General features: G+C 31.5%; 1 protein-coding gene across 1 annotated transcript; it reads right to left on the bottom strand.

Moving 5' to 3' along the window:
• Window positions 1–31,064: 31,064 nt before the first annotated feature.
• On the bottom strand, window positions 31,065–31,617 carry LOC140438336 (uncharacterized). Its single transcript, XM_072528015.1, has 2 exons — window positions 31,558–31,617; window positions 31,065–31,501 (listed from the first exon to the last, which is right to left on the bottom strand). Exons 1-2 carry the CDS (start codon window positions 31,610–31,612, stop codon window positions 31,194–31,196), a joined length of 363 nt encoding a protein of 120 aa, XP_072384116.1. The 5' UTR covers window positions 31,613–31,617; the 3' UTR covers window positions 31,065–31,193.
• Between the last annotated feature and the right edge of the window lie 112,562 nt (window positions 31,618–144,179).

The following is a 144,179-nucleotide window of genomic DNA, read 5'->3' as shown; positions in this document are numbered from 1 at the left end:
ATATATTCTTAAATTTACTATTTCGTTGTGGGTAATATTATATTCAACAGCGATGCCAAATTTCTGATGCTAAAATGATTGATAATGAAAGTGGGATATACATTTTCATGTATATAATGGCAGCGAGTAAACGGTAAAACCCTGAACTAAATATATATAATATTTTCACTGTACCATCATTTTAGACTCAAACATTTTCTGGAATAAACTTATATAACTCAGTAAGGGATAAAGAGAGAAAGCAGATATTTTAAAATACCAACACGGTATCAAAACTCTAATCAATGAGATGGTTAAAATTCTTGTAACAGGTACAGGAAAAAAGTTATTAAGGTCTTGTAAAGTAGCGTCGATATACAGATGCTACTTTGCAAGACGATGCTAAATTGATGGTAAAAGCATAATGTATCGATGCGAAAATGATAGTAGGATGTATATATATATATATATATATATATATATATATATATATATATATATATATATATATATATATATATATATTGTTATGATGTGTTTTTTGTTTGAATGATGAGCAATGATTATTTTAATAATATAGGGTTTTTATCGCGGTTCTCAAAGAATTAGTTTGTAAGTACTTTTTTAAATTATCTTTATTATAACTATTATGAAACACACATATATATCTAACCTAGCCAATGTAAATTTAAAATAAACTATCTTTAAATTGATATTCTTACAAAACTAATTAAATTCTATAGACAATCTAAAACTTAAACAAACTATCTTCAAAATTGAAATTGTTATGACACTAACTAAATTATATTAACAAAATTTTGTACCTTTCTTTCACTGAATGCCTAAATGAACTGTTTTCCACTATATAGATTCTAATCACCACTGAATGTCTTCGTACTTCAGTTATCCTTGTTTTTTGTGAAATTACTTTTTCCAATTATCAGCTTCTACCAATTTAAGATATAGTTTTCTTCACCAGCATTTATACACCACCAACCAAACCAGCAAACAGCATTTATATTTATTCTTCTTTTCAATATACCAATATCCAATTATTATAAGTTGATTTATACTAATCTCCAATCATAATATAATTTTAATTCCTTCCAATGTCCATCCAATATTCTTCTAATATACTTTTATAATCTTCAATAATTATTTGTGTATAATTATAAATGTGCATTAAATATATGCATAATTGTTAATCTTCATTTAACTCACTATATTAAACAATTGGACTATCTCCAACTAACTTTCATATTTCTTATAAAACTGCTTGACTGACTTACTAAAACTGTGAACAATTGACTTCACTAATTAATTGTGTCTATCTTCTACTAACTTTCATAATAAACTGCTTGACTTCTGACTAAAAACTGCCATCTTGAATCCAAATCACGGGTATTTATATCCTTTTTGATATTCCAGAACCATCTGGTAAGAGATCATGTTCCATTCGTTCTATTAACTTCTATATAGATGTTCTCGAAAAAAATATCTGTTCGATCCACCGACATAATCATTATTCCAGAATGTTCGACGGTAAACAATGGTCACACTCTGCACTCTGGAGTATTCGTTAATGTTCCATTGATAATTTTGTTGACATTTAGGCTTTTCAGATCAGAATAAACATTCAAATTAGTAACTAACACTCTAATTTAATAAAATACACAATTCAAACAATATATTATTATAACCCCACTTTATATTCCCAATTATGATTAATTTCTATCTGTCAATCACTTCGAGAGTATTTTTGGTTGCCTATGCACATGGCTCACTTAAATCTATTTACAACATTAAAATTACTAAAATACAACTTTTTACAATTATTATATGCTAATTTCTTAAAATGCCCTCACATAAATATATTTTTGTAAATTTCTCTAGTATATAACTTATTTAAAATAATCAAATACTTTTTTATATCTAATATTATGTAGTATATAACTTATAAATTATTTTCTATAAACCCCAATCGTCACAATACCCCAAAAATAATATTTAAAATAAATAATTTACTTATTACTTTTTAAATATTAATTTTCTCATACCTTATTAAATTTAATAAATTAATAATTCACTTTTTTTTTTTTAAATGTGTTAAATACATCCCTGTTCGCTGTCTATATCAAAGCAGAGAACAACGGATCACAGTTCGGCTATTCTATGGTCAAACTGTCATGTCAAATGGAGCAATGAATGCGATATCAGAGAATAAAATATAACCTTAATTAAAAATATAATCGATATGGTGTTCTGTTTGTTTATAGACAAAATCTAGGAATTATTTCCATTCAAAATAACTTTCATCAATATAAATTGGTAAGTTTTTTTTCACTTTATTATATTAGAAAGACATTTTTATAGCAATTATAGTATCAATTTTGTGTCTAACCCCAAATTATGATTTTTAGGGTACAAATTAATTTCCATCTATACAAAATTCAACAAGTATGATGTCAAATTGATTCAAAATAATGAAATCTACCATCTACCATTTAACAAATCAAGTCTATTGAATAAAATGGATATATCAGTAAGTTATTAGTGTTATTATATTTGTGTTAAAGGTATAGAAATCATTATTCAATCTCTTCATGATATTGAAAAATGTCGTTGATATGAAATATGCCTCTTAGTCTGTTCTCTGCATCTATTAACACATAACTATTTAGTCCATTCTGATTTTCAATTGTATATGGACCTTCAAACATTGGTTGTAATTTCTTACAACGGTTTTCTTTAACATTACTTTTTCTAAGTGAACGAATTAACACTAGGTCTCCTTTTTGAAATGTGATTGGTTTTTTTATATTTCGATTTTGTCTTCTGATATATTTTTCAGCTTTCCTCCTAATTCGGTTATTCACTTTCTGCATTACTTGTTCTAACATATCCTGATTATATTCACTAATCCACTTTCTGTTTCCTATATGGCCAAACATTAAATATTCTGGTACTTCCTCTGTATTCAAATTATGTGTATTATTTAAAAAATACTCTACTTGTGGTATATGTTGCTGCCAAGTTTCGTGTTGATTTTGGCACAGTATCCTTAAATATTTTATAACTTCTTTAATATATCTTTCTGCAGGATTTGCCTGAGGATGTCTGATACTTGTAAAATGAATGTTGATTCCCTTTTTCTCACAAAATGTCCGAAATTTTTGGTTGTTAAAATATGTAGCATTATCTATTATGCAATTTCTAAATGGTCCTATTTCTTCGAAAAATTGATTAATATATAATTTTAATGTTTTAACATTTGTGCTAGAGCAGGGATATAGTTTAATAAATTTTGTATATAAATCAACTATCACTAGTATATGCTTTTTTCCTGTTGGACTGAACTAAATTTGAAATAAAATCCATGGAAACTGTATTTAGTTTTTCATATACAACATTAGATTTATATGTGTTCTGGTTTTTGAAATTCTTTTCTTTGTTTAGTTGACATATTGGGCATTGGGTAGTAATTTCCTTTGCTATACTTATGTCATTCTTTGCAAAATAATTGTCCCTAAATAGCATCCATAGCTTTCTTGAACCAATATGCATATAATTGTTATGTAAATTTTTCAATATTTTCTTTGCTAAAGTTCTAGTTATTACATATACTTCTATGCCATTTAATATTTTATAATATACCCCATCTTTCCTAAGGACTTTTTGTTTTTCACTCAAATTGATCTGATCTCTTATAATTTCTTCTTTAGAATATAATCCAGTACTTTCTACTAATTGATTTAATCCAATTTTTATTGTTCGCTGCCCTTTTTGTGGTGTATTTTCTAACCTTGATAAAGCATCTGCCACTATATTGGATTTTCCAAAAATGTATTTGATTTCAAAGCAGTATTCACTAAGTATTAGACTCCACCGATGTATTCTACTGTTTCCATATTTGTTATTTAATATAGACGTTAAAGCTTGGTGATCTGTTTCTATTGTAAATTCATTACCCAACAAATAAAATCTTAATTTTGTGACACAGTGTATTATACTTGCTAGTTCTAATTCTGAAACTGAGTAACCCTTTTCATGTGGCTTTGTAATTCTTGAAATGAATTGTATTGGGTATTCGACCCCATCATGTATTTGTAATAATACCCCTGATAATCTCTCTATTGATGCATCTGTTCTTAATATGAATGGCTGTGTGTAGTCAGGATAGTATATTTTCAAATTTGACAGAAAAATGTTTTTAATTTCTTGGAATGCTAGTTCTCTTCTCTGATCCCATCTTCTAACATATTATTAATTGTTTTGTTTACTTCTTCTCTGTATTTATATGGTATTGGGTATGATTTTGTTTTAAAATCTTTTTCTTCTTTAACTTTTATACTATGGATATAATTTTGTGCAATTCTATTTTCTTTATTGACAAGTCCCTTGTGTTGCTGCAATATGGAAATGACTATTGATTTATATTCTTCAGGGCAATTTAAAACTTTCATTATATCTTCTTTTTTACAAATAAAATTATTCTTCATTATGTACTCATTATTCCTTGCTTCCAATTTTACGCACTCCGCCTCGTAGGCATCCATCTGCTTAAAATTTCCATTCCTTAAATATTCACTACAATAATTATTCTTTACATTCTTTTGGGACATTTCCCTATCATCAAAATACATTTCTTCTTTATAAACATCACTATTTTCTTTTAATAATATCCTATCAACTCTTATTCCTTCTTCTACCTCATCTTTCTGCATAAATTTAATTATTTGCCCTTCCAAAGTTACCATTCTTTCTTCAAAATCTATCTTTACTTTCTTCTTTTCCAATTCATCATTTCCCATTAATATATCAACACATAAATCCTTGACAATAAATCCTTGCATATTAATTTCTTTATTAAGAATATTAATTTTAAAATTGGCTAGTTTATCAATTTCACCCAACTTCTTATTATTTGCACCAATAATTTTAATTTTTGGAATCTTTATTATATCTGATAGTTTTAATGTATTTAAAATAAAATTCTCCGAGACTAATGTATTTTCTGAACCAGTATCTATCATAATTTTAATCATTTTATTTTTGGCCAAAGCATTTATATAAATTAAATTAATAGTTTCAATAATTTTCTCTTCATCTAAAGAAATAAATTCAGAAGGTTTTTCATAATAGCAATGGCCTAACTTGTAATTCAGAAAGTTTACTGCACAAAATTTTGATTATTAGAATTGTCAGATTGTATCTGACCACTTGAATCTGATGTCCTATGTCTTTCCCTACTATGACTTCTACTCACATTTTCCTGCCTTGTAGTACTTCGTTCCCTGTCTTCACAGCTTCTATTCCTTCGAACACAATTTACCTGTCTGTTATAGTTAGGTCGCTCTGTATTTCTTCTATTGTTAAAATCTTGTCTATTATTATTAGTACTGTTATTAAAATGTTGTCTATTATAATTACTGTTATTATTATTAAAATTTTGTAAATTATTACCATATCTATAATTATTATATGATTGTCTATATTGTTGATTATCATTTTTATTATATTGAAAGTTATTATTGTTTTTTCTGTTGTTATTATTACTTGTCATATTGCCTCTTTGTATTCTTTGAATAAAATTAATAAAACTATCTATTGTTTGAATATTTTGTACAGTTACGGTTTGCACAACATCAGCATCAAAATGTCTAGATACATTTAAGACTGTTTCATCCTCTCTAAGTGGTGGTTCTAAATATTTTGCAACTGTTATCAGTTTTAATGCATAATCTACCATATTTGATTTTAAATTGTGATTATACTTTCCAAAATATAGAATTTCTCTAAACTTTGCTTGCTCTAATTCACCCCAATAATAATTAAAAAATTTATTTTCAAATGTTTGAAAGTTATCTAAATCATTTTCAATACTAGCAAACCAAGTTGCTGCATTGTCATTTAATGTCATTCTAATATAATCTTTAATATCATTAATATTATTCACAAATCTTAATTTATATTTTAAACTATTTATGTATACTCTAGGATGCAAATTTTTTATATTACCAGAGAATTTAATCCCAGTCTCATTTGTTAAATTTAAGTAAGGTCTCCCTATGTCTCTCATTTGTGAAATATCATCTATTCTCTGTTCCACATTTCTTATTTGATTACAATTTATTTGGATATTTTGTTGTATATCGTCTAATTTTTCTTCTGTGTTTCTCCTGTCTTCGTTAATTTTTACTTCTAAGTTACATTTCTGTAACTCTATTTTCTGTTCTATATCTATCTTATTATCTTGAATAATCCTCTTTACTTCTGTCCTCTTATTGTCTATCCTTTTCTTGTAGTCATTTCGTATACTTTTTATTTCATTTGCTACTTTTTTCTCTGCAGCTTCAAGTTTTTTATTCATTTGTTTTACAATTTTATTATTATTATCTTCTATTTTCTTTTCTAATTTTCTATAATTCTCTTCCAATTTCTGTTCCATTTTTTTCATGTCTTCTTTGACTTCTTTTGAATTCTCTTCCAATTTTTTTATGTCTTCTTTGATTTCTTTTGAATTCTCTTCCATTTTTTTCGTATTCTTTTCCATTTTCTGTTCCATTTTTTTCATATCTGCTTTGATTTCTTTTGAATTCTCTTCCATTGTCTTGTTCATCTGCATCATTAATGACATCAAAGCTGCCATATTGACATTTTCCTCTCTTTCTGGATTCATTTCTGCAGTATCTTGTGGAACTTGAACTAAACTCTCCTCTTGTATAGGTTGTGTTTCTACTTCCACATCTTCTTCATTCTTTTTGCTTCTTGTACCTTTCTTTCCTTGAGACATTTTGAGACTTTACTTGTTCAAATATAATTAAAAATAAAATCTATAATTTTTTCTTTCTAATGAAAATTAATTTAATTATATGAGAGCACTTATCTTTCCAAACTAATTCTTTTAAATAGAGAGCCACCGCGTTGGGCGTCAAATTGTTATGATGTGTTTTTTGTTTGAATGATGAGCAATGATTATTTTAATAATATAGGGTTTTTATCGCGGTTCTCAAAGAATTAGTTTGTAAGTACTTTTTTAAATTATCTTTATTATAACTATTATGAAACACACATATATATCTAACCTAGCCAATGTAAATTTAAAATAAACTATCTTTAAATTGATATTCTTACAAAACTAATTAAATTCTATAGACAATCTAAAATTTAAACAAACTGTCTTCAAAATTGAAATTGTTATGACACTAACTAAATTATATTAACAAAATTTTGTACCTTTCTTTCACTGAATGCCTAAATGAACTGTTTTCCACTATATAGATTCTAATCACCACTGAATGTCTTCGTACTTCAGTTATCCTTGTTTTTTGTGAAATTACTTTTTCCAATTATCAGCTTCTACCAATTTAAGATATAGTTTTCTTCACCAGCATTTATACACCACCAACCAAACCAGCAAACAGCATTTATATTTATTCTTCTTTTCAATATACCAATATCCAATTATTATAAGTTGATTTATACTAATCTCCAATCATAATATAATTTTAATTCCTTCCAATGTCCATCCAATATTCTTCTAATATACTTTTATAATCTTCAATAATTATTTGTGTATAATTATAAATGTGCATTAAATATATGCATAATTGTTGATCTTCATTTAACTCACTATATTAAACAATTGGACTATCTCCAACTAACTTTCATATTTCTTATAAAACTGCTTGACTGACTTACTAAAACTGTGAACAATTGACTTCACTAATTAATTGTGTCTATCTTCTACTAACTTTCATAATAAACTGCTTGACTTCTGACTAAAAACTGCCATCTTGAATCCAAATCACGGGTATTTATATCCTTTTTGATATTCCAGAACCATCTGGTAAGAGATCATGTTCCATTCGTTCTATTAACTTCTATATAGATGTTCTCGAAAAAAATATCTGTTCGATCCACCGACATAATCATTATTCCAGAATGTTCGACGGTAAACAATGGTCACACTCTGCACTCTGGAGTATTCGTTAATGTTCCATTGATAATTTTGTTGACATTTAGGCTTTTCAAATCAGAATAAACATTCAAATTAGTAACTAACACTCTAATTTAATAAAATACACAATTCAAACAATATATTATTATAACCCCACTTTATATTCCCAATTATGATTAATTTCTATCTGTCAATCACTTCGAGAGTATTTTTGGTTGCCTATGCACATGGCTCACTTAAATCTATTTACAACATTAAAATTACTAAAATACAACTTTTTACAATTATTATATGCTAATTTCTTAAAATGCCCTCACATAAATATATTTTTGTAAATTTCTCTAGTATATAACTTATTTAAAATAATCAAATACTTTTTTATATCTAATATTATGTAGTATATAACTTATAAATTATTTTCTATAAACCCCAATCGTCACAATATATATATATATATATATATATATATATATATATATATATATATATATATATATATATATATATATATATATATATATATATAATGCCGTTATCTAGAAGGATCGATGACCTTTCCCATTAGAACGAAATTCCATCGAATAGACGAGTGGGTCACTCAAGGACTGGTCTTTCGGCGAATTTACTAGAATTCAGTCGACGGCTGGAACTGGTTTTATCGTAGGGGTCAATTGGATATTGCCTACTAAAAAAATACTTATTAGAAAAACATGTTTACAGTTTTGTGCACCATAATATTTATCGTAACAATAGTTAAGTTTAATTTTTTTTAATAATGAATACTAATCATATTCTGCATTTTAAAGGTACTATTATTGTGAGCAACCTATGGCGTGTTTCTACATAGATCATGACAGCAAAGACAATGACCATTATTGTTTAGATAATGGTAATAAAATATAAATGATAAACATGAATGATAATGGTAACAAAACAAACTTTTACAGCATCTTCAGGCCCTCAAGAAACTAAGGCTATCATACATGGTGTATATAAATAAATATTTATGTGACAAAATAAACAAACAATTAATATTTGAGTAGTATATAGGACTTAATCACTAGTTATATTAGATATTAACCCTTAACTACTATCGTGTATTTACACCCACATAACTACTATCGTGGGGTCATAGATGACCGGAATTTTAAAAACCTCTAGATAAAAATAGAAAATAGAAAAAAGATATAAAGATATATATTTTTTTCGTATCTTGAATGCATGTGTATACAAAAAAAAGAATATTGTAAACTTAAACTTTATTCAAGAAAATTAAGATGCTATAATAAAAATTATAGGACTTTAAAAAAAATTGAACAAACTAACTCAAACCTAACTCATTATTATAAAAAAAAATATTATTTTTTTTTATTTATTTTGCTTCAACCACTTAGGGTTATTAGCATAAGAAAAATACAAAAATAATAAAGACATATAGGCATATACAAAATATCAATTAAATAATGTATACAATATATATTTTAATTATTGATGTATTATATTAAATTTTATTGCAAAGGTTTATAGTTTTTAAAAATTCTATCAACTCAGCTACGTATTTAGATTCTAGAAGTGTGTCCTAATCTGAGACGTGTTATTAGGACTTGATGTTGTCGCTTTGAAGGCCAGAAGCTCCATGGAAGGACGGAAGATTTTATTTCTATCAATTTAGTGGTGCTTCTATTCCATTGGTTTTGCCAAACATCGTGCAATTTTGATTTTAAGTAAGGTTTAAATCCAAATGCACCGTTAGATTTTCCACTGATGCGGTTGTATTGGTTACTGCGGACCTAGCTAGACTATCTGCCTTTTCGTTACTATCTATTCCAACGTGTGACGGTACCCAGAGGAACTCTACTGTCAAATTGTTTTGGTATATACGGTATAAAATTAACTTAATCTGCTGTAATGTTGGATGAGAGGGATATATCTGAGAAATTGATGTCAGACAACTAAGTGAATCAGATATTATAAGAGATTTGGGAAGTTTTTTTTTCTAGAATATAGGTTAGAGCCTTATTGATGGCAAATAGTTCTGCTGTAAAAATACTTGTCTTAGGAAACAATTTATAGATGTAATGTTCATGGGATGTCACAAAGCATGCTCCTACTCCATTTATGGTCTTAGATGCGTCCGTGTATCTAAAATGGTAATTTTTGTACAGTGTGAGAACATGGAGAAAGTGAGTTTTAAAAAAATTTGGTATCACGTTATTTTTGTTATATGCTGTAAGTTTAAGGTTACAAAGCGGAGAGGGAACAACCCAAGGAAAACATAAATTTATTTCACAGATAGGCTAAATGGGAGGTAGTTCAATATTAAAATCGAATAAGTATCTATTAGCTCGTTCATAGAAAGGTACAGGACCCCTATTTCTTTCTCGATAGACCTCCTGGAACCTGTTAGCAACAGCATGATGAAGAGCTGGATTTTTTGGGTTAGATTTTATACTCGAGACATACGATAGAGTTAAGTATTTTCTTCTTAGGTTTAAGGGTGGCTCTACAGCTTCACAGAGTAGACTGTCCACAGGACTGGTGCAATATGCTCCTAGAGCAAGTCTACCGGCTCAACTCTGAAGAGTATCCAAAGTTTTAAGCAATGATTGGTTTGCGGTATTATAAACAACACATCCGTAGTCCAGTTTTGATCTAATTAAAGCTCTATATAAATTTATTAGAGTTGGAAAATTTGCTCCCCAATTTTTATGTGATACAGATTTCATAATGTTTAGTCCAGCTTGGCACGATACTCTTAGAGAGTGTATATGACTTGTCCAACTTAATTTTGAGTCCAGTTGCATCCCTAGTTTTATTTCTTTTGTATATTCTATAGGAGAATCGTTTAAAAATAGATTTCAAAGCTTTTGTGGATTTGATTTTCGTGAAAAATATATAGCTTGTGTTTTTGTGTTGGAAAACTGGAGCCCAATATTGTTAGACCACGATTCTATCGACTTAAGAGCTGCAGAAATACGATTATGAGCCGATAATATGTTTTTATTTCTTGCTAGAATTACCAGATCATCAGCATACAAAAAAGTTTTAATTGTGCCATTGCAGTCCGACACAACATTGTTAATAACAATTAAAAATAGTGCTACGCTTATATTCAAGCCCTGTGGAATTCCATTTTTCTGTAATTTAGATTCAGACAAATGGTTATTGACTCGAACTTGGAAATATCGTTGCCGTAGAAAGTTTGAAATAAAAGCAAACATGTTACCGTGAATCTTCCAATTGTGGAGTGTGGTTAAAATATCGTAGCGCCATACTGTATCAAAAGCCTTTTTTACATCAAAGAATATGGCCAAACATTCTTGATTACATATAAATGCTTCGTGAATTTCTGATTCCAATGATATTAAGTTATCTAATGTTGATCTATTTTTCCTAAATCTACTTTGTTCGGATATAATAAGATGTTTGTGTTCAATATACCACATGAGTCGATTGGCAATGATCTTTTCTAGCAACTTACTCATTGCATTCGTGAGAGAGATTGGTCTATAGGATTCTGCTTTAAATTTAGGTTTACCTGGTTTGTGTATTGGAACTATGATTGACGAGTGCCATATGTGTGAGAATACCTTATTGATCCATATAAAATTAAATAGTTGCAATAATTGTTCTTGGTATACTAGTGGTAGGTTCTGTAGAAAAAGCACAGGTATATTATCTGGTCCTGGACTAGTATTTTTAACCTAGTTAAGAGTTTCAATAAGTTCAGTCAAGCTTATAGGATTGTTTATTGGTGAAGTGTCATTGATTATTGGTATTCCTTTATTTTCTTCAAATCGTTTCTTATTTAAGAATTCTATTGAATATCTTTTATCACTAGAAGCGGTACAATATTGATTTGCCATTATTTCAGATATATTGCATTCGGACGTAAATGTCTGATTGTCTTTTAATAAGTACTTTATAGAGTGTTGTGAATTTTTTCCAGATATACTTCTAATCATGTTCCAGATTTGACCAAAATTGGAGTAGATCTATTGATTTCTGAAACAAACTTTTGCCATGACTCTTGCTTGCTTTTTTTAATAGTAAATCTACATTTAGCTCTTATTCTTTTAAACTCCAAATGATTTTCAGTAGTTTTATATCGTTCATATCTATTAAAAGCCGATTTAGATTCCCTTATTGCCTGTTTGCACGCATCGTTCCACCACGGTACAGGTGAATGTTTTGGATGAAAAGCTGTTTTTCCAATGGATTTATTCGCTGGATCAATGATGACTTTATTGAAAAATAATGTTTTCTCGTTAATATCTTGTTCTGAGTCCAACATTACTCTAAGATTCATAGCTGACGAAGAAATCAATGTTGAGAACAGTGTCCAGTTGGCTTTATTTAAGGACCATTTGGTGATGTGTATATTGTGCTTATGGTACAACAGATTGTTAACTAAGATGGGAAAGTGGTCATTTCCATATAGATCAGGTAAAGTGTCCCACGATAAACTAGGTTGCAAGTTTGGTTCACAAATTGGCAAATCAATTGCTTCTGTTGCTGCATTATATCGAGTATTCCTGCCGTCATTAAGTAGATTTAAATTGAGATTATTTAGGATATTTTTTATTTTTCTTCCCATTTTTGTCAATTTATTTGAGCCCCACCACAAATCAATCATGTGCATTAAAATCTCCCAGTATAATTCGAGGTGTAGGAATCTGACATAAAAGATTAGAAATATCTGCTATACTTGGATCAGAATTAGGTGCGATGTAAAGCCTGCAGATGTTAATTTTTAGTGGACCTACTAAGCACACCGCTACAGCCTCTAGATTTGTTATTAGAGGAATACTGCAATATTCATAGGAATTCTCGATAAAAATTGAAACTCCACCACTGGCATGTTCTTGATTTTGCCTAATTTTAGATACGCTTGTATAATTTCTCAAATTATGAATTTTGTTATTTTTAAAATGAGTTTCTTGTAGACAAATTATAGTAGGTGAATTTTGAGCAATTATTAATTGTAGCATTTCTAAACGGGTATAATAACCGTTCAAATTCCACTGTGAAATAGACTTGAACGTGAGCTTATGTAGAAGGTTCTATGGATGAGTCGCTATCGAGCTGAGGTTTTAGTTGTCGAGTAATTGAAATAATTATTTTAGTACATCGCGATTTCATTTTTTTTTTTTGATAGAATGTGAGGATAGATCTCTTTTAACAGATTAAGTAAGCCTAATGTGTCTTCTGTATAAGTTTTAGATAGACTCAATTTATCTGGAGATCCTAAAGCATTTTCAAAAAAATCAGTTAGTTGTTCAAAATTTAATATCGGTGTTATGAGTTTATTAGTAATAAAATCTTTTACGGGGTCCATACTGTTAGCAATAGTCTCAGAATTATCAATAGTTTTGGATTTTTTAAGTTTTTGTATTGGTTTTGTAAAATTTTCTTTAGGTTCTTGTAAAGGTGGGGAAAAAAATTATATCGTTAATTAAAATTAACGGTTCATTTTCTGAAAAGTAGTTTAAAATAGTAACGAGGATAATTTATTACAAAAGAAAATCGTTGTAGAGTAACCATATATAAAAAAATAACAGTCATGTTTTTTCGTAATGTTAGAGCATCTCTACAAAAATATTTAAACAACTTGTAAGTGTTTATCTATTCTTTGCACATAGTACAGGTAACTCTCTGAAGTGAATGTGTTTTACAAATGGTCCTATGACATGCTGAGCAAATTATGGAATGTTTGTTATCCTTTCCTCTGGAACGCAAGTAGTATCTACGTCTTACAACTGTGTAAGTGTACTTATAGACAATAAAGTGGTCAATTTGATCCGAGTGACTATGTAAACTGGCTAAACGTTTGCTGGGTCTTCTGTTTGTTGTCTTTTAAAAGATTCAAGAATTCCTACTGCAATTGTGCGACGATGCTGTGAATAATCAATTTTACCACCACTAATTCTATGCAGTTGCCAGGCATTTTGTTCTGCTGGATCCACTAAGTGAATTATTATGGGAAAATACAATTGCTTGCCACGGATGGCTACTTTGTAGTAGATGATATTTTCATCTGCCCAATCGACGCCACCTCTGTTTTCATTATAACGTTTTATAATATTAGGTAGACCAACGATCACCTTTTGTTCTTTTTGAGAATACCGTTGTACTTGCTTTGTTGCATATATCTGATTGTAATTGGATATTATGGAAACAACATTACTGTCATTCCATTTGCAAACTACTATTTTACTTTCCTTTGTCATACAGTAGTCAAACGAACATCTTTCTTTCTTTTTCAGTGTGTCTGAACCCTCAATATAACAATCTTTTCCTAGGTGATTTTCTCTTATTGTATCTGTTACTTTACATCTCCTTAATGTATGATCTTCCGAAAGCAGAAGCGTGCTAAAATAGTTGTCAAAATATGTCTCATACCTTAATTTAAAAGCCTCGTTGTAGCAGTTACCACGGTGCTCCCTAAAAAATCTCCTCAGATACGCCCATGGCATAAATTAAAATGTAAGAAGTCGCTGTGGTGTAAAGCGAAGTCCTTAGCAATATACTGTGGTTTGATCGTCAGTTGGGGTCAAGACTCGATATAGTGCATAGCAGATTCGCATATCTCTGGTGGCCAATTTTGGTCAAATTTGAGAAGTGAGCGTCTTTCACATATATCGAAATTTTAGTATATAAATAGTATGTAAATATCATCAATAAATATTAAAGCCACTAAATAAATTATATATCAAACCACGCAATAATGACAATCGCTCTAAAGTTCTAAAGCTACGCGCCCGTCTCAGGTAAGCAATCTCAATTATTTATTTTGTAAAATCGGTTCTTTTAATATCAGTCTATATCGTTATTCATTTTGTAAGAAACAAAACAAAATCAACGTTTTTATGTTATAATTTCATTAGCGTTTATTAATTTTTTCTAATACGTTAAAAAGTCCGTGCTATGTAGACCGTTTATCGAAAGATCCGATGTGAAATATGTACTGTTATAACCATTTTTAGAAACAATTGAAATTTTCTTAATGTTATTTTGTAGATTCGTCACCAGCCACCCATTTAATACCCATTCACTCATTTGGAGAAATCAGCTTGGCTTATTCCAATCAGCCTTCCATATTCGTTGGGTTTTTGTAGAACCGAGAGAGTCAAACCATACGTGGACCTGTTTTGTGTGGAACCAGCTGTTGGAACAGATAAGCTTTTGCTAATTTTAAATTCATATAAATACCTGTAAATCATTTATCATTTCGAAATTTTTGTTACTTGTTTTGATTTACTATCAGTGTACACTGCTTATATGCATATAGTCACTAAACTTACTAGTGTTTTTTATAAATAGGGAAGGGGTAATTAAAGTTTATATAGGTTGTTCAACAAGGAAGGGGAAAATTTAATGCCGTTTTTTTTTAAATTGGTTTTTATAAATAGTCTCTGACCCAACTTATTCTATTACATTTTTCATATAAATATCTTGATTATAGTTATTGGTATTTAGTTTTTAGTTGGTTTGGTATTTGGTTAGCTATTCGGACACATATTAGTCCTAATGGTGAGTACCTCACCCCTTTGCGTCTGCTGGGTAAGGTATTCATTTATTGTAACCGTAGTTGTTCATTGCTTACCTTTAATACCTTACCTAGTCTAGGTTTACTTTGTATTCTAATATTAACCTTTAGTGTTAAGTAATTTCGCTTTTCTCCCCGACTTTAGATTACTGTTTTTACTAATACTCTTGTTACTTGGCACAGTAGTGGTGGCATTTTTATTTGTTTGTTACTATTAGGCCCTATTTTACCTTAACACATCCATCACTACTGTTATTTTAGCTTTTCTATTACATGTAAGTAAATTATTTAAACTTTTTAACAAAATTTATTAATACAGTTGTCATTAGTTAACTTTTTATTTCAGTTTCTACCACATTTTGTTTTAAGTTAAGAAAATAACATTGCGCTTATTAAGATCAGTGTTGCCAAAACTCTCAGGCACGTGTTGCTATTAGATTGTCGATATATGATTCATTCTAATCAGAGCCGTATTTAGCACTGTGTAGTTGTACCTAGTTAATTATTTTCACTAATAAAAGAATATGTATAGTTGAATACAAAATAATGCATTTTAAATACTTGTTTTTTTAATTGACAGATATAAGTACGTAATTATTATAGGTATAATAAATACAGTTCAATTTTACTATTGTTTAACATTACATATTTATTAACGCTTTAGACAAGATGACTAAAAAACAAGTACAGCTTTAATTTTATTTTCATGTAAGTTATAACAACAATTATTAACATAAAATTTTTTCCTTGTATATAGGGTGAATCACCACTAACGGAACGAAAGATTTCAGCGCAAGAGTAAAAACATTAAAAATTTGAAATTGTTGGTTTGTAAGTTGATACATGCTACATTTTAAAATTGTTTTGAAATATACAGGGTGTTCCAATAAATTTCGGCGTATCAAAGTTATATTTTATCTTCATATTCTTCTTCCTCTTTACAAGCAATCCTGGTTGTTCATTGGCGGATTGATAGAAGAAATACATGACCCTATCTCCACAATTTTATTTTCTTAACGTGGACCGCTCTATAACCAGTATATTATGGCACTACAAGAAAAATAGTGGTTTTTTAAAAGTAATTCCAGGTTATTGTATTAGGTATACCTGTTTCTTGTTTTTACTAGCTAGTTAAAGCTAGCTCGAATTCTGCCTTGAGATTTTGTGTCTCTCTGGCCCTTTAAATTGATTCCTCTTAGCAAAGCGATTCTTTATTAGTACATTAAATAACTTTACTACAAATTCTCCTTCTCGTAAATTCTTATTACTAAATTACGATACCCCAGAGTATTGGGGTTTCATTGTCTTCTATGACATCAACAAATTGCAAGACAACACTAGGTCTCAAACCAAGAGGTTTATATTTACCTTGAATAGTGGTTGAAGATCCCTAATATGAATCAATATACTTTACATAACCGAGTATAGTAGTCCCCATCTTAAATTTGTATCCCCTTCTAACAATTTTACCACGATTTTAAACTGCTTGGATCCATATTTTCTATAAACCAATGACTCAACCAAGCTGTGGTATTCTTCTTGTGGTGTTAAATCGAGAAATTTTGGATTCATTACCATTTGATTTTGATCAGTCAGAGGTCAAACCTTTGAAAATGTGTCCTGTGTATCCAATTTTGCATTGTCACAGCAATGAATATTTCTCATAATCAATCTGAAACTATTTCTAAACATTGCAACTAGCTACAAGGTCGTGAGTAGAATCAGGGTATTTTCCCAATATATATATATATATATATATATATATATATATATATATATATATATATATATATATATATATATATATACATATCGCCTAGGAATACTCGTGTACCACGAGGTATGTCCTCTTTGTCTTCATAACGAAATTAATATCGTTTGTTTTTTGGTCATTTATGATTATCTTCGTCTCTACTAATAGTGGATTTCTTAGTAGTCTCGTTAGTTTTTGCCCATCTTTGTGTGGAAAAATAATTATATCATCAGGAAGTTCATTATCTGACAGATTTTCTATCTCGTCCATCAACTCACTTAAAATCAAAGGTTTTGTCCAGTGCCTAAAAAAATATTCATACTTAGTATAGCGAAAAATGCCACCGTTCTTTATAAAGAACACCAAACTTTGATAAAGAATATACAAAAATATTACTAGTTTTTCTATTATATAACTTCTTACATATAATAATAAAGGCAGTTTATATACAAACATAAAGTATGTTTGAAATAAAACAATATATTTTACTTACCCTTTATCAGTCATGTTTGGAAACTATAAACAGTCTTTCAGGTTACCACAAAAATTCTGCCAAAGACAACAGATTTACACAACGATTGTTAATTTTTTTTCTTTGTTACACGAAACAGTACCCGCTATCTCTTAACTAGCCATATATTTAAATAGGCTTATTTTTAACGAGTACTTTTAAAGGACGGTGGCCTTAAGTGGGTTAAAAAATAATATATAATAAATAATACCGGATAGGGCATTCTTTGTTCTGAGGTCAAGAAATTAACTCTTAAGGCCGATGAATCAAGAGATAGTCAACGGCATAAAAATGAACAAGGCAAGGAGAAACTACTACAATAAAGACTCTTATTGGATATTTATAATTCATTATTATGGCTAGTAGAAGTTAGTTAAAAAAAGTTACTAATCATGATTTTTGGTCTTTAAGATCCGACAGTGGTAGACAACCGAAAGACTCTAGGGCTCCGTCGGTCTTTAACCTGCAAAAATCCTACAAAATGAATAAAGATACAAAGATCGCTACTTGGAATATTAAAAAAAAATTATAAAGCTGTGAATATATACAACGTTATCAAAGAAATGCAAAGTATGTCTATCAAAATATTGGGACTGACTAAAACCAGAAGGCCAAACTCGGATAAATGTCAGACTAAAACACCAAAATATACTATTCAAGAAATAATGACCCAAACCGTTAAAGAGTAAGATTTATTGTTAATAGAGGCTCATGTGAGTCTGTAAACTCTGTTATACCTACCTTAGATAGAGTGCTTATAATAACTGTAAGTCTGATCCAATGTTAAAATATAATTTAAGTTAAGAATTTGGTTTCGAAAATTAGTTTACGGGTTTACGGATTTTATTATCATATGTTGCTATTTGCGTCTATACGAAGCCATGTTAGAGTTGCTTCCTAAGACAGAAAAGATTTATTTTCACGTTCAGAGCGACTGCGAAAGCCGTTCTGATGGCCGTTCTGATGAGGCCTATTAGGCCGAAATACGTATAAGAGTATGCGCAGGTGCCCTGTACGTGAAATAAAATCTTAACTGTCTTTTTCGTTTTTTTTTCTCTTTATAATTTAAGTATATACTCTAACTTCCGATAAGACAGAAGATAAAATAGAATATTTCTAGAATGAAGTACAATAATAACCATGAAAAATATAAAAAATAATAATGCAAAACAAAAACAATAACCATGCAAATTACGGTCAATCACATGGGCTCTAGTCCGCGGCAGACCTTAAGTGGTCGAAGGGTGCTAAGAAGGAATCTGCGAGGAGGAGCCACCCGAATGTGGTAAATTACTATATAGACAACAAATCCTTTTTAAATTTCGGTACCTAGAATGTGAGGAGCTTGTTAGAAAAACTAAAGACACAAAACATGATTAAGGAAATGAACAGACTGAACCTAAAAATATTAGGCATGAGCAAAAGATGCTGGCCTGGTTCCGGTAAAACGTTGGTCATTGATAAAATAATATACTAGGTCACTGATAATAAGAATGGGCTCATTTTAATCAATATTAATGTTAAGGTACTCATTTAGGTTCGGATCAGAAGGTCTAACATAGGCTGAAACTATTTTCAGCCTTTTGTTTCAAGTGATAATCTATAATACGGTGACTTTCATAGTGAGCAGACCATCTGGTGTAGTATTTGGCTGATGTTCTATTTCGTTCTTAATTCGTTCAATATTTTTTATTGCAGCAACTTTATATTGAAATTAATTTAAAATTATTGTTAAATAGTAAACAATTTATAACACTTTATTGTAGATTTCTAAAAAAACTGCATTATACAATATCGGAGTCAATTTATTGAATAATCATTTTTTGAAAATGTACACTTTATTAGTTGATTTGGTAATGCTAAATTCTATTACCCTTCTATTATCCTATCTGTTATCCTCCTTATAGACCTATTTCAATCAATCTTAATTTTAAATACATTTTTAAATAAATGTTTCCAAAACTCTGAGCTAGCTAAAAGCTTCACGCTCCGCACCACTGGTAAATTTTATTTAATACACAATGAACATGAACCGGATCAAATACGAGAAATTTGTAACGCATAAAAGGTCCCAACGGAAACTGCGTTTGGTGAAAATTAATTGCTTTTAATTAATGGCCAGGTTTGTTAATTCCCTGGATATTATTTACCGAAAGAGATAGGCACCGTGTGGGAATTGGAGGCTGCAAAAACCTGTGCAGTACCCAATTTAAAATTTAAATATATCGTTACAGGGTCCTTGAACATGTTTTAAGTTTAAAATATTACAATACGAATAATATAAATTATATATTTTATATCTGTATATATAATATATACATATACCATTTTTCAAAGTAAAAACGTTGCACGTCACAATTTATATAAAGTGACGACACTATTTAAAATTTCCAGAACGTTAACCTTAGAGTTCAAATTTTCCTAACACAGCTAATAATACGGAACCCATACGGAACTGCTCGATCTTTCATAGGCGTCAACATGGTATAATAATCAGAAAAATTTAATCATCATTAAATTGGGAATTTTAGAATTATGTTGATTAAATAATCAAAAATTTGTTATTATAAATAATATAAATATTATGAAATTACTCTTTAAGTCTTATATTCCACACAATAATAATTTTAATTAAATAAATTAGACAATTGTACGCAACTGATATGGGAATACTTCAAATTTTAATGACAGTTCAGTGTGTGGCAAAATTTTTTAAAGTGTTGCCGCTTTTTTAGAGTAAGAATTTTGTTTAGGTTTTGATTTCTTACACAATTTGTAATCATAATATATTATATATTACTAAATTGTATTAATATATACACATTAAATTTAGATTAATAGCTTTAAAAACTAATTATTGTTGTGTATTGTGATAGTGCTATTCCAAAATAACTAAATAGTCTGTAGAAAGCTAATAAGCTTTCATATAAGATAGATTAGTTTGAACAAGAGATAATGGCGGAAAGTGTTTACTACTAATGCCCTAAAAGAGGTAAGTTTAAAATTTAGAATATATAATTTTGTATTAAAATGTTTTCTTATGTATTTTGGTCTGTTGCAGTAGTCTTAAAACTAAGTTTATTTACTGTTCATATAATAGTTTGACAAATAGTTGACATTTTAAAAATTCCTCACTTACTAACTTTTTTGATGTTTTGGCAACGCTGTGCGGTTCTGACGTCGTAAATTTTGAATGACGAAAAATTCTATACATATATATATATATATATATATATATATATATATATATATATATATATATATATATATATATATATATATATATATATATATATATATATATATATATATATATATATATATATATATATATATATATATATATATATATATATATATATATATATATATATATATATTTATATATACATAACATTTTCTTTGTCTTATTTCGAACAGAAATTTCTTTGAATTCATCCTTGTAAGATGTTTTATAGAAAAACGAAAAGGGCTATCTTTTTATGAACTATGAACTTTAAGACTTTGATATCATTCCAAATGACATTGTTTTTTCCTTCATCAACATTAAAATTTAATCCCCAATTTTCTTGTAATCCCCTAATATCATAAAAAAAAATCAAACGTCAAACTATGGACTGTAAAAGGAGTACCCGTTTTCCTTGCTCATTTTATTGCAGCCATGTATTGAACAGGAGAATAAGTAGATCTAATTTTCAAGTCTCTATTTATTTGTTTTTGTATAAAGCTGTAGACGTTATCTGCCTCGTTCTGAGTATGACCTTTTATCAGATACTTGTGAGTAATTGTTTTTAAATTTATAATATTCATTACGGCAAACAGGTATAAAGAGGCTAAGTACATGTTTTTGTTTTGGCCGCAATAATTGTCAAAAATGAATGTCACCGTTATTTTCTGATTACCTGCTTTTAATGACACAATTTGAAGTAATCAAAAACACAGCTTCCGATTTCCCTAACACCTCGCTTAGCTTGGGTCTGATCCCAAAAGTAACAATGTATGTCTCCATAGCTTTTATGAAAACATGAAGTTTTACAATTTGGACTTTGCATAATTGTTTGAAGATCATAACAAATGCAAAAATTATACCTGTCAAAGGTAAATATGGAACTTTATCGCTAAATTATGTATCTATTTATAAACCTCTAAAAATACGAACAATATATGACGATTGGGTAAAAATTTTTGAACAATTTGATGGACCTTTAATTATAGCTGGTGATTTTAATGCACACCACTCTATATGAGTCTGTCATAATAATAATACAACAGGATCACGACTAATAAATGTCGCAGATAATTTAACTTACCTGTTTTAAACAATGGAGAATCTACAATTTTAAGACGACCTGATCAACGGGATTCAGCTATTGATGTAACCTTTTGTTCACTTGAACTACTTAACAAGACATCTTGGAATGTCACCTCTGATACCATAGGATCAAATCACTATGTCATATCTATAGAATTTACTTTTGCAATTAATGAAAATGAAATATCTCCTAAAAATAAATGGAATAATAAAAAAGCCAATTGGGTGATATATACTATATACCTCGACTATTCAGACTTTGCACGATAAGAACAACCTTCACTCGGATAATCTAACTGAACAGTACTCCTTCTTCATTATTAATATAAATACGGCCACAGCAGTAGCTATACCCCAGTATAAACCCTATAAATGTAAACGGCCCCCACCTCCTTGGTGGAATATTGATTGTGACAATATTATGAAACAACGAAAATTGGCTTTAATAAATTACAAAAAAAAACGTTTGAAAGTTACGTTCATTACCAGAAGATCTCGGCTAGAACCAAAAAAACATTAAAAAATATAGCAAAAACGCATTGGATTAAACGGGTTACGTCCCTGAATCAAAATACACCAGCTACAATTCTTTGGAATCAAGCTAGAAAAATTTACAAAAAAAAAACCTTTAGATCAGAAATGGATAGATGACTTTCTTATCAAAGTTACACCACCAATGCGAACCCTCAAAAATCCAGCTACATAGATTCAAGCCCATCTGACAAAAATCATTTTCTATTAAAACCTTTCACTTACAATAAACTAAATTTTGCCATAAATTATCGTAAAAATAATTTTTACGTCCCTCCACATATATATTCTCATTTTTTTATTATTATTTTTTTTGTTATTTTATTTTTAAATTTAATTCTTTAATTGACGTGTATGTATGTCTTATATACGTACCCTAATAGAACCCTAAACGCAACGCCCCTACGAGACTTAAGCACAGTAGACACTCCAGTTTTTGTGTAAACTTAACTACGCAACTTTAAGAAGATTCTGCCCCCCTGAGTTCCCCCAGTGCACTGTGGAAGAAGCAGAAGTGTTAGTTCAACATTTAATGTACCGTAATTTGATTGCATATACACACAATATTGATATTAATTGATAAATTTTACATATAACTCATTTTCGTATAAAAATAATTTTTTTTTTGAACCTATTCTCTATCCTTAAATTGTTGGATGTAGGTCTCCCCCAGTTCTCTCCATCATTCCCTATCTTGAGCTGTTCTCTGCCATGTGGGACCTCCTTGTTTCCTGATGTCATCTTTCCACCTCATCTGTGATCTGCCTCTTGATCTCTTTGCATTGTATGGACGCCACTTTCCGATGGCATTGTTCCATCGTCCGTCTTGGAGACGTTCATTGTGTCCAGACCATTTCCTTTTCAGTTTTGCTGCTTGTTCTATCGTCTACTGCCTTTGTTCTGGTTCTGATCCACTGGTTACGTTTTCTATCTTTAAGTGATATACCCAACATTTGTCTCTCCATCGCTCTTTGTGCCTTCCTTATCCTATCCAAATTGGCCTGTGTAAATGTCCATGTCTGTGCTCCGTAGGTGAGCACCGGTATTATACAGGAGTTGTATACCTTGCTTCGTAAGTATAGAGAGATTGTTTGATTTTTAGAACGTAAGAAAGTTTGCCGAACGCTGCCCATCCCATTCTTACTCGTCTAGATATTTCGGCTGTTTGATTTTCTCTGTTAGCTCTGATTGCTTGTCCTAGATAGATATACTCATTTACCTGTTCTATTTTTTCTGTTTGTATTTTTATTCCCTCTTGGTCTTCCGTGTTTGTCATTACTTTTGTTTTGTTGAAGTTAATTTTTAGGCCTTTTTGCAGTGATTTTTCATGAAGTTCATTCAGCATTAATTCTAGTTCTTGTCGTTCCGAGGAGATCAGGAGTATATCATCCGCATATCTAAGGTGATTTAGGTAATTTCCGTTAATACATATTCCTCTGTTTTCCCAATCTGTTGATTTTATTATATCTTCGAGGGTCAAGGTAAACAGTTTAGGTGAAATTATATCGCCTTGTCGGACTCGTTTAACTTTTATATTATCCGTTATTAATTTGTCGTCCAGAATTACGGTCATGGTTGCGTTTTGGTAAATATCATGTATCAATTGTCGGTATCTTGAATCTATGCTACTATTGACCAGAGCTTCTTCCACCGCCCAGTGTTCAATGCTGTCGAAAGCCTTTTCATAATCTACGAATGCTAAGTACAGAGAAAGTTTTTAAATCATGTTAAAAATAATATCACCACCTAAATAAATAAGTATGAACGAGTGTTTACTCTTATAGTAATTTACATTTATTCTCTCTCGCTAATATTCCTTTGGATCATATTTTGCAACAGTCTTTTTCATTTGACATCAATCTTCGTTAAAGATATTAGGACTTGATGAAATCCATCATCTGATGATTTCTTTTACAAAATTTTACCTGTCCAAGTTTCCTGCACAAAGCGAAATCTCTCAAGTCAAATAGCTCGCATATTCGATATTTACGGTATTCTTAATCCTGTCACTTTGATAGTAAAAACTATTATTTAGCCTCTTTGGCTACTTGATTGAGATTGGGATGCAACACCACCTTTGGAAATTACTTCAGGGTGGGAATAATTTAAAATTATACTGCCTATAGTGTCTAAGTGTTCTATACCTCGTCATATTTCTTTAATCCAGAATGTCCACCATTTTTTTAAATCCAGTCCAGAAGAAAGGCAACTGTGCCTCCTTTTAATTTGTCTAATATAACTATATTCACTGAAAATTTTGTTTTCAAATCTTCAACAAAATTTATTAAAATATCTTAGCACTATAGCGGTTTCGGCAGAGTGCCTTTCTCAAATGATCTATTTTTGGTATGTGTTTACACTTTATAGTCTTTAACGGAATAGGTTGAGAAGTGGAGACTTGTTTGTCTCAAGTTGGTCATTCAGAATTATTTGTGTGTTTTTTAATTTGTTAATTTCCATAGATTTTAATAAAGATAGCTTAAGACCTTTATTTGAGATGTGAAAAATTTGACATTCGTCATTAAAAGAATGATTATAATCTAAAAGGTAAAGTGCGTATGTAGAATCTGTTTTTCTATTATTTAAAGTTTTTTATGTTCTGCTATACGTTTGTTAAAAGTCTACCAGTTTGATCGATGTAAGGTTTTGGGAAGTCGCCACATTTAAATTTGTTTACACCACTGTGTAAGTGCTTTTTAGTTTGGCTCTTGTTGTTTTTAATATATTTGCCTAAATTGTTGTTTATTCTAAAAGCGGGTGTTATTCCTTTCTGTTTTATGTGTTTGGCTATTTTTGTTGATATTTTGTATGTAATCGAGCAGAAGGTACTAGATCTTTTCTCTGGTGGTGAAAATACTAATTTCAGGGTTTTTTTGTGTAGTTTTTGATTCAAAATTTTAATAATTGTTTGTTCGTTGTATTCATTGTTTACTGCTATTTCTTTAATGATAATTCATAATTCAGTCTCAAAGTTGTATTTTGACATCGGAATTTCTATTAATCTATGTAACATGCTATGATAGGCTGAAAGTTTATGTGGTGTAGTACGGAGAACTCATGTGTGCTTTTAAATCTGATAATTTTTGAATCTAAAAAATTTATGGATTGATTTTCTTTTATTTCTATTGTAAATTTAATATGACTATGGAGTAAATTAATATACGCTAAAAATTGGTCCTGTTACCTGTTAGTTCCTGTAAAATAGACCAGTATATAAGGTGTTTCTTCGCATTCTTCACAAAAGAATGTTCAGAAAGCTGGAAGATCTAAGCGGTGAGACACAGTTTGGTTTCAAGAGCGGACTGGGTATACGTGAAGCAGCTTTCTGCCTAAATACGCTTGTACCAAACTGCATGGATCAACGAAAGGATATAGTCATAACATTTCTCAATTATGAAAAAGCGTTTGACACCGTAAGACATGAAGCAATGATAAAAATGCTACACAACGCTAACATTGACGAGAAAGATATAAGAGTGAAATATTGAATTGAAATGAAATAACACGAGTGAACAAATCAACCAACACAAAAGAATTTGAAATTTTAAGAGGGGTGCGACAGGGGTGTATTTTGTCTCCTATGCCCTTCAACCTATGTGAAGAACATTTTTGAAGAGGCACTGGAAGGCTCTGAGTGTAGAATAAAGGTAAACGGGTTCCCGATAAATAAGATTCATTACGCCGACGACACCGCGATAATAACAGACAATAATAAGAGACAACGAACATGATATGTAGTTGATGTTAAATAAAATAAACACCGCAGGAAAAATATATGGCTTGAAGATAAATGCTGGAAAACTAAATGCATGGCAATAGAAAAAACGCACTTTTAAGAATACAAATGAAAGTAGATAATGCTCTAATCGATCAAGTGAAAACATTTAAATACTTGGGAATGATAATGAATGATTAATGGGATCCTCAATAAGAAATAAAATGCTACCGAACAAGCAAGACAAGCTTTTATCAAATTTAAACAGCTACTATGTAACTGGAATCTTTCCTTCAATCTCCTCTATAGGATGGTTAAATGCTATGTATGATCCATATCGGTAGAAGGCATGAAAACATGGACGTTAAGAGTATCTTCCATTAGTAAGTTGGAGGACTTCGAAATGTGGACGTTGCAAAGAATGTTTCGCTTACCATGGACAGATAGGGTGAGAAACGAGGAAGTCTTAAGAAAAGCAAATACTAAGAGAGAACTACTCAATTTGATCAAGATATGAAAAATTGGATACCTCGGCCATATTTTGAGAGGAAAAAATACGCAATCCCTCAACTAATCATGCAGGGAAAGATTAAAGGCAAGAGTGAAGTAGGTCACAAACAAGTGTCGTGGTTACGGAACATAAAGAACTGGACAGGCATAAATAACACTGGCGATCTTTTGCATACTGCAAAAGACAGACGTCTGGCCTTAAGATAATTCTCCAACGCACTATAGGTGCACAGCACTATAAGAAAAAGAAGACCAGTATATCGTCTACTTATCTCCACCAATATAAAAACTGTATGAATACGGATGTTTTGATATCTTTGTCTCTAGATGATCCATAAAAATATCTGATAGCAATGTGCTTAGAGGATTACCCATTATAAGTCCTGCACTGGTATTTGTATATATACTTCATCTAATTTACATACCGTTGCACGTCATCTACGTCATAGCCCGTGAGGTCACATGATACCAACACGAAATATTTATTTGGTAGGTGTGTTCTCTTTTAGAATCACTTTGCCGAGTACACTGGAATTACAGCCACTAGACACATTTTATTATATACGCGTAGAAATAATATTTAAAGATTTCTATTAATGTTATCTGAAAAAATTACACAATAATATGTTTCATTTAATTTGTATAAATGCATTATAAAGCGTTTTTATGAAGAACATTTGTTCGGAACACACTGTAACTGTAATCGAACGAAGGTGATATTTTGGCATAAATTGGAACACTTATTTGACAGATGCGGTGTTGACTAATGTTAATAAGTAATGAAAAAAGTGTTGTTTTTGTTTAAGTACTCCATTTTACATCTTTATTCGACGCATACGTGAGGCTGAAATTGTTTTTAACAAGATTATTTTTTAACTCTTGTTTTGTTTATATTTATTTACATTAAATATTAATTTGTTTTGTTGTATAATCCACTTTTGCAATAATTATGTGTGACCTATTTGATTTAAATTGGATAAAGGATTTTTTATACTTTAGCAACTATGTCAACTTCAATCTCTGTCAATGATAAGGACGTGCAACGGTAAGTAAATTAGATGGACTGTATTTTATTATTAAATTCTAAGTAGTCCAGGTTTATGCAAACTTCAAAAAGATGTAAAATTTCCGATGTACTATTATGGTTTAAAAAGTTTTTTAATAGAACAAAAGTTTCTAGTAAAGTAAGTATTTCCGAGTAGGAGGAATACAAGGAAAAAGAGTTTTTTCTTTAAACCAAATTAATCTGGAGTTGGTAGGTATATAAAAATATTGTATTTTATTAACTAGTTCTATTGTATTTTTTACGGTGAACTTAAGTGAAAATTTAGTGTGTTCTAAAATAATCTCTAACAGTTTTTTTTTTTAAGTTTATATGACGAAGCTATATAAAATGAAACTGCAGGTCTTATTGGGTGATCAGGTTTGTATAGATTAATAATAGTATAATTTAAAAGGCTGTGGGTTCTTTCTGTTCTGTTGAACTTACTATTGATTTTGAATTTTCTAAAGCTACTTTAATTTGTTTTTTGTATCGGATCTTTGTTTACAGTTTTAATATTTTAATTATTTTAAATTTCTATTGTTTTGTTATTATATTCTATTTTATCTATAGCAATAGTAGTGTTACATTTGTCTGCTTTTGTAAACACTTGTTTTCACAAATTGTTTTCTATTGATTTAAAAAACAACAGCCAAAATAAAAAGTACTTACACAGTGGTGTATACAAACATAAATGTGGCAACTGCCTAAAAACACACATCGGTCAAACTGGTAGAACTTTTAAAAAACGTATAGCAGAACATGAAAGGGCTTTTAATAATAGAAAAACCGATTCTACATACGCATTTTAGCTTCTGAACCATATTGATTCGTTAACTGATGAATTTAAAATTCTTCACATCCAAAATAAAGGCCTTAAGCTATCTTTATAAGAATCTATAGAAATTAATACATTGAGTGCCACCATGGTAACACAAAAATAGGGTTCCACAGGCTGAAGTTGTCAAAATAAAGAGAACAAATCTGTCACTTCAGTGAATAAGTGGTTAAGTCAATTTTGCATAGTTTTCAGGAGATGAGTTACAAGTTTTGACAACATGTCATAAATCGATTTTATACGATAGAATGCTAAAACATTTACAAAAAAATTAGATAGAATACAAATGTATTATTGGTCTCATTCTGTAACTACTAAGTGATTAGGATACTGAGATATGAGACTTAACCATTTATTCACCGTCGACTTACCCAGTTATTCACAATATATATTAATAAAAATAAGCCAATCTGTGTATTTTATTTCTTGGTTTAATGACTTAAAACATAAAAAAAGGATATCTCTTTATTTTAAATTTAACAAAAACAGTTTAACAGTTTAAAAAACATTTATTATGAATTATTTGGTGTATCTTCGTCAGGATCGAATTCTTCCAGGTCAGGATCATTGACGACATCGTTTTTCGTTTTCAGGTTTTGATAAAATGAATGGAATGAGGGATCTATTAAAGGCAATAAAGACAATAAGTCTTTTTTCTTTTCTGCTGCTATCGGTACTGATTCGTTGTTAATATTGGGTAAACTAAATAATATAGTTGGACGTCCTCTACGAGCAAAATTTATTGTTTTGAAATGATCTTCTTCTTTTAATGAGCACTTAAATGAAATTTGGCCGCCGCTTTGAGCATATTGAAGCCATTGGACAGGTTTCCACAGAAACCGTTCGCCATCATTATTAATTTTTTTAATAATGTAAGGGCCATGTTTCTTCGAATCGAAGAAATTCTCTTTCAACATCATAACAATTTCAAAAGGATTTTTTTGTTTAGCAATTCTGATTAACTGTGCCCAGTCGTTAAAATGATTTATTTTTAAATTAGTTTTTTTCTTGGCCCTTTCAATAACGGAGTAATCAGTATCACACTCCATATGGGTATGACCACTAACCAAAAATTTGTGGTTGATCTTCAGGTTTGCCTTTTGATTCACAAAATTAAGAAACATTAATGCAACGACGTTATTTTTATTTTGACCGCCACACGTATCGGAATAAAATGTTACTTCTGTTTTTTCAGAAGACAAGTGTGTTAAAAAATGATTAAGGCATGAGGCGATTTCATTAGCTCCCCTGCCAGATATGGTTTCATCCCACAAGTAGCAAGTTGCTTTGTCTGTTACCATGTCATGCACCGTGAGGTTAAAGCTCCACAACTGCCTCTTGTAGAAAGAAACTGAGGTTGTAAGGTAAGGGGTAGGCAGGCACTGTTGCAAGTCAAATGCATAAACTCCTTTCGATTGATTTTCTTTAACAATTGCCTTGTCTCGACTTTTCTGCTCATAAGCAAATTGAGCCATGTTATGATGTTCGTCTCTTTCGGCTATTAATTGGGTTTTATATTCTCCTGAGGATAATTTAATTTGTACATTAAAATTGTCACATTTGTGACATGTATCTTGCTTTGGTTTTTTAAAAGCTAAACCTAAATTACGAAAGATTTTAGTGTAAATAGTTAGGCAAACAGAAGATGCTCGTCCTTCCTTATACAAATCAAACATTTTTAAAATAGTCAAATTGGATGGTAAAAATTTCTTATTAGTTCGATTTCGACAATAGTGGCTCTCGTAATTGGGGAATGACAAAATATGGGACTTGACATCCTGAAAATCTTTTAAGCTCCATTTACTTTGAGGCGAGGCTAAACCTCGTTGGTCTTTTTGTATTATACCACTTGCAGAATTGGTCTTTTTTTCTATTACTAATTGGACAAAACCTTTTGTTTCGCCCAATATTTTTTGGAAACAATCTCGGCATACTTTTACTTTTTGTTTATCAATTATTAAATGGTTCGAGCAACTGCATGACCTGTCTTTTTTTGGATTAATAATATTTTTTTTAGTCTTTTTATCATTTATTTTTATTAAAGAACCAACGTAACTGGCCCTCTTGTTTCTACTTCCTAAATTCCAATAGTTTTCGAAGCAAATTTTTTTATCATTTTCTGTTATCCTGTCATTGCATTTCATTCTACATGATTTTAAAGTACCCATTGTTCGTTCAGAAATTATTTTTCCTTTTTCGGTTATATATGATTTTCCTAAATTTCTCAATTTTTTGCATTCGGCTCTCTGACGTCTGGATCTCCCTCTTTTAATATCTTTTTTATTATTATTAGTTCTTACCTCAACAACTTCAGTGTTACATGAATTACTTTCATTGTTGTCTTCTTGGCACATATTTGTTTTTTTCGTCCGCTTAGTGTTGGAGTTTCCTTCATCTGACGAGCTTGAATATCCAGGCTGTGGTAAATAAATCGGATCAGCAATGCTATCATCTGAACTGAAATCTTCCAGCACGTCAACTGCAACGATATTACTAGCTGATGATGTATTTGCGACATCCACATCTGAAACAAAGAACTGTTCTAGAAAGGTTTTGCACAAATCTAAGTAAGTAACCTTTCATTAAATCGCTATCATTATTGTCCTTTAGTTTGTTGTCTTCTTGGCACATATTTGTTTTTTTCGTCCGCTTAATGTTGGAGTTTCCTTCATCTGACGAGCTTGAATATCCAGGCTGTGGTAAATAAATCGGATCAGCAATGCTATCATCTGAACTGAAATCTTCCAGCACGCCAACTGCAACGATATTACTAGCTGATGATGTATTTGCGACATCCACATCTGAAACAAAGAACTGTTCTAGAAAGGTTTTGCATAAATCTAAGTAAGTACCTTACCTTTCATTAAATCGCTATCATTATTGTCCTTGAGTTTGTTGTCTTCTTGGCACATATTTGTTTTTTTCGTCCGCTTGATGTTGGAGTTTCCTTCATCTGACGAGCTTGAATATCCAGGCTGTGCTAAATAAATCGGATCAGCAATGCTATCATCTGAACTGAAATCTTCCAGCACGCCAACTGCAACGATATTACTAGCTGATGATGTATTTGCGACATCCACATCTGAAACAAAGAACTGTTCTAGAAAGGTTTTGCACAAATCTAAGTAAGTACCTTACCTTTCATTAAATCGCTATCATTATTGTCCTTTAGTTTGTTTGAATCAAAAGCAGGCAGCACAATCTTTTTTGACAAAGCTTTTTATTTTAATTCTCTCAAAAATATTGACCGGGAATGCATATTTTAAACAGAATGCAGAAATAGTAAGAAGAAATAATGTTATCAGTCACAGAGTAAAAATAAAATGAATGTAAATTTTTAATTTATCCTCGATAATAATATCGTTATATGCGCGTGTACTTCCCCGAATAGTGTTAATTATTAATTCAATAAATGTACATACAACGCTATCTAACGACTAGTGTATAACTACGCTGTAGCTCATCCAAAGGTATCTGCTTTGGATCGTAAATTAGCCAGAAAATGTCGTGATGTAATAACTTATATTATAGTTAACCAGTTGTGCCCACTGATCCAAAAAAGGTCAACTCGACTTAACCTGTTAAGCACAAAAAACGATTATTGGTCATAACTGGGCAGGTTAATTTAACCATTTATTTCCTAAGACATTATTTTATATGTTATTAGGTAAGTCGAGTTAATCTAAATAGTACATAAATTTTAAAGATGGCCAAAAATACACATACGTATAACTTTGGCTAGAGTCAGCTTACAACTTATATACTTGTTCACAACATCGGAGTTCACATTCTTTCCTCATTTGTGCACTTAACCCATTTTGGCAAAAATTCGACTTAACCACTTATTCACTGGAGTGACAGAAATATAAAACATGGTCTTAGTATGCCAGATTAAGAAAAACCTGTAAAAACATGATTTGGTTGTTATATGACGTCATTTTTAGTTTGTATCCACATTGGATACACGCGGCCATATTAAGCCTATTTTATTATTGTGGCCGCGTGTATTCAACGCGGATCCATTCCTGACAACACTGTAAGTAAACTGTAGATCACGTGTCCGGCATTTGTTTCAGGCTGGAACTAGCCACAACTTGAAAATTTGGCAGTAGATTCTACGTTATTATTACTTGCGGTGTGTTGTTTTCGTAAAAAGTATAGCTTGCTTGATAAATTACTGCTTTTGTGATAAAAAAAAAATGGCGTACGAGAAAGAACATGAAAGATTACAAAAACTGATGCCAGAAATGTTGTCTGACGACAAAAATTCGCTTTTTGTAGATTTATACTTATCGGACCACTATTCTATGGAAGGTTCCGAAAGCAGTCACAGTGACTCGTCTTTTGAAAATGTGAAAAAATCTAAACGCAAGAGAGTTAGAGCTGGCAGGATATCAGCTGAAGGTGGAGATTCCAAATTCAGGGGATGAGCTGACATGGAAACCCGTCCAAGGTAAATATCTAAAAACTTTTCCATTTTCTGAAGCAAATGCTGGCATAAAAGCGGAAGTATACGAACAGTTTTATAATAAATCACCATATCAATTTTATAAACTCATGGTATCCGATGATACCATTAACCATATTGTGATTGAAATAAATCATTATGCTGACCAGTGCAAGCAACAAAATTTGTTACGAAGATCAACAATAAACAAATGGGTAAATACTAATCCGGAAGAAATTGAGAGATTTTTTGGAATTATTATATGGATGGGCTTGTTCAGTTGCCAAGTATCCAAGCGTATTGGCAGAAATCATTTTTATACCACAATAGAATAAAATCGATAATGAGCAGAAATAGCTTTCAGCTCTTGCTTCAAATGATTCATTTTAATAAAAAGAAAGCCATCGCAGTACATCGGCTTCATAAGATAAAACCGCTTACCGATAAACTCTTGTTGACATTTCAAGCCCCTATTATTACTCAAGAAGAGCTTTGCAAAGATGAGACTCTTGTGCATTTTAGAGGGTGCTTGTCTTTTAAGCAGTACATAAAGAACAAACGGCACAAGTTCGGTATAAAGCTTTTTAAATTATGTGTCGATAAAGGATACACATATAACCTTAGCGTATACTGCCCACCTAACCAAAAGTGTCGTAAGTAACAGTAGTAGGATTTTGAGAAAGCCCGACATAAAGTTTAGAAGGATGCTGTAATTTTGAATGTGAAGATATTTTTGTTATTAATTGTTTGTTTTTCGAGTACATTTACGTTAAACACAAATGAAAAATTTTATTCTAATTTTTAATGCAGAAAAAAGTTGAAAATATAAACATTTTTCGCACTCCTTATGTCCTAGTTGTGCGAATGATATGTGCTGTTCTTTAATGATTCGCCTCTATAAATCATAATATGATTTAATATTATATTTTCCCTTTAAACTCGAGAAATCTGTTGATGAATTCACTGTGTATAAGTGCTACATTAACATCACCTGGAAGGTAACACACATTTGGAGCATGCTCCTGTCTGTAATGGGAAATCGTGGGATGAAATGTTCGATAATTAAGTGATCGGGTTCTTTATTTTTTTTGATAACTATCTTCCTCTCGTATCACTAGGTGGCGTTAAAGCACCATTAGGAGTATTTGTGAGTGTATAATGCACAAACCTGTCATTATTTTTCTTAAGCCTAATGTGGTAAGGAAAAACTCTTACAAACCTCTTGTGTGACGTCAGAGGAATCTTTTAGTTTGTATTGAATAATAGTGATTGTCTTTCTGTTGCAGTATTTTTATTTCTTCTTAGTTTAAAATTAACCTTATCACAATACATGATGTCAAAATGAAATATCTACGTTCAGACCACGTCATTTCCCAAAACTTTTTGTTTATAAACCCTCTTCGTTCTGCAAAAATTTTCTGTCCACACTTTTTACACACAAATGCTACAACTCAGCCAACACAAAAAAGAGGATGTTACTTATATCCATCAAAAAAATCAAGAACACAAAAACAAACGTGTAATAGTTGCAGTAAGAACGTTTGTAACGAACACAGCAGTGTAAAACGTGAGTGTAGTAGTTGCTTAATAAAGTAATAAAAAAATGTCACATATATTGTAGATACTTTAGAATTATTATAGGTTAATATGCATTGTTTTTTTAATTTTTATAAATCAAGCACTCAATAATTATTACTTTATGTGTAAAAAATAATAATTCAAAAGATTTAATACACATTTTAATAATTATAACATGAAATGCCGTAATATTGTTGCCGTGTGTCCGATGGACACACTCTGTCCTACTATGTTAGAAAAAATAAGTGTCCGGATAAGGGATATATAATAAAGTGTGTCCGTAAAGTATGGAATAAATTCGATATTTCCTAAATTAAAAGCCTTTTTAAAAAAATCTAAAACACGTCGATTTTTAAATTTAATGTTTTACATTTTACAATAAAATTTCATTATACAAGGTGATACACATTACAGTGATGACATCATCGGCTTTTTTTTAAATGTAATATCCTGTATTTTAGTAGCCTACTTCTAGTTTTTGGTAAACTGTAATTATTTTTAGTAACGTTTAATAACAATTGAGTAGTACAATAATTGTATTAATTTGTGAATGTTCTGTATTATTGCTTAGAATTAATTTTAAGTAGAAATGAATTTAAGTGTAAAACAAAGAATTAAAATGCTTATGATGATTGGGTATCGAGATAAATCGCGAACTCAGATGGACGTGTGTAATTTACTTAATGATAAGTATCCAGAAATACCCATCATGCAGTCAACAGTAAGTGTCCAATATCAAATCTTTAGAATTCATATCCGAAATTGGACAGTATAATTTTATCACCCAGTAGACCGAATGAATCTATTTGTTATTAAATACACACACGTAGTTAATTAGGTTACATACACATTTGGTCAATTATCAATAATATAATTTGTACATCAGTCAAAAGTGCTGACAAAGTTAAACTATGTACATAAATTAAATACACATGTCACGCGAGGTCCGCGAAAATATTGACCCAATTAAAGTTTATATAAAACTAAGATCTCTTGCCTAGAGAGGCATTCAATCAATATTCACTCAACGAACTTGATAGTCGTCAACTATCAACTTCATCAGTCTCTACTCAAAGTAATCCCGGGTCTACACCCATAGTGTACGTCTCTACAATAAACTCTGCTACTATTATTTGGTGTTTCCATTACAACTGAACGAACATCTTCACTGAGCCAACGAAGGGGATTTGTTCAGTAAGTAAGATTAAAAAGAAATTTCGAGAAACTGGTACGGTTGAAAATGCACGCAAATGAGGTCGTCCCTCTGCAAATTATGTTACAACATCAGATGTTCTACTTGAACTCTACTGTTCGTAAGGTTTGTAGTGATCTCGATATTTACAAAACAACGGTACACAAAGTACGTAAAAGTAAGTAAAGTAAGTAAAATGCACAGTTGTACAGGAATTAAACAAGGATGATCCAGATAAAAGAATACAATTTTGTGAAATAATGATGGATAAGAGCCACCGCAACCCTCTCTTGGTTCAAAATATTATTTTTTCTGAAGAGGCTACATTCAAATTAAATGGCGAGGTCAACCGTCAGAATTGTATATACTGGACTAAAGAAAACTCCAACTGGATGCAGGAACATCATACACAATACCCGCAACAGGTAAACGTATGAGCTGGCATTGTAAGAGATAAAATCATTGGACCCTACTATTTCGAAGGTAATTTAAACGGGCCAGCATACCTTCAGTTTTTAAGTGGGTATCTCGTACCTACTTTAGTTAATTTATTCCCAAGCACAATTAATCTTGGAGGTTTTGATAAAAGTTTATGGTTTCAACAGAATGGTGCGCAACCGCATTATGCTTTAAATGTTCGAAGGTACCTAAACGAAATTTTTCCGAACAGGTGGATTGAAGACGTGGACATATTGAATGGCCACCGAGGTCGCTAGACCTCAATCATTTGAATTATTTTATGTGGGGTCATTTAAAGAATGTTGTTTATAAAACGAAACCTGCAAATGTTGGAGACTTAAAAACAAAAATTCGTAAAAACATACACAATATTAATTTGTAAAGAAAGCACAAACAAGGTTCTACAAGAATTTGTACAACGTTTGGCTTACTGTCAAATACAACAAGGGCTACAGTTCAAACATTTAAGATTAAGTCATGTATTAATTACTGGATTACTTTTAAGTTGTTTATTACAATTTATTTATAATTTATTAATGTTATAAATCAATAAAAATTAATTTTCTATGCGCATATCTTTTAAATTATATCCTTTAGACCCCCCAGTATTATACTTTTTTGGAATCAGCTCATTTCTATCGATCTCAAAATGTCCTAAAATACATCGTGTTACTTTAAAAAAAAGGGCCGATGACGTCATCACTGTAATGTGTATTATTACCTTGTATAATGAAATTTTATTGTAATATGTAGAACATTAAATTTAAAAATCGACGTGCTTTAGATCTTTTTAAAAAGGCTTTTTATTTACGAAATATCGAATTTATTTCATATTTTACGGATACACTGTATATATATATATATATATATATATATATATATATATATATATATATATATACATATATATATATATATATATATATATATATATATATATATATATATATATAAATATATATATATATATATATATATATATATATAAATATATATATATATATATATATATATATATATATAAATATATATATATATATATATATAGATATATATATAAATATATATATATATATATATATATATATATATATATATATATATATATATATATATATATATATATATTATATATATATATATATATATATATATATATATATATATAAATTGAATTGCGTTCTGTGTATTACCAAATGTATATTAAAATATACCAAAAAAATCACACGTTCCCTCTATGAATTGAAAAAGACAAAATACTCGTAAATTTGAAATTTATTTATAAGTTACGAAAACGTTATGCAACATTACATTTCTTTAAACTTCATAGCCATTTAAAGTCCATAAATAGTAACTATCTGTATTCAAACTAAATTAACAATTCGTACAAAGTGTAAAAATTTTCTTAAATTAAAAATAACACATATTCCTCGTGCTCGCAAAAAATGTTTATCTAAAAACTACTTCTCCCTAGCCAATCATATAACTGTCACCTTTCGTCTGTTTTTACCTCGTCAGCTCAAGACAAACTCATTTAATTTGCTTTATTTCATTCCACTTTGGAAAAATTCGCTGGCAGTAGAAAGTTTTGCGTTCCGAAAACTTCAAAACTAATTTTCTAACAACTTTTTCTACTCTTGCACTAATTCACATTATTAAAAACTTTTTAATAACAGGTGCGATGTGAACTGGAGCAAGGGTGAAAATAATTTTTTAATTAGATACTTCTGTGAACTTGGAAATTACTTGTTAAAAATTGATTATCTCAAAGTCTTCATAAATAAAGTGTTTGCTGTCAACAAGAAAGGTTTAAGAAGGACACCTTTTGATATATTCCTAAATTAAAATGCACACTGTTTTGTCATGACAACCTTTCTTTTAAAAGCTTTTCTTTAACGTGATTCTATTTTATGTATGCAGTAACGTCGATCTGCATACACATCTGCGTGATACCAACTTAGTAAAAATTAAATGTCCGGGTGTTTGTTATATACTGCAAATTATAATTTTGTAAAATAGATTTTAAAAACAATTGATTTAAGATGAAAACTTTCATATTCGCACAACTTTAGCTAATCTCTCTCCTATGATGTTACAACAAAATTCGGGCCCTGGGCTCCGCCAGTATCCACCTCCAAGCATTCCTTTCCTTGGCTGCTCTTCTCTAGTTCTTTACCCTCAATATCTTTTTAGCATTAGTTATTATTATCTATGGACGTTTACAATCTCTTTGTAGATTTTAAACAAGCCTATGATTCAATAGATAGAACAATTCTACCTAATATACTGAAAGAATTTGGCATACCATCAAAATTAATACGACTAGTGCAAATGACAATGACAGAAACAGAAGCACAGGTATGTATTCAGGGACAGATCACTGATGCGTTTACGATAACGCAAGGACTGAAACAAGGCGACGGACTAGCTCCAACGCTCTTTAATCTTGTTCTGGAATATGTAATTAGACGGTTGACTGTGAGCGGAAATAACATACTTACAAACAAGTCTACCCAATTAGCAGCATACGCAGATGACATAAACATAATGAGCAGAACAATGAATGCAGCGGAAGAAACCTACGTTGAGTTGAAACAGAGTGCAGAAGCGGTAGGGCTAGCAATAAATACAAATAAAACAAAACTACTCATACAAACCAGATCAAATAGACCGGTGCAACAACACTTTATTGACGATATAGAACATGTAAATAGATTCACATACCTAGGAATGGATCTGGTCGCAAGCAATGAAGAAGAACCGGAAATAAATAGAAGGCTTGTGCTGGCAAATAAAGCCTATTTCGCGATGGGCCACATATTCAAATCCGAAGACGTACACCGGAAAACAAAACTCCGGGTCTATAAAACAATAATCAGGCCCATAGTAAGTTATGGTTGCGAAACATGGGCGGTGACACAGAAATCTGCCAATGCATTAGATGTGTTTGAAAGAAAAATATTACGTAGGATCCTGGGCCCAATAAGTGAAAACAACAACTGGCGAATTAGGTACAATAGAGAAATATACGAGCAATATAGCGAACCACCTCTAGCACAACATACTAAACTGCAGAGATTACGATGGGCAGGGCATGTGGTCCGCATGCATGAGAATAGAATCCCCAGAAAATTATTAAATGCAAGAATGCAGGGAAAAAGACCTGTTGGAAGACCTAAAAAGAGATGGGAAGATGAAGTCGATGAGGATGCCAGGAACTGCCTGGGAACGCGTTCATGGAAAAGAACAGCGGTAAATAGAGATGGTTGGAGAAGCCTGTTGAAGGAGGCCAAGGCCCGATTTGGGCTGTAGCGCCATTGGATGGATATTATTATCTAGAAGACAATAATGATGAGGAAGAAAAACAACTCCCCTCACTGCCAAATTAATTCGAGAAAGTCTTCATCTTAGCAGTAATTAAGAAAATCATTTTCTTATGACCCCAGTTCTGCACGGGCCTTTAAAATACAACGTAAACTGTAGAACTATGTAGGTATATCGTTAGCTACATAAAAAATTACTAGAATCATCATCGTAAAGTTTAATTACTGATTACATAGTCGGAGAAGGCAGAGCTACAAAGAACGAGAATGAAGTTTGTAAAAATCTATCGCGTTTACCGCAAATATCTATTGCAGAGACAGTTCTTTCTCGATGAAGATGCTTTTAATGATAGTGATTACAAATTTAAATATAAACTATATGTACCCATTATTTTCCGTAAAATAATAAGTTTTTTTAAGCTTGTTTTTGTCATGGTGTATGTTTATTTTAGAAGGCTACGGTACGTATCCCTACTTTTTTAAGGCAAGTAATGTTTTTTTGATGAGATTTTTTTATATGCTCTTTTCCGTGGAACGTATCCACCGCATAAAATGAGACCTTACTGTACGTTTGTTTTAGCTCGATATCATGTTTAATAGTAAAATTTTCTATGGGCGTTCCTGGTACGAATTTACTTAACCCGGGATCGATTCCATGGTGAGAAAAAATCTCACTTTTTACAATATCTTGCTATAATTTTGATAATAATTTTTTAAAGTCTTAGGGCTTCAGCAATGCCTCAGGTACGTCTCTGGGATTAGGCTTGTAAAATTTTAAGTGGCTGGAAAACGACCGTTATTGTTTAGTGCCTATCGATATCTAGTGGGTGACGGATGGTGAGCAAAAATCTGTACACGGGACTCTTTGCGTACATAAATTTGTTAAGTAAACGATTTGTCACGGAAAGCTAATTGAAGACAAATATAGGTGAGATTTCTAAGAAAACTTTATATTACCAATTATTATTATGTACTATTTATTTATTTATTTTTCGTTTTATAGATATGTTATTTGTTTTCAATATAGTCTATGCTTATAGTATAAATACATTTATTTTTTTTTTCCAGACTGGATATTTTCGACATTAAAACCAGGAATCCACTTTTAAAGTGGTACGAAGAAGTAGAAGCAGAACCGATATCAGAATATTTTGACTTAGAAAATGACGTTTCTTCTGCACATAGCATTCATGAGACGGACACGAAGCAGTCAGAAAACGATGAGAATTTTGAATTATGTGGCGCAATTGACGAACCTATAGCAAGAATTACAGTTCCCTTAAAATTTCCTCAATTTATTAGCAAAGATGGAACAGTTTGGTTTAAACATAAAATGACAAAACCTGTATCAAAAACAAAAAGACAAAATATTGTTATTCAACTTCCAGGTGTAAAAGCAGTAGCATCAAATTGTTGCACTGTTCTGGACTGTTGGAAACTTTTTTTTCCCGATAGTACTCTAGAAAATATCGTACAACAAAGAAATAAACAACTTGCTGTTATGCGTAAATCGCATATACTGGAAAATGATTGTCCGCCAATAGATTTCTATGAAATATGTGCGTTTATTGGGCTTCTATATTTTTCTGGAATAAAAAAGGGAGGCAGCAATTGAGCACTCATGAATTGTAAGCGAATGATCGAACAGTACCTGCATATTTTGCTGCCACTATGACACAGAGGCGCTTCCATGTCCTTGTGCGAGGTATTCGTTTTGATGATCGTCAAACCAGACCAGAAAGGAGAGCTGTTGATAATTTAGCTCCTATTGGGGAGTTATTTGAAAACTTTAAAAATAAATGTTTTCCAGGGTCATATGCCACAATCGATGAGATGTTGGAGGATTTTCGTGATAAATGCCGTTTTTATCAATATATAGCAAATAAACCTTAGGAGTATGACTTTAAAATCTACGCGCTGGTTGATGCACGAACATTTTATATCCACAGTATGGAGATCTAAGCTATGAAACCACCAGAAGGCCCCTACGTAATGCAAAATGATGCATCGAGCATTGTAAAAAGATTAATAGAACCCATTGCTAATACTGGTATTACAATGGACAATAATTTTACATCTATTCCTTTGGCAAATGATCTGTTTGTGAACCAAAGACTTATTGTTGTAGGCACAATAAGAAAAAATAAAAGGGCTTTACCTTTAGACTTTCTCACTGTAAAAGATCGACTAGTTCATAGCAGCATATTTGTATATGGCTAGAATAAAAATCACTTCACTATAGTCTCCTACACCATAGAAAAAAAAACAAAAACGTCCTAATGTTATCAACGATGTACGATGACGATTCAATTGATATAGGGTCTAGTGAGAATAAACCAGAGATGATAATATTTTATAATTTAACTAAAGGAGGCGTGGATGTTGTAGATAAGATGAAGTCAGAATACAGTAACAGATGGTCATTTACTCTTTTTGGTCATCTTCTCGACATAGCTACTGAAAATGGCCAAATAATTTATAGGAGTAATACTAACAACGCCTTATAAAAGAGAAGAACTTTTACTTCAAACTTTGCAAAACAGTTGATAAAAGCACATTTAGAAAAACCTATCAATTTTAACCTTTTCCATTAGCTTAAAGGAAAAAATTCGGAATATTCTACAGATCAGGATCAATTATGACAATTTTAAAGAACAAAATAAAGTGCTCATTGTCCTGTCAAGAAAAATAGATACACACGACACTCTTGTAGTTCTTGCACAAAAGCAATATGCAAAAAACATACTGGAAAAACAACATTGGTGTGTATTGATTGCATTCTGATTCCTTAGAGTAATGCACCTGAATAAATAATAATTTTGTAAAATCTAAACTACTGCAAAAAACTTATGTTACTTATTTTACAAGTCTAATACATTGTGCTTACTATAATATTGTTTACTTCTGACTAAACCTTCGAAAACTAGCCCAAATAGTTCAATTTAATAAGGCTATTATTGATTTTATACTTATTTTATTTAATACTTAACTTATTTGTCTGCCAAACGTGGTTCGAATTAGCTGTATGATTTACATTTTGTAATCAGACAATTTGTAATACAAAGAAAAAAAGATATATTTAATTAGACCTGAAAATAGCATTTTTATGCTGACTGTAATTTTTTTTACACAGTGATAAAAAATCTCTACACGGGACCTATGGCGTAACGTAACTTAACGGGACCTATCCCGGGTTAAAGATAATTTCTACTATATTATATTTCTATATTAATTGCGACAGTAATACATTTTATTGCTAAAAAATGAGAAAAATAAGTATTTGATTTAATAAGAAGTTTCTTAAGAGCATCCAAAACTTTTGTTTTTATCCACAATTATTTGTGTATACATGCTTTAAAATAAATAACTGACACTGCTGTTTTGTCGGCCCTTTTTTTTTTTTTTTTTTTTTTTTTTTTTTTTTTTATTGAAAATTAACGTGCTCGTCAACAAAGGCCACTTACACGAAAACGGTAACAAATGTAAAACTGTTACAATAAATTGTAACGTACATATTGTTAGAATACAATCAAAATTATATTTTATAATATAACTGAACGTCTCTGAGGAATTTTAGACTTGAGGTTATTTGATACAAGTTATTGAGTATGTCTTTTAAATCACTTTTAAGGCAATAAAATAGTCTTTTTGCTGAATATTGATGACATTCGGTGAGAATATGGTTAACTGTTAGATGTGATTGACAGGTCTCACAAGTGGGTTGGTTGCTGGATGACATCAGGTATCCGTGTGTTAATCTTGTATGTCCTATTCGAAGTCTTCGTGTTACAATAGCATCTCGTCTGGACATACTGGCAGAGATCAAATCAAGGGGGCTATCGACTAACTGTTGGATTTGATGTAATGCTGAGTTATTGGTGTCCCAGTGTTGTTGCCATCGGGTTCTTGCTCGTTTCTTAATGTGAGATTTTAAATCTTTACTAATTTGTATATTAACCGTATTATCAGATGATGTTGAGGCAAGTTTTGCATGGCTGTCTGCAAGTTCGTTGCCTGTGATACCAATATGGGATGGTAGCCAGATTAATGTAACTGTTATTTTTTGGGAAGCGATTAGTTGGTAACAATCAAGGATCTTTTGGACAATAGGATGATCAGTGAATATATTTTGGATAGATTGTATTGAGGCTAGTGAGTCTGTGCATATTGCAACTTGTTTATCAGGTGAAGAAATGGATTTGAAAGCCTGAAATATGCTAAATAGTTCGCCAGTGAAATCGCTACAAAACGAGGGGATACAAGATGATGTGATAAGGTTATCTGACGTGGTAACAGAACAGCCTACTCCTGTATCATTCTTTGAGGCATCAGTGTAAAGTACTATGTCGTATTTATTTGGAAATATAATTTCTTTAAAAGACTTTTTAATGAGTTCCCTGGGTGTTGTAAGTTTATCGAATCTTGTAAGAGATGTGTTAAACTGAGGGGTGATTATAGACCAAGGAGGATATGGAGGTAGGGGTCGTGGGATTGTTTGTGATAGAGAGATGTTATTAAGTAATTGTGTTAAAATTAGTGGAATGGGTTTTATTGATGGTGATTTAGAATAGTAATGCTGGTTGTTAGTTGATGAAGTAAGAAGAAGATAAACTATTTTGGAGGTATTAGATGAAACGGAGGCAGCATAGGAAAGTAATAATTGTTCACGTCTAATCCAAAGTGGGGGCTCATTGGCTTCGCAATATAGACTTTCTACGGGGCTAGATCGAAAGGCTCCTAAACAAATTCGTAAGGCTGTGTGATGTATCGAATTTAAAAGGTTAAGGTGTGTTTTAGAGGCAGAGATATATATGTAACAACCATAGTCCAGTTTGGAACGAATGATAGACCTATATTTCTTAAGCAGATAGTTCTCATCTGCGCCCCAATGATAGTTTAAAAGAGTTTTGATAATGTTAAGCCTCTTGTTTGCTTCACCTTTTATTTCTAGAATATGTTGTTTCCAGGTGAGTCGTGAATCAAACGTTACACCGAGAATTTTGCATTCCTTGACTACTGGAAGATTCGCTCTCTCAATCATAATATTAGGGGATTGGAAGGGTGATAGTCTACTAAATTTTATTATTTTTGATTTTGTATATGATAAAGACAGGCCTATGGAGCTTGTTTTTTTAACTAGTGTATCTACTGCGGATTGAATAAGCTTGGAAGTTGTAGAGATAGATCGTCCGTGGCAGTAAATTATCAGGTCATCTGCGTATAGGACATGCCTAATAGGGGATATTAAATCAGAGCACAAGTCGCTTATTGCTAGGTTAAACAGAGTGGGGCTTAATATTGAACCTTGTGGTACGCCGTCAGTTTGATGGTGTAGTGATGAAAAAATGCCATTGACAGAGACTCTAAATGTTCGTGAAGTTAAGAAATTTTGTATAAAATTAAATATGTTACCCTTAATGTTATAATGAGAAAGTTTCTTCAGTATAGATTGCCTGCTAATTGTATCAAATGCACCTTCAATATCAAACACTGCTGCAATGACTTCTTGTCTCCTGTTGAAGGCATCGGAAATATGACTTTGGAGAAGTATTAGATTGTCTTGAGTAGAGCAATTACGTCGAAACCCTGACTGTTCTTTTGGAATTATATTATATTTGTTAAAAAACCACGTACGACGTTTATTGATCATTTTTTTAAAGATTTTGCACATGGTACATGTTAGAGATATTGGTCGATAAGCGCTGGGTGATGATCGTGATATGTTAGGCTTTTTAATGGGTATTACAATTGAGGTTTGCCACTGATTAGGAAACTTGTTAGATGACCAGATTAAGTTAAACATTTCAAGAAGTTTAAGATGACCCAAACTAGATAGTTTTTTTTATAAAAATGTAAGGAATATCGTCGGGGCCGGAAGCAGTGTTCTTAAGAGTTTTAATAACCGAAGTAAGTTCTATGTAAGAGAATTGGGAATTTAAGTAATCGATATCTTTGACAGTTGCTGAAGAACTTGGAAAGGAAGCATCGACTACTGGCTCGATTTGAGAGCAATTTATTTTGCTTTTAAATTTTTTGTCGAAGTGACTGGCTAGGGTCTCACCAATTTCTTGATTGTCACTAATTACATTATCATTTAAAATTAGACTAGATATTTTAGTATTTGTATTGATTCCTTGAATTTGTCGTATTTTTTTCCAAAGATTAGTAGGACTGGTATTTTCATTGATAGAAGATACATAGTTTCTCCATGACGATTTTTTACTTTGTTTTATAATAAATCGAGACCTGGCTCTAGATTTTTTTATTTCTGTGAGGTTTTCTGGTGTTTTATTTTTCCGATAATCTCTTAGTGCCTCCTTATGTTGTTCTACGGAGATTTTGCAAGAATTATTCCACCACGGAACCCTTTTATGTGTGTGTGAAACAGAATTTTTGCCAATATGCAAATTGGCAGCTGAGAGTATCGTGTTTGTGACTAATGATAAATTGTAGTCAATATTGTTGGATAGTGTGAGAAAAGGTAAGGTGGTATCTGTTTTGGTAGTGTAGCTTAGCCAGTCGGCATTTTTGAGTTGCCAGTAGCTTCTGGATATAATTTGTTTAGAGTTGGGGATATCAGTGGATATAAATATGGGGTAATGATTGCTATCGTAAAGATCATCAGCAACTTTCCAATTTAGTAAAGGTGCGGATTTTGGATCACTAAAGCTAAGATCTATAGAAGAAAATGTGCCTGATGAGAAATTCAAGTGTGTACTAGAGCCTGTATTTAGTAAACAGGAATCTGTACAATTAATTACGTTTTCAATAGTTTTACCTTTGTTTGACGTGCTATTGGAACCCCACATAGGGTTGTGAGCGTTGAAATCGCCTACAAGAATGTAGGGAGAAGGGAGCTGATAAATGAGGTCAAGAAGTTCTATTTCCTTTAGAGAGTGATTGGGTGGAATGTATACGCTACAAATAGTAATCTTATTAGGACACTAAGTGGTTATGGCGATAACCTCAAGTTCGGTGGTGAGAGGAAGGTGCGAAGAAAATAGTTCACTGGAAACAAAAATTGAAGTTCCACCACTGGCTCTGTTGCAGTCAGCTCGAATATAATGATATCCTTCAAAATTGTTTAGTTTAGGAAATTTAGTAATTTTTGAGTTAGTTTCTTGTAAGCATATCATTTCAGGTTGTTCTTCGGAAGTTAATTGCTGGATTCTTTCTATGCGAGGAAAGAAACCATCGCAATTCCATTGAATTATTTTGAATGTAATGTGATAATTGTGGGACTACTGTAAGGATTGTTGAGAGCATTAAGAAATAGGAGCGTTAGTTTCATCGTCAGATAGGTAATCGGATGATGCACTTAAATTGTCGGAGTCTTCAGGATGAAGCTCTCTTTTAATTTTTTTTTGCAATCTTGTTATTCGGTTTTTAAAGGATCTCTCTTTTGATTGCGAATGAAGAAGAGATAAATCATTAAGCAATCCCTGGATATTGGAAGTGAAATTGAGAGCTTCTCTAAGTGGGTCCGGTATGCTGTAGGTAATTTCTAGGAAAGCTATAAATTGGTTTTCAGTAAGAGTTAGTTCGGATAAATTATTTTTATAAATGGCTTGAACTGCATTATAAGAAATGGGTGTCAATTTATGTTCTTTTGTTTCAATTGTTTTACTTTTTTTCTTTTGCGGCTGGTTAAAAGAATTAGTGGTAGATTTTACAGATAAGGGGGGAGGCATTTGATTGATAGTTGGTTCTGGAGTAGGAACTGGAGAAAGTTGAGAAGGGGTGCCAGCATTACTGTCACTGGATATAGCCCGTTTCTGTCTCTGTACGGGAGGTGATGCTAACTGTGTAACTAAGGAGATGCTTTTTGCCACATTAGTTGTAGTTTCGGGGTAAGATGTGGATGGTGCATTGATTTGATTGGGAGTGCATTCGGGTATCGTTGTATTTGTGGGCATGGGAGAGGGAAGTTCGGATTGGGCTACAGAAATTGGTTCATTGGTACAAATTTCAGCAGTATGACCATCTTGTTTACATAAAAAACATTGTAATTTGTCAGTAGACACAAATATTCGATATGATGTGTAGTCATGAGTTATTAAAAGAGAGGTCTGGACTGAAAAGTTTTCTTTATCCGGAATAACGTACGCCACTCTTCGGAAGCTCATTATATGTGCATATTCATCACCTAGCGAGCCACATTTCACGAATGATACAGGAGAGACTATCTGTAAACCGATATCTTTTAAAGCTTCTTCGATAGTGCTGTGAGGTATCGTGGGAGATACATTTGATATAAGAATACGCTTAGCAGGTGTTATAAGTCTTCGGATAGGAACAACTGTTGAGTTAATAATGATACTTTGGTGTGCACTGAGAAGATCGTCGATTAGTTTAACAGAGTTTAAATAAATACAAATGCGGTTATTTGAGATTCGAGACGCAAAGATGATATTTTTTGGGGTAACGATGTCTCCTATAGCTTTTATATACTCAACTAGAACGACATTAGGAAGGGCATGTAAGATAATGGCTTGATTTTTATGAGGAAACGTAGGAGGTGGAGGTTTAGATAAAGTGGCAGCAACATAAGACTTGGTATTATTGATCGTGTTGTTTTGTGAGGTCATTTGAGTAGTAGTTGAGGTCATTTTAGTGAGCGGTTCTGGATACCAAAACCACTACACATAAATTTTTATTATCAATGCAACAGATGTCCTAGTGGGACTCTGTGGATAAAAGGATTAAAAATAACAGTTACCCTAATTTTTTTTACGCCACTGGAAAGTCAAATTTACCAATGCACTTTTGAACCATTAAAGTTAAAATGTTTCGGTGAAATTGTCACATATCGGTCTTTACTCGTCGGCTGCTTAAATTGGAATGGAATAGGATTTTGATTTTACCACTATTCACTATTTACTCGTTCAGACTTTAAGAATAATCATTTAAATATTTAAATTTTAAGGAGAAACTTTGAAATGCGTCTATACACTTTGACAGTTGTTTGACAGATGTCGGCCCTTTTTTATTTGCCGTAATAGATTGTATATAGACTATCAAGAGTATATTTTAACCAGATTGTAACACATTCCAAAAATTTAGAGATATATAATAAATACTTATTCATATACTTAAGTATATTATTTAATAAATATACATTCGATTTAATTTTGCAAGGCAGAGAGCACCAAATCGTGCATTGTTTGTTACATAAATTTATTAGCAGCGCCATTCATCTTAAAGATCCTAAACAAAAGAAGTACTTTAATATTGGGAACGCATCCAGTAAACATAAATTAAATGGTAAAATTACAGAAGTTTTACGTAATTAACTAGTCGGTGTTTTCTGCAAAACTCGCTCTAACAAATGAATGTAAAAAGTTGGGTCTTGGACTGGGATATTTGTCAAGAGGCGTAAGAAAATGAAACTGAGAGTAATGTCAAGAAATTAATTAATTAGAATAAGAGAAAATGGACGGACGCCGGTTAACGATGGTAAATAGGAAGAAGTGTAGCGGTAAATTAGAAATAAACTTTTAATGTCCGTAATTTCAGCATAGTGAATGAAGAATAATTACTGTCGGCAGACCAAGCTGCGACGAGAGCGACTCATTCTGAGATTCAAGGGAGAAAAGTTTGATCAGGTGTTGTACAAAACAGAGTTGGAGTTTTAAAAATTATTAAGATGTCGGCAAATATAAACAAAAAAAAATATTCGAAGCGTTCTAACGATTTATAAGTTTTTGCATAAACTAAAAAATTTGAATGGGTAATTTTTGGGTAAATCGATAAATCTTTATATTTGAATCTGACACTAAAGACTTTTTTTGTGGCTTTAGCACTTAACTATTTAGCCAATTACGTGTTGAGAAATAATAGATGAACAATTGCTAATATTAATATTCTAATATAATTAACCCTAGTACCACAACATGGGGTCGCCCGTGACCCTGCAGTTTCATTGTTCTTAAGCACGCTTGCGCGCAGTTAAGACACGGCTGAAATTCCACCACGTAGCTTCAGTTCTCGTTTGTACGTTTTGGTGTGTGTTCGTATTTTTTGACCTGACTTTCGTTTTCGCGGATAATAAGGATTTGAATTTGTTTTAATTTTGAAAATTTGTTTACGTTATAATTCTTTACGGTAAGTAGGTATTGTAGGAAAATTGCTGATAAAAATTTAAAACGAAGTGCATTCCAACTGCAGTATGAACGACGGCATCCTCTTACTGAAACAGAGCTTTATAACAAGTTATACAAAGACGCGAATGACGATCTGGCATACGAGGAGTCCTTAGATGAAAACGATAGCAAAGACGAGGATGTCTTAATTAACGATTCTGCATCTAATGAATATACTATTAGAAAAATACAGGAGGGAACAGACAATAATGAGGAAGCTATGGAAACAGATGTTACAGATGATCGTCCTGGATTTTTTGCTCGTAATGGTTTTAAGTGGTACTGGCATCCATTAATTTTGAAAAGAACGAGGACCTCGACAAAAAATTAAGTTGTACATTTACGTGGCCCAAAACAAAAATGTGAAAATACTAAGAGGCCGAAAGAAATATGGCAGCTATTTTTTACCGATGAAATTTTAGAGATAATTGTCAACAGCGCAAATAGAGAAATAGAAATTCAGAAATCAAAATTTACATCGGAACAACGATACATACAAGAAACACATATAGCCGAACTTATGGCATTGTTTAGGCTTTTATACTTTGCAGGACTTCTAAAAAAAAAACACATCTTTTGCTCAAAGACATCTGGTCAGAAAAATTTGGTTTGGCAATATTTCGCAATACACTGATTGGTTTGAATTTCTTTTAAACTGCTTACGTTTTAATGGCAAAACAATTCGAGCAGAAAGAAAAACTGTTGATAAATTCGCACCAATAAGAGAAATATGGGATCTATTTATAGAAAACTGCGAAAGCTTGTATACTCCTTATGAATATGTAACTATAGATGAGCAGCTATTAAACTTTAGGGGTCGCTGCCCATTTAAAATGTACTTACCTAGCAAACCAGACAAATATGGTATTAAAATTATTATGATGTGCGACGCCAAAACTAATTATATGTGTTCTGCAATTCCTTATACAGGAAAAGATCCAAACAGAAGGCCTGACGATAGTTCTATTCCAACGCAATATGTTATGAAACTATCGAAAATAATAACAGGAACAAATTGTAACATAACAATGGACAACTGATTTTGATCGATCGACTTAGCAAAAAAACTTCTTGAAGTAGGAACTCTCCGCAAAAATAAAAGAGGAATGTCGGTACAATTTCTAGATGTAAAACGCAGTGAAATCCCCTCATCGGCGTTTGCTTTTTCAAAAGATGTAACTTTAGTATCCCATGTTTCAGAAAAAAAATGCGTTCTACTTACAAGTTCTATGCATTTTGGAGACGAAATAAATGCAGAAAAAAAAAGCCAGAAATTACAATGTTCTACAATTCGACTGAAGATGTGGTCGATACGTTTGATCAACTGTCATTCGAAGACAGTTGCTCGAAAGAGAGAATGTGGCCTTTAAGGATTCTGTATAAAATGTTAGATGTTGCTGGAATCAATTCTTTTGTGTTACATCAATTTCAAACATTGCCGAATTGTAACGTCCGTTCTACTTTTCTCAAAAACTTGCTGATTCTTTGGTGAAAGATTATATGAAGCAAAGAGTAGAAAATAACCGACTCTCAAGAAAGTTAAGACAATCTCTGAGACAATACCTTGGATATCCTGACGAACTACCAACCCAAGAGCCACAAAAGCGTTCACGTCGTTGTGATTTTTGTCCAAGATCTCTATTTGTATTCATTGTGGAAAAAATTTATGTGCAGAATATCAATTTAGCATTTGTAAAATATATAAATCTTAATCTTGATTTAAATATTTTGTATTGGTCAGATTTGTTTATCATATTATTTTTACTACTAAAAAATGGTTATTTTTATTTTGTTGATTATTTGTTAATCATACTCTTATTTTGGTATTTACTCTAGAAACATTAAACTGTCATATAATAAACTATTCAAAAATGAAATAGTACCAAATACATTTTTTTATTAATAGAATAGAATAGAATTATAATTGGGTAGCTTTGTATTTTTGAGAGATAATAAGACTGACAATGAATCGGATATTATTAAAACTGCATTTATGTTTAAACTGTCGAAATATATCAAGGCTTCAAGAATTGCAAGTGCTTCAGCACTAAAACTGAGCAATTGAAAGGTAGTCTAAAAATTTTTCTGTTGACTTGAATGGAATGTAGAAAGCATATTCGGTCGCTTCCGATGTTGTGGATGCATATGTATAGATTACAATTGCTTTGAGCCATTTTTTTTATATAAGAATTTAAGATGCATAAATCTCATAATGGAGTATTATAATATGCTGGTATCTGTATGTCAGCTTCATTAAAAATACGAAATAGTCGTTAATATCAAGGTTGCTAATACTGTTGGTATACTTATTGTTACACATGTCTCTGAAGGCCGTGGAAAGGGTTAGTGAGTTTTTATGAGTCCAGTAACTGTTTGTTGGATCATCTGTATTTAGTGAGCTTATTCCAGAATATAAGGAATTGTTGATACATGAAATTTTCACTACAAATTTTTCGCTTAGATAATCTCGTCTAAAATTTATAGGAGGTTCTAAAGCCTCAACATGCAATGGAGCTATTAGAGTAAAACTTCATTGGTTCCATACAGGTACGTAAAACAGTCCGTTGAAATACATCAATTTTATTTAAAATTTGTTTACTTGCTGATCCATAAAGTATACATCCATAGTCCAGAATGTATCTGATATAAGATTTGTAAAGAAGCAAAGCTGTTTCTACGTCAGCACCCCACCAAGTTTTAGAAATTGATTTTAAAAATTTGAGACCTTTATTGCTTTTGTCAAGCATATACTTGATGTGTACTTTCCACATTAACTTTTGATCTATAAACATACCTAGATATTTTTTATTGACTTACAGAAATTTAAACTTGGGTCATTATGCTGTGAAAAAATACACACGTTCGATTAATTAGTAGTTAAATTGAAACCATTTTCACAAAACCAGTTTGATAAATGTTCATGTAATTTTCTTAAGATTGTAAGGGAGGGTTCATATTTAGTCCTTTCTGTATAGACTAGGAAGTCATCAGCATATTGAATTGTTTTATAAGTGATACTGGGTATATTAAGGCTATAAAAATAATGAAGAAAAATAAAAAAGTGCTTAAGACTAATCCCTGGGGTAATCCCCAACTATTATAACGTGGTCCAAAAAATTCATTTTTGTAGTTTCTAAAGTATAAGCGTCTATTAGTGTAGAAATTATTTATGGTTTGTGCCAGATTTGCAGGTATTTAAAATTGATTGATCATTTTTTCTTTTAATCGAGGTAAATACACACTGTACTAAGTACCTTTTATATCTATAGATACGGTAGGCAAATAGTTATTTCTAGAAAAGTTACTCTGTATGTTCGTTACAAGTGTAGCTAGAGAATCTAAAGTTCTACATCCTCGTTTTGTATCCAAACGGATTTTTTGGTAGTAATTTTTTGGTATGGACCCACTATTCTAGTCTATGTTTTAACATCCGTTCCAAAGTATTAAATACACACGAAAAGAGAGAAATGGGTAGATAAGATTCGGCTGAATTTGGATTTTTTGCAGGCTTTAGAATCGGAAAACCAATGATGTCTTTAAAAAAAAAGTATACCAGAATTGTCTTTAATGATACGATTTAAAAGGTCTAATAGAAAATGTTTCGCTACTTCTGTAGGGTTAATAAGCATGGAGTATTTGATATGATCGTATCCTGGACTATTATTGTACAAATGTAAATTACTATAAGTGTAAACACTCGTTCATAATTATTTATTTTGGTCTTATCTTTAGGTTATCTTTAGCAGTTCGAAGAAACTCCGAACCCACTCATCAAGCAGGAGTATTTAAGAAATCCTTAGGAAAAAGTCTACGGGATCCGTGATCCGCACTATTTAATGAAGAAGGAATATATCGCCAGTATTTTGAAGCAACCCTGTCTTGAATATAAGAAATTCTGTTACTAACGAAGGTTTTCCACTTATATGGCTGTGAATTAATACAATGAAGAACAACAGTCGAATCTGACCATGCGTAAATTCTCCTAAACGGTATTGTAAGAGTCTGCACTATATAAGATAATAATTTATTATGAATTACGCAGGTATGTAACAGCAGAAGATCCACGTAAAGAGTCGTCACAAAAGTCATAAAGCTTACAGAAAATAATTTTATTTAAAGTCATAATTTCTCTATAATAATTTTATGAACACATTTCAGCGTACAAAAATAATTCCGCAAATAAACACTGAGAACATCAAAAAGCTAATTCATCGTTCTAGAGACCCTTTTTAAAAGAGGATTACAATCGTTTAAGTTAAAAATATCAACAATCCCTTCCTATTACTTCCTTAAGTAAATGCGATTGTTCCGAGTTAAATACAAGTCTTTTTAGTGTATTTGAGGATTTTAAAGATACAAGAAGAACAATAGCAATTGTTTTAAGGTAATTGTTTTAAAAGTTTGCTCTGTCATTGTTAGCTACTATCCGCTAAGCTTTTCAAGTAACCGTTTTGGTAATTCCTCTTGAAAGTTGTCCGTTTTCTTTGCTTATATCTTAAATCTTACAGATAAGTCCCGGTTGTTGGGAAAACTCCTTGATGAAAACCATTAAGTACTTAAAATATTAAAGGGATGTCATTAAGTGCAAAGTTGTTTATTTTAAAACTGGAAATATATAATTCAAAAATGAAATTAGGCTATGTTAACTGTAATAATATATATATATATATATATATATATATATATATATATATATATATATATATATATACAAACAACACAGTTTATTAGGGTTGCAGTCAGAAAATTGGCCGGGATGTTATTAAAACACTCTTTTGATTTTTGTCTAGCTTTCGGAATGGTTTTATCCCTTTTTCAAGACACTGTAATAAGAAAAATATGTAAATATTTATAAAATGTCACAATTCTTTAGTGCAACTTACTAGTCGTTGAAATTAATTATAACAGCATTGACACTCAAATTATTAACACAAATATAAAATATAAAATATAGTTTATGGCATCTTTTACTGGTGTGTTTTAACTCTGACACAAAGAGAACAGAAAGTAAAAACCCTATGATTAAAAAGTAATTAGGTGTACTTAATATTATATTTCTTTTTAAGAAATACTAGAGGCCCATCTTGGGTGATTTTACTTTTTAATTTTTAAACCTGTCTTAATGGTATGCAACATGTTATGCATACAAGTGTAATTTATGTACAGGTAAATATTTATTTTATTTTGGATGTTTTTCCAGTAAGTAACAATAAATGTTGCTCAGTTTATCTATGTCAGACTTTTTATTGATGTAAAATGTATTAGATTTTATGGAACACATTTCCAAGAAAACACGTTTTGAATGGTTCTTTTTCTTTGCCAAAATACAGGAATTCTCGAAATTAAATTCATGTTTCAACGTTAATGCATATTCTGCCAGTGCACATGCATTCATTTTTTTTGGTTTTATATCAATATGATGTGAGATCGCCCTATTGTGAAAATTACGAGAAGATTCTCATATGTATATTTTGTGACAATTGTAACAAAACTCTAGTATTTCTTAAAAATAAATATAATATTAAGTACACCGAACTACTTTTTAACCCAGATATTACTACCGTCCTTTTAAAAGGCAGTGTAAATTATGCGTAATTTAGGTTAGTACAGCTACCAACTAATAGATGGCTCTAGATGGAGTGTTTTCAAGAGCCAGCATTCGACAAGTTTTAACGATTTTAGTGCGCGCACATGCTGTAATTGTGAGGTTATCTGTGTAAATTGCCAGGTTTTGGACTACAAAATGGATGCTTATAATTGGGGGTAAGTCTAGAATTAAAAAACTGTTATTTCACGGCATTGGCATGTGGATTATTGTATAATAGGGACTTATGTACGTATATTCTTGGCTTAAATAGTTGTCACGTTGTTTCAAAGGCTCGCCACTTGGGATTTCATTTTCTTCTTTTAAAAGGACGGTAGTAATTAGTACTACCAACGTGCGTATTGTTTCAGAAGGCCTCTCAAATTGCATGAGCTATTAGAAGAGCTTGATACTGATGAAATCCCAGTCCCTCCAGATGGTTTGATCATATTTCCCCCAGATAATGACAATGGTGATGTCACCGATTGCGACTCCGGCGATGAAGAACTAACTACAAATAATTTACCGGGTAGTCAGTTGAGAAACGATGTAGAACTTGTTTTTGACAACGCGACTGAATTACCACAAGATTCTGTGAATTCCAGCCTACCAGAAGAAGATTCGGATGATGACAATATACCATTGGCTTTGTTTCTTTCCAAGGAAAAGCTGCCCCATCAATTAGAGAAGAGAATATCTGCACACTGGATTCAAGGAGACTTGTATCAACACCCTGATTGTACTTACTGGAAAATTCAATTTGGACCGAAAATGAGTCGCCGATGGAAATTTTCAATTTGTTTTTTGATGATGAAGTCATCAATTTGGTTTCCGAATACACTAACATCTACGCAGGACAAAGAAATCTTTTGAACGACATTACTCAAAATGAGATTCGATGTTTTATAGGCGTTCTTGTATTGAGTGGTTATGTGGTTGTGCCGAAAAGGTACATGTACTGGGAAAATCGTGACGATCCGCACATCGCAATGGTGGTAGCTGCTATATCTAGGGATATATTTTTCCACATAATGAAAGTTTTGCATGTTTGCAATAACTTGTTATTAGATAAATTTGATAGATTTGCCAAGATGCGACCCCTGTTCGACGTAATAAACAAAAAATTTATACAATTTTCCCCTTTAGAACAACATCACAGCATAGATGAGGCAATGGTTCCGTATTTTGGTCGCTATCCCACAAAACAATTCATCAGGGGAAAACCAATCCGTTGGGGGTACAAAATGTGGGTAGGAGCCCTTCGTCTGGGATACATAGTTTGGTTTTCTCCTTACCAAGGTAATTCCACTACAATACCTGAACAATATAAAGTCCTTGAATTGGGTGCATCAGTAGTTCTATCCTATGCAGACAGATTGAATGAAGTATGGCCTCAAAGGAGATTCCATCTTATTTTTGATAATTATTTTACTTCTATTCATTTACTGCATGAGCAAAACAAAGAGGCATATTTGGTACAGGCACAGTAAGGGAAAATCGCACCAGGAAATTCCCTTTACCCTGTTCATCTATTATGAAAAAAACTGAACGTGGTAAATACGAGTATCGTCTTGATAAAAATACAGGAATAGTGGTTTGCCGCTGGCATGATAATAATATCGTTTCTATTGCTTCCAATTTTGTACCAGTAATGCCTTGCTTCTCTGTAAAGAGATTTTCACAAGCAGAGAAAAAACATATTCAAGTTCCTCAACCCAATATTGTTAGAATATACAATAACTTCATGGGTGGCGTTGATCGCAGTGACCAGAACATCAGTTTATATCGAGTGTCCATAAGAGGAAAGAAATGGTATTTTCCCCTTTTTGCTCATTGCGTTGATATGGCTATTCAAAATGCGTGGCAGATTCACAAAACTCAAGACGGTAAACTGGATCAACTTGAATTTAAAAGATTTATTGCAACTAATATTTTGGAAACTTTTAAAAAAGAAACAAAACGCTGACCTTCTAAGCGGAATTCGAATTCGGTAGCCAATTCAAGATATGACGGTATTAACCACTTGGTTCTTTATCAAGAAAAGCAATCGCGATGTGGATATTGTCACAAAAAAGTCCAGTTTTTGTGTGAAAAGTGCAAAATACCTTTACATCCAAAATTTTGTTTTAAATCCTTTCATTCTTTGTAAATTGATACTAATAAAATATATATGATATCTGGTACCGTATATTACTACCGTCCTTTTAAAAGAACATGTCAAAACTTGACAGGTATCGTCATAAAAAAATATATGATTGTGTTTTTTGGTTCCATATGCTACAATTTCCATGAAAATTCGAAATTAATTTAAAATGTTAACAATAAAAGTTTCAGTAATATCTGGGTTAATCATATGATTTTTAATTTCTATTCTATAAGTGTCAGAGTTAAAACATACCAGTAAAAGATGCCATAAACTAAGTTTTACTATCTTTACCTAAATTTAAAAAAAATTTGGAATGTATTTTGTCCATTATTTTATATTTTTTATGTGTGTTATTAATGTTGTGTGTCAATGCTTTTATAAATAATCTCAACGACTAGTAAGCTGCACTGAAGAATTGTGATATTTTATAAATATTTACATATTTTTCTTATTACAGTGTCTTGAAAAAAAAAATAAAACCATTCCGACAGCTAGACAAAAAGTCAAAAGAATATTTCATTAGCATCCCGGCCAATTTTCTGACTGCAACCCTAATAAACTGTGTTGTTTTTTTATATCGACAGTCACTAATATCCAGTATTTCAGTATTTCTTCAGTATGTTAACTATTCCATATATTAGCGGAGAAATAACTACACCACAGAATTTTATATATATATATATATATATATATACAGTGAACGGCAAAATTATGGAATATTATCATTATTTCGAGAACAGTCTAGTTTTGAGGGAAATCACGAAACAGGTCAATTTTTGTTAAAAAATAGTCTTCAAAATAGTTTCAAGTCCTGTAAGTTTTGGTGTCTCTTAACATAAACAGGAAAAAGTCGCCAGATCTAACACCCCACAGGAGGTGTTAGATCTGGCGACCTGGCTGGTCACTCTATAACACCTCGTCTTCCGATCCACCTCCTGGGAAATCAATGATTTAAAAATTGACGTACTTCACGTGCGCAATGCGAAGAGGCTCCATCTTGTTAACCAAATATTTTCACTAGGTAAATTTGGATTATTGGCATTTGGATACATGTTAGCAAGGACAGGTATAAGTTGATTTCTCAAAAAAGTTAAATAACGTTCTCCTGTTCCTGATCCCTGCACATACATTTACTTTCTGAGGATATTGCGTGTATGACTTAGTCATCCAATGTGGGTTTTCTTCACTCCAATATCTGCAATGTTGTCGATTCACGGCACCATGTATAAAAAATGTGGCTTCATCGGAAAATAAGATTTGATTGATGAAATGTGGATTGCGGATACATAAATCCTGCACACTTTCAGAAAATTGAAGCCGGCGATTGGGATCGTCGTCGTTTAATTCCTGATGTAGTTGAATTTTGTAGGAATGGTATTTTTCTTTTTTTTTAATACGTAATACTGATCGTTGGGAAACTCCAGCCTATTCACCCATTTGTGTTGAACTACTGTGAGGATTGTCATGTACCTTTAATAAAATATCAAGTATCACATTGTCTTAAATTTTAGGACGCCCAGCGTTTGAAATATGTTTAACGTGCCTAGTTTCTCCAAATTTTCGGACTATTTTACTTACTGTTGATTGGCTGATGGGTCTGTCTGGATATTTTGCGTTAAATAAATTGCATACCTCGTTCTGTGTTCTTTTTTATCTCCGCATCCGATAAGAATTAATATTTTTATGCGTTGTATTTCATTTAGGTTAGCCATAATTTAGTATTCAAAAGCAAAAATTACAATTGACAACTGATGACAATTCACAAAAACAAAACATATACGTCAATAAATATTACAGTAACTATGTCACTATCACTTGCTTGAATTAACATTTGATAAAAAGTTTCAGTGTTTATGAGATAACTTTTTGCGTCCATTATTATTTTAACTTATTTTTGGTTTTTTAAGTATTTACTTCAGAAAGTCATGGCAGGAACCGATGGATGGCTTTTCGAACGTTTAATTTAAAATAATTGTTATGCATAATTTGGTTACTTTAAAGTACATTAACAATTAAATAATTACTTGTAATTTCATCATCATCATTGGTGCTACAGCCCTATAAAAGAGCCTCGACTTCCAAGTTTATTACGCCAGTCAGTTCTATCCATTGCCAACTGTTGTCAGTTTGCTGCGCCTATTTGTCTACCATCCTTATCTACACCATCCCTCCATCTGAGTTTTCGCCTACCCCTACTTCTACTTCACACAGGTTGCGACATAAGGATTCTTCTAGGAGGGTTGTTGTGCTGTGATCTTGCCATATGTCCCGCCCATCTTAGTCTTCCTATTTTTATAAAGGATACTACGTCTTTACCACCAAATATATGTTTATATCTGTGATATATCTCGTAGTTGTACCTTCTTCTCCAAACACAATTTTCACAGATGCCACCGAATATTCTTCTCAGGATCCTTCGTTCAAATATAAGCAGAAGATTTTCATCTGCCTTGGAAATGGTCCATGCCTCCGACCCATATATCAACACTGGTTGTATAAGGGTTTTGTATATGGTTATTTTTGTTTTTTGGCTTAAGTTTCTGCTTCTTATATGTCTACTCAGTTCAAAATAGCATTTATTTGCTTGAAGAATAGGATTATTCTTTGCTTGATTTCTTCCGTCATGTCGTTCTCCTTGGTGATCAGGGAGCCCAAGTATCTGAATTTTTTCACCACTTCAAAGGTGGAATTATCAACCGTGAAATGGTGGCCGATGTTTCTGGCTCTATTGTTGGGTGTTGATGCCATTATCTTAGTTTTATCTTCATTTATTTGCAGGCCCATATTTTTTAAGGCGTTCGACAAGGTGGTATACATTTCTTCTAGCTTGCGTGTTGTGCGGGCAACTAGGTCGACATCATCTGCATTTGCCAAAATTTGGGATGATTTATTAAAAATGTTTTCTCTGTTGTCTATTTGGGTATCCCTGACCGCCTTTTCCAGAGCTATGTTGAAAAGGAGACACACCAGCGCATCTCCCTGTCGCAGCCCAATTTTAAATGCCTGTGATTGTTCGCCCTGTATTTCGACTTTGCAAACGACTTTAAGCATTGTAACCTTAACCAATCTTATCAGTTTATGGGGGATGTGGAATTCATATATTCCTGTTATATTTTATCCCCATCAATTTTATTATAGAATGGTTTAGTAATAGAATAATATCATGGGTAGTACTATGAAATTTAAAAAAAAGGCACAAATAGGCGGAATTTACGAAAAAAGGTGAAAAGTGCAAAAAACAATTATAATAGGCAAATAAGGCATTTTGTCTATAATCCGAGCTTTAAACATTAGAATTACAGAATGACAAAAACACAATACAAGTAAATGAAATATTTAAAATTGGTAAATAAAAATAGTTAAAAAATCTAACCTATGTCACTCATATATCTGGGCGACAATTTTTTAATTCCTAAAATATTTTTTTACTCAGGAAGGTGTAGATGGAACTTAAATTATCCACATCCTTCTTGTGATTGATGGCATTTTTCGCATTATTAATGTAACACATCTCAAGGCTTTTTCATTAAAAATCTCTATTTGATGCATCTAAGATGAATGTGTGATTATAGAGGACTCTGTGGTCTCTGCTATTAACGTGAATACTAAGACTTGTAGATTGTGGTTTGAGTTTGCAATGAATTTTATGAAGGACTAATCTTTTGCTTAATATTTGGCCAGCCTGACCAATATAAACTAAGTTAAGCGTTTTTTGGTTATAAGTAAATATTTTTATATTGAATTCACCAAATAAACTAATGTGTGATCTAGATAGATTTTGTATAAAAGGTAGTTTACCATATCTCGCATAGAGTAACATTGTAATTTGCATCATTTTCTACAATAAAATAAAATTTTAATGTTTTTATTAACAAATTTCGGATAGCAAATCTTAGTAATTCTATTTTTCATTGCTAGAACAACACTAATTTTCTGTTTTTCGGGATGATAGGAAGTGTATGGAATAAATTTCTTTCTCAGGGATAAAAGCAGCCTCCCAGCATTATCTCCTTTTCACTATATATATATATATATATATATATATATATATATATATATATATATATATATATATATAATATATATATATATATATATATATATATATATATATATATATATATATATATATATATATATATATATATATATATATATATATATAAGTTAAGAAACCAGAACTGCTAATTCAACTATAATAAAAGGACAGCGTTAGCAAGCCACACCTCGGCGTCACCGAGCTTATAAATTTACTTTTGCATTGTATAGCGTCACTCTTATTTTGCATTTTACTGTAGTAAGTAGTCCCTTGTAAATAAAGTTCTTTTTTAAAAATATCGTTCTTGGACTTAGAAACATCATTGGCGCAGTCAGTACAGATTTTCGGGAATTACGTCGATAACCGTTACAAAAATCGAACCGTTTCGCGTAGTTTTTCGTATTAACGATTTACCGGAAAACCGAACCTTTTGTGAAAGTGTCCAAGATCAGCTTTAGACAAGGTATCACCAAGATCTGGGGAAAGAACAAAATCGTCGAACCCTATAGGCAGCAGATTTAAGCAGTAGTTTCAACAAGACCTGGGAGAAGAACAAAATCGTCGAATCCTATAAGCAGAAATGCTGAAAATCTACATTTTAATGTAAGTGTTTCCTATTTTTTCCATTTTATTTTCCATTTTATTATTTCCATATTTGAAAATACTTATAGTCAGAGAGCTAACGAAAGTAAACAATTTTTAAAGGTTTTATGATGTTATGAGATATTTTTAATGAGAGAAAGATTATTATTATTACTATATTATATTATCATATTTTTGAAAATATTTTATTATATTTAAGTTGAAAGTTTTATTTGAAACATATTTTATATTTTATTACAATTTGATATATTATCTGAATAAAAAGAATAAATATTTAATGAGTGAAACTGATAGTAAATTAGATTTAAGTAGCCTTGTAGCAGAATTAAATTCAATTTTAGAACCAAATAGCGATAAAAATAACGAAATGGCTCAAACAAACTACCAACTGTTAAAACTTTACTTAGATTCTATCCCAGCATATGATGGTAATCCACATACCTTAACCATATTTATAGAAAATTGTGAAAATTTAATAACTAATTTTGCTAGCCAAACAGACGGCACCTTAAATACATTTTTACTTCGAGCTATATTAGGTAAATTAAATGGAAGAGCTCAAATGTTAATAGGTTCTAGGACAGAATTAAATACATGGCAACTCGTAAAAGATGCCCTTAATCTTAGTTTTGGAGACCAGAGAGATCTCGATTGCCTTATCCAAGACCTGATAACGTTGAGGCCTTTCAAGAATGAAACCCCTTATAATTTTGGCATGCGATGTCAAGAAACACGTAGTTTAGTAACACAAAAATTAAATACGCCTAATATTAATGCACAAGAGAAATTAATTAGAATAAATAGTTACGATGACTTATGTTTAAAAACTTACATTAGAGGCTTACCCTTATCGTTACAAACAAATATACGATTGAGAAACCCAGACAGTTTAGAGAAAGCTATGAGCTTCGTTATTGAAGAAGAGAATTTTCTATATTCATAACAACGTGGAAATAATTTAAACTCACAAAATTCTTTTAGACCATTATCGAGACATAATCCTACGAGAAACAGTAATCTTAATCGAACTTTTATTCCTAGAAATAATTTTCAACAAAATCGCCCTAATATGAGATTTCCACCTTACCAATATCAAACCATCAGACCGCAATACCAAAATAATAATTTTTATCCCAACAATACTTTTCAACCACAGCAAAATCACTTCCGAAATTTCAATAATTATAATTCTAATTTCAACCCAAGAAATTTCGACAATAATAATTCTAATTTCCGACCATGGAACTTCCATACTAATAACCCTAATTTTCAACAAAGAAATGTTAATACTAAACCCCAAAATCAAAATCAATACCAGCCAGAACCGATGGATACAAATTCACGAAATACTTCTTTAAGATCTAGACCACATTTTACCTCCACGCAATTATTTAATCAACAAATTAATAACGATCAAATACAATTCAAAAACCCCTTTGAAAATAATATTCCCACTGATTACGTACACCCAACTCAAAGTTCATTACCGCCTTACGATAACAATTATGAAACTCAATCCAGTCCTTATCGCAATCCAAATGAGACAAACGAAAGATCATATCACAATCCCACTCAAACTGTTGAAAACACAAATTTTTACATGCGCCAAGAAAATTACAATCCGACATAATATATTTAAATACAACGATAGCAGATTTACCACATATTATGATTCCTGAACTCAATGCCAGATTTTTATTAGATACAGGGTCTTCCAAAAGTTTCATATCTCCACAGTTAGCGCATAAATTTTATAAAAATTTTATTTCTTACGAAAGTTTTAATATACAAACGGCTCACGGAATTTCTATGCACAATAAAATAATTAATATTCCAGCTTTTAAATTTTTTAAAGTAAATCAATATAATAAGTTTTATGTTTTTAAATTTAGCGAAAATTTCGATGGATTAATTGATATAGATTTATTACAAAGATTAAAAGCTTCAATTAATGTCAACGCGCGACAAATGAAAACGCCTTATGTAACGATACCCATAATTTTTGAACCCAGTAAAAAGAATATGTTATATCCCAAATCAACTTTTAATCATACAATAATTATTCCCCCTAGAACTAAGCAAATAGTCAAAATACCGGTAAAATTAAATGTAGGATTAGGTATATTAGAATATAAGAATTTCGGTAAAGGAATCGAAATGCCTAAAGCAGTAGTTAACGTAAAAAATAATTTTGCTATAACCACTATTACGAATATAAGCGAATATAAGACAACGTTAAGTATTACTGAACCTTTTGATATAGAACCATTAGATATAGTAAATATTAATTTTATAAGAAAGATGGAAACTGATGAAGAAACGTCTATTAATGATGATAACATGTTAAAGAGGAATTTAAAAAATATAAGGATAAATCATTGTAACAAAGAAGAAAGAGAATTACTAAGAAAGCTTTGTTTCCAATATAGAGACATATTTTATTGCGAAGGAATACCCTTAAGTTTTACTAATAGTATTAAACATAAAATTAAACTCACTGATAATTCTGCAATATATACAAAATCATATCGTTTCCCGGAAGTTCACCGAGAAGAAGTTAAATCCCAAATAAATAAGATGTTAGCAGAAGGTATAATAGAAGATAGCAATTCTCCATTTTCGAGTCCCATTTGGGTGGTCCCGAAAAAACAAGATGCTACAGGAAAAAGAAAATGGCGTCTAGTAATAGATTATAGAAAGTTAAACGAGAGAACCGTAGATGATAAATACCCGTTACCAAACATAACAGAAATTTTAGATAAATTAGGGAAAGCAAATTACTTTTCGACACTAGATCTTGCAAGTGGCTTCCATCAAATAGAAGTAGACCCACAAGATGTTGAAAAAACAGCCTTTAGTACACCACAAGGTCACTTTCAATTTAAAAGAATGCCTTTTGGTTTGAAAAATGCACCCTCGACTTTTCAGAGAGTTATTGATAATGTTTTAAGAGGATTAACAGACGAAACATGTATAGTATATTTAGATGATATTTTAATTTATAGTACATCATTACAAGAGCACCTTGAAAAGTTAAAAATAGTTTTCGAAAGACTCAGAAAGAGTAACTTAAAAGTACAATTAGACAAGTCAGAATTTTTACAAAAAACAGTTATGTATTTAGGACATGTAATTACCCCTCATAAAACTCTGATAAAATCTCCGCCATAAAAACATTTCCCATTCCAAAAACCCAAACTGAAATAAAAAGCTTTTTAGGATTACTAGGTTACTATAGACGATTTATAAAAGATTTTGCAAAAATTACTAAACCGATGACCAAATGTTTAAAAAAAGGTTCTAAAGTAAACCACGATAAAGATTTTATTGATTGTTTTGAAACTTGTAAACAAATCTTAACAAACGACCCCATTCTACAATATCCGAATTTTTCCCAACCATTTATTTTAACGACAGATGCTAGCAATTTTGCAATTGGAGCTGTATTATCACAAGGAAATGTTCCAAATGATCGACCCATTGCATACGCCTCGAGAACTCTAAATAAATCAGAGACAAATTATTCAACTATAGAGAAGGAGCTACTAGCAATTGTATGGGCCTGTAAACATTTTAGACCATACCTTTACGGAAGAAAATTTTACATTTACACGGATCACAAACCATTATCTTGGCTTTTTAGTCTAAAGGAGCCAAACTCAAAATTAATACGATGGCGTCTAAAACTAGAAGAATACGATTACAAAATTATGTATAAAAAGGAAAACACAACACAAACGCAGACTGTTTATCTCGCATTACAATTAACGCATTAGAAGATGAATCAATAGTAAATAATCCTGGAGACGTAGACGAAGATATTTTAAAATACCTCCAAAATTTTGCAGAGAATCCATTAGACCCACAACCTTCAACAAGTAATAATAACGACTCAAGAAAAATTAACATTATTTCTGATATAAGAATACCTCCAGACAAAATAGATACACCAGATGAAACCTCAGATGAATCTACACAACATTCAACCGCAAATGAAACAACGAATCAAGGAATACCCATTTTAGACGAAATAATAAATAACAAAGTTCACCAAATTTTAGTGTACCCAAACGTTTACCCAAAAACCGATATAACTCATGAAACTTATCAAAACCATAAAATAATTAAAGTCAAAATTCCTGAAACTGATAATGAAAAATATATTTTTGAATTTCTTATGGCTTACACAGATCTTAACAATACATTTTATTTATATTTCAGTAAAGACAACCTGTATAATGATTTTAATAAGTATTACCTAAAACATTTTTCTAAAAATGGTCCGAAACTAACTAAATGCACTAGATTAATTAATACAGTAGCAAACGAAGAAGAACAAATCATTTTATTAAAAAATTACCACGAAGGAAAAACTAACCATAGAGGAATTAATGAAACTTTCGAAAAATTACGTCAAAATTATTATTGGAAAAATATGAAGACATCTATTACTAATTACATTAACGAATGTTCTATTTGCCAGAAAAATAAATACGGTAGACACACGCCCTATGTCCCGCTAATGCTTACGGAAACCGCCAGCAAACCTTTTATGACGGTAACAAATATTTGACTATGACGGACGCATTTACTAAATTTGCCCAAGCTTATTCTATTCCAGGTAAAAACGCGATTCACATTGCGAAATCCTTAATAAAATACTTCACTTCTTTCGGCATTCCCCAATTAATAATAGCAGACAAAGGTAGAGAATTTAATAACGAAGTAATAAAAGATTTATTAGCAATACACAAAATCAAAGTTCATTTTACTACTCCTGGTCACCATGAATCAAATTCAATAGCTGAACGAATACACTCTACTTTAATCGAACATTTAAGACTTCTAAAACAGACATATCCTAACGAAGATGACTTAATGGACTATGCTCTTATAGCTTACAATAATTCTATTCATAGTTCCACAAAATTTACCCCATTTGAATTGACTTTCAGACATACAGACTCTAGAAACCCCAACGAACTATTTCTTTCTCAAAATTTCTATTCCGAATATATAAATAATCATAAAGACAAATTAAAACACGTTTACCAAAAAGTACATGAAACTCTAACAGAAAATAAAACTAAAGTTATTAATAAAAGAAACGATCAAGGAGAAGTAAATTCAGAATTTAAAATTGGACAAGTAGTTTATAAAGTTAATACCCAAAAACGTAACAAAAAACATCAACCATACTTAGGTCCCTACAAAATAACTAAAATTCTTGACAGAAACCGAGTAGAACTTGTACGACAAAGACTTAAATATAAAAAAGACATTAACCAGACAGAAATTATACATATCAAAGAACTAAAGAAACCTCCCGTTGCAGGTTCATCCTCTGGATAACAAACGATGCAAAACGTTACGACGACGCTATATCAGCTCTAACAAATAATCAAAATAATATTAAAACTATAGTTAAAAATCAAATCACCTTATTAAGATCTTCAATAAAGAATTTTGAAAATAATACAAAAATCTTAGCCCATAACCAGTTAATTTTAAGCTCACGAATAACAGAAGTTCAAAACTTAATTAAAGATATAAAGATAGAAAAAGTTGAGACATTTCATTATTTTGCACTAGAAAGACTTGTATCGCAATTTTACACTAGTTTCCAAATTATTTATGATCTATTAGAAAAAATCAAAGTTGCTTTTCAAAACGAAATACCTTTCATAATTCAATAGCCGACCCAAATGAACTATTTCTCGAAATTTTAAACGTTAGTAAACTTATTAAAAACAACAAACTCCCTTTTGAATTATCTTTGCAAAATATTTAGAAGATAAAAAGTTATAGTAAAGCAAATAAAATAATTTTTGTACTTGAATTGCCTGTTGTTGAGATCAATGACTATAATTATTATCATCTTTATTCCTTTCCGACCAGATACCAAACTCATTTTAGAACAATTATTCCAAAATCCAAGTTCCTACTTTCCAATCGATACCAATATGCACTTGCCAACGTTCAATGTCAAAAATTGGTAGAAGAAGAATATTTATGCCACGATGTCCAGTCAATTGAAGTAACACCAACAGCCCCTTGCGAAGTTCAACTCATACAGTACTCAAAGTTTGTAAATCAATGTCAATCAGTGCCAACAGAAATTAATAATATAAAAATTCAAAAACTAGAAAACAATAAGTGGATCGTAATAACGCTAAACAAAGTGATCAGTATTCAAAAATGCGATAAGAATTCGGACAACATTCCATTAAACGGTAGTTACTTAATCGAACCCAATAGTGCGTGCGAAATATATATAGACAATTACGTTTTAAAAACATTTGAACTAAAAACTCCAAATTTTGTTAAAATGGAACTGCCAAATTTAGAAGTATTACTAAAAATGCCGGTCAGTGATCTAAACTTTAATCCAATAAAAATAGACTCGATAAAATTAGATGAATTAAATAATGTACAAAGTGCTTTAGCAGATCAAGAAAACAAAATAGACAATCTAGACACAGTTCCTGTTCATTTTCAACATGTCAGTTTTTATACCATAATTTTATATGTCTTAGCAATCATTTTCCTTGTCTACACCATTTGGCGAATATACACAAAAAGGACAAATCCAGAATCACCAAAAGAATCCACAGTACGAGAAAAAAAGGTACCAGATAATTTTCCATTTCTTCGAACTATGCCACCCCATAGTTCTCATCTAGCCCCGGAGGAGTTAAGAAACCAGAACTGCTAATTCAACTATAATAAAAGGACAGCGTCAGCAAGCCACACCTCGGCGTCACCGAGCTTATAAATTTACTTTTGCATTGTATAGCGTCACTCTTATTTTGCATTTTACTGTAGTAAGTAGTCCCTTGTAAATAAAGTTCTTTTTTAAAAATATCGTTCTTGGACTTAGAAACATCATTTATATATATACTATCGCAAAAAAGAAAAAAACAGCAATGGTGTATTTATTGAAAGGCAATTATATATACGTATTTCTGACTATTTAGTCGTCATCAGTACGGTACAGTAAAGTTAGATTGGAAGAACATTAATTGCGAAAAAGGGATTACTACACGTACAAGCGACCAATTTGTGTCAATAATATTAGAAGACCCTGATGGTTTCCTGAGCAACAACTAATACCAGCTGAGTGAACAACAGTTAATTGAAGAAAGAAACGCCAAATCTATAAACAGTGTAATAAAACAAGAAGTACTGTAGTAGTAGCTGTAGTTTGGTATTGTATATTGTTAGTTGTTGCTCAGGAAACCATTTGAAAATTTTTTTACTCGTGCCACAGATTGATAGCATCGAGATATGGCAATATCTTTTATAAAGCAGAGAGAAATAATTTTTTTTTCTGTCATGTCACTGGAGCTAGCAGAAGACATGGTTGTCATAAAAATCCAAATTTACTATAATTTTTCGTACAATTCCTTTTTTATAATGTTTTTAAAAAGCAGCAATTATGCCTTGATAAATCGGTGATTAGTAAAGTTATATCGGCGGGCAAGAAATGTATTATTACATCATTTAGCCTTACGTCAGGTTTATGAACAGAACAGATCAATAAATAACAAAATTTTTCTATTTTTTTGTCATTTTCTTGTGGAAGTAAATAACCCATTATTTAATCAGTATTGTTGTCATCTAAGCATTTTTAATAAAACTGTACCTACTTTACGGACAATGCTTTTGTGGATTTAGTTTTTTAATAATAAAAAGTGACAATTTATGGCTTCCATCGAAATGAGCATAACCAACATATAGGTAGTCGTCAATCTGTCCCTTGAAACTTTTCTGCCTACAGGTTTGTCCCCTGGGAAACAAAAGGTCCCATCTGGAGTAACTCAGTAGTAAAGCGCAGTTTCATGAATTTTATTTTACATGCACGTTGGTTCATACTTTTAAACAGGAAGGTGAAGCACATCCATTGTCCATATATTTGCGGCATATACATCGGCGGGGGCCTGCGTAGCGCAAGCGGTAGGATGCTTGCCTCGCACGCCGGTGGTCCGGAGTTCGAATCCTACCGCCGGCAAGAACAACTAGACATTTTAAAAAATGTCTATAGGCCCCAGGTCGACTCAGCCTGAATAAAATGAGTACCTTGGGTAAAACCAGGGGTAATAATAGGCGGTTGAAGCTTAGCACTGGCCATGTTACCTTCCTTGTATACCGTAGGCCCTAGATATAGCAGACTACCCTGCTATACTCCCAAAGCCGCGCAGCGGTATAAAATGGGAGACTATTACTATTATATACATCGGCATCTTCTGCTTCCTCAACAATTTTTTTGAAGGAAACCTGTGAACGATTTTTCCATCTGTAAAACCGTTCATTTTATTTGTCGCTTTGAGGATAAGAATACATATTTCTTCGGCTATTTCTTCGGCTTGTTCCTTTAAAACTGAATCGCCGAAAGAAACATTTTCGACTCTCTTGCTGTATGCAGTATTATTTATAAGGTTTTTTCAGCTATCTTCAAGACTTTTCCGATTTTTAATTTTATAATTTCTGCTCTAATTTCTTCTAGTGGTGGACGATATACAAAATTTATTAATAATAACAATAACAATTATTTTATTTTTTTTGTTCTTTTGTTTCCTGTTTTTCGCCATTACGTCTTCTCGTTTTTATATTTCCTCGAAATGCTCTTTTTTGTTAATGATTTTTAAGTGGTTAATAATTAAACAGTTGGCCCTGCCCAAAAAAATATTCCCGGTCTAAAATATAGCGAGAATTTTTTATAAACATTTCTTTAAAATTTTGTGCGTCCGATTCAGTGAATGATAAAATTGTGGTTTTTAAATTAAAAACTGGATGGTGTTTATCTCTGCTTCGGTACACTTTTTTAATTTGCAACCGATGTGAAAAAGCAAAAAAAACCATTATTCCGTGATTTTATTTTATTTAAAATATAAAACTCGTAATATGTAGATGGCTGATCCAATAAATCTTAAATTAATAATGCAAGAAAAAAAAGTACTATTAAATAAATTGGCACGATTGTATTTTTAATTCAATGGGGGTAAAACAAATTATCAAAATACACATAAATATTGTAATATTTCATCTTTTTATTGATTTTTATATATAAAATCTTCTGAATAGTTAAACATTATTTTGATTTAAATTCTCAACAATACTAAATAAATCTCAAAACCAGATAAACGATATAGCAAAAAAAAATATTTATTCTATTGGAGTAAAAAACTTACTGTGTACAACTTATATTTAAAAATAAATTAGTAAAGAAAAAAATAATTTTTAATAAAACTAATAATTAGTATTTCCTCCATTGGCCTGTATGCACGCCTGTAGGCGATTTGGAATGCTGCCCATTAACTGGTCGAGCTGGGCTTGCGGAATTCTCTCCCATTCTTCACGAGCAGCATGTCTTTGAGAATGTCCCAAGCATGTTCAATAACCTTCATGTCGGGGAATTCGAAGGCCACTGTAATGTACATATTCCTTCTTCTTCCAGAAAATTTTGTACTGCTGCTGTTTGATGAGTAGGTACGTTGTCATGCATAAACACAAATTTATCACCTACTGCTCCTCGGAATAGACGTACGACAGGATTTAAAACTTCCTCGATGTACACAGCACCAGTGACTCTTCTCTCCAGAACCAGAAGTGGCGTCCGTGTACTACTCATAATACTACCCCAAACCATAATACTGCCACCTCCAAATGGGACACGCGGGGACACGTTGGGCTGTTTCTAGTCGGGCTTGTCGTCTTGGGGCCCTTCAAACCAGTGTTCTTCATGAATCAGATACCAAGCCAATTTTTGACTTATCAGAGAACATCACGTTATTCCAGTTAGGACCATGATCTACCATTTCTATAGCCCATTGCAACCTTACTATTTTGTGTTGTTAGGTTAGTTTAGGAATACGTACCGGTCTTCTACGATACAAATTTACCGCATTTAGTCTGCGTCGAGTTATCAATGTTATTTGCCGGTCTTGTGCTGCTATTGTACATCGACTTCTACCACTTATGGGTCGATATTTGAGGTCATTTGTATCTTGGATTTTTTTTAAAATTTTTGATACGACACTCTGAGTAACATCAACAATATTCGCGATATAACTTTGACTAAAGCCCTGTCGTAACAAAGCAATTACTCTAGATCTGTCAAAATGAGATATCACGTTTCTAGACATTTTTAAACGGCTCAATTCAAATTTAAATAAAGACTGAAATAATGAGTAAATACGTTAATCAGTTGAATGTGACCAAAATCATACAAAAACGATTCAAATTTTTTATCATTTTCATTTAAAAACGCTCTAGAATGAATATCAACAACAGGTTTAAAACTACCATAGGCGTAGATATATTATTTTTACGTATTCCAAACTTTTGGACATGTGTGTATTTATGTAAACTTCTAACTCAAGTGTTTTTACTTACAACCGTCTTTTACCCACCAAAACATGATATAATAATAAATGACGATATAGCCCAGTCTGGTTATGCAAAAATCATTGATTTCACGGCAAAATTGTTTGCAGATATCTGAAGCTTTTAAGACATAGGTGAAGGTTACTAGATGACGAATAGATGAAAAGGTACTCGTATTTTTACCTTGCGTTTTTTTAAACAATAATTTATGGTCACAATTTGAGTTTTTGTCCATAAGTTTCTTCCTTACATTTTAAATAAACAATATTTTTATCATTTTTTTATATCTTTATTTTCCCGTTTTTCCAATTAAAATTAATAAATAATTTACGGAGATATTTGCAAGAAAGCAGGTTTTTTTGCACTAATTTATAAATTTTATTATTTTTTTTATTAACAAAGTAAAATGTTATTAATACATTTATTCTCTCCGATCGATCAAATAGTTTAAAAGTTATTTAATTTATTTATCCCTGAGGCTAATTATTTAAACTATTGAACTTGCCCTACGAATGATGCTAGACACATTTAGCAAATTTTATAGGATTCTTTAAGACTTAAACTATCTCAGAAGTTAAATGCATATTGCGTTTTCATCGAAATTATTTACAAAATAAACGTTTGAAAAAGGGGTATGTTTTTTCGTCATAAACAATTGTAATAACTTTTATATTTTTTAAGCTACAGACTTATACGTAGAACCATTGGATAGCTGGTAAAAAACTCACATTTAAAAAAAAAAACCTATGACCAATAGGACCGAAGTTAGCGACTATTTTTTAAAAAATGATATGTTCATTGTTTATAAACATTAAGAAGTAAAATTTGCACAAATTTTGAATGAAAATCTAAACTTTATATTGAAACTTATGCCTATAAAATTCATCCAATTTTTTGAAACTTACAGCCTATCGAAACGAAGGTACTTTCGAAATATCGACATAGGAAAGTGGAAGGAAACTGTTTTAGCTCCACGCTCCAAAATTTCGTCCGTCTCAGTGTAATGGCTTTAGAAAGCAATATACTTCTTTGAGTAAAATATTTTGTGTATTTTGAACAAAAAAGTTTTAACTCAATGTAGGTATTTAATTACTTTTTGATTGAAATTTGTAAGTAATATTTAAAACTATTGAATGAATAATTAATTATAATAAATAATTATAAAAAAACGGGTGTGGCAGTCCAGTGGGACTGCCGGTAGAAGTTATACTTCTATACACGCGTTCGTCGTTACAAATTTATATGGAAGTCAATCTGCACAATCATTACATATGTAATGCTATAGGTAAAAGAGAGCAGAAAGAGAAAAATAATAAGGTAGATAGGAATATGGTGTATCGTTTGCTGTATATAAACATTTGACCTGTAATAGGAGTATAGTAAATGAAGGATTGAATTAATATTTTAATGAAAATATAGATTTTTATTTTCATATAATGTATAAAAGGAGTTGAGTGCAAAAAAATATTTTTACACGGGTAATTAGTTTAATTATAAAAAAAACGGGTGTGGAAGTCCAGTGGGACTGCCGGTAGAAGTTATACTTCTATACACGCGTTCGTCGTTACAAATTTATATGGACGTCAATCTGCACAATCATTACATATGTAATGCTATAGGTAAGAGAGAGCAGAAAGAGAAAAATAATAAGGTAGATAGGAATATGGTGTATCGTTTGCTGTATGTAAACATTTGACCTGTAATAGGAGTATAGTAAATAATGAAGGATTGAATCAATATTTTAATGAAAATATAGATTTTTATTTTCATATAATGTATAAAAGGAGTTGAATGCAAAAAAATTTTTTTACACATACTCTGCAGTAAAATTCATTGTTTATTTTGTTATTAATATAAAAATACAATACAATACACTGCAACATAATTCAATATAATAATACAATACAAATTAAAATGCAATATTCATAAGTATTTACAAATGACAATATACATAACTTACTTACGCATATGTTTAACTTACCATGATAATAATATTAAACGTTATGTCAATATCCAAGTACCTGATACGGGAATCTATACCCGTGCTACCCAGGTACCCGGCATTGTTTCGGTAAACTTCGCTTGTACATTCCGAAAATAACAGACAATTGGGATTTTTCTTTGTTTGCTATCAGTGTTTATTTAACTGTGCTTACAAGTTGTTAATATTTTTGTGACTATATGCGTGTTTTATGTTGTAATTACTTGTAATAATGGGAAGAAGAGAAGTGAGTGCTAGCGAATTTAAAAGGTAAGTTATTACTGTTTATTTTTACAATGTTTTATACATAGATCATTCAATTTTAGAATGACGTATGAAAAGCAACAGAAGTACTTGCAACAATTTATAGACGATATAGATGAGGAAGTAGACAAAAATATCGAAAACCAGGAATCAGATGAGGACTATGTTTCGCAAAGCAAACCGGATGGAGATGAAGCTTCTGACGTAGAGGACGTTTTTACTAATATTAATAATAAGATTGAAATCGATACCGACGGCGACGATAGTAGGATGAAGATTTTGACGATTTTCAAGAAAGTTCTTTCCAAAGTGATGTTCTGGTTGCATAAGATAAAACGATTTGGCAACGAAAACCGTTTACTGCAAGTCTAACACTAAAACGTAACCTTTTGCGTGAAAAAACGGGCCTAGTACGTTCTACTAAAACTTTTGCGATTAGAGATACATTCAAATGTGTTTTCAGTGACGTAATGTGTGACATAATTATACGCGAAACCAATCGAAAAGCTAATAGCGTTTGTGAAAAGTATAATGTTGAAAACCCCGACAAACGTCGAAATGTTTGGAAGTCACTCACAACAGAAGAATTTGATGCATACTTAGGTATTCTTATTACAGTAGGAGTACGGCATTCAAATTCAGAGCACTCGAAAGATTTATTTAAAACAGACTCTCATCCTTTGTACCGAGCAAGTATGGGCATAAATCGCTTTTGGAGCATCAGCAGATTCTTACGGTTTGACAATGACAAAACACGTGCAGAACGTTTGCAAAATGATAAAGCTGAAGCTATTACAAATATATTCCATCTTCTCAATGATAATTTACGTCGTAACTATGTACTGTCGGATCCTCTTACTGTGGATGAACAGTTATTTCCTTTTAGAGGTAGAACACGTTTCACGCAACATATGCCAGCAAAACCTGCCAAGTATGGCATCAAGGTTTGGTGGGTTTGTGACGCCAATAATTCGTATCCACTTACTGGACAAATTTATACTGGAAAAAAATTCACTGGACGTGAAACTAATCAAGGTGAACGCGTAGTAAAAGATTTGTGTTACCGATACAAAAAGACGACATTTTTATGGATTTTAATAAAAAAAACAACAGACTTGTCCAATGTTTACTATAACACTAATAACCAGATACGGAGTTCTGGTAAATCCCATAGCGTAAAAAATTTCTTTGTGGGACGTTATCAGGTGCTGGCATCTGGTAACTTAAAACAGAACTAAAATATAAAGCACATCATGACGATTCCGTAGGTACCTATATCATAATATTTAGTTCATAATTAGCCATTTTATCGTTGTAGGCGCTAGCGCAAGATCTCCAAATTTCAGTGCCGGTTGAACGTAAAGTTTATACCAGACCCATGTATCTGGTAGCGACGTGAACGTGTTAATAAATATTAAATATATTTACAAAAGAAATATTTTTATTCTTGAGAGAGAAAGAGAGAGAAAATATATCTTCTGTCTCTCTCTTACCTATATCTTAGGTACATTATAATGATTTTGCTGATTCACTCCCGTACAAATTTTTAACGTCGAACACGCGTATAGAAGTATAACTTCAAAAAATGTTTGTGGAAGATAAAAATAAAAAAACCAACAACTCGGATTATATTAATTTTCATTTTATTTTAAAATTTAGCATTTTTGCGTATACTACATATATTTAATAAGATTAACGTTTTAATAAGAACGACACAGACCAACTGAGCAACTTCAGTTGGTCTGAGTCGTCTTAACTGACAAGAACCACGTGTTAAAAACCGAGCAGAGAGACGTGTAGTTCCTCAAGTATTAAATTTATCCATTGTCATCGACCTAGAGTTTTAACTACATGTTTATTTTATATAACTAAATACAATGGTAAAGTGTTTTAACTTGTGTATGTTTTTTTAAACGATGGTATACAGCCAACTACTGGCATTTTCCCATTAATTTTTAAATTTTTAGGTTATTTTTAACAATATTATTGAAGATATTAAAATTACTCAATGAAAGGATAATGGACTTAAAACAATTAAATAATTATGGTACTACTGATTAAAGACAACCCAAAAGAATTTCAAATTGAGTATATTGAAAACTATTTTCATTATTATGTTATTTGTTATTTGTGAACTGTTGAACACAAATTTTGAACAAAATTTTTAAATAAAGTGATATCACCTGGTAGGAGGACTGTTGTAGGTACATTACTGGTAATTTTCCTTGGAGTCAAAAAATTGCTAAATATTAAGTCTCTGGAACAACTTTGTTCATCTGCACTGGTTTGCAGTTTTCCGAAACACTTTTTTATACTTTCTTCCACTGAAATGTTATTTCCGTATGTCACCAATGTATTTAAATGGAGGATGAATGTCAAGAGTAAGTATTGCGATATATTTCCATATTGAATTTACAAAATTTTTCATATTTTGGCAATTTTATGAAAGCAGCTTTAAAGAAAGCGTGTACATCCTTACACGTTTCACAAAGGACTCTCCTCTATTCCTTCTCTAAGAGACTCTAGAATCTCTTTTCCGCCAATGAAAATTAAACAAAATAAAGAATGCTTTCTTTGAAATTTTAAACGGACCAATCAGAAAATAGTAACAATTTTGATAGTTAGAATAAATCTACGTTTTATATAAAATTTCTAAATATATGCCTAAATTGTGTTTTAATTTTATAACTTAAGTAAAATTAAATTTTGGAATTATATTTAGTACATTCTCTATATTAATTTTCTATACGTTTCATTTTTTAAGATGCTTTCTTTAAAATTTTACAGACTTTTAGAGTTCATCTTATCACCAAAATTTATAGTTTTTTTTTTTTACTTCTGCAAATTAAAATTCAGATATTTAAACCATTAGTATTAATAGTTTATAAAGATTTTACCGATTGATTTTGCATTAATTATTTGCCTGGAACTTTATTTTATAAGATCAAACTTATATAGACTTTTAACATTTACCCAAAATTATGACATTAACAAATCATTTGATGATGCTTTCTTAAATTCTAGCTAATAAATTATAATTTGAATCTACCTATTATTTTGTAATATAATACTGAAGTCTGGTATAACTTAATTTCATATATTTACAAACTAAATTCAAAAATATAGGATGTATCCTGCCAATGAAAATGTCTCTCCAAACTACATCGAGAACTTTGAATGTTTGAACAATCATCCCTCCAAGATATAACTCTTATGCATTAAATTGAGAAGAAATTTCTTGATATTGCTCAAATTTTAACCCAGATAACCCTGACATAAGAAATTGTATTAAAACTGCAATTTTTTGTTATTAATATCTTTTATTTAGAACACCTAAGTACATTACTGAAATAATATTTAAAAAAATGGTAACGTACACAAAAAAAATTACCGTCCTACATCTAGGACGTCAGAACCAAGCATTACCATTTGTGTGGTAACTCACAAAGCAGCGTACATAGACACCAACATCACATTTTTGACACCTTGTAGTGGTTTTTTTATGGCAGTAGCGACATTTTGTTTGTTTTTCTTGGTCAATCATATAATGGTGCATTCCATCGAAACGAAAATCGGCATTTTCTCTTCGACTTGGCCGTCCACAAGAAGATGAACTCGCTTATGTATAAAGTTCAATAAGTGAACCTAAAGAGAGTTCTAACTTTACTGCATTTGTCAGAATGGTCCAAATTATTATTATTGGCAATATGCAGAACACTCATTATCAAATCAAACCTATCCCTAAAAAGTGCCCCAGAAACTAGGGAATTACAAACATATCTATCCTTTTCCCAATACATCTTTTTTCTTGGGTACTGAGCGTAACCACTAAGAATAAGAATTCCTACAAATGCTTTCATTTCTATGATACATATAGGCTTATTTTTCATACTTGCATATCTATTGGATTCGACAACCAGTAAATCGAAAATGTCTTCATCAAACAACTTCATGAACCAGTCTATGCGAGCATTTTCTGTATCATTATTGAAATCATTATCCTTTCACCAATCATCAAGTATTTCTGCTTCATCTGAGATGTTTGCTACTTCAGACCACTAGTATTGTCGCCGAATTTTCAAAACTTTCTCAGGTTTAACCAAATTGGTTGGAGTGAGGAGTTGGAGTGGAGGTTGGTAATATTGGAATATTATCATCCGAGTCAGAGTCAACCGAACGAGGCACATGGATTTCAGCTACAGTTCTCAACATGTTTGAAGGCAAATTATCCGGAGACACGTTTTCTTCTTTACCAGAATCCTCATCTGTTTCAGCGGCATCTTCCAGAGGTAACAGGACTATATCAGCTTGAGAATGGAGTAAAATAAACAAAGAAAGCCATTGATTACTATATTTATTCAAATTTATCATTTTCGTGCCATAATAGTACATAATCCTGACGGCCTTCATGTAGGACGGTCAAATTTATCACTATCTGGTAGCCATGTGGCAAACATTTTGCATAAAATTATTTCACCATTTGGATAAATGAACATTTACGTATAAATAACATCATAAAAAAGTACATTTTACCAAAAGTATAATATTCATTTCTTACCTTGCAATTCTGATTCCATGCTCAGCCATATTTTACGTTTTTTGCAACTGCAACACAAGTAGACGTTTCAAGCGATACGGACAAACTAAACGATAGTGGGACAATTTGTCCTTAAGTAACAATTTGTGATAGACGGCGTTATCAGATTTAATCCAGGGCCGCGTTCAGAAAGTATTGAAATTAGCGTTCTACATGTAGAACATCAGGGTTATTTGGGTTAAATAGAGATATGTCTAGTAAACAAATTTACAAGTTCTAATATTATTTAATCAGAATCTTTTATACAGGGTTACTTGTTTTAAAAGTTATGTCATTTGAATTGCATAACTTTAAATAAAATCATCTTAAAACTATTTAGTTAAATAATGTGCCTTCATAACACTACATCTATTTAATATTGTTATCATATTAATTTTTTTAAATCATGAAATGTCTTTGAAACACCACCAATTATTAAGATCATTGTCGAATACCTTGGGCATTGTGAAATTATCACATTATATTTATTGCTCTAATTGTGATTTGCCTTGGGTGTCCTAAAATTATAACACTATATATATATATATATATATATATATATATATATATATATATATATATATATATATATATATATATATATATATATATATATATATATATATATATAAATTAAGGATCACTCAAAGAGTGTTGGGTTTTCGGTCACAAGGTGGAGTAAAAAAACAAAGAAGGTGGCTACTTCATCTATTTATTTGAAGACGTTTTGCTATCTTATCAACAAGCATCATCAGTTCGTCTAAAAAGGATAATATGAAAAACAAAACATCCATAGAGAGGTTATTACAAACATGTTACCTCAAAAAGACATGTAGCACTCAGTGGTATAAAATGTAAAGAAGCTTAAGATATTAGACATTAAATAGTCTTCTTTTTCTTCTTCTTCGGCTTTTCTCATTATGAGTTCGCCGTTTTCGTCCTCCACAGCACTCTATTCTCCCAGTCACCTTCTCTGAGGTCTCTATCTATCATAGCATTTCCGACGTATGTTTTCCATCTTGTAGCAGGTCTTCCTCTTCGTCTTCTTCCCGGCGGGTCCCAGTTTAATATTCTTTTCGGCCACCTATGCTCTGGCATTCTTTGTACATGCCCGTACCACTGCAGGGCTCTGTTTTCCAACTTTTTTGTAATTGAGCATTTTACTTCCATTATGTTTTATATTTCCTTTGTTCTTATTCTATCCGCTCATGTGATTTGTAAACATCTTCTCATAAAGTCCAGTTCAACTGTTCGTATTTTATTTCGTATTGATGTTGTCATTGGCCATACTTCCGCTCCATATAGGGTAATATTCATCACTATGCTTTGAAAGATCCTCTTTTTGTTTTCTTTGGTTAGAGTGTTGTTCCATATCACTCCATGAAGTGCTCTTGTGGCTTGTTTTCCCCGTGTTATTTTCATTTCTATATCTTTCATACAAGTAGCATCTCGGCTAATCATTGACCCTAAATACTTAAAAGCCTTACAACTCTTAATAGTCTCTTCTTCTAAACTTAAGTTAAAATTTGCAAGCTCGGGTCCAATACATAAGTATTCGGTTTTGCACATATTTATCTTGAGTCCCCAAAGTTCATCTTTAATTTCCTTATCATATATTCCATATCCTCCCTGTCTTGTGCAAAAATGACTTGATAATCTACGAAAAGTAGTGAATGTACTATATTCTCTTGTACTGGTATGCCCATTGTTCCGCATTTTCTATACCATCTTTTCAAAGCCTGATCTATATATATGTTAAAAAGTGTAGGTGAGAGACCACATCCCTGTTTGAGGCCTTTTGTTGCGGTGATTGTTTTTGTTATTTCATTACCTAACTTTATTTGCACTTGTGTTTTTTTATACAGTCTTTGTGTTATATTCACCCATTTCTCTCTAACGCGCATTCTTCTCATTGCTTCCCATAGTTGTTTCCTGGGCACGCTATCGTATGCTTTCTCTAAGTCGATAAAGGTCATATGTGTTTCAATGTTTTTTTCCTTGTTCTTTTCAATCACCTAATAATAAATATATTATCTAAACATTATCTGGCTTTTCGGAATCCGGCTTGTTCTTCGCTATAGTGGTCCATGTGTTGTTCTAGTTTTTCTTTTATAACTGATTTGGTGACCTTTTGTCACCTTTTTTAAAAATGGAGGACATGTATGATAAATTCTACTCATCGGGAATCTTCTCTCCTGCTTCGATTTTATTGAACAACATTCGTATAAAGGATACTATCCTTGCGCCTCCATATTTCAGCAGTTCCATTTTTATGTTCCCTGGTCCTGGTGCTTTATTGTTTTTGGATTTCTTTAGTGCGTTATTTATATCTTCCTCTGTGCTTTCTGCTTCCTCAGTTATTATTGTCACAGGGTCGTATGAGATATACTCCGGCCTATTCTCCTGCAATAATTTTGTGTAATGCTTTGTCCACTCTTTTGATGTAATTATCTGTATGGTATTTTTACTTTGCTTATTACTTCTGATGTTTTTTTGTTTTTTTCCATGCTTCCGTGGATCTGTTATACCCTATCGCGTTTGCTTATGTCTTTGTACATTCTCTCACAGAATTAGTTTTTCTCGAGCTTTATTCTTTGTTTAACTTGTTGTCTGAGGGTAACATATTCTCCCCGTGTTCCTGGGTTTCTGTCGTTTAGCCATTTATGAAATGCACTTTTTTTTTAATCATCTCTTCTAAGTCGTCGCTGTATTTCTCCAAATATGTATTTTTATGTTGTTCAATATCCAGCACTTCGTTTGCCGCTTTGTTTATTTGTTCCTTTAGGTGTTGATACATTTCTGTTGGGGTCCATTCTTCGTTCATCTGTAGCATATTCTGTATTTCCTTAGCATCTAGCATCTCCTTATCTTTCTGGATATTGTCTTTTTGTCGTGTTCGAGTGTATATGAATTTTCCTAGCACTAATCGGTGGTTACTTGCACATTCTGCTTGTCTGTATACTCTTACATCTTGTATTATTGTTTTGCTGGCTTTTCTTACTATTATTAAATCAATAATTGATCTTTGGTTTCTACTAGGTTCTTTCCATGTGTATCTATGTATGTTTTTATGCTGGAATCTTATGTTGGTTATGGCTAAATCGTATTCTCGACATATTTTGATTAGCCGACTTCCATTGTCGTTTCTAATTTCGTCTTCTCCGAATCGTCCCACTATATCTTCATCATCCTTTCCTATGTGGCTGTTAAAATCTCCAATTAGTAGAATATCTTCTTTTTCCTTTGTCCTGTCTACTACATCTTTTACTGCGTTGAAAAAATCTTTCTTTTCCCTTATGGTCGCATTGTCATTCATTGCATATACTCCAACAATTCTGTGGCTAGAAGGCAAAAGGGGATAACTCTCATTTGGAAGTTTTTCAGTACAGACATTTTTAGTTCATATGGTCTTTTTTTTACCTTATAGACGTAATATTAGTAACGTTTGTATATTTCTAGATCTGACTTACATTCTGTTAAATATATTGAAGTGTTTTTTCGTAAATTAATATCTATGTGTCCAATATTTTGATAAATTAAAAAAAAATATATTAGGATATTTATTATTTTTAATTATTTCAAGAAAGCATAAGGAGATAAGTCAAGTTATAGTTGAAATGCACATAAAATCATCTTGGTAAAGGGGGTTATGTAGATTTATACCCTTATGCTCGGTAGTAACTTGGCTAACATTATATGTGCACTGTAGTGTTAACTGCAGTTATTTCTACTTACAACGGGCAACCACAATAAAGCAAGAAGAAATATTTTGTGCTGGATATAGCATTGACAGAACAAGAAATAAAACGTAAATTTTTTCAAAAAGTTTATTAAACATGGAGGTTTCTACAGCAATCTGATGATACGTTTACAAATTAACAATTGATCAAGATGATACTTAGAAAGAGAATTAAAGGCGCATTCTAAACACAAAATAAAAACATATATTCTATATAATATATAGTTGGTAATATTATTACGAACAGAATAGCTTTCGCAGAAGAAAAAAAAATTTTGATGAACACAAATATTTTTCGGAAGGTGTTTCTTTAAAATAATAAATTACACAAATATTTGTTTTAGAATATTTTATTAAAAATCGTCATCACTAAAATAATTATCTATGTCTGGATCTGTGTCAGCTGTATTATCCAGATCTTGTGAATTTCGTGGGATTTGGGCAAGTCCACGATAACATTCTTTTGCACTCTCATCAACTAACTCAATAAGGTCTGAAAGATCGCTTACTTTTTTTTCACTTATTTGTCTTGGTTTATCATACAAATTATCTGAAGTAATGTTCTTGATATCGATGGGTGTATCTTTTTTTTTGTCTTCTAAAATTTATTTCTTGAAATGGCTGATATTCCTGAAGCGATGTTTTAAAATTAATAATGCCAAATTCCTTGGTGTATCTTAGCCATTTCATATTTCTCCAGCTAATTTCAGTCGTATTGTCTCTCTTCTTTCTCTTTATTAACATTTCTTTTAGCAGAAAGCATTTCAAAAGGAAAATTAGCAAAACTCTTTAATAAACAAGAAGCAATTTCGTTGGCACGTAAAACACGGTATTAGTTTGTAAGTAAGGAGTAGGAAAAACCTGTTGTAAGTCAAATACAAATATTTTTTGACTTTTGCTGCTTATACATTTTAATTTGTCTGATCTATTTGACTCGTAAGCAGTTTCAGCTTCTATATGATGATCTGCTAATAAATTCTCATGCTTTTTCCTTGCATCAGCTGTCTTATTGATATTAATATGATTGTGAAAAATATCCAATTGTTACAGGCATCGTTGCTTAGTTTTTTAAACTTTAATCCTAATTTATCGATTGTTTGAGAGTAAACTTTATAAGAAACCGGTTCAGATGTTATGTTCTGGGTATACATTTGATACATCTTAACTTTTGTTAATTCTGCTACTAGATACTATTTACTAGTATGTTTTCGTGAGTAGTGAGACTCATAGGCAGGAAATTTTGATATGTGGCTATAGACGAGTTCCATTCTAGATTTGGAAATTTTGTTTTTTGGTTTATGCCTGCCTCTGCCATCAGCCATAGGAATACCAGAGTTGGATGACATTTTCTTTTTTGTAACAGTTTCTATAAATTTATTACTTTCGTCAAAAATAGCACAAAAACATACCTTGCAGCATTGGATTCTTCCTCCTTGGATTTCTATAAAATATGTAAACCACTTTTCCCTATTTTTTGAAGGTTTATCAGTATCACTTCTGTTAGTAGTAATCTTATTGTCAGAAATTTGAATTAATGAGGCAATACAACTTACCCTTCTATCGTAGTTGCCCATTCCCCAGTAATTTTGAAACAGAGATAATCTATGCTCATCAAATATTTTTTCTTTACACTTTCTTCTACAATCTCGCAGTGACCGTGACTGCCTAGCTTTATTGCGTTTCCTTTGTTTGTTTCATATCCTTTACCGGTATTTCGTAAAACCTGTCTATTTTTTCTTTTTCCTCCTTTTCGTTTCAATATTTTGTGCATTGGTTGGCCATGTTCTTCATTGTTTTCAAAATTTGGTTCATTTGAGCCATTTTTCTCCTGTTCGATGTCAGAATCGCTATGATGGTCTTCTTAAATGTGATCATAGGCCGGGTCTTTTACGCTGTCGTCTGAGTCAAAATCTTGCTGTACATTTTTTTTACTAAAAAAAATATGGAATGTAGTGATCAATAATCAACAATTATACCACACGTGGAGGAATAATAATTGTTATTTCGAGTTGCCATCGTAGTGAACGTTCCTTGATAAAATTTGCGTGTGCTCTCTTCACAATCTAGACAAGTACTGACAAGAAACTGATACGAATATGATTTGCGTGGACACCGCATTCTTGCAAAAAGGGATAACTTTGTATATCCTAGCAATACTTTCATATATATTTCTTCTATCACATTCCGGCAAAAGGGGATATCTTGATTTAATGCCTTTTACTAGCACACATTTCGAATAATTCTCAAGTTAACATGACTTAAATCGTTTTGCTTCTCAGTTAATTTAATAATGTTAGAAAGTATGTGCACATATACCATTTTACTAGTAATTACTATTTTTCTCTCCAGAAATATCTTGAGTTATATCCTTAAAACAGTCGTAACGATTAAATTGTAGCCAAGTTACCCCTTTTTGATCAATAATAATATTTTAATTAGTAAACTTTCACTTAACTCTCTTTACCAAGATTGTGCAGAATCAAAAATCCTGTCGAATGGTATACATAACACTATTTTGCAAAAAATCGACTTATCCCCTTTTGCCTTCTAGCCACAGAATTATTGTTGGTTGTCTAAATATGTTCATCCTAATTTCCATTATTCGTTCATTTATTTGCTGGTAATCTTATATGTATTTTCTTCATTTATTTTTTATTAATATTGATACTCCTTTTGCGGCTCTTTCATGTTTGCAAACTCCACTCCATATGTGTGTATATTTCCCTATAATTTCCTCTCCTTGACCTTTTTTTCTGTTTTGCTTAAGACTATTATATCTGTGCCTAGTCTTTAGATTTCTGGGATTATTTCATTTTGTTTAGATGCGATTCCTTGTATATTCCACGTTCCTATTCTTATAGTCCTTTTTCTTCGCCTAAGCCTTGTTTCCGTCCAAAAATCCGAGGCTGTGTTGGATTGGTTTTGGCATAATGACTTTTTCCGAGTGTCGGGTAGCAGGCCTGGCGCCTCAACCCCCTATTCTTCGGAGGATCATCTTGCTATTCGTTAATCAAAAAACATTTCCTTATTCAATCTAGGGTCGTTATCGGTAAATCCATCCAGGGTACTGGGAGAGAAAAGGTAGGTTTGGATATGAACTGAGGGTAGGACAATGGTTTTCCCTGTTGGGTATTAGGAGATAAACCAAGGCTCGCGTGGGCAGGGGCGCATCCCTGAAGTAGATCTGTCACCTATCGGGATCATAGATGAGTATCTACCCGCTACCACTACATTAAATAGTTAAGTTGTATAAAAGATCAATTGCAACTAAGTACAGTTTACAATTTAACACAAACTTAGAACAGCAAAAGAACCATGTGGTTATTATACATGTAAAATTACTTATGTAAAATATAAGTATTTGCCGAGAAATTAATAAGATCACAAGATCACCCTTCCAACAGTAAAATATTAATTTAGTTTAATTTTAACTTTAGGTAACATAATTAAAGTGGTTACAAAAGTTTGCTGTAGTAATCTTGTAAAAAATGTAATCACAGTTACCACAAAAAGCTTCTACACTATCTGAAGATACTCGGCATATGGGAACCCATTGTAAACCGACGAACTATCACGTGAAGAAGCAAAGTCCTTGAAGTCCAAACATAAGGTTTTTCAGTAACTTGAGGGAAATAAGGTAACGAGGAGTAATGGGTAGTTGGAGTCCCAAGTACAGTAGTAGGCAGAACAGTGTTATTAATAGTATTTTTTGATATTACTCTAAGCTGGTCGCCATTGGGTATGTCATTTAATGAGGAACCATAACTCTGTGAATATAGGTATTTGTTAATGAGGGAAGATGGGTAGGGATTCTCAATCAATATGTTTCTGAGCAGTAGAAGGGATTCCCTTCGATTAACCGGATGTGTCAGCCTATCCAGCCTAGAGCTTAAAGCTTTGATAAGGTTTAATTTATATTTAAAAGTATGACAGGGGTGGTAGTTGAGAAACCTATTGGAGACCATTGGTTTCCTATAGCAACTTGTGGTTAACATATTATCTCCCATTCTGATAACACGCATGTTTAAGAAGGGAATACTATTAGTGGTGGGGTCCTAAAGTTCAACAGTGAACTGTAAGTGAGGATTAAACTCATTGAACAAAGACAAGGTGGTCTGTATCTTGTCTGAAGGTAATGCTAGTAATAGGTCATCAACATACCGCTTAATAAAAGGGATTTGGAAATCTAAAAGGATATGCTAAAATATGGTTACAATTATTTTATTAGTGAACACAATGAAATTAGAAATAAAAACATATGTATAAAACTAGCTCAAAAATTTACAACATGAGGTTAATCCATTATTAAACTTAAGTATATATATATATATATATATTATATATATATATATATATATATATATATATATATATATATATATATATATATATATATATATATATATGTATATAATTCAAATATTTTAATTTTGTAAAAATCATGATTGACAGTAATTATTATTTTGATGTTTAATTTATGTCAGAAAGACACTCGTTTCTGTTTATTATATGTTTTGTTGTTGATAACTAGTTTTCGATTGTTATATGGTTTTGATTAGCATTTGTAGAATAATCAAATTATCACACACTAATAACATCAACAAAGGGTTTGAGGAATTGAAAGATATTTTATTAGAGAATTCTTACCCAATTAAACTAATACAAATTTTTATCACATCAATTTACTTTCACATCACTACCTTACATTCCAACATTAACATCCAAACTAACTAAAGTCTTTGCTAACAATTCTCAAATTAAAATTGCCACTAAAAATAATAACACATTAGCATCATGTATGCAAAACCTAAATCACCTATTAGAATTATGGAAAGCTCAAATGTGGTTTATAGAATACCATGCAAAAATTGTGATAAGTCATACATCGGACACAGATCTAGAACTCTAATAGGCCGACTAACATCACATACAAGTGACCTTAGAAATAATAAAAATACGTGAGCATTAATTGATCATGCAATTAATAAGAATCATTCATTTAATTTCAATGAAATTAAGATATTAAGACCTGAAAACCAATTAAATAAAAGAGAATTCTTGGAAATGGTATACATAAATAAATATGAATGCGTTACTAAAAAAACTGATATTGATAAACTAAGCAATATCTATAATTACATTCTGTCTTACGAAAAGTGCTACTATAATTCCCTAATATTAAATTTCCTGACTAAATTCAAAAACAAAATTATTTTAACAGTTATCAATAACAAAAAATATAAACAGAAACGAGTGTCTTTCCGACATAAATTAAACATTTAAATAATAATTACTGGCAATCATGATTCTTACAAAATATAAAATTAAAATATTGTAATTATATATATATATATATATATATATATATATATATATATATATATATATATATATATATATATATATATATATATATATATATATATATATATATATATATATATATATATATATATACTTAAGTTTAAATGTTTTGTGAATTTCAAAATTTATTGGATTCTACTATACTATTGGCTATTGGCTACTATAATTCCCTAATATTAAATTTCCTGACTAAATTCAAAAACAAAATTATTTTAACAGTTATCAATAACAAAAAATATAAACAGAAACGAGTGTCTTTCCGACATAAATTAAACATTTAAATAATAATTACTGGCAATCATGATTCTTACAAAATATAAAATTAAAATATTGTAATTATATATATATATATATATATATATATATATATATATATATATATATATATATATATATATATACTTAAGTTTAAATGTTTTGTGAATTTCAAAATTTATTGGATTAACATCATGTTGTAAGTTTTTGGGCTAGTTTTATACAATGTTTTTAATTCTAATTTCATTGTGTTTACTAATAAAATAATTGTAACCATATTTTAGCATATCCTGAAGAAGCAAATAAATTTTGCGAAAGCTTGATAAAAGATATTTACTTATCCTGCCCTAATAATGACTGCAACCTCAAAATAAAACTTTAGATTATATATATATATATATATATATATATATATATATATATATATATATATATATATATATATATATATATATATATATATATATATAAATATATATATAAATAAAAAGTAATGGCATGTCTCGCAAAACAGAAAACCAAAAATGGTATATCGATGGAAGGCAACCGTATGTACGTATTTCTGACTATTGGTCGTCTTCAGTAGGGTGCAGCCAAGTTAGAAAAGGTGCATATAAACTTGGGAAAGGATCACTACAGGAGCAATGCAACCAATTTGTGGCATTAGAGTTAGAAGACCCTGATGGTTTCCAGGGCAACATCTAACACCAATCACGGAGGAAGGTACAGCTACCTGGGGAAAGGAACCATCAGGGTACCCTGGAAACCATCAGGGTCTTCTAACTCTAATGCCACAAATTGGTTGCATTGCTCTTGTAGTGATCCTTTCCCAAGTTAATATGCACCTTTTCTAACTTGGCTGCACCGTACTGAAGACGACCAATAGTCAGAATTACGTATATACGGTTGCCTTTCATCGATATACCATTTTTGGTTTTCTGTTTTGCGAGACATGCCATTACTTTTTATTTTTATTACTCACTCGCATTATCCTTTTCCATATAGACCTGTAATCAAAAGGATAGGTTGCATAACTAGATACATCACCTCCCGGCGATGTTACTTATGAAACTACATCTTAGCTTGGGAGAGATTGATAAATATAGTAAACTGTGACGTTACGTATTTATTTACTATTATTTGTAACCAGATAACTACAAGATAACATTACTTATTGATTTATGTATTAATTACGTATCCTTACATTTTGAATACAATTAACGACTTAATAGCTTGACTTCAAGTTATCACCTGTTTCTTAATTTCATTTATTATTTTTTTATAATCGTCCTTGCCCAAAAACACAGCCGATCAGCAGTTTTAACACAATTCGCAGAAAAGTCGTCATCGATTAATTTTATATAAATATATGCAAATTTCTTTTTAAACTTCAGTTTTAATTTAGTTATTAAAAGTGCTGTTACTTTGTTCCCTTAAAAGGATCATATTAAAAATACCTTTGGGAGTGACAACCCTTAATTGGCACATGACAGTGTCGGGTAAGGCCAAAATACTAGAACTATATTTTAGTAATTTTTTATACCAATTACACCTTTTGAAAATTTATCTTCAGCTTAATCTTCATACTATTATCACTTTATTATAATTAGACTTCGGCAAATATGCAAATAAGAAAATATGCGCATAAATATGCACGTGTTTACCCAAAAATATGCAAATATTTTACAAAATATGCATACAAATAAATAAAAAAATCGTAAAATAGTAACAATTTTATTTAAAAAAAAAAGTGTACATAACTAAATATTTCCTACTATTCATTAAGATTTACATTTATTTTAAGTAACTACATCATTTTTAAGTATGAATAAACTTATTTAGAATTATGGTAACAATAAATGACCAAGTGGTGTTCAAAATTTTCTAACAAAAACTTGTGGCTTCTGTCTGAGTATATATGGAAAAACTTCGTTCAACATCAACTGATGTAACGGGAGCATTTTTCAAACTAACCAAAACATTTGGTTCTAAATTAATTGTTTCCGAAATATTTCCAGCTAGAACACTGACTACATCAGAAAGAATATGGTAACCTTTATTTTTTTCCATAGTAGCTTCAAATTTTTTTAAAATATCTTTTCCAATATTACCTCTAACGTTCCGACAACATGGCGCAAATTCTTTTATTAATGCTGTACTTTCGAACAATGACAGTTTTGGTGATTCTAACTGAGTAATTGTTTTTTGAACAAAACTAAAATTTGATTTTATAAATGAAAGTTCTTGTTGAAGCAACTTACTCTGAAAAGTTTGTTTAGAATCCAAAAGAGATTGGGAACTTTCATCTGTTAACGTATCAATTATGTTCTTTATTTTAACAAAATGATCTGCATAAAAATTAGCTGCTTCTAACCATGTTCCCCATCGCGTTAAAATAGGTTGTGGTGGAAGAGGAATTTTAGGTAGCATTTCTTTATAAAGTTGAATTCTTATAGGAGATTTAAGAAATACTTTTTTGACACTGGATATCATGGTATTTACAAGAGGAAACTTTTTTCATATTTCCTCTGCAACTCTGTTTAATCCATGCGCTACACAAGTAACATGTATTAAATCTGGGAAAAATATTTTTAAATTTTGTCCTGCTTTCACCATATATGGAGCAGCATCCGATAAAATAAGCAGTAATTTATTAGAAGGAATAGTTGTCGGAAGAAAAAAAGTTGCTAATGTTTCTTGTATAAAACGCGAAATTGTTAAAGCATTTGTTTTCTCAAGTTGCTGGCATGAAATAAGATGAGATTTTGGTAAGGTATCTTCTTTAAGAACACCAATCAATAAATGAGCAATATACTCTCCTGAGGAATCAGTGGTTTCGTCTACAGATATGTAAAAATAATTATCTGCAATTTCTTCCTTAATATTAATTAACACCGACGAGTATAGCCCGTTCACATTATTTCTTCTTAGAGACCGATCACTTGGAACATTAAGTTTGCAATATATTTTTAGAAACGAACTAAAATTTACATTTGCTAATTTTGAAAGCGGTATGTTTGCAGACACTAATGCGCGACACAAGTCTTCATTGAAAGTTTCTTGCTCATCTAATTTTTTTGAAGTAGATTGGAAACATTTAGCCATTGAAGTTTGATGTTTTCCTCCTATTTTTCCTTTTTTTGCAATGTGTGAAGCAGTTCTCACATGTTGGTCTATCTGAAATTTCTTCTCACATGCTATCTATAAATAAAAATAAAAACCTTTATATTAACCCAACCTTTAAAATATAAAAATATACAAGGTGTTTTTGGTTAATCAAATAACTGGTTTGGAAAAAAAACACTCGCTAAGTGTTTTAAATGCAGTATTAATCCACAAATTAGTTTTTGTTACTAACCATTAGTACATCATATAACTTATTTTAAAATTCAACAAAAGTTTTTTTTTTGTTAATTCAATTACAATAAAAATAATTGTGTTTTAGAATAGCTGACTTCATAAAAAAAAGTAAAGGTGAAAAATTTTTCTAAATATACACCATTGTATTGTACCATGGACAATTTTTTCTCACTAATGGAAGCTATTTTTCATTTAAAAACAACCTACGAGTACTAAATTTCAAGTAAATACGTTTATTGGTTTTAAAGTTATTGTTGTTATTAACTAAAAGAATTTAATTTTTTTTAATTTTAACACCCTGTATCTCGAAAAGTAAATAAGTTTGACCCCTCATTAACTATATCATTTTGTTCAATTTTTCGAGAAGTATCTACAGTCAAACGTTGTAAGTGTCATTTGGAAACACCCTGTATGTATGAAATATTAGATATTTAATAGAAAATATTAGATACTTACAATTTTGCCACAGACTGAACAGTAGATTTTTCCCATATCCATAGACGGCTCTTTATAAGGTTTAATCCAAGTTGAAGCACTGGTTGTTTTAGGCATTATAAAATCACAATCTTCCTTTTTGTTACGCACAACGAGTGTTTACGCTTTGAATATCAAAACAAAAATGATTTACAAATCTGAGCATCAAATTAGAAATGTTTAGGTACCTAATTCAATAAACTGGGAGATTTTGGAAAATCCCTAAATTAGGAACAAAACTATTAGCCGTTTACCTGCTGTTAAGATACAATAAATTGTAGATAGATTTGGGGATTAGATCATAAAATACAAATGAGCGAACCCTTAGCGATTATCCAATAACTGAATGCCTCAGTGACCGAGACTTTCTAAGAATGTTGAGGGCTACTTAAATTGATCTTCTTTGAAATTGTAAATGTTTTGTACCTGTAGAGATTACGTACTTAGATCATTTCTTGATTAAAATGACTACAAAATTTTATACAAGAATTGAAATAAATTGGTATGTTTAAAAATTTTCAAATACAGTATAAAAATCTGAACTTTTATGCACTTTATGCAAACTTTTATACAAATATGCCAAAATATGAAATATTTGCATAAAATATGCACAATATGCAAAATATGCAATATGCATATTTGCCGAAGTCTAATTATAATGTATTACTAGTAAATTTCTATATGTGACTACCCATTTTTTCTTCTAATTTCGCAAGTTCCAAGTTTATATTTATTTTTTAACGTACCTGATCATCTGTCAAATAAACGTAATATAATCACTTACAGTGGTAAAGACAGATTAAACTAGTGGTCTGTAAGAAAGTGTATATTTCGTGTTTAGGAAGTGAAATCTCTAAAAAACCGACATGGAAGAAATTCCACCGAAGCCGCCAGATAAAGGGAAATTTTATATAGAATTAGTAAAAGATGGATGATGGAATTTGAAAAATTAAAAAACTATATCAACACTAGGGTAAATGATAAGGTAACAAACGAAAAAAGCGAAACAACTAGCACTAACGAGGTAGGTAACCAATTTGATTGTAATAACGATACAACTTTAACACAATTTATTAAAATAGATAGATCAGGTAATCCAAATTTAAATGAAGTTTTAAATTTAAGATTAAATAATAAATATAAATTAGGAGACAATGCACCATATATAGTACATATAGAGAATAAAAACGGTAATATCGGCAAATTGCACAGGATAGGCACGGCCCGATTAATTTTACGTCCAGTACCTGTTACTAGTGTTAATTAATTAATTAAATCTGAAAATTAATTTATCCCTAACTAACCCTCTCCCGATCCAGCAGAATTCTCCTTGGACCAAAACTTTAGCGAAATTTAATGTGTCACTTACAAAGTTTAGTAAGGCAGAAACCAACCAGGATTTGATTAAGAAATCCTTACTAGAAATTCTTAATTTTAAGAAATTCGATCCAGTACTCTACACTGACGCATCAAAGAGCGAAAAGGAGGTTGGTTGTGTGGTTACCACTACGGAAACAGTCTTTAGTTCATGTCAAATACCTGCCACATGCAGCGTTCACACTGGTGAACTGTATGCTATTTACCAAGCCTTCAAACTCTGTACAGCACCCAATTAACATATTGCCATCTGTACAGACTCCCTGGCCTTTATTAAGTCCATCAATAATCTATTTACTAATCACCCTCTTGTAGAAAAGATCCATGACACTTACCAAAATCACTATCATATGGATTCCCTCCCACATCGGTATTATGGGTAACGACAACGCCGATTGCTTTGCCAAAGAAGCGGCTGTATCCAATTACATAATATACAAATTGCCAGTGACCTAAAAACTAGTATAAAAAAACTCATACAAAATTACTGGCAGAATCATTGGAAACAATCCACTACATTTTTACACCAAATAGATCAGACGATTGAGCGGTTCATTATCCCTGGTATGACTAGAAATGAGATGGTTGTTGCTAGAAGAGTACGTATCGGTCACACCAGATTTACACATGGTCACCTAATGAATTCTACGCCTAAGCCAATCTGTCACTATTGCCAATCTCCACTAAGCGTTCTACACATCCTTGTGGACTGCCCTCATTACAATAAACGACGCCAAGAACTGGGCATGAAGAGCGACATCACAGATATATTATCGAACCAGAGTCATCACAGCTATCCAGTTCCTGTAGCTAGAAAACTTACTAAATAATATATTATTATAGTAGGTATATTATAATATGTAATTGTACCTTATATATAATTGTATCCACGGTGCCTCGTGCTAATGGCCGAAGCTGTCACTGGCACGTTAAGTTAAATAAAAAAAAATCTGAAAATTTAAAAAGCAAACAGTACGAGGCATATATTCCAACGTTTTTTACTTAAAGGAAAGGAGTTATAAAATCTGTAGATAAAGATATAAAAGAGGATGATTTGTTATCATTACTTCAACCTAGGTTTGGAATGAGGTTTGAAGTCTTACATGTAAAAAAATAATGCGGAAAGTGATACAAGAAAATGGATCTACTATCTACGTAAAAATTGGAACTGTAATAGTAACGTTTAAAGGTCAGTCTATACCTACAAACGTAGTAATAAAAAAAAATGATATAGGAGGTTGAAAATTACACACCCAGAATGTCACAATGTTTAAAGTGCTTAAGATTTAGGCATATACGTGCTCCATGTAAGACAAAACATATGTGTAAATGATGCAGTGAAGAACATAATAAATCAAATTGTTCCAATCCGAACAATTTATTTTGTGTATTGTGCAAAGGAAAACTAGCCCTACTGACAAGGGAGCAAATTGTACGTAAAGAGAAAAACAGGAGTATATGAAAACGATAATGAATACTAAAAAATATAACATATTACGAAGCTAATAATAAATATAGAAAATATTATTTAGCAGTAAGTAAAGAATAAGAGAGTACTTCCAATAAATATACAATATGTATAAGCGAAATGTATAATCGAATGTATAAACTAAAACGATCAAGTAGTATTGATTCTAGTAGACAGAGAAATATTGGAAGCGCACAGAAAAATCTTGCAAACACCAAAAGTATAAAGTCAGCCTTGTTATAATTTTAACAACCCTATTTATCATAATAAAACACAGATACAAAACGATAATCAAAGTCATATAGGAGAAATTATAGTTAACACTTTATTTAAACAAGTTTAAATCAGATTAATCACAATTTAGATGAAAAAACCTTGAAATTACTGAAAAACAATATTTCACAATTATTATTCTGATGGTTAACATATCATTTCTTTAATGGAATTCGCGGTCAAATAAAACAAAGAAGGATTATTTAGAAAAATTTTTGAATGACAATAAAATACATAGGACTAATATCAGAAACATGGTTAAAGAAAAGTGGGTACACGTAAACTCATCACCAATTACCATAAATACCCTCGTACATAGTACAAACTCATCACCGCCATAAAAGTAGGGTTTTCAAAATAGACCCTAAGAGATTGGTAAACTGATCACTGGCCTACCTGCACCCCGGATCAGGTACAGACCATAAAATCCCAGCAAACGGTTAGTTTTTGGTAATTTCACAGAATAATCCAAATCCAGATGTCTTAAATGAAACTGCAATTTATTGGTTTTTATTTGGGAATTCCACAAAATTCTATTAATGCGGATAAAAAATGATGGTGATGGTTATCAATAATTTCAAATTTCAATTGCGAAAGACTCTAAAAAAATCGAATTGCCTTTTGTGGACTTGTGCGACGAAAGGGTGTAAGGCTAAATATCATACAACTGGTGAGTAGAAATTCTATACCGTTTTTGTTTAGTTGTTTGGCACTGTTTTTCGCGAATCATCCTGATTAAACAGAAAAAAATCAGCGTAATTAAGTTCTTTAAGTTAACTGCATAAGATGTTTCTTGCAGGCAAGGCATAATATTACTTTGTTGCTGTAGATTACCTTTTCTGATATTACATTTTGAGATTTCTAATTAAATTGTTAAAGTCACATTGTTATATGTATATAATATATATATATATATATATATATATATATATATATATATATATATATATATATATATATATATAGGGTATCCAATTAAGTCGGCACCATATGTGAAACCTTTTTGTTTTTAGTTTTATGAATTTTGTTTCATATAATAATTATGTTACATAAAAAGTTTTGAATGATCTAAAACCTAGAATACAATGATCAGATATTAAATTTTTTTTAGTTGTATACGCGGTTTATCAAAAAAATGAATTGTGGATATTCTCAAGTCTTAATAAAATTCATGTTGTTTAACGAACCGCGTAAATGACTGAAGAATACTAATATCTGATTCTGAAATTGATTGAAATGATTGAAATTCTATATCATTCAGAACTAGAGAATAAATTTTTTTTTCATAAAACTTAATATAAAAAAATTTCCATATGGTACCGACTTAATTGGACTCATAATATAAGTATATATACTGAAAAAGCGATAAACGTCTGTAGTCAACGCTGATCAGTTAGACTACAAAACACAGCTACATATTTGGGTGTGCAGCCGAAGATAGGACAAAGAACTACTCTTTTTAGTGTACCAAGCTTTAGCAAATCTTTATTTGCATCATTAGGGTGCTACAATAAACAAAATTAGTACAAATTACAGAATAAAAATTATTTTGTATCTTACACTAATTGAGGTTAGTTGTCATGATGTTTATAAAATGAAATGAACAACTCATTGACTCCTACAAATAATGGCAAAAACTAACCAAAAAATGTAAAAAAATTGCTTTTAAAAGCACTCTAATTGTGGGATCTTTGTACAAGTCATTAAAAAATAAAGTACAGGAAACTGTACTTAAGCATTTTGATGCATTCTGTCACAATAAATGCATTGCTGATTACTTCAAATTTAAAAATTTCCGCCAATGATGCCATAAAATGTAAAGCTTTGCACGTGTAAAAAATTAAGTTTCCTTCGACTTCAATGCACTAATAGCACACTCAAGTTTTTAGCTTTTCCTATTTTTCAGATATTTTATATTTACTAACTGTCCAAAATCGTCTATTATTTTCAAGATAGTCAATTAGCGCCAAAATGGTAAGAAATAGATCGAATGTATGCTTAACAAATTATCTCAAAAATTCAATGAGAAATATAAAAATGCAATGAAAATCAAATAACGAAGGTGGGACTACTTCCGATATAAACAAAAATACCACATATTGACAAATATTTTCATTTTAAAGTTCACTATCGAAATCCTATGTAACTAAATTTTTAGATCTCAAAACCATTTAGATTGGCAGATACGTCTAATAGGCCACACCGTGAGACATATTAATATCTCAGTTAAATTTTAAAGCTACTTGCTTAAAATAATTTCTGAATTTATTAAATTATCACATAAACGAGAAGTATAACAGGTAAGAGGCAATCTTTCGCATTAGAAACCAGGCAAAAATCCCGGTGATGAGTTTACCTATCTGCGGTGATGAGTTTACTATATCTCCGAGGGTCTAATAATTTTATGGGGGGCTATATAGTGATGAGTTCGTACACGTCCAGAAAAGTAGCTTTATTAACTTTGCGGGTTATAATATCTTTAGGATGATAGATATGGTGGTGTGGCCATACTAATGAAAAAAGAAATAATTTTAATAATAGTCCTACTTTTCATCCAATCAATGACGTTATTTGTAATAGTATATTAATTAAATTAAAACCGGTAAAAAGATTAACATTTATTCTATTTATGTAAAACCAAATCTCAAAATTACGGTAAATGAATGGAAAAAGTTTTTTAATAGTATGGAGAAGCCTTTTCTAATTGATGGTGATATTAATAGCTACAATTATGTTTGGGGTTGTAGTACTGTAGACACTATGGGAAACAATCTGTTGGAAGCTATTGAGGACTGTAATCTCGTACTTCTAAATAACGGCAAAGAAACTTTGCTGCGTAGACCTAGTAGTATTAATAAATCGGCAATAGACCTTACAATAGCTCAGCAAATATTAGTCATTGTTTCGATTGGGATGTTGTGGACAATACTTTAGGATCAAATCATTTTGCTATTGTTATAAAGTCAAATATTATTGTTAATAAAGCTAAATGTGTGAATACAAAATCCCAGTGGAATATAAATAAAGCGGACTGGTCTCTTTTCTCTTCTATAACTGATAATTTCATGGAACTCGATAATAATTTAAGTTTCTAACAATTTTTAAATAAATTAAACGAATATTGCACAATATAAATACCGGAGAAAAGAACAGGAAATAGTCCACGATTTAAGAAAACTTGCTGGAATGACAATTGTAAAAAGGTTATTCAAGAGCAACAACTTGCTTTACGCAAGATTAAGTTACAGTCCAATATATAAAATTATATAAATTATAATAAATGTGTAGCAGAAACCAAAAAAGTTATATTAAAGAGTAAAGCGTAATGCATGGAAAAATTTTTGTGAAACTTTAAACAAAAATACACTAATAAAAAATGTGGAATCATGTCAAACGTTTACAAAACATCTTTAAACTAAAAATAAATTAACTGACCGAAGGAGAATGGGTTAAGGAGTTTTTGAGAAAATTATGTCCAGATAATAAATTTTCAAAAATTTTTTTAAAAAAACTCTAATCATCCACTTTCAGTGCCATTTAGTTTATACGAATTAGAAATAAGTCTTAAAAACAAGAAAAACACTTCTCCGGGAATAGATAATATACATTATATTATGTTGACAAATTTACATCAAAAAGGAATCGCTATTAAAAATGTTTAATCAAATATGGCAATCACAAGATATTCCAGATAGTTGGACAGAGTACCGGGTGATTTCCATACTTAAAGCAAATCGAAATTCTGATTCGGCAGAATCTAATAGAGGTATTTCATTAAGCTCCTCCATAACAAAAACACTGGAAAGAATGATAAAACTGATAGAAAAAAATAATAAAATATCACAAACACAAATTCTTCAGTAACAGTTCTTTTATTAGATGTTGAGTCAGCATACGACAACAATAATTTAAGTAGGTATACTATATAACAAAATGACACAAATAGGTCTTCCCGAATGATTTATTATTTCTATATGATAGAAAAATTTATTTATCGGTAAATCGTAGCACAATTGGTCCAAGGCTAGCGATGGATGATTTACCTCAAGGAGGAATATTAAGCCCATTATTATATCTAATTTTTACTGCTGATCTAGTAAAAAATTTAACCTCCACAAGAATTTTACAATTTGCAGATGATATAGTCATTTATCAAGAACACATTAAAATAAAAAATGCTTTCAAATCCATTGCAAAAGGAGTCAAACGTATTAAAACATTAAGTAAATTACATGGACTAAATATCTCTGATTCCAAAATCAAATTATGTATTTTTACAAGAAAACGAAAAGAAATACCCAACTACATCTTAATAAACAATGTCTCCTATCCAGTGCAAAGTTGTGTTAAATATTTGGGTATTACTTTTAATAGACAGCTTCTTTGGAAAGAACATATAGACAATATAGTTAAGAAAAAACAGAAAAGGGAATAAATCTTCTTCGATTCGTGTCACACTTACGATGGGGAGCAGATCCAAATATTTCTTTATTATTATTTAAAAATAATATAAGAGCTATAATCGGCTATGGATCAATATTATACAGTGACGCATCACCGAGTCATTTAAACAAAATAGACAAAATCGTTAATAAATGCCTTAGATTGTGTATAGGAGCCCTAAGAAGTACACCCATTAGTAACCTACAAGTCAAATGCTGTGAAATGCCAATGAATATAAGACGAAAAAAACTTGGCATCAGACTTTTATTTAGATTGTACAAGAAAAAGTCAAGTTTAATATCCAAAGTACACCAACTGTTCTTAGCAGAGTTAACAGAAAAATATTGGATAAAAAGAAAACTCTAAATAGTAGATTTCTATTCAAAAGTGACAATATATGATAAACAACTATATAAATATGACATAAACCCAAATTACAATATTGACTTTAATATTCTGGAACAAGTTCAGGTATACTTCGTAAGGGACTACAGCAATTTACCTTTATCTTTAAGAAAATGAATGTTTATATCTGACAGTTCACAATTGTTTAAAAATTGTTATATTCTATACACAGATGCATCCAAAAGTATCGAAGATGTGGGATGTGCATACTGGGATAACAATAATAAAAACAGTAAAACGTTTAAATTCACTTCCATCATGAGTATATACACAGCTGAATTCATAACGATAATGGAAGCACTAAAATATTTATCTAATTTAAATCATTCAAAGTTTATAATTTATAGTTACAGCAAAAGTTCTTAAAGTAAAATTAGTGCCATAAATCCTAAATCAAAAGTAAATTAAATTATATATAATAAATAAAATTAAAGAACTTCAGCAACAAGTATTAACTCATTATCTTTGTACGTCTAGAGATATAGAATCAGACATATTCAAAGAGCTTAAGAAATAATGAAAAGAAAGGTATATTAATGAAAATATAAATACAGGAAACCATTACAGAGCAATCAGAAATCATATTACGGATAAATCTTGGTTTTCTAAAATGGAGTCGAGTCTAAAAAGAGTATGACAAGAACTATATGCAGAATGAGATTTAACCACTGTCATGTATGTTTAAAATGAATCTAGCTGATAGTCCACAATGTACTTGTGGTCAGATGGGTAACCTACAACATAAAATTTTTGACTGTTATCTTATATCTAATAAGGTTAACAATTTTTTAAATCCTCTGTATTCTTTGACCGATGTCCACCATCTCATTAATTTAAATTATTTATTAACATTAGAAAACATGGAGATTTATATAGTTTATTGTATAAACATGTTTTAGATATTAAACTGAAATTGTATTTGAAAATATAAGTATTTCTTTGTAATTAGTTTGAATATAAAAAAAATAAATAAAAAAAAATAAAATAAAAAAAAATTAAGAAATAAATAATATTTAAAAAAAATAAACAAAAATAAAAAAAAGAGAAAAAATGAGGAACTTGGACAGTCCACAGTAAAGTAGCTATTGAATTAAGTAGATAGCTACAGAAGAGTTTGCTGTGGAACTCTGAGGACCCCATCACCTATATTATAGATAAATAACTAAAAAGTACCTAATAGAAAAAAAAACTAAAACAAATTACCAAAAAAAAAGACTATATATTAGAGATCAATACTAGTAAGTAGGTACTAGTAGATTTGGGATAAGAGTGTATAAGAAACAATGACTAATGAAAAAATGAGTAAAAATTGTAAGATTGTCGAATGGATTTAGTGTCCGCAGTCATATAAATACAAACAAACAACAACAATAACGTATATGATGTCTTGGAAAAAAATAAGCCGATATAGTTAAAAACTTATGTTTTGTGTGATAATTTGAACTTCAGAATTTTTAAAAAGTGATTGCAACGTACAGGGTGTTCCAAATTGGTATGTTTCTACAAACACACTAGCGAGATACAAGGCGATTCTTAAAAATGTCGAAAACGAAAAGGTTAAATATCTTCTTTATTTAGATAAAATTTAAACAACTTTATAAAAACTTTTGATACCTAGATATAATATAGAAGAGATATAATATGGAAGGAAATATAATATTAACTTATGTGTTTTTATATAGGACAAGATATGAGAAATATGGAAATACGTGCTTGGCGGAGGAAGGCGATGGATAGGGACGACTGGAAAAAAATTAAGGCCAGGACCCACACAGGGTTGTAAAGCCAAAATGATGATGATGATATTTTTATATAGGATACCTTATACATTTTGAGAATTTGCGTTTACATTTTTAATTCTCTTTCAGCTGATTTGACATATATATATCTATTTTCAGTCGTTGGAGCTACTCTGCAAATACATTGTTTATTGGACATAACATTATAGACACTTAGAAACAACATTATCAGTAACACATTCTAACATTTTCCTATCGGGATAATAATCCTTCACAGTTTAATTTACCAAAAATAAGATCAATTAACTTAAAAAATGGAAATAACAAATTTATCCAGAAAAAAACTACTCTGGTTATTACCCAGAATTAATTTATACTTACATTTTACAAAAATATTACCATTATCATAAACATAAAAACAACAATAATAAGCAACGGAACAACTAGAACTAATTTTACAAAAATTTTAAAATTATAATAAATGTTCAAAATGCCTCGGTTTTGTTATAATATTAATTGATAAAGTTTTTTTTTTTTTTTTTTTTTTTACCGCATCAACCCCATTATTAGCGGGTGGTATATCTTTATTTTAGAAAAGTTACATTTAGTATATTATTAAAATTTACATAACAGTTTTGTAAAATACAAACATTTTATGTTATGTTACAGTTTGTTATACAGTTTACAATTTTTGATAAAATTTATTGTATTGCTGATGTCTTCTTTTAGAGTTTCTTTCAAATTGTGTTTTAGTTTTGCTGTCGATCTTGCTGTTGAGTACACTGGACAGTCTATCATTATATGTTGCACTGAAAATGGTATTTGACAGATGTGGCAAATCGGCTGAGGGTCTTTGGAGATAATGTATCCATGTGTAAATTTTGTATGACCTAGCCGCAGTCTGTTAATAACTACTTGGTCATGTCTTTTAGCTGGGAGCGGTAGTAAAGCAGAAGTAACATCTGGTTTGATACTTTTTAATTTTGCTTCTGTTTGGTTCCATTTTACTTGCCAGATTTTGTTCATGTAAGTTTTTATTAATGTTTTTTGGTCTGAAATTGGTATGTTTTGCATAATAGGAATTGTCATGTTATTGATAGTTTCTGTTGCTGCTTTATCAGCTGCTTCATTACCCTTTATCCCAACATGGGATGGTACCCATAAAAATGTTATGTTTTTACCACATGTTTGGGCATTGTATAGCATGTCTTTTATTAATGCTAAATTGGCATGAGTAGGATACATCTGCTTGACACCATTTAAGGCACTTAGAGAATCTGATATAATAAGAAAGTTTGTATCAATGCTGGTACATTGGTTCAGTGCGTTGAAGATTGCCTGCAGTTCTCCAGTATATATGCTACACTCCTTGGCTAGACGGGTGACAGAGGTGTTGTCTTCAAAAATAGCTGCAGCAGCTACACCATTACTGCTTTTAGAGGCATCAGTAAAAATTAGTTTGAAATCAGGGTATCTGGAGATGGTAGACCGGAATTGTTGTTGTATTTCAGAAGGATTGTGTGAATGTTTGGGATAGTTAAGTAAGGTAAAATCTACTTTTGGTATTTGAACTTTCCAGGGAGGAGACTGGCATCTGTTTGTAGAAGTGGCTCTCAATTGATGTATATCGAATTCAAATCGATTTATTCGTTCATTGAAAGGTAAGTTTCTAGGGCAATAATTTGAGTACAGATTTGGAGGGTTGCTCCTTATTAGGCTTGTTATAAACGGGTTTTCCTTTGCACTGAGATATTTAGTAGCACAACACATTGAAAAATATTGTCTTCTGAGAGTTAATGGCGGTTCTCCTGCTAGGACTTGAAGGCTGCTAATTGGCGTGGTTCTGAAAGCTCCGAAAACTATGCGTAATGCTGTGGATTGGATGATATCCAGTTTGTTCATTTGAGTTTTAGTAGCAGTTTCGTAGCATATACATCCATAATCTAGTTTGCTTCTAATTAGAGCTTGATATAATCGCAGAAGAATAGTTGTGTCTGCGCCCCATTTGTGATTGGAAAGAACTTTTAGAATATTTATTCTCTGTTGGCATGATTTAATTAGTTCATTTATGTGCGATGTCCATTTTAGTTGAGAGTCGAATGTCATTCCCAAAAATTTGATTTCGTTGATTGTTATAAGAGTATTTCCGTTAAGTTTTAAATTTAAGTGGTGTTGTGTTTTTCTTTTGTCAAATATTATTACTTTAGTTTTTTCGGTTGAAAATCTCAAGCCTATATCTAAAGACCACACTTCTAATTTATTTAGTGTATTTTGTAATATTGATGCAGCTGATTTTAGGTTTTTACTTCTCATATATATTACAAGATCATCGGCGTAAAGGTTTGCTTTTACTGGAAGCATAAAATGGTTAGATACGTTGTTGATTGCTATTAAGAATAGCAGGGGGCTTAATACAGATCCTTGAGGGATACAATTTTCCAGTGATTTCTTAGTTGACATGACACCGTTTGTTTTAACTTTTATACTTCTGTTCTTCAGGAAGTTTTTGGCGAAGGCTAGGAATTTACCATCTATTTTCCAACTCTTCATTGTTTTTAAGATGTGATATGTCCACGTGGTGTCAAATGCTTTTGTGATGTCAAAGAAAATTGCTATTAATTTTTGTTTATGTATAAAAGCTTCGTGTATTTCAGATTCTAATGCTATAATGTTATCTATTGTAGACCGTTCTGATCGATACCCACTTTGGATGGATGTAAGGAGATTTTTCTTTTCTAAGTACCATTTTAATCTTTTGCTTAGAATTTTTTCCATTATTTTACAGATGCTACAGGTAAGAGATATTGGTCGATACGAAGAAGATAAGTTTTTTGGTTTATTGTCTTTTAAAAATGGTATTATAATTGCTTCGCGCCAGAGAGATGGAAATTTATGGGTCGAATAAATTTTGTTGTAGATCTCTACTAAAGTAACCTTCGCTTATAGGTAGTTTTTCTATGAAAATTGGTGGTATGTCATCAGGTCCAGGTGAGGTATTTTTGAGGTTATTAAGACTTTCATTTAATTCATCAAGTGTTATGGAAGTGTTTAGTGGATCAGCAGTATCTTCTATATTAATTTTTGATGCTTCTGTTCTTTCTTTGTGTTCTAAGAAATTTGGGTGGTACTGCTGATTGCTTGAATACAACTGATAGTGTTCTACTAAAATTTCTGAGATTTCGTGTTTGTTTGAAGTTGTTAGATCATTTGTAGTGATTGTGTCAATATGGTTAAATGTTTTTGAACCTTTTATTTTCCTTATTTTTTGCCATATATCCCTTATGGGCGTAGACGAGTCAATTGACGACACGTAATTGGTCCAGCTCTCTTTTTTTGCTTGTTTTATTAAAAATCTAGATCTGGCCCTTAAAGATCTAAAATTGTTTAAGTTATTAGGTGTGTTAAACTTTTTGTATATATTAAAAGCATGTTTTGTTTGCTTTAAAGCGGATGCGATTTCAGTGTTCCACCAAGGAAGAGGAGCTTTTGTGATATTTTTGGTTTTTCCTATAGAATCTCTGGCTGCGTCTAAAATTATATCATTGAAAGATGATAGAGTAGTGTCTATATTATCTGATATAACGAGATTTGGTATACGTATGCTTACTAAGTTCGAGTATTTTTCCCAATCGGCTGACTTTAATTTCCAAGTTTCATATGGTGTTGTACAGGTTTTTTCATCTTTGTCATGAGTAATTATTATCGGAAAATGATCACTGTCGTATAGGTGGTCCAATGTATTCCACTGTAAAAATGGAGCTAAAGTTGAATCACTGATAGATAAGTCTATGGAGGAAAAAGTGCCATTATGTGCATTGAATCTAGTAGGTGCTCCTGTGTTTAATAAAACTAGTTTTATGTTATTAATTGCTTCTAATAATATTCGTCCATTTTTATCTGTTCTCTGTGATCCCCATGCGATGTTGTGACAGTTTGTGTCACCCAAAATTAATTTTGGAGATGGAATTTGTTTAATTACATTTTGAAGTTCTAATAGAGTAGTTTCGTCAGGATGTGGTAAATATACGTTGCATATGTTGATTTTAAAATGATGTATTACCGAAACTGCTACTGCTTCCAGATTTGTATTTAACGGAATTTCTTGGGATTGGATGGTTGAATGTATAAAAATTCCGACTCCACCACTGGATATTTGCTGTACTGCTCGATTTTTTGTATAGGGCATATAATTTTTTAGTTTTGCTTGATTGTTGGAAAGACGAGTTTCTTGAAGACATATTATTAGTGGTGACAGTTCATTGATTAGCATTTTAATGTTTTCAATGTGGCTATAATAGCCATTCAAGTTCCATTGAAGAATGAATATAATTGGACTATTGAGATAAATCGTAGTCGCTTTCTTCAGTGAGGGAAGATTCATTTGTTGGATTTATTTTCTTTATAATTCTTGTGATATTATTTTTCATGCGTCTATCATTTAATTTTGAGTGAACCATTTTTAATAAGGTGTATAAGCCGTCAAAATCTTCTGTATAGTTTTTAGCTGTGACTTCAGGAAATTTTGATCCTATTGCGTTTATCACGAAGTCGCATAATTCAGAGAAATTTAGCGTATATGAAGGAGATGCTGTCATTAAAATGTTTTCAATTGGTTTTAATGTGGCTTCGACATCTAAAGCCTTTTTCTTTTTTTTGTGTGCGGATTTTTTTGGAGTTATGAAAGTTTCGTTTAGGTTTTTAGTTTCTGAGATTTCAGGAGAGGTTGAAATTTGCCTTTTTGCTTGATTGGTTGTTCTACTATTATTGCTGTTAGTTTTAGTTGAAGGTATGCTGTGTACTATAAGCGAATCATTTGTCGTTGGGATATCTGCAGAAATAGGGTTGAAACAGTTGGTTGTATCATCTGAAATATTTGTTGCTGAATTATTCTGATTTATTTCCATGAGTTCGAGTTCTGAGGTATAAGGATCTTTAAGTGTTTCTGTACCAGTTGATGTTGATGTGCAGTTTTCTTCTTTGTGGCCAGTAGTATTACATCTAGAGCAATTTAAACCATCTAGGGATAGGAAGATTCTGTAAGGAGTGTTGTCATAGGTTATTAAGATTGTATTTGGAATTGGTTTGGTGATTATCGGAGAGACAAATATTTGCCGCCTAAAGCTTAAGACATGACTATACTCAGACTCGGGCATGCCAACTTTTAAAAACGTTAATTTGGATACTGCAGTTATTTCTAGTTGTTTCAGTTCTTCTTCTAAAATACTGTTCGGAATGCTGGGGCAGATGTTTGATATTACTAGTCTCCTTGCTGGCGTAATAATTCTTCGAATTTCTATCTCATTGCCTTGGATGAGTACTGTTTTATGGTTGTTTAGTAAGGTATCTACTATGCTAGTATTGTTCAAGTAAATACAAACTCTGTTGTTAGCTATTCGTGATGCAAAGATAACATTTTTTGGTGTGAGTAGAGACCCTATGGCTACTATGTATTCATGTATTTTAATACCTTGGATAGCTGACCGAATAATGACTTGTTCTTTTGAAGGAAAATTGAAGTTGCTTACTGCATTGGAGTATGTCGATGTTGATGATGTAGTAGGTATACTAATATTTTCAGAATTATCCATTTTTAATTTTTGTTTTCTTCATTTGATAAAATTTTTCTAGAGCCGGTCTTGTATCGGCTAATTAGTTCGACTTGTGGAAGTTGCCAAAAAACCAGAGATTGGATTAATTGATGTGTTGTATTGAATTATGGGTTATGTATAATATTTAATAATATTGAATTTGTATTAAATTGGTAATGTACTCACAGTTTATTTTTTGTGTGAAGAAACTTTGTTGTTTAAATACTCTATTTAGCTAACAATATTTTACGTTTCTTGATTATAAACCACTAAAAAGTTAGTTTTAGTAAGAGCAGATTTTAATCGGCACTTTATCAACTAAACGCAGGGTTGGAATCTCGAATTAAACTTTAAAATGTGGAGAAACTTTAAAATGTGTTACCACACTTTGACAGTTATTTGACCATTGATAAAGTTTGTTTAGCAGTAAATGGTTGATTTTAATTAGTACCGACTATAAACATCCTGAGTTAACCGATAATAGTATAAAAGGCCCGGTTTTAGCTAAAATTTAAATACGTTTCCTGCTATAATTTATCAATCTTTATTTTTTAATGTTGATTTAATTGCGTACAATCCAAACTCATTATAATTGCATTAATACAGATTAAGCTTATAGTGACGAAACTGTACTGATAAGAGGGTTTTTCAAATTCGATGGTAGTGCGCGACAGATTTGTTAAGCACGTTTTAAGTGGTTTTTAAGTGGCACGTTTTCCATCATTCTGTGGCGTTCGTGGGATAATAGTAATGGGGCTTCGTTTAGTGTTCCGGTAAAGATGAAACATTTATCTGTTTGAAGATGCAAAGCTAATTGTAAAAACTATATACAGTACCTTACTTAAAAAATTACTTGACATAACTTCTGCTATGAGTGAAATATGCGATTTGACGAAATACTTCTAAACACAGTAAAAAGAATTACATCAAATCTCATAGAAAGAAGAAAAAACGTAAAGATTTCAGTTCCACCAAATGTAAGGACGAAGCCTATAAGGATTTGATACGTCGAAAAGTCTATACCATGTACGAGGAGCAACCCATACCTACATTAAGACCTCTGAAGCAACGGCTCAATGTTGACGACACCCAAATAAGCTGTAGCCTTACCAGCTTATGAAAAATTTTGAAAATTATGGACTTTCGATATCGTATAATTGACAAAAGACAAGTAATTATGGAATCTCATAGATTACAAAAATGAAACATGGTTTGACACACATTTAACGCGACCTAAAGGATTTGCCGATTCGTCCGGTAAATGTAATAGAAAAGGTCCGTCAAATAAAGGGAAAAGAATAACGATTTTACATGCTGGATCAGAAAATAATTGGGTTGTAAATGTCCTATGGCTTTCTTCAAAGAATATTAAAGATTCCTGCATCGACTACCATGAAGATACAACGGCAGAACTTGTTGAAGAATGGTTTAAATATAATCTTATACAAAACATTTCTCAGAATAGCGTGATAGTAATGGACAATGCCAGCTATCACAGTCGCCAACTAAATAAGGCTTTAAACAATAGCTTTTAGAAGTTTTAAAGGCATTTTCTATAAAAAAAGATGTATATGTTTGTGACACATTGGCAGAGGAAATGGGACATACAGTGCTGCGGCTTCCACCCTATAATTGTATGTTTAATCCCATAGAACATATGTGGCACAAATTGAAGTCTAACGTGAGGTCAGAAAAAATTCTCCAATGTTAAGTAGTAGGAACTGTTGTAGAGTTAATCAGAAAATGTGTAAATGATATTCTTCCAAGTAGTTGGAGAAATTCAGTCCGACACGTAATAAGTAAAGAAAATTCATATGTTCATGTAGATCACAATATAATTGAACCGATCATCATTAATTTAGATGAGGATAGCCATAGCGAAACAGAACTATGTGTGGAGTGATACTGTCATCAAATCTACAAATGTTACGATTAAAAAAAAACGGTTCTTTTCAGAACCAGATATAATTATTAATGTTTGTTTTTCTATAATTTTAGCAATTAAAATAAATTTAATTTATTTTAACCCGGCGTCACATACGTGGATTTTTCTGTCATTAGTACATATGTGGGGTGTAACAAATCCCAATTTTTAAGAAAATCAGAATTTTTTCTGGCAGTTTTTTTATATGTTTTCTAATTTCATGGTCTGAAGTGATCATCTAAGGACTATTTAAGCAAAAAAGAAATAATCAGAACACCTTTATTCAAACGAAATTAAAAATAAACTAATAATAGGCAATTCTCCATAAGCAAAAACCACAACTTAACTGAACAATCTTACCAAAAAATATAAACACCATATGATCAAAAATACAATAGTAAATGAAAATCTAATAGTAATATAATACAAGGAAAAACTCTGCCCGGTTGTACAGTGAAAGAAAAAAAATTAATCGCTATTTGAATTCATGCCATTTTGATAACTTATGACAGCATGCTCCAGGCACAGTAATGATTGAGAGTTTGAACAAAAATATTTAGTTTTCCGATCTCGGCTTCTTGGACGTACTGAACATCTTCCCATGAGTTTTGGAATCTTGGCAGGTGGCACTGCAGGGGCATCTTGGCCAAAATGTGCAATGTTTTGACGAATACTCCTTGGTATTCTTGGATTATTTTTTCTTTTAGACATATGGTCCTGGATCAATTCAAAGCCCAATATTTTGATAAACAATCTTCTGGCAAGTTTGAAATCTTGATTGTTTTCTCTGTATATCACCAAAGCATTTATGGCGGCTATGACGATCGTAAGAGGCCATCTCTGTGAGTTTCTAGATACGTTATATGATGCAGACAAATCATCCACTACATCTACTCCACTTTTAGTAAAGTTGTAGAAGCTTATTATTTCTGGTAAATTTTTATCGCCAGTTGCTTCATCAATAGCTCCATCATGGTGCATGGTGGACAACAGTAGGACGTTTTTATTTTTTTTTTCGGCACATACGATAAAAGTGCTTTCTGAAAGCCAAATAAAGATGTCATTTGTTCTCTGTTCTGGACTGTCAAAAATTGTGCTGGGATGCATCGTTTGTTTTTTCTCAGCGTGCCTACTGACGTAAGTTTATGCTCGTTCAGCAATTTTATCATTAATTCATAACTAGTGTACCAGTTGTTAAAGGTCACATTGCGGTTGGAACCAGAAATAGGTTGTATTAGCCTCTCTACTATATCTATTGGGGAATTACTAACACTGTAGGGACCTTCTGGCTGTTTTTCTGCATACACTTTTAAATTTAAAACGTAGTACGAACGGGCATCAACTAGGGCTTGCACTTTGATCCCATACTTTGCAGGCTTGTTGGGCATGTACTGTTTGAAAGCACATCTTCCACGAAAAGGCTCCAACTTTTCATCTATCGTCACATATTGAGAAGGAGTGTAGGCCTGCTTACAATTTTCAATAAATTTGTCCAGAATTTTACGAACTGGAGAAAATTTGTCAATCGCCAATCTGTCTTTACGATTCTCGATGTTATCGAACCAAAGACAGACCATCAGGAATTGAAAACGATTTATAGACATCGTATTGCGGAATATATCGACACCAGTCCCATCTGTTTGCCATACGTCTCTCAAATTCTGACGATTAGAATGAAACATACCTGCTAAATAAAGAAGTCCGTTAAATGCTTTAATTTCACATTCATTGGTTGGTTTCACCATGCATTTATTTTGATATTCAATTGATTTTTATTGAATTTTGAGACTGGTCCAGCGCACTATGTCTTCGATCATTTGTCGGTCAAAAAACAATTGCCAACAATCTAACGCACGTTTAGCATTCATTTAGCATAATGCTTCACACCCGGCAAATAAGTAATAATGTTCTCTGATCTTGTTCGAACCCGTTTATTATTTGAAGCTTTTTATTCCATTGTGTTCCGTCTTTTCCGAGATACATTTCTTCGTTTCTTGGAGGTCCGTCAGTGCTTTTATTTTCCGTCTCATTCTGAAGTTCTGTTTTTGATGTCTCCATGTCTGAATCTCCGTCAGAAACTACATCTTCTATTGCGATATCCTGCTCCGAGTCGGTGTTGTGGTCGCTTTCAGAGATATGGTCAATATCGTCATCGCTTCCCAATTTTATGGCGTCGTCATCAATTTCAGCACATAGAGCTTCAAGCTTTTTCTGTTCCGCTTCGTATGACATGATATTTTAGCTAAAAAATTAAACAATTGAATATGCAGATTCAAATAAGTCAAAAATAAAAACTTACTTATAATGTCAAAATTGCAAACGTGAGTACATAGGTGGGGTTTGACATCCCAGAGCGTTTCAGGCGCGTGTAACTTCACTCACTGCCTACAATGTACTGAGGTAACGCCTGAATTCGATGGTGGGGACATTTTTGGGAATATATTGGGGTGGACGTGCGCATAAGTCTGCGTTTGATTTATTTTAAGAACGATATTTGGGAGCTGGGGTTTGTGAAACCCCACGTATGTAGTGCCGGGTTAAAACTCATTTGAAAACATTACTTTCGGGTATATAAGGAAAAACAATATATTTAACATCCGTTTTTTTATTTTTGTCGTCATAATTATTTTAAAGTTTGTCGATTCTTTGCTTTATTATAGGAGTACCGTCTAGTCAGTGTTAATTGTCAAAACACCAACCCTATCTACCTCGTTTGCTTATCGCTCCGGGCCGGTCTTAACAATGGGCCAAGTCAGATACATTTATTAATATTTACGACCGCACTAATTGAAGTCAACCATTTTCTGCTAAACAAACTTAACCTTTTTATTATATATCTTAAATAATTGAGTATATGCATTGGTGTTATTTTTCTAAATATTTGATGAATGCGTTGTAATAATTCCTTCTTGATATTAAAGTCAGTTTTATAAATATTGTTTTTAAAGAATCGCCAAATAAAAAAATCAGAAGGGTTTAGTTTTGGTAAACAAGGACCATAAATTCCAATCCAACAATTATTAAATTTTTTATTTCAATAATTTCCAACGATTTCGGTATTAAGGGCAGGTGCTCCATCTTGCTGAAATAAAGATGTATTTCTCTCGGCCAAGTATTTCTCATTAAAAATGTTTAAATGTTTTAGCATCAAATATACGATAAACTAATTTATTATGCTTGACAACAGTAACCTTAAAACGGAATCTTCCTTACCTCCAGATCCCCTGAACTAAGTGAGGATGTGAGCCATTCCAGTATAATTCATTGTGTCAGTTAAATATTAGGTACTGCACTGGATATGTATGTGAGCTTTGTCGCTAATTATTACCTTTGACATTACCTATTACCTTTTTATATAACCTACTCTACGAAATGAACATTTTTACAAAATGTAACACCATGTTATATTAGATAAAAAAAACATAATGCAATTTACCGAAATCAATACATCAAAATAAACTTATTTAAAGTAAAATTGTGGCTTATTCTCAATAAAAAAGAGTAAATTGAATTGTCACAAAAACTAGTTTCAGAACAATAATAAAAAAAGAAAGACTTATTGTCATGGTTATATCTGATAAAAAATTATAAATGAAAACAAAAAAGGTATTAAAATACGATGTGTTCCATTTCGTGACAATTTTATTTATCATATGAAATTAATACTTTGAACTTTGAACCATCAATAAGTAGCTAAGTATTTACTTTACTTAGGTAAAGTAGGTACTGATTTTATTTTTGCTAAATAAAATTGTCAAGGGATTAGTGTCCTCATAAAATGTCAAAATGTGTTACCATTATTGCGAGTGTTTTATTTTTAAGTGCCTATAACATGACGTCAACTATAAACATTTTATTTTCATAGTAGCTTCCATGCCCCGGAAACTTATATGCATGACCTTGGAACATTCCCCCATCACTTTTTGACCCCAGGCCGTTAATAAAGAGAAATGACAGCCTATCTCTCTCACGAAGACTTTAACCAATCATTTATTTTAACACAGTCTCAGAGTGTCAATAAAATAATCAAACGAAGCTTAATTCCCCAATGTCAATTCTGTCAAAAGTAATGACAGATCTCCCGTTATTTTACAAGTTTTCAATTTTATTTTTTTATCGGTTACTTTCGTTTGCATTTATTTTTAGTAATTTTAATTTAAGTTGGTTACTTAGTTTTTAAAGTTTAGTTTGAGTTACCTATTGTAGCAAAGAATTTTTGTGCTGTGCTAGTAAAAAAACTAAACATGGTGAATTATTGTATTGTTCCGTTGTGTACAAATCATGGAAAAATTACAAAAAGGATGATGATAGTAAGTTGTCAGGAAGCAAACAATAATAGTATTTAATATTTGTTTCTGAAAATATGTGTAATAAATATTATGTAATTAGTTTATAACTGTTTCATCTTAAACAACAAATAAATATACGTATATCTAGAAAAAATTGTGCATTTTTTATATAATCCTTTTATTTTTTAATAGTATATGTGAGATTATTTCATCGGAAAATAGTAAGATATTTTCCAGTAAATTTTAATTAGTAACGAGATAGCCCGCAAGAGGCGCTAATGGGTATGTATGTAAGGGGTGTTTATTTGAATTTCCCGCCAAAAGATGATTAGTAATGACCCCAGCCACAAGGGGTGCTAATGAACGAAATTTATACATTGAGTTGCCTATCTATTTCTAATATTATATTATTTATCTATGGAAGCTTCAAAAACTAAAAATAGATATATAACATGTTATATCACATAAAAGATAATTAAAAATGTAAACGAAAATCGTCAAAATATATGGAGTGTCCCATATAAAACACATCATTTGGTATTATATTTCCATAGTAAGACCCCCTAGAAAAAATCTAGCGCCACTGAACTCTTCCATAATGTATCATCAAAAACTCCTATAAAGTTTTTTAAAATTTGTCTTTATAATGAAGATATTTAACCCTGTTGTTTTCTACATTTTTCAATAATCGCCCTTTATCTCGCTAATGTGGTGAGGTGTTGATGATTTGATAGGGTTGATAGGGCAATTGTTAATTTAACGAAAAAAGAAGTCATGACGTCTTAACTAGGGGAAAAACGGGTATAGTGAGACAGAGGGAACATTAAGACATTTGCCAATATTTGCTAAATTGAATTTCGATTGTTGGAACCACTAAACAAAAACTAAGTTTTCGGTATGACTATGACATTGATCTTTTAGAAGCAGTGACAGTTTGAAGCATTTTGTTCTTAGTCGATGTCAAGTATTCAGTCATTGTCAAAATAATTGTTCTACTCGCAATTTTAAAGTTTGTATGAACAAAAAATAAACAATAAAATTGTGGTGTTGACAGTAACCGATATTTACGTATTTAAGGTAAGTCTAAAGCATTATATTTTCTTACGCATTAGTTTCAGAAACATTTTTAAGTCGTTTAACTGAAAAAATTGTGATGTGCGTACAGTGAGACATTTCATAGGTGGGTACAGTAGGACATTTTATAAGTTGTCTCACGGTTTCCTTATGAAATTATGTTATTTTCCTTTCGGTAAAAAATTTAACTAACTAAACTAGTCATTGTTTATTTGCAGTATGGTGCGTCCCAAGAAAACTGCAAAAACCGTTGGTCGGTTCACGGACGAACATATTCGGTACTTTTAGTTACAAATGATGAAAATACGCTGTGCTCCCAGGGAAACAAAATTAAGCTTCCAAACTTTAAGCAGATATGTAAAAAAATACAAAGAAGACCCTACTTACAGGATGAGTCCTAACTACATAGTTAAACAAATTTTTTCATCACAGTTAGAAGAAGTTCTTGTTCAATACATTGTCACTTGCTCAAATATGTTTTATGGTCTACCTGTAACCGACTGTCGGAAGTTAACCTATGATTTGGCCAATGCTAATAATATTAACCTACCAAACAATTGGAAATAGTCAGGCCAAGCATCAAGAGATCGGTACACAGCATTTGGTAAACGGCATCCAAATTTAAGGCTACAAACTCCCAAAGGTTATAATTTAGCTAGTGCAGCAGGATTTAATCCTACTAATGTAAAATTATTTTTTAAAAAACTAAAAAATGTTTTATAAAAAACTAAAAAATGTTTTAAGAAGTCACGAAAATTTATGAAATGGTCTAAGAATTTATAACTTGGATGAAACGGGGACCTTGACAGTCGCAAACAGTTCAGCTAAGGTTTTAGCCCAAAAAGGCGTAAAGCAAGTTTTGACAGTTTACAATGGCGAACGAGAAAAATTAGTTACAACGTGCTGCATCGTAAACGCCTGTGGTAGTGCAGTGCCACCTGTGATGGTATTTCTACAGGTGCATTTTAAAAGTCATATGTTGGTAGGATCTCCTCCGGTTACTTTAGGACTGGCTACGAAAGTCGGCTGGATGAACACGCAGTGCTTTATAGAAGTATTAAAGCAGTGAAGTTCAAAAGAAAACCCTTCGCTCTTAATAATGAAAAATCGTGAGAGTCACATCTCAATATAAAGAATTTATTTATTCAAAGAGAATGGTGTAATCCTGACAGTACCTCCTCATTGTACACACAAATTACAGCCGCTTGATGTAGGTCTTCTGAAACCTTTTCATATCTTTTACAATGACGCCTTACATTCGTGGCATAACCAAACTAATCGAGCAACACCAGCAACTATGTATCATGTAGCATCATTGCAGGAGTGGCCCATCCCCGAGCAATGACCCCTGTAAACATAGCTGCAGCTTTCAAAGGCATTTTTCCATTTGATCGGCATGTCTTAACAAAGGAGATTTTCTGGTGAGTCATGTAACGGATAGACTTGAGCTTCATCAACTTGACGATCAAAGGAAAACGACACCAGAAAAAGATATGAAACAATTAGTGAGTCCTTTGGAAATACTAGGATATCTAACGTACGAGCAATACGCAAAACAAGAAGAAAGGGAACGACAATAATCGCTACAGGTACACCAGAGAAAGACGAGCTACAAAAAATTAGAAGTAAGAAGGCGGCGATTGAAACTGTTAAGGTAAATATTTTCTTAGGTTAATGATGATTCCAAAGAGCAAAACATGATAGAATCTGATGACTTTTCTTCTTAAAAATTTTCAGTTAACGATTCAGATAATTTAATGGGCCTTGAAAATTCAGATGATGACGAAGAAGATTTTACCAATTTAACAGTTGACCCAGTCATAGTTTCAAGGATTCAAGTCAAAGATTTCATATTGGCTAGATTTGATTATAATGCCAAAAATAAAACAGTGAAAAGTTTGTGGGTCAAGTTGTAAAACACATAGGTATATTATATATATATATATATATATATATATATATATATATATATATATATATATATATATATATAAATATATAAATATATATATATATATATATATATATATATATATATATATATATATATTGTTGTAAAACAATATTATGGTTGTCGAAGTTAACTTTATGAGAAAAATTAAAAAAACAATAAATATTTTGTATTTCCTAATGTCACGGACATTTGTACTATTTCTGCAGGTCAAATTGTTAATATATTAAAAGAACCATATGTTACCAGAGCGCGTCATTTTTTCTTTTAATTTAGTAATTGATACTATTTCTTAAAGTATGTATAAGTGATCCAAAATGTGTTTTTCTTCTCTTTTTGTAAAAAATCTTAAAAAACAGCAATAAACTTCGATTTAAGAAGTTTGTCTATTAGTTTGAATAGTAATAAATCAAAAATATACTGTTGTCTCACTGTTCCCCTAAGCAAGGGTATAGTGAGACAATTGCACCTATTAGTTTGTTTGAGTGAAACTTTTTTCTATACGATATTTTTGGTACTTTACGTGTTTATATGTATTACCCATTAACCTAGTTGTGTATTTTCGAAATACTTAAGTAAATAAAAACATTTTGAAAATAAAAATATAAAGACCTAAATTTTTTCGTCTTAGTGTACACACATTTCTCCTAATTTTTTTATCCTTTCTAGTTTTCTGTAAACCCTGCAAAACATACCAATTTGTGACACCCTGTACAATAATGTATGCTGGGTATTCTTCTGGTAAAACCTTCTTTGCTAAAGTTCTTTTATAACCTAATATATTTTTCATATCATATTTACCAAATTTTGCACCCAAGTTGATCAACTCTTGGTCAAACTTTAAATACGTTTTGTGCTTTACTTTTACCAGGAATAAAATTCAAAAACAATATTTATGACTTAAAGAGACTTGTTGTTCTACTTTTAAAAACATTGCAGTATCTTTGTACAGTAAGTACACTATAAAAATTCTTGAATAATTCTTTTGAACTCTATTAATTCAAAATTCACGCACACACAACTTTTAGCATTTAAGGTTGAGCCTTCCGTACCTGGCGCGTTAGCTCACACTCAGCAGTGAAATGTTTTTTAAATTAATTTCAATTTCCACCCAAATTAAAGTCAGCGTTCTGTATTCCTTGATCATGTCTCGACTTTGTTTAATGTATTATATAACTTACAAAAGTACATTAGTTTGTTTTTGTAAGTACCGGCGCCAGTAACAATTACATAATAATTTCAGAGATAAACATAATGAAAGATTTGGTGTATTTCATAAAAGGTAAAAAATAGTATTCAAAAAATTATTTTTATTATGTAATAGTAGATGGCGTCATGAAAAAGAGCAACAACAACTACAGCGGCTAATGAATAGACTGTGTCAGAGAAGATGAACATAATAAAGAGGTAGTGAACGAGAACCACGAATAAAACGAAGAGGATATAGTAAAGACGCAAAAAATATATTCTGAATCTAAGGATGAAATTGAAAATAAATACATAGAAGTCAGTTTCTTATAAAAACATAGAAGTTAGAAGCCCTCATAAATACCTTACACATCTAACTTATGTATGTACAGAGTGTTATTCTGTTAATATGATTTAAAGAAATACCTAACTTGTATTTTTTATTTCTTTGTGTATATTTTTAGTCCCTCCTAAGTGCTTATCCCTTTTGGGATGTGGTGACACCATCAGGTCTTTACAGTTTTTTTATTATTTCTCTCCATCCTTCTCTGTCCTGGGCTAGTTGTTCGGCTTTATGTAACCCTTGGTTAATCAGTATTTTTGTTTGATCTATCCAACGGCTTGGAGATCTTCCCCTAGGTCTCTTTCCTTCAACTCTACCCTCGACTATCAGTTTTTCCATCGTACCTGTTCTTCTAGCAATGTGTCCAAAATACTGCAAATATCTCTATTGTATTTGTTTAAGCAATCTATCCTTTACTTTTACCCTTAACTGGTCCGGTACTGTAGCAGTAGCGTAACTACTGTTTTCAAGAAAGCAAAACAAAACTTAAAAATAATTTTTTTATTAAGAAAAAATGTTCTTAGACAATACAATACAGACAATAGACAAACATACCCTGATATATTTAATTAAAAGTAAACGTATTAGATTTGGGCATTATTTGGGCTAAGAAAAAAATATTAAAATAACACTGACATCCATACAAATATTTGTGAAAAAGTACAGAGTTTTGTAAAGTAAAAAAAATATAAAAAACACTATGAAGAAAAAATGTATTCCTAGGATAAATGTTCAAACTGCACACTAAACAAAAAACTGGGTAAAATAAAAATCGATCAAAAATGTTTGTTTCCAGCATCAGTCAAACTTTACCAATTTTATATGCAATTTTTACATAGTGGTTTTGTACATCCCAAACAAACAGGCTTTTTGCAACGCAAGCACAGGTATTTTGTCACCCTGCGATTTATACTAGGACACAAACTAAAAATCTTGCGTTTTTTTAAAATATGAACATCCGTCTGATTGTCCTGTTGTTCTTCTTGAAATCCAAGTATCTGGGTAATTGTAAGACGTAATTGACGTGGAATGTTCGTCATTGTCATTCGTCTTTTCATGTGATCTTGCACTAACTACATAGCCAACTCCAAATCAAAAACACTTTTTTCTTTTATTACGGGATTGTTTTTGTAACACTGATGTCGAATATATTTTTTTGCTATAGAAATGTCCAATATGCGGAAAAAAATTGTTACGGGCCATCTTCGGGTTCGACGGCTTGAGGTGCTTTTGGAGCATTTCTAAAATAATTTCTGGTTTTTCAGTAGAGGGATCACTATAACGTCTACTATGCATTGAAGATATAAGTACTGTAGCCTTTCCCACTTTTCCTACATGAGAAATTAAGGTACATTCTTTCCTAAATCCATAAATTGTTCACCCTTCAGGTCTGTTTCTGTTGGGCAGAAAAGATGGAGGTATTTCAGCCTTATTTTTTTAGTGTTCCCACATAAGTCAAGTTTTTCGTTCGTAAAATATCCACTAATTCAATAAAAGAGTACCAATTATCAGCTGTGATATTTCGGTTGCTACCAAACAGCGGTTCAGCTAAGCGCAACACAGCTTGTGTAGGCTTTAGGAATTTTTTGTACTCGTCACTGATACCGAATCCATCTGTCTTTTTCGCTGTAGATATAAGCATTATACAAATAACCATTGCGTGCATCCGTAAGACACTGTATTTTGGGTCCGTATTTAGCCGGTTTGTTAGGCATGTACATTTTAAACCGGCATTTACCTCGAAAACTTACAAGGATTTCATCAATTGTGGCAGATTGACCAAGTCCGTATACACTTTAACAATTTTCTATGAAAGTATTGAATATAAATGAAATAGCTGCAGTTGGATCATCTTTTTTGCGTTCCTCCCAGTCTTCAGGATTGTCGAATCGAATAGCAAGTAAAAGAACAGCAAATCTTTTTTTGCTCATGACTGCTTTGAAGATTTCTCTTCTAGTTCCATCTGTTGCAAATAAATGGTCTATATTTTCGTAACTGGAGTTGAAAAAAGAAATGTAAACAAGGAGTCATAAAAATGCTCTTAACTCAATAACATCCATTTATCTAAGATGATGGATAGAACTGGCAGAATATTTCTCACGCATTGATCGTAATTTTGTGTTTGTTATACATAATATGTTGTAGAATGTTATCACTAAACAACATATTCCAAACAGACAAGGATATCGCATCCTTGCCGAGGTTTTTTGCCTTTGTTTTTAGAATTGGCACTTTCGTGACAATGTTGTGTTTACGTGTTCTAGATGAGGGGATAACTTCTGACGTACACCACCTATGTTGATTTTTACCATAAACATAGGTTTTGTCACTATCACTTACTGCTAATTTATCACAATCTGCAGGCTCGTCAGAATCAGAAAATTCCGAACACGTATCGTGTTCAGATTCAATGTTATGGTCTTCCGAAATATCGTCTACATCACTGTCACTATCACATTCCTCATTGTAGCACTTTAAAAGAGTTGTCTCATAATCGTCATCGCCGAAACGCACTCGTTTTGATGGCTCGATCATAATTTCTAAAAATGCACGACACACAAAAAAGTCACACCAACAGTCCGGCGTCGTCTGAGGAACTACTCTCGACCTAATTGTTGCGATAACTTTTTAGGAACTGAGAGAAACTTGTCGCAAATACATCCACTTGTCAAGCTCCAATAGTTAAAGGATAAGATAGGAGGACTTGCCTGTGGGCGATGCCAATTTACAATAAAATGTAATTAAAAATATGGAATCGTCTGTCAGACGACGCCGGACCAGTTAAGGGTTAAGTTGTTCTAATATAGATACGTTAGTGCGATGATCAATCCAGGATATTCTCAACATGCGGCGATATACCCACATTTTAAAAGCGTCCAGTTTATTTTTATCCGCTTTCTTTAAGGTCCGCGTTTGACACGTTAGACTTTGACAATGTTTTCTCCATACCTCCGCAATCACTTTCTCGTCATTTATAATATGTTGGTTTTGATCCATTATTGTTTGTGTGATTGGTTTAAATTCCCTGGATACAAATCGGACTTTGTTATAAAGCTCATGAGATGTATCCCCGTTTGCATGTCTCTCTAGTTATTCGCATTCTTAATTTATATGTTTATTTTTATCATCCCTAGATGCTCTTTTAATTTCTCTATTTAACCTTGCTAATTCGTTTTTGTTGCTGTCGTTTTGATATATGAGAGATTTGATTCTCCTTCGCTCTTCGAGAAGTTGCAGAGTTCTGTCTGTCATCCAGTGATTTCTTTTGATGATTTTTTTTTCGGTTCTGGTTCTTTCTACAGAAGTTTCTATGCATTCTAGGCATTTCTAAAATCTTTCCACATTTCTTCTGGGTTGTCTTGTGTGTTCAACATACTAGTTTCCTTTAATGCATCTCTAAATATTTTCGGATTTGAAATCTTTAGCCTGTTTTGATTTTGGTGCGGCATTGTTCTTTTTAGCTTCATCTTAAAGCAAGGCCATAACAATTTATGATCGGACCCACATTCAGCTCTTTTTGAAGACAACGTAAATATTCATAATTTTCAAGAAATGATACACTTTTTTAGAGACGCGTCTGGTTTAGCCGACACATTGAGTGTTGCTTAAGCTTCTACAAATTATATTAGGGAGTTACTAAAATTATAAAAGAAGGTTTTCCCCTTTGTTCTATAAAAAATAATAAAAACGTGTTGCATAAAATTAAACTCAAAAATCCAAATCCAAATTGCTGGATACAAATACCTACTCCAAATTAGACAGTGATCAAGTACAAAAATGCCAATGCTTCAGTGGAACGTAAGCGGTAATTACATACAACTACCAATGTTAAAATTATTAGTCACTAAATACTTACCTTCAATAATATGTCTCTCAGAAACTAAGTTTACTGATCAAAAATTATCAAAAAAGAGGTTTTCACAAAAACAGTCGTGGTTTAAAAAAAATGGTGGAGGTGGTTTAGAGCAATAGCAGTGATCATAAAACTCTCAAAATTATTAACATCTGTATCATTTATTTTCCAACGAATACAGATATTGGTATAAAAAAGATTACTTATATAATAAATCAAATTATATCGCATAAGATTACAATGGGAGATGTAAATGGACATAATCCACTTTGGTGATTTAATAGATACTCGTACAAAAAAATGGGACACGTAATAGAAACTGTCATTAAGAACATTAATATTACTCTCCTTAACGATGTATCTACAACAAGATTTTATTCTTTTACTGAAAACACTAGTTGTATTGACTTATCTCTTGCAGACCTTTTTTTACCACAAAACAGAATTTCAGACGCTATTACACAATTGCATGAAAGAAAAATATGAAATCATTATCTCATAGTGAAACATTTGGCAGATAAAAAAAAAATACAACCTTACACTAATGGAATACAGACATAGAGGATTGGTCATCATATACACAATTTCTGGAGAATCAACTGAATTATTTTTAAGATCAAACGACAATATAAACGACTCAGTAAATAAATTTTTATCCGTCATACTTTTCACAGTAAAAGAAATTAGTAAGAAATCGTATAGGATTACCGTGCTGAAACAATTACTGTCAAGATGCTATAAAGGAGACTCATAGAGCTTTCTAATAGATACAAAAAACAGAAAGCAAAAGAAAATTTTCTGGAATATATAAAAATATTTTATATGAACAATAAACAAATCTATCTAAGCAAAAATAGTATGAAAACGAATTACTAAAATCTCGGGACGTCACACAAACTCTTTAATAACATATTTAGAATATTAAAGGCCTCCCCAACTGCCCCCTCGCAGACTTTACACCTGGAAGTCGCCAGCAGACTTAAAAGAAACAAATGTAAGAAACCAGATCGACTTCATTGCCATACCAGAAAGATTCAGAAACTCAATCACATCAGTGAAAACCTATCCCGGGGCTGACGCTCAATCGGATCACAACCCAGTGGTGGGTAAACTGGGAATCAAACTAAAACGTATAGAAGGAAAGCCTAAAAAAACCAAGATAAACATTAGGAAATTAAAGGATCCCAACATTAAACAACAAGTACAGGAATCCTTAAGAAGAAACATTGGAAACTTGATTGAACCCGCACAAGACGCAGTTGCTAAATGGAAAGAAATAAAAAGAGCTGTTGAAATGGCAAACGAGACACTTCTGTTACAGGAGCGCGTAATGAAGAAAGAATGGATGACGGATGAAATCCTTGATATGATGGGAGAAAGAAGACAACACAAATGCAAAAATTAAGTGAAGTATCAAGAAACAAGTCACAATATAAAAACAAAGATAAAGGAAGCGATGGAACGCTGGCTGAAGGAGAAATGCGATGAAATCGAAGAGTGCGACAAAAGATATGACTACCACAACATGCACAAAAAGATCAAAGAATTAACAACTAAAAAGAAAACCAATAATCCCCACCCGACACTAATAGACGCAGACGGTAACCTTATATCAGACGACTTGAAGCTCATTGACACATGGAAAGATTACGTAGAACGACTTTTTAACGATAAACGCAGAGCGACAGTGGACCAAGATGACGACATGACTGGACCCAAAATACTAAGGTCTGAAGTGGAAAAAGCCATTTCATCGCTAAAAAACGACAAAACACTAGATCCCGACAACATACAGGGCGAGATCATAAAACTCCTATGCGAAACGGATGACCACTTCCTCGATTTTCTGACAGGCCTTTTTAACACCTTTTACGACAAAGCGGAGATTCCGGAGGAATGGCTTCGATCGACCTTTGTAGCCATATTTAAAACACCAAGTGTAAAACACTGTGATCAACGCCGCTTAATAAGCTTGATAAATCACATTACCAAAGTTTTCACCAAAATCATACACAATAGAATATATAACAGATGCGAAGCAAATATATCGGAGTCACAGTTTTGATTCCGAAGCGCATTGGGCACAAGAGAGGCGATCTTCAGTCTGCAAGTTTAAATTCAAAGATGCAGAGACATGCACAAGGACGTCCACTTGTGCTTTATCGACTTCTCCAAGGTGTTTGACAAGGTCAAACATGATAAACTCATAGAAATGCTCAGGAAAATGCATATTGATGGCAAGGATTTGCGCATAATAACCAGTCTATATTGGAACCAATGTGCTGAGATAATGATGGGCAACTTACACAGTGGGAAGATAGATATGAAAAAGGGTGTATAACAGGGATGCGTCCTCTCGCCGCTCCTGTTCAATATATACTCTAAACAAATCTTCAGAGAAGCACTGGGAGAAGTTTCGGTGGGTATCAAAGTAAACGGAGAGGTAATCAATAATATTAGATATGCTGACGACACAGTTATTATCGCAAATGACTGCAACGAGCTTTAAAGACTCATGCAAAGCATACACACAGCAAGTCAAGAATATGGTTTAGAACTCAATACAAACAAAACTAAATGCATGCTCATCAGCAGAACACAACAACCTCCGATGCAATTGACATTAAACAACCGAAAAATAGAACAAGTGGAGACATACACATACCTTGGAACCACAGTCAACACAAAATGGGACCAGTCAACAGAAATAAGACCACGAATTGAAAAAGCGCGAGACGCGTTCAATAATATAAAAAAGTGGTTCACAAGCAAAATCTCAAAGGAACTAAAATTAAGACTGGTCAAGTGTTATGTCTTCCCGGTCTTGTTCTATGGAGCAGAGGCATGGACCACAACGGAAGCCATCCTGAAGAAACTAGAATCCTTTGAGCTGTGGATATATCGCCGTATTCTTCGGATATCCTGGACAGACCACATCACTAACGTGGAAGTAATGCAGAGAATAGGTAAAAGCAAAGAAATAATCTTCACAGTAAAGAAACGGAAGCTTGAGTACTTCGGACATGTCATGAGGCATACTAAGTACCGGCTGCTACAGTTAATAGTTCAAGGAAGAGTCGACAGTAGGAGGGGACCGGGAAGAAGACGACACTCATGGATGCATAACCTGCGACAATGGTTCGGACTAACATCGATCGAACTGTTCAGAGGTGCCGCAAACAAAGTCAAAATAGCCGTGTTAATAGCCAATGTCCGAAACGGATAAGGCAAAGGAATAAGAAGAAGAATGTATGGTTGTATCAGTCAATCACATATGCAAGAGTTACAAACAATCCAAAATTCTGCTGTAAAAATATCCTTATAAACTTTTTGTACCACCGTCACAGATAGCCTTCTATGTTTAGTAGGAGAAATGTCTCTGAAATTAAGAAGACACTATCTTAGCCTAAATTGTGAAAATCCCATCAGAAATAATGTCTTTGAAATTAGATCCCATAAATCTCAGAAAAGAGATCTAGACCCCTTTTCTACAAAAGACTTAATAGATACATGACCAGTAATAATGTTCTCTTTTCTAAAATATACCACACCAACCTCTTAGCCGGTCCCCCTTAGATGTTCAGAAAACCCATCCTAGAAAAAAGTTAAACAAAGACTAGTAATCAACTACTTGGTGCTGCCTCTATGGTTAACTAAAGTAAGAATAAAAGTAAGATTGATAAGTATCAGAATTACCAACATATTTATACTAACGCCGTCTCAGAAGAATGAGTGGGATGTGCCTTCACAGACAATGACTATACTGACATAAATATATATGACATACTCAACAAAACGTACAAGGTACAAAGACAACAGTTACAAGATGGAAGAATAAGTGTAGCAGTAGAAAAAAACAAACTATATTAAACATACTGAGATCAGGGCATACACGCTTAATACGTAAATACCATATAACGGAAAGTCTTAATCCAATGCATAGTAATTGTTTTAACAGTATAGGTGTACAATATGTCTTAATAATTAAATGCTCGGCATATTCAAGTGACAGGAAAAAGTGTAACCTACCCACAATGCTACATGATTGCCTAGAAGAGAACTGTGTCTATTTGTCCGAAGTTTTCTTAAATTAATAGGAACAACCAAATATTAGTATAAACATCGGTGGGTGTAAAAATAAATGTGTATCAGTCAATGCTTTTAAGAACCAATATAACTGGATATTTATGTAAGTAAAAATCTATGTAGGTCAAAATCAGTTTATCTCGTATGTATCCAGAAATGCAAAAGAAATCTTTAGAATATTTAGCGGAGATATTAACCACATAGGCTGATGCGCCTTAAATGTAAATAAAAAAATTATATTTGGCATTACCATAACTCACAACAATGATTAAAGTACAGAAATACGGGCTCGAATACAAAATGGAAACAGAGATTTTCATCCACTAAAATTTACTTTTTTTATTTAGAAAAAACATATAAACCACATCAACCACGCAGGGTTATTAGTGGAGTAACGTACACAAAAGTTTCTTTTATTTACATTAAATAGATGTATACTAACGTAAATCTTTAAAATTATTTATTACATGGACAGTGTTTATGGTTAAAGTGGTTTTGATGTCATCTGAGATTCCATATTTTCTTTTTGTTTCTTCGTGGTAGTGGCAGTCAATCAGAATATTCTTCACCGTCAATGGGAAAGAACAGTTTTTGCAGGTTGGAGAAGATTCTGTGTTGATTAAGAATTTATGGATCAGTGCTGTGTGTCTAATTCTTGGTCCGTTAGTTATTACTTGGTCCCTTCTATTGGATGGATTATTCAAGATGGTCTTCACAATTGGATAAATCTCATATATTGGGTTCCTGAATCTTTCCAGTAGTCTTGCCATACGTTCATACAAGGTTTTGAAGATCGGAGTATGGCTAATTTCTTGATTTGGTTATGTATTGAGTTTATTCGACTTGTGTTTGCTAGTTTGTCCACTTTCTCATTTCCAGCTATTCCTACATGAGACGGTACCCAGATAAATGCTACTTCTTTTCGAGTTGATTGAATTATATTTATGTTACTTTTTAAAACCTGAAATATTGAATTTGTAGGATATATTTGTTTTACACCTAATGGAGCATTGAATAAGTCAGTGATGATGACACATTTATTCTCACTACGCGTTTTGAAGAAAATTAAGGATTCCAAAATGACTGTGGTCTTACATGTGAGAATGCACCGGTTTGTAGGTATGGATATAAGGTGAGTAGTGTATTTACAGTAGTATGCAGCAGCGTGTCCGTCATGAGCTTTAGAGGCATCACTGAAAATTTGGAGATAATTAGGATAATGAGATATCACTTCGGAGTAAAAGTGTTTAAAGAAAATCGGATTTGTAGTTGATATATGGGGTATTTTTTGAGGGTTAGTCAATGGTTAGTAATTGGATTGTCCATGGAGGAAAATTTACACTGACTTGTGAAGATGGATTTAGCTTATCCATATCAAAGTTATAATATTGTATTTGTTCTATAAGGGGAGTACTATTTTTAGTTAGTTTTGTAGAACAAATACTGGGATGGCAAATTTGGGAGAATACTGGATGTTGTTTCTGTGCTGATATTTTTCCTATATAGTTTAGGAATAGTTTTATAAATGCAATTCTTTGTCCTTTCTTGTTCATTGTTAGGTTTGGTTTTGGACAAAATAGATCTCAACGTGTTTGTTGTTTTGAATGTTGTTGAAATGTTGAATTTATTTCCTATCATGCTGCATGTGAGAGAAATAGGACGGTACGATGAGGGTATAACTTTTGGGCTTATTGGGTTTAATAATGGGAATAGTTATTGCCTGAGACCAGAGTTTTGGAAATTAGTGTTTTAAAAAACAGGTATTATTTTTGCTCTGAAATGTAGATGTTTCATGAATATTGGTGGAATATTATCTTGCCCTGGGGATGTATTTTTGGAGTTTACAATACAGTATTCTAGGTGTTGAAGAGTTATGGTAGCATTTAATGGATCACCAGATTCTTTGTCAACGATTTCGAATAATTCTATATTTTGCTTATGTGCTTAATAAGAATTCAGGCGTTATATTTTGGTCGCTAGAATTTTCTTGGTAAACTTCGGCTAAAAATTCACCAATAGCTTTTTTACAGGTGATGATTATGTTAGTGTATTAATACGCCTAATTAAGTTGAACCTTTAGGTTTCCGAATTTGGGACCAAATAACCTGCCAAAGGGTTAATGAATTTATGGACGATACGTAGTCTTTCCAAATATCTTGTTTGCTTGTTTTCATAAGATATCTTGATTCAACTCGGAATTTTTTAAAACTAAGTAAGTTTTTGTCTATATTAGGTTTTTTAAGTTTATTAAAGGCGTGTTTACAAGATGAGAGTGCTTTTGCAATTTCACTATTCCACCAAGGTACGGGTTGCCTTTTACAGGGTTTTTTCCTTCGTACATTTTCTAAAGCTGCTTCTATAATAATATTAGTTAAAAAGGTAGTACCATAGTTTATTTCATTGCTTAAATGGAAGCTTTTAAGTTTTTTATTAATATAGAATTGATAGGATGCCCAATTTGTATTGTTTAATTTCCAGGACTGATATATTGGGAAATCAAGGGGATGAATGTGATCTGATATTATAGAAACTAGAAAGTGGTCACTATTATATAATGAGTTCAAAGTGTTCCATGACAAAGTAGTTAAGAGTGATTGACTGCATAAGGATATATTAATGGCGGAAAATAAGCCGTTAAAAGAATTAAATCTAGTTGTATTTTCGGTATTAAGTAAAAATAAATCAGAACAATAAATTAGGTTTTTCAATAAGTTACCGTATTTATCAGTTTTGTGACTTCCCCTAAAATTTACTTATTTACATGATTTACTGAAATCAATTGTGCTATCTAAAACATGAAATCAGAAACGAGATAATATTAAAGTTTTTCGACCGTAAACTATCAAGAAAAATGTATTGCCTTTTAGTTATTTAGTTTATTTCAGAGGGTCGGGTGGGCAGAACATGCGTAAAAAGCAAAGGACGAACGGATTATCAAACGGATGTGGGAGGAGAACCACATCGGTGAGAAATTCTTAGGCAGACTCAGACTTAGATGGGGAGAGAACATCTTTAAATGTTTAAAAACCCTGTTAATACAAAACTGGATTCACAGATGATGACCTCAAGACAGTTCTCACCAAAAAAATTTCGACAGTGTTAAGCTATTTAAAAGACATCAAGTTATTCAATTTTATTTAATGTAATATTTCATGTATTTGTTATATCCACTAATAACCCTGCGCGGTTAATGTGGTTTTGTGAAAAAAAAAACAAAACTGGAGAGAAGAAACATATGATGGACTAAAGTAAATTGAGGGAAATCCTACAGGCAGCGAAGACCAACGAAGGGTTTCGAAGGTAAAGACAAAAGTTGAATTAATTCTTAGTGTGGCTAAAAATCAAAGTAAAAGATATCCAAAAGGCACAAACGGAGATAAAGGGAATATGTATAAAAAATATTAGTCAGATAGTAATGTAGAAAGATTTACAAGGTAAAACTACCTCATTTTTAAAATCTACATTTAAAAATCTTATAAAATTACTTTTCACTAGTAATTTTATTTATATAAGTCATTTCTCCAATACAGATAATACGAACTTTGAGATTTTTTCAGGAAGGAAGACGATAAAAAATAACAAAAATCCAGTTAACCCCGCACTTAATATTTCCGAACACGTATACGCAAACTAATTAAATGTTCGTGTAACGTAATCTTTAATATTGCACAACAATTTTATCTTCAAAATATATCGGTTAGTATAACAATTATATCGAAGCAAGAAACTGACTACAGTAAAGTCCCTCACAATAGGGCCGCTAATTGGCATATTGATATTACTCGCTAGATAATAATAGTAAGTTCAATATGCAAGGGATCCAATAATACAGAATGGGGGGCGGAGTAGGCTAAACAGACGTCCGCATCCCCGAATCTAGTTACAAATGAAAGGTTTAAGCTAACACCAGTTGATGATGCGGTATTCAAGGCGTCCGTCTTTTGTTATCTCGACCATATTATGTCTTGAATTTGTTCCACATCCGTTTTCCGGGAGAAGCACAATAATCTGAGACGTCGGAATTCTGTGTTAGTCGGCCATTAGGATAATCTCGTTATTAGGGAAAAGGCTGTTCTCGAGAAGTGTTGACATTAGTTTGATTAAATGTGGTTATTAGAGGTGTCGTTAAATTTGCATAAAGAAAAAAATCTGGATCAGTTATTTCTTGTTAAGGGGAAATTACGTTGAATATTAGATTTTTTTAATAATTTACGAAACATAATTTTAACTGTTCTATAGACACCAGATGATTATAAAAGATTTCAGAAGTACATAATAAATAATACTGTGTGTTTAGTTTACCTACTACATGCTTAGATAAAAAATTTTTTTTTTTTTTTTTTTTTTTTTTTTTTATTTAAACATATATACCCGCATCAACCACTAAGGGTTATTAGCGGGGGGACATACACAAACAGTAAAATACATATTGTTGCATAAAAAAAATATTTTTTACAATCTGGTATATAGTTTAGTCATTTTAAGATAACTTAATAAAGACTGTAAATTTGACGTTAGTATACTTTTTAAATTATCACTAAGGGCACACGCGATTCTTTCGTTCTGATACACTGGACACTCAACAATTATATGTTTCACTGACAACTGAGTATTGCACTTGGTACACAACGGAGCAGCCTCCTGGTTGAAGATATGCTTGTGTGTAAGGAAAGTATGTCCTATTCGGAGTCGGTTAATGATGACTTGGTCTTTTCTATTATTTGGTAAGATGAGTTTGGTTCCTACTTGACTTAGACATTCTTTGAGTTTATTAGCAGTGTGATCCCAAGTAGTTTGCCACGCTCTGTATACGTGGGCTTTGATATTTACTTTGTGATCAGTCCAAGGCATTTGATTTATGATAGCAATACTTTGGTCGGTGGTTGCATTGCTTGCCAGAGAGTCCACTTCCTCATTACCACTTATTCCCATATGGGAAGGTACCCAGATAAAGGAAATATCTTTTTGTTGAGTCTGTAGATAAGATAACTCTTCTTTGATCTTGAGAAGTATGGCGTGAGTTGTATATAGCTGTTTTATTCCAAGTAATGCGCTCATTGAATCGGTGATGATAACAAATTTGCTTTCATTGATAGAACAACATTTTTTCACGGCCTGATAAATTGCCGTAAGTTCTCCGGTATATATACAACAATTTGTTGGGATTCGTATGGTAGACTTGACGTTTTCGTAGATGTAGGCTGCAGCATGTCCTTCATGACATTTGGAAGCATCAGTGAAGATTTGATGGGTTGTTGGGTATTTGGATATTACATTTTTATAAGCTTGCTGTATAAGGAAAGGATGTGTGGAATGTTTCGGGAGTTCTTTTAAAGACGTGTCTATTTTTGGATGTTTAATCATCCAAGGAGGAACATTTACATGAATAGGCATAGTAAGACTGAACTGTTCTAAATTAAGACCAATACGTTTTATTCGTTCGGGAAATGGTAGTTTTTTTATTGCAATGTTTCTGTAAAGATCGGACGTTATATTTGTTCTGCAAAGTATTGTTGAGTAGGTTACGTTGCTGTTGTTTGCTGAAATTCTGGCAACGTAATTTAGTGATAGGAGTTGCCTTCGTTGGCTTAAGGACAGTTCATTAGCCAAAACTTGTAAGCTACTTACTGGACTAGTTCTTGTGGCACCTAAAACTAATCTCAAGCACATATTTTGAATGTAGTCAAGTTTTTTTAAAGATGTTTTGTTAGCAGTATCGTAGCATAAACAGCCGTAGTCTAGTTTACTTCGTATTAGTGATCTATATAGAGTAAGTAAGGTTGTTGTATCTGCCCCCCAAGAGGTATTTGACAGCATCTTTAGTAGATTAATTCTGGATTGGCAAGAACGTTGCAGATTGGTGATGTGGGTTTCCCAGTTTAAGTTACGTTCAAAAGAAAGTCCTAAGAAATTTATTTCTTCTGCTTGTTTCAAAACAACTCCATTTAGTGTTAATTGAACATTAGGATAATTTTTTCTTTTGCTAAAAATTAAATAACGTGTCTTTTCACTAGAGAATATAAAACCCGTGTTTTGCGACCAGCTTTCAATTGTGTGTAAGGTAGTTTGCAGTATATGTGTTCCCAGAGTTACATTGTTTGTTCTTAGATAAATGACTAAGTCATCTGCATATAGGCTAGTAAATACAGGTAGTTTTATTTGATGTATAATACTATTTATTGCAACTAGAAAAAGAGTAGGACTTAGAGTAGATCCTTGTGGAGTGCCGTTTTGAAGTACTCGTCTGGAGGATGTAAATCCATTGGTTCTGACTCGAAAAGTTCGTGTTTCTAGAAAATTCTTAATAAAGGACAACATGTGCCCTTGAACATCCCATTCTTGAAGTGTTTTTAGTATAAGATGTCTCCATGTTGTGTCAAACGCTTTTCTTATGTCAAAAAACACGGCAATAAGTTTTTGGTTGTGCAGAAAGGATTCATGTATACTTGATTCAAGTGTTATTAGATTGTCTGTTGTGGATCTACCCGTACGAAATCCACTTTGTCTGATACTTATTAGGTTATTGTTTTCGAGGTACCATTTAAGACGATAATTAAGGATTTTTTCTAAAAGTTTGCAGGTACAACACGTAAGTGATATTGGACGATAGGAATTTGGATCGTCTTTTGGTTTATTATATTTAAGGATTGGAATTATAGTTGCTTGCGACCATAGATCAGGAAAGTCATGATGAATAAAAATATTATTAAAAATATCAACTAATATTAGCTTTGCATTCAGAGGAAGATTTCGTAAGAAAAGAGGGTGGATATCATCAGGTCCTGGACTCGAATTTTTAGCACTTAAACAAAATTCTAATTCTTGAAGACTTACTGGTTTGTTTATTGGATTGCCACTCTCTGTGATTTGTATATTTGAAGACTCCGTTAGTTTTTTGTGCTCTAGAAAGGATAGGCTGTAATTAGAATCACTAGAATTACGTTCGTATATATCTGCTAGTATTTCTGGAATATCTTCTTTGTTTGAATGCATTTGGTTATTATATGATAGAGTATCTATACCTCGAAAGTATTTTGTACCTTTTATTCTACGGACTTTGTTCCATATGTTGCCTAAGGGAGTGGAAGGATTTATTGAAGAAACGTACTTTTTCCAACTTTCTCGTTTTGCTTTTTTGATTAATTGTCTGCTTTGAGCTCTGAGATTTTTAAACCTTAAAAGGTTTTCAATAGTTTTATGTTTCTTGTAAACGTTAAAAGCGTGTTTAGACAAAGTGAGTGCTTGTGCAATTTCGTTATTCCACCAAGGAACTGGCTGCCTTTGACTCGATTTTGTTTTTCCCACTGCGATTGTTGCTGCAGAAATAATAATGTTATTAAATATTTCCAGGTTTTGGTTTGCGTTATTGGTTAAATTATATTTGTTTGTTTGTTCTTCTATCAGTGTTCGATATAAATTCCAGTCAGCTGACTTTATTTTCCATGTCTGGTGAATTGGAAAAGTTGATTTATCATTAGTGTTTATGGTTATCGTGATAGGGAAGTGATCACTATCATATAAATACCCCAATGTGTCCCAATATAATAAAGGAGCTAGCGACGGACTGCATAAAGAGAGATCTATGGCAGAAAATGTACCATTGTATGAATTGAACCTAGTAGATTTGCCAGTGTTTAGTAAGACTAAATTTAAATTATCAATGAGATTATTTAGGAGATTGCCACATTTGTCGGTTTTGTTACTTCCCCAAGTACTGTTGTGACAGTTAAAATCGCCTAATATTATTTTTGGGTGTGGAATTTGGTTTAAAACATTGCTTAGTTCAGTTATGTCTAAATCAGTAGGATGAGGTAAGTATACATTGCAAATATTGATTTTCATTTTGTGGGTGACTGACACTGCAACTATTTCGAGATTTGTTTGTAGTTGTATTTCAGTTGACTCTATGTCATCCCTTACAAAAATTGCTGTTCCGCCGCTTGAGTGATCTGCAACTCGGTTTCTTAGAAAAGGAACATAATTTTTTAATGTCACACTTTGGTGCTTGAAATGGGTCTCTTCTAGGCATATGACTAAAGGAAGATATTCGTGTATAAGAAGCTTAATGGATTCTATATGTGTAAAATAACCGTTGGGGTTCCACTGTAATATGAATGTGCTGGCCATTAACTCTTTATGTGTTAACTATTTATTGTTGAGAACTTGATTCTTGGTCAGTTTCGTCAGTAGAAGAAGGACTGTTGAAAAGCAGTTTCTTCTTCAATCTGGTGATATTGTTTTTTAAAGTTTTATTTTGTATTTGGGAATATATAAAGTTTAAAATTTCTTTTATTTCTTGGCTTTCATTTGAATAATTTTTAACAATGACTTCAGGATGTTTTGAGTGAAGGGAATTTGCCAGAAAATCACATATTTCATGAAAAGTAAGTGTAAAGGAAGGGTTTCTATTTTCAATTTTTTCTTTAATTTGATTTAGAATAATTGAAATATCTTCTTGGGTTTTAGGCTTTTTCTTAGGTTTTTGAGTATCGGGAGGAGGTAGGTCATTTTCAAGAATTTCAGGAGAGGATATTTGTCTTTTAGTTGCAGGAGTAATTTTAGTGCTTTTTCTATCGCTTTCAATTACTAAGGAATTATCTTGGAATATTTTTGGTTGATTCAAGATTTGTAATTCATTGTTTGTTTGTGAGGAAGTGGTTTGGTCTTTTGTAGCTGATGCGTGATTTTGTATGGTATTGGGTTCTGGTTCCATTAATGTTTCGGTATCTTCTTGATATTGGTTTCGTGGTTGATCTTGTAGCTGATTATATTTTTCATTGGTAGAGTTATGTATATTCACGTGGTGGTCAGTTTCCATTTGATTAATTGAGTTGCTTGATGATGATAAAGAAGGACAGTCAGAATCTTGATGTCCGACAATCTTGCATCTGGAGCAGTTTAAACCATCTATGGAAATGTATAGTCGATATGATGTATTGTCGAATGAGATTAGAAATGAGTCAGGAATTGATGCATTTTCTAAAGGACTTATGAACATTTGCCTCCTAAAGCTGAGTACGTGGCTGTATTCTGAGTCTTGCATGCCTACTCGTAGAAACGTCATATTGGAGGCGGATTTTATACCCATAGTTTTTAAGTGCTCTTCAATTAAGCTATTAGGTATAGTAGGACATACATTAGATATGATGAGTCTCTGGGCGGGGGTTATAAGTCTTCTTACTTCAATCTGGTTACCATCAATATTTATATATTTGTGGGAGCTAAGAAATTGATCAACTACATATTTAGAGGAGAGGTAGATGCAGATGCGGTTGTTTGATATTTTGGATGCCCAAACAACATTTTTGGGCTGTACTATTGATCCAACAGCTTTTATATATTCGAAAACTTTTATTCCTTGTATGGTTGAAAGTATAATACCTTGGTCTTTTGAAGGATATTTGAAACTATTTAATGCATTGGAGTAAGATATATGTGACGTAGTGGGTATATTTCGTGAGGTAGCAGCTGATTCCGGTTCATCCATCTTCCCGCTGAGAATTTACGTACATTGGCACAGAGGATCTAAAGCCGGACTTGACCACTTAATAAAATTAAACAGCAGCCTAGCCTAATTACTTGTTAGTAGCAAGAACCAGCAAAAAGTTGTTGTCAATAATCGATAAGTTGAATTGAAATCGATAAAATATTTTGCCTTTTAAACTTCTGATTTTAAGGTTATTAATAATGCAGTTTTGTACTCACAGAATTCTACGATTTTCAGTACACTGTCACATTTAACTTTGAACAGGATTTTGATTTTAATATTATTCACTATTTACACGTTCAGAACTAAAGAAATAATAGTTTAAATATTTAAATTTTTAAGAGAAACTTTGAAATGCGTCTAAACACTTTGACAGTTTTTTGACAATTGTAGATAAAAAATTGTTATTTTATTTCTATTGATACTATGTTGTATTAGGTTTGGCGATAAGCAAACACGTATAGAGAGAATAAAAATTGACACACTAGCTTCCATTCGTACGGAGTTTAACCATTTTATAAAAAATTGTTAAAATGGTTATAATTATTCAGCATTTATTACCATTGATAAGACGCTTTACGCTTTTAAATTTTTTTATTTTTTTTTTAGAAAGCAATATTTGTTCTGTCAGTGTGTTTCCTCAGGAACTAACTAGTGCGGAATCAATATAATTTGCCGTTTGTAATAAAAAAGTATTTTACACTTTAAAAATGGAATTAATTACTATTTAACTGGGAATAAGCCACAATTAAAGGTTAAAATACGTTTATTGACGTTTCAATTTCCACTTCGGAAATCGTTCTCAAAATACAAACATTAGTAAATTAAACAAATTTTGTTTTTGTTACTTAGTGAAAAATTCTTCTATTAATTTAATTTTATCTGACTCATCTATATTGACAATTCAGACATACATTATACATTTTAAAGTAGACGACTTTAAAATGATATTGCCAATATTGTTGAGTTGCGTTCCTGGGACGACTTTACTTATAAGATAGTTCATTCGATTACATGAAATCAACTTTAACTTGAGAATATCCGTCAGAAAAGATCATAACATGTAATTCGTCTTTAAAAAGACAAATACATGTCATGATGACAGTAAAATTCTCCCGTTAGTGATTCCATAGTAAATTATGAGGGAAAAACCAGGAAAAAAACCTCATAATACTATCCCGACATGGTAATTATTTGATCTTGCATTTATTTTACCTTCAATAAATACCAAATTCCGATTTTATATGTTTGTTATTTAAAAAATATAAATGATGTATTCTCTATATGTTACTGACTTACCAATACTGGTATTTTCTTTTTAATAACTTCCTCTTTCAATATGGGTAACCATATTGAAAGAAATAAATGCAAGATCAAATAATTACCATGTCGGGATAGTATTATGAGGTTTTTTTTCCTGGTTTTTCCCTCATAATTTACTATGGAATCACTAACGGGAGAATTTTACTGTCATCATGGCATGTATTTGTCTTTTTAAAGACGAATTACATGTTATGATCTTTTCTGACGGATATTCTCAAGTTAAAGTTAATTTCATGTAATCGAATGAACTATCTTATAAGTAAAGTCGTCCCAGGAACGCAACTCAACAATATTGGCAATATCATTTTAAAGTCGTCTACTTTAAAATGTATAATGTATGTCTGAATTGTCAATATAGATGAGTCAGATAAAATTAAATTAATAGAAGAATTTTTCACTAAGTAACAAAAACAAAATTTGTTTAATTTACTAATGTTTGTATTTTGAGAACGATTTCCGAAGTGGAAATTGAAACGTCAATAAACGTATTTTAACCTTTAATTGTGGCTTATTCCCAGTTAAATAGTAATTAATTTAAAATGCCACAAGAAAATAGCTTCAGAACAATATTAAAAATGGAAGTCTACGTGGGGTACCAACTGGATGGCTTTTAGATATTTTTTAATAACTGTAATGACGTGGTTTCAATAATGTGCAAACACACAGTGGTTCACACATATTCTGTTTTACGCATTAACTTCTTTAACTGGTTTACATCAGATCCATTTGTTGGAACGTTCGTTTAAAATTACAAATTAATTTTAATTGGAATTTTAAGAAAAAATGATTCAGAACTACCAATGTAAGTTTCAAACCCCACTAAACGTCCAATCTATACAACCATGCTTATATTTACAGAGAATATGACAATCGTTACTTATATTTCATACAAAAGAAAACTGCGATATTAATATCAAGCATGCACAATTATGGTGGTATTGACATAAACAGTGGTGATACATCTAAACCAGTAATAGTTACTACTTATAATATAACAATAATACAAAAGAGAATGTCGACGTTATAGGTAAGTTGTGCTCAGGTTACTACTGCTCTAGGAACAACAGAAGATGACTGGTAGTGATTTTTTATACATTATTAAATGTTGTAGAAATCAGTACTTTGGTAACATATAAAGCAAACAACAAAGAATAAAATATGCGTTGATGACACTATTTGAGAGATCTAGCAAACTCTTATTAATAGACTTAGGCAAGTATGCAAATAAAAAGTGTGAAATATGCAGTATTTTATGCAAAAATATGCAGTATTTTATGAAAACTATGTATAGTTATCTAGAAAATATGCATGTAATAAAAAATATTTACAAAATTTTTTGATTCACAAAAATACTTACAATACTATAAAAACATAACATATAGTATTTTTCATATAACAATGCGTGCACGTTATTCAAGATTTACGACGTCAGAACCCAACAGCGTTGCCAAAGCATCAGAATAGTTTGTAACAGAAATTTTTATAATGTCATTTATTTGTCAAACTATTATCATTGTTTAAATAGAACTAGTTAGCCAACGCAATGTATAAATTTGTTTGATTCTAATTGAGACAGTCACTAGATGTCACCACTCTTTCTGTCTCAATAGATTTTAATATACCCTTGTTTGTTTGATATACGTTATACTAGATGGTGCTATGTGAAAAAGTTAAAGACTAAACTTAACGTCCATTTTTGATCCATTGAATTAAATTCACCAGCGTTGCAATATTTCACTGACATAGTAGCAACAGGTTTATTTACAAATAGGTAAACATGTAACAAAAAACAGACCTTGAATCACTTAAGATATTCATTTAAAATAGAGTTATTACTATCAACTAGTAAATATCGTGTCAACTAAAATTGTACATAAACGTACTGTGGCTTCTAAATCTTCCTATATCTAAATAAGTTTAAAGAATTTAAATATTTTATTTTATTTGGAAGTGTATTACAAAAATTTGGTCCGAGGTAAGTAAAACATTTTAATTCTGTGTGTTTAAAACAAAAAACATTTGTATGAGAAATGAACAAATTAGGTATTTAGAAATAAATTTTAGCGGATAATACATACATTCGATAATATTTGAAAAAAGTGATTTTAAATTAAAATAATGTTACTTCCATAATAAATAAATCTTTTTGTACAGATGGCTGGAAATATTTGTTGTTATTACAAATGTGGTTTATCATCATACAAAATTCATGGTTTAAGAATGTTCAGATTTCCGACAAAAAATCTTTCGGCTTGTCAAACATGGATATTACACCCCCGTAAGTAAATTTAAACTTTTTTTATATTCTTTTATTTTACACCGTTTCCGTTACGTAATTAACTTTAAAAAATGTTTATTTTTTTTTTCATTCATCATTTGAATTTTACGTTTTCGTTGGTATTATAATTATGATATAATAAACTTCGGAAAAACAAATTAGTGAATAAATATCAAGTTACTAAACATAAACAAAATATTAGATATTTAAATATGTATTTCTTTAGCTACCTATTTTTAGTTATTGTACTGAAAAGTAGAAATAAGTTCATCTTTATCGGAGAACTAATTTATACACCAGTCCATCTGTAAAAAAATCATTGATTACACGTAAAAATCTTATAAAGATATTTGAAGGTTCTAAAAGATATACGAGTGTTAGTTAATAATAAATCTGTGAAGACATACAGGAATTTTAGTTTTTTTTTGTTTAAACAATTTTAAAAAGTGAGAGGTCATTCTTTTGCTTATAAAACGTTTTTTATCCAGTTTAGAGAAAAATAGTTAAAATAAAAATTGTAGATCTCAAAAAGTTCTTCCTTTTGTGAGTTTCTAAATTAAAATATATAAAGAATTCACCAAAATAGTTGCAAAAAACCCTTGATTTTGCAGAAATTTATAAATTTTAATAACTTTGTTTTTGCATAATGGTATGTAATGTAACTAATAAAAATAGTGATGATTTGTTTATCATGGAAAGCGATTATTTAAACAACTTTTTGTTGAGCTACCCCAGTTAAAAAAAAATTATGTTTTACGTGCCACAGAAGCCAAGATATTGCAAATTTTACAAGCGTGATTTATTTTAAAAAAGTTCAAATCTAAAAAAAACGGAGCTCAGATGGTTCTCAATTCTACTTTTCCGAAGAGGTATTTTACGATTACCATCATTTTAACGGGTTATAAATTTTTACTTCTTTACCGCATATGCCATCTGTAAGCTGGATCGCACAATTCAGATCTTTATTTAGAGTCCCTTCAATTTTCATCTTTTACTGTTAATAGACAATGGAAGTATGATTTTAAGAATAAAATGCTTTGGTTTTAAATATAAAATGCTCTCTTGGCTCGTAATGGTCATAGAAGATTCTTTTTTTTTTTAGGAAGTGTGTTTTTCATCAGTTTTTCATTAGCCTCTATATAAGTTTGTGGCATAAACGATATCAAAGATATAAATGTTTATAAACAGATTAAATAACCTATAAACTATTTGCTCTGATTGACATTTAGCGCACTGTAATAACTTATTAATTTCCATAATTTCAAGGAGCTATTTTATATGTTTTTGCACAAAAAAGAGTTATTTTAATTTATAAATAACTGCAAAAATAAGGTTTTTTGCAACTATTTCGATTAATAGTTTCTTGTATTTTAATTTAGATACAACTCTAAAAAAGCTGAAAAAATCTTAAACAGATATTTAAAGTCTCTAAAAGGTATATGAGGGGTAGCTGATGACAATTATGTGAAGACTTTAGCTAATTTTGCTTTGCTTTTTTTTTTTAAACAATCGTAAAAAGTGAAAAATGTTTATGCGCATAAAACGTTAAAATAAAAGTTATAGATCATAAAATGTTCTCTAATATTGATATTTTTATAATTAAAATACATAAAGAATTGACCGAGATAATTTAAAAACCCTTATGTTTAAAGTATAATTTATAAATGTTAATAACTTTCTTTTTGCATAACGATATGTAATACAACTATTTAAAATTATGGCAGTTAATGAGTTTTTAAAGTGTGCTAAATGTCATACAGAACGACCATACAGTTTATGAGTTATTCAATTTGTTTATCCAGGAGACCGATTATTTAAACAACTGTACTTGTCCAAACAGTCACTCTAGGGATATTTTGTAAATAGCAATCGATTTTTTATGGCTTCGTTTTAAATTATTTAAAAAAAAAACATCAAGAATATAATAAATTTGTTTTTAAAAATCAGTTTGAAGAGTAACAAATTTTTAGCATATAAAAATTTCTAATAACTTTGACTTTTTTATGTCATACACTTGTATGTAGGGTCAATATAAAGCTAATAAAAAAAACATTAAAAAAAACCAAAACCTTCTATGGCCCAGAGAAAATCAAATAGCATTTTTTTTTCTTGTTTAAGAAATTGCAAATATTTTCATTGTTTATTAACATTAAGAGCTGAAAATTGAACATTGTAAAAGAATATCTAATTTTTATAATTCGATTTATCAATAGCATACACAGTGAAGAAGTAAATTAGTTTTGAAACAAAAAAATAATGGTACTCGTAAAATATCGCCACAGAAAAATGCAAGGGAGATCTGTCCGCTGCAATATCTCAGCTTGTTTCTTGTTAGTGGTTATAGAGAGTTCTGTTTTTTTTTAAATTGTGCTTTTACGCCAGCTTTTCATTGAGCCTACGTACAGCCGTATGACATGAAAAATATCAAAAGTAGTATAAATGTTTAGAAGCTAAAAAGCACTTTTGCAAACCGTTTTTTTAATAATTAAGTTTAATAAAATGGTGAAGTTTAAAAATAAAGCTTCAAATAATCGATTCAAAAAACATCAAATATCTGTCAAAGGTTAAACACCCTTGTTAAAGTTCCTAATAGATTTTAAAGATTTAAACAGTGTTAAACAGATGAATTAATTCATCGACGAGTTAACAATACGAAGCGAAGTTCTTTAATCACAATGTGATAAGAAGACGAGTATCAAATTTGGTTTTATATTTCAATAGTCGAATTTAATTGTGGCTATATTGGTTTAATTAAAGAAAACCAGAGAAAATCCCAAGAAATAGGTGAGATCCTTTTTTTCTTTCTTTCCAGTTTGGGAGAGGGTCCTTTAGGTACTCACGTTTAGGTATTGTGTTACGGTCTGGGTAACCAGAACTACACATCATGAACAGTAATTAAATATTTACATTTACACAAAACAACTCCAGTTTCAACCCAAAATTATATGTCGTTGCCGCAGTCTCTAGACCTCCTTCCCGTTCGTTTTCTAAAAGGGGACAAGTTATTGTCATGCACTCCATTTTGAATACTGTTTTATTTGAATATATTAAAGAAATTGGTAAAATAGTTTATCCAAAAAATATTACTTTTAAATCTCGCATTTCGAATAATCGAATCTACATTTTCCTCACTTCTACTGACATCGTTGATCAACTAATACACCGAACGTCATAATTAATTTCACCGTCATCTTTATCTGCAGGCTTCTTTCTGCGACCAAAAGAATCCTTATTTCAAATGTATCTCCTTCCATCCCGCATTCACTAATCGAACAGTCCCTAAGAAATACGGAACATCAGATGATCAATAGGCATATATCATGAGTTTTCTGCTCTTTGTATATTTTTACTTCATCTTTTGCCAAATTTAGACACGATATTTAATTAAGTAAGAAAACTTTATGTACTTCAAATACTAGCCCAAGTCTAGTTTAAAAAATAAATTGTTAATAAAAAATAACCTTAAAATATCCAATCCCTTTTTTAATCAAAAGGTTATACTTGATAAAATAAAAGTTTTGGAACAAATCTGGACCTAACCATATATACTCTTTTCTTCCTTCACCCTTTCCTTATTCATCCTTAGTTTCACAAGATAACAATTATCCGAACTCTTTTATAAACTATTTCGAACTAAAAGCTGCACTCAAATCCTATAAATTTACAAAAATTAGGGTTTTCTAGAATTATCTTGAAAAATTTCTCGAAAATTCCTTAGGCACCAACGACCCTCTAAATGAAGCCAGTAAATTTATCACTGACATACCGCCGACAATCGTTAATGAAAGATCTTGCCCTAATCTATACTAATATAAAAGAAAAATCATTACAAAAAAATTTTTTGTTAAAATCCATTATAAAAGGTATATAAAATAAAAAACCCAAATGGGCTATGTCATGAAGACAAAAGGTTTTTGGAATCTATATTCCATCACCGGTGTCTAGGTGAACATGTTTTAAGCCGCTAAATATCTGGGTAAAAACCCGTTAAGAGTTATATGTTACAATTTAGTTTACATTATTTAGTCTTATATATTAGGATGTTAAAGCTACCAGTGGATATAATAACATGGCAAATGTTATCATATCCACTGGTAACTCAACCCTGGTGAGGTCCCAACCTCATATAAACTTATACAAAGTGTAGTAAATCTACTTCAAGATAGAGCTAACGAACTAGGATTATCACTCACTGAGAACAAAACCAAATTAGTAAAATTTTCCAGAAGAATTTTCACTCCCTTAACCAAAATTTTATTTAACAATTCTCTACTTTCTGCTGTTAATTAATGTAAAATTCTCGGTTTTATGTTTGACTCCAGATTAAATTGAAAGAGTCAAATCTCTGAACCAATTGTTTTAAAAGTTTGTTTGTTTGTTTTAAAACCCTCAGTCATCTTCAATGGGGTACCGATAAAACTTCTTCTAGGTCTGAGCTCTTTTCGCTTTAGTCCTATTGAGAGTGTATACCGTGAATC

This window comes from Diabrotica undecimpunctata, chromosome 4 (genome assembly GCF_040954645.1).
Source record: "Diabrotica undecimpunctata isolate CICGRU chromosome 4, icDiaUnde3, whole genome shotgun sequence".
Classification (NCBI taxonomy): Eukaryota; Metazoa; Arthropoda; class Insecta; order Coleoptera; family Chrysomelidae; genus Diabrotica; species Diabrotica undecimpunctata.
The sequence above is the reverse complement of the archived record's forward strand: the minus strand, read 5'-3'. Positions and strand labels throughout refer to the sequence as shown.

What these genes read in the sequence shown, in the direction of transcription:
- LOC140438336 (XM_072528015.1), bottom strand. Translation starts at nt 31,612, where the DNA reads ATGTGCCAAGAAGACAACAAACTCAAGGACAATAATGATAGCGATTTA. An exon ending in TGATAGCGATTTAATGAAAG is followed by an intron (nt 31,502 to 31,557) that starts GTAAGGTACTTA and finishes TCTTTGTTTCAG; the next exon opens with ATGTGGATGTCGCAAATACA.